Source organism: Oncorhynchus tshawytscha, linkage group LG22 (genome assembly GCF_018296145.1).
Source record: "Oncorhynchus tshawytscha isolate Ot180627B linkage group LG22, Otsh_v2.0, whole genome shotgun sequence".
Taxonomy (NCBI): Eukaryota; Metazoa; Chordata; class Actinopteri; order Salmoniformes; family Salmonidae; genus Oncorhynchus; species Oncorhynchus tshawytscha.
This window is the reverse complement of record NC_056450.1, coordinates 7,632,281-7,775,970: the sequence shown is the minus strand read 5'-3', so window position 1 is coordinate 7,775,970 and position 143,690 is coordinate 7,632,281. Positions and strand designations below refer to the sequence as shown.

The 143,690-nt window shown below is 42.1% G+C and overlaps 3 protein-coding genes across 7 annotated transcripts; 1 reads left to right on the top strand and 2 right to left on the bottom strand.

Annotated features, from left to right (window-relative positions):
• The first annotated feature begins 12,945 nt into the window (after window positions 1-12,945).
• On the top strand, window positions 12,946-27,197 carry zgc:158263 (ceramide kinase family protein). 2 transcript variants are annotated; one of them, XM_042303635.1, is made up of 13 exons: window positions 12,946-13,453; window positions 14,391-14,489; window positions 16,048-16,185; window positions 16,534-16,662; window positions 16,879-16,942; window positions 17,223-17,368; window positions 17,634-17,708; window positions 18,381-18,533; window positions 20,557-20,662; window positions 21,511-21,614; window positions 21,901-22,097; window positions 22,305-22,615; window positions 25,384-25,519. In XM_042303635.1, exons 1-12 carry the CDS (start codon window positions 13,327-13,329, stop codon window positions 22,593-22,595), a joined length of 1,629 nt encoding a protein of 542 aa, XP_042159569.1. In that variant the 5' UTR covers window positions 12,946-13,326; the 3' UTR covers window positions 22,596-22,615; window positions 25,384-25,519. The 2 variants fall into 2 exon arrangements, with proteins under 2 accessions (XP_042159569.1, XP_024239659.1); XM_024383891.2 differs by having other exon boundaries at window positions 12,947-13,453; window positions 22,305-22,591; window positions 25,384-27,197.
• A 10,572-nt stretch (window positions 27,198-37,769) lies between these two features.
• galnt6 (UDP-N-acetyl-alpha-D-galactosamine:polypeptide N-acetylgalactosaminyltransferase 6 (GalNAc-T6)) lies at window positions 37,770-55,892 on the bottom strand. 2 transcript variants are annotated; one of them, XM_042303634.1, is made up of 13 exons: window positions 55,677-55,892; window positions 52,977-53,070; window positions 51,453-51,687; window positions 50,443-50,726; window positions 49,670-49,842; window positions 46,243-46,392; window positions 44,835-45,069; window positions 44,430-44,547; window positions 43,595-43,795; window positions 40,897-41,028; window positions 40,330-40,431; window positions 39,755-39,913; window positions 37,770-38,626 (listed from the first exon to the last, which is right to left on the bottom strand). In XM_042303634.1, exons 3-13 carry the CDS (start codon window positions 51,657-51,659, stop codon window positions 38,513-38,515), a joined length of 1,875 nt encoding a protein of 624 aa, XP_042159568.1. In that variant the 5' UTR covers window positions 51,660-51,687; window positions 52,977-53,070; window positions 55,677-55,892; the 3' UTR covers window positions 37,770-38,512. The 2 variants fall into 2 exon arrangements, with proteins under 2 accessions (XP_042159568.1, XP_042159567.1); XM_042303633.1 differs by lacking the exon at window positions 52,977-53,070.
• A 3,764-nt stretch (window positions 55,893-59,656) lies between these two features.
• On the bottom strand, window positions 59,657-142,805 carry LOC112221668 (adenylate cyclase type 6). Of its 3 annotated transcripts, none has more exons than XM_024383885.2 (23): window positions 142,577-142,805; window positions 134,986-135,125; window positions 133,679-134,624; window positions 81,328-81,477; window positions 80,895-81,016; window positions 79,778-79,889; window positions 79,408-79,535; window positions 79,088-79,246; window positions 78,588-78,729; window positions 78,119-78,256; window positions 76,170-76,198; window positions 75,499-75,646; window positions 75,116-75,213; window positions 74,719-74,806; window positions 74,352-74,468; window positions 73,925-74,083; window positions 73,643-73,818; window positions 73,245-73,313; window positions 71,653-71,785; window positions 70,223-70,486; window positions 64,460-64,664; window positions 63,963-64,087; window positions 59,657-62,421 (listed from the first exon to the last, which is right to left on the bottom strand). In XM_024383885.2, the coding sequence occupies exons 3-23, from the start codon at window positions 134,618-134,620 to the stop codon at window positions 62,284-62,286; spliced, it is 3,642 nt and encodes a 1,213-aa protein (XP_024239653.1). In that variant the 5' UTR covers window positions 134,621-134,624; window positions 134,986-135,125; window positions 142,577-142,805; the 3' UTR covers window positions 59,657-62,283. The 3 variants fall into 3 exon arrangements, with proteins under 3 accessions (XP_024239653.1, XP_024239655.1, XP_024239654.1); XM_024383887.2 differs by having other exon boundaries at window positions 133,679-134,621; XM_024383886.2 differs by having other exon boundaries at window positions 134,986-135,122.
• Window positions 142,806-143,690: the final 885 nt, after the last annotated feature.

Below are 143,690 nucleotides of genomic sequence, written 5' to 3'. Positions count from 1 at the left end.
GTTCACCTTCACACTCCTGGGCCAGACTACACTCAATTATACGACCTACTGAAGAGATGAGTCTTCAATAAAGACTTAAAGGTTGAGACCGAGTCTGCATCTCTCACATGGATAAGCAGAACATTCCATAAAAATGAAGCTCTATATGAGAAAGCCCTGCCTCCAGCTGTTTGCTTAGAAATTCTAGGAGGCCTGCGTCTTGTGACCGTAGCGCACGTGTAGGTATGTACGGCAGGACCAAATCGGAAAGATAGGTAGGAGCAAGCCCATGTAATGCTCTGTAGATTAGCAGTAAAACCTTGAAATCAGCTCTTGCCTCAACAGGAAGCCAGTGTAGAGAGGCTAGCACTGGAGTAATATGATCACATTTTTTGGTTCTAGTCAAGATTCTAGCAGCCGTGTTTAGCACTAACTGAAGTTTATTTCGTGCTTTATCCGGGTAGCCGGAAAGTAGAGCATTGCAGTAGTCTAACATAGAAGTGACAAAAGCATGGATTCATTTTTCTGCATCATTTTTCGACAAAGTTTGTGATATTTACAATGTTACGTAGATGGAAAAAGCTGTCCTTGAAACAGTCTTGATATGTTCGTCAATAGAGAGATCAGGGTACAGAGTAACGCCGAGGTCCTTCACAGTTTTATTTGAGACGACTGTACAGCCATCAAGATTAATTGTCAGATTCAACAGACGGACAACAGACAACAGATTCAACAGATCTCTTTGTTTCTTGGGACCTAGAACAAGCATCTCGGTTTTGTCTGAGTTTAAAAGTAGACAATTTGCCACCATCCACTTCCTTATGTCTGAAACACAGGCTTGCAGGGAGGGCAATTTTGGGGCTTCACCATGTTTCATCGAAATGTACAGCTGTGTGTCATTCGCATAAAATAAATTAACATTATTTTTCTGAATGACATCACCAAGAGGTAAAATATATAGCGAAAACAATAGTGGTCCTAAAACGGAGCATTGAGGAACACAGACATGTACAGTTCATTTGTCAGAGGACAAACCATTCACAGAGAATAACTGATATCTTTCCGACAGATAAGATCTAAACCAGGCCAGAACTTGTCTGTGTAGACCAATTTGGGTTTCCAATCTCTCCAAAAGCCTGTGGTGATCGATGGTATCAAAAGCAACACTAATGTCTAGGAGCACGAGGACAGATGCAGAGCCTGGGTCTTAATTTACCACCTTCACAAGTGCAGTCTCAGTGCTATGACGGGGTCTAAAACCAGACTGAAGCATTTCATATACATTGTTTATCTTCAGGAAGGCAGTGAGTTGCTGCGCAACAGCTTTATCTAACATATTTGAGAGGAATGGAAGATTCGACATAGGCTGATACTTCTTTATATTTTCTGGGTCAGGGTTTGTCTTTTTCAAGAGAGGCTTTATTACTGCCACTTTTTGTGAGTTTCGTACACCAATGCTGCCACACCAAGTAAAGTTTGATTGTTAATCAAAGATTGATCGCTAGCAACAGCTTTCACCCTCTCCCCCAAGCTCAGACGTGAAGCCTGCGCTGTGCCAACCAAGCAGGAATCCAGCTTTTGTCAAATTAACATTAAAAGTAGAAACATTTAGCATTTTAGCTAACCCTAACTCTTTTTCTAACCTTAAACTAATTATCCTAACATGCTATGTTAATTATCCTAACCTACTACGAAAAGTAAAGTCTGACGTTAATTTGACAAGAATAGGATTCCTCCTAGCCATGTGGGATTGGAGTAGCTACAGCTGGAGAAATAATAATAATTTGGGGTGTGCTTGTATTTTTCCTGTTACACAAAAGTGTGTTCTGGAAATTTGTTTTGCATATCCCAACTTCCCCATTGTACAGAGCCCCTATGGCAATTAAAGTACAGCGCCACTGGAACAATTCAGCAATAAGGACCAAGCAGTGTGGCCAGGAGGAGCAGGGATCCCACAAAACCCCAAAGGAAAATGGCAACTTATATGTGATCCCCAATCAGAGACAACGATAGACAGCTGCCTCTGATTGGGAACCACACACGGCCAAAAACAAAGAAATAGAAAACATAGACTTTCCCACCCGAGTCACACCCTGACCTAACCAAACATAGAGAATAAAAAGGATCTCTAAGGTCAGGGCGTGACAGTACCCCCTCCCCCCCAAAGTTCCGGTCACACGGTAAGCATGGGAAGTTGGCTCAGGTCTAAAGGGAGTGGAGGACATCTTGGACCTAGGAGGAGGTAATGGCAGGGGACAAGACCCTGCCATGGAAGCAGGCGGAGGCAGCAAATGAGGAACAGCGACGATACGATGAGTTAAGACAACGACGGAAGCCCGAGAGACAGCTCTAAAACATTTTTGGGGGGGTGGCACACGGGGAGATTGTCGCAAAAAATGTTTTGGAGCTGTCTCTCGGGCTTCCGTCGTTGTCTTAACTCATCGTATCGTCGCTGTTCCTCATTTGCTGCCTCCGCCTGCTTCCATGGCAGGGTCTTGTCCCCTGCCATTACCTCCTCCTAGGTCCAAGATGTCCTCCACTCCCTTTAGACCTGAGCCAACTTCCCATGCTTACCGTGTGACCGGTCACCCGCAGTTGCCATGCTAGAGTGGGCATTCAGCCAGGATGGATTTTGCCGGCTCAGTGCTCCTGGTCTCTGATGCGTCTCTTTGGCCCAGGATATCCTGTGACAGCTTTACGCACAGTATCCCCAGTTCCCCAGCACAACCCAGTGCGGCCTGTTCCAGCTCCCCGCACTTGCCGTGCTACAGGGGTATTCAGCCAGGACGCGTTGTGCCAGCTCTACGCTCCAGACCTCCAGTGCGCCTCCACCACCCAGTATATCCTGCGCCGGGTCTACGCACTATGCCTCCAGTGCGCCTTCATTAAGCCCAGTGCGTCCTGTGCCAGCTCTCCACACTCACCGAGCTAAAGTGAGTATCCAGCCAGGACGTGTTGTGGCAGCTCCACGCACCAGGCTTCCAGTACGTCTCCTCAGTCGGGTGAGACCTGTTCCGGCTCCACGTACGAAGCCTCCAGTGATGATCCACGGCCTGGAGCCTGCAGTGATGATCCACGGCCCGGAGCCTGCAGTGATGATCCGTGGCACAGAGCCTGCAGTGATGATCCATGGCACGGAGCCTGCAGTGATGAGCCATGGCACGAAGCCTCCAGTGTCGATCCGTGGTCCGGAGCCTCCAGCGACGTTCCCCGGTCCAGAGCCTCCAGCGACGGTCCCGGTCCGGAGCCTCAAGCGACGGTCCCCAGTCAAGAGCCTGCAGCGATGATCTACGGTCCGGAGGTCCCGGCGACGATCTCTGCACCAGAGAGAGACGCCACCGAAGTGGGGGGAGCCTCAAGCGGAGCAGGGTCTGCGGAGCAGGGTCTGCGGAGCAGGGTCTGCGTCCCGCACCGGCGCCCCCACCCAGAGTAGATGCCCACCCGGACCCTCCCTTATAGGTTCAGGTTTGCGGCCAGAGGCCGCAACTTTGGGGGGGAGGGGGTACTGTCACGCCCTGACCTTAGAGATCCTTTTTATTCTCTATGTTTGGTTAGGTCAGGGTGTGACTCGGGTGGGAAAGTCTATGTTTTCTATTTCTTTGTTTTTGGCCGTGTGTGGTTCCCAATCAGAGGCAGCTGTCTATCGTTGTCTCTGATTGGGGATCACATATAAGTTGCCATTTTCCTTTGGGGTTTTGTGGGATCTTGTTTCCTGTTCTGTGCCTGACAGAACTGTTCGCTTTTGTTTTCGCTTTGTTATTTTGCTTGAGTGTTTTTTTGATAATAAAAATCAATGAACACTTTCCACGCTGCGCTTTGGTCCACTCCTTTCGACGAGAGCCGTTACACCTGCGGAATATTCTGAGACCAGCCACCCGGACAGCTGATGAAACAGTATTTCTGTCTGTAATAAAAGCCATTTTGTGGGGAAAAACTCATTCTGATTAGCTGGGCCTTGCTCTCAAGTGGGTGGGCCTTCCCAGTCATGTGAAATCTATAGATTAGGGCCTAATTTATTTATTTCAATGTACAAACTGTAACTCAGTAAAGCCTGTGAAATTGTTGCATTTATATTTTTGTTCATTATACAATACTGGCTGGATGTCTAAACAAAGTCAATTCTGAATGTCAATAGATTTTTTGACAACATTCTAAAACAGTTATCACTCATCCACCTGGTATCCAGGGTAATCTGGTTAATGATTATATAACTGATTTAGTGGCTCTTTCATTGTAGAATGTTGACAGCTGTATAGAACACATTGTATTGCTAAGATGCTCAAACTTAACTTAATAGCTACACTGACCCACACGGGATAAACTTTATCCCTCATGCTGGCCCTGACCAAACCAGCACATTTCCCCTCACTATAGCTGCTCTTCTCCACATGGCCAGACTTGTAGTGGTCTTCTTCCCTTTTAATGCTCTTATGCTCATCCATGAAAAAATGTCATAAGGTCTGAAATAGACACCAAAGTCGACATCCTGTACAAATAATTATCTAGGCTAAGATATACAAAATAAAATAAATGTATCTACCGCTCTGCTAACTAGCTAGCTAAGACAGAGAAAGAGGACAGAAGAAGTACAACACTTAATTCAATTCATTTCAATACAGCACATGGATTCCTCATGTCTCAGGTCTCTGATCGCAGTGGTGGAAGAACGGTAGGTGACAGTGACGGCTAGAGATGACATGCAGAGCTTCCTGCAGGATTTGTAGTTTTGCTGAGGTCTTCTCTGTTGCTAATTAGCATTTTACATTTTCGGGAGAAAATAAAGGCAGAGATATTGATAAAACTCACCTTGTCCGAGAGAGAATTACACAGTTATCAAAACGTCATGCCAAGTTAAGCCTACACCAAACACACACTTAATTTGAAGTGTTTGTAAATTTCACGAGGTGAATAATGATTGGTGGAAAGATGAATGGAACCGTTTCCGCGTTGACCACTAGGTTTTATGGGTATTATGAGGCATCGACTGTAGGGCTCTATTCAAACCAGCAACCTTTAAAGAATCAATATGTCCCACAGCCACAAAGTTATAATTATGGCTAAACCTGCATATTTCTACAATTTCTCTTCTTAAAGGTCGACTTTTGGCAGAAACTAAAAAATAACGAATTTAAACTCTTTAAATGATCAACACATCATCATACCAGGTCATGTAAACAAATAAGATATTTGTTTACAGAAGTGCCATTTCTTACTGATCTCTACAGCCAAAAAACGAATCCTATGAAATGACGTCAAAACATACCGGAGGAGTTACTGTGTAGGTAAAGTGTGTACATTAGCTAACGAAATAGCTACGTTGGTAGTGGTGTGCATGACCAGAATGACACATGGACCACCCACCAAAGGCACACCCCATTTCTGTTTGAAAATTTAGAAAGGGGCAGAGTTGGACTGTCTTTTTTTCATTCCCACAGTCAACCTTTAAAATCACATTTTAAACCTAACCATAACCTTAACCACATTGCTAACCTTATCTCTAACCCTAAATCAAGACCAAAAAGCACATTTTTGTCATAACCAACTTTGACTTTGTGGCTGTGGTATCGCGTGACAACCGGTTCTCAAACTCCAAACCACAGAGTTTCTAAAACCGAACCCGGCCTGGTCTGCTTGGTCTGTTACACAAGCGTTCCCAGAAGTATCTGGGTTTTGCACCTCTGTGTGTGTTCGAGCAGATCAGATGTTTTTTGGGGTATCTGTACTTTACTGTTTATATTTATATCTATATTTTTTGACAACTTTTACTTCACTACATTGCTAAAGAAAATATTGTACTTTTTACTCCATACATTTTCTTTGACAACCCAAAGTACTCGTTACATTTTGAATGCTTAGCAGGACAGGGAAATTGTGAAATTGAACACGTGGTCATCCCTACTGCCTATGTTCTGGCGGACTGTTGGAGTGTGCCCTTGGCTATCCGTGCATTTTAAAAACAAGAAAATGGTGCCGTCTGCTTTGCTTAATATAAGGAATTTTAAATTATTTATACTTTTAGTTCTACTTTTGATACTTAAGTATATTTCAGCAATTACATTTACTTTTGATACTTAAGTATATTTCAAACCAAATATTTTTAGACTTTTACTAAGTATTATTTTACTGGGTGACTTTCACTTTTACTTGAGTAAATTTCTATTAGGGTATCTATACTTTTACTCATGTATGATAATTGGATACTTTTTCCACCATTGCATCCAATCATTAGGGTGTTTTTGTTTGACCAACACGAATGTGACCAAAGACCAGTGGCGATCCGTCATTCAGTTTTGAGGCACACATTTTTAGCTACATGTTTTGCATGTTTATTTTTCCATTAACACGTGTCACATATCAGTTTGCAAGCAATGTAAAAAAGAAAAATCATCATTGACTTAAAAAGCCACATACTGTACAAACATGTTCTATTTTTTGCTTTTAGCCTTGCTCAGTGCTTTCTGTGGTGGTGAGGCAGCCAGCGGAAAAATATGGAGCTTAGGGGCTGGTAATTGTTCTCTAGTTGCGCCATATTACCTCAATGTTCTGTCACTCGTGGGGACAGTACGTCACCTCCAAGTCTAAGGGTAGACCTAAAAAAATCAAGACCCTTGGGTGCTGCCATAGAGTTACATTAAAAGTGCCCATCCAAGAAGGCTCAAGGTCATTGGCCACAGATAAAATGACATCAAATCACATGATATCTACAGTAGCTTTGATTGGACTGATCAACATCATACTTTCAAAATCTTAGCTAGCAGTCATCATCATGAATCAAGTCGACAATCTACTGGAAAATCATTTTTAATCCTTGTCATATGAAGAGAAATAATAAAGAGAAATGATAGTTAAAAACATATCGGTACACATTGGCAATTGGACATAAACATTACAGAACAAGTTGGAAATCGCAAATTCAACAATGAGTGGTTTGGAAAGAATCAGTGACAGTGGCTAACTGCAAGCATTGCAGAGCAATCACTAGCCTGCTATTCAGTGGAATGGCTGTGTCGTCCCAATTCTGGTATTGTGTCTCTTTTCCAAGTTTAAATGGATGCTGGCCATGCTGTCATTGAAGCATGATTTGTGCCGAGCTCAAAACTTGACTTCAGTGAGTTCAAGACAACTGGGAATTACGGAAAAAATTAGCTTCGGCTGGGAAATACGTTTTGAACGGTCATCCAACTCGGGAACTGTAAGGAACTCGGGCCTCTTTCTAGAGCTACGACCTGAAGATCAATGACGTCATCATGATTCAACATAGATTTTTTCAGAGTTCCCAGTTGTGTTGAAAGCATCATACATCCAGAGAAAGCCAGACTTTGATGACACATTTGCCCATGAAGGACCGCTGTGCTACCTTCCTGTTCAAGTGAGAACAGCATAACAAGGTGAGTCCAAAAATGTCTTGTGTGCTGCTGCATAAATGCCAAGGAGATATGTATACTGTAGCTAAGAAAGTAATTGTAAGTGTATATTGTGTAGTAAGCTGTTAGTAGCCCATGTGCCTAACCCTAATAATTTGGTCTATTTACCCCTCTTAATTTCACCTACTGTTCTGATTTGGTGGTGCACAAATATAGTCAACGAATTTTGTAAGAGCTTTCATCTGCTTATATGCCCCCGTTATTTATCCTATGGTTCTGACTTAGTGTACAGGGAGAACACTGAAAGAATGGCCTATGTTCTGAATTCTTTCGCTGTACATTTCAAACATGCTAAACAAATAGTTATATTGACTACGTCTGCCATAGCCCTCTCATTAATGTCTTAATCGAAATTATGGATTACCTATTACCCGTTTATGCCACAGTTAAATGGAAACGCACCAGTAAACACGTTTCCATCCAACCATTCCATGCGGATTAATTAATGACCTGATGCATGAAAAAAATCACCACCAGGCTGATGGAATCATGAAATGCCGGTACAAATTTATAAATGCCAACAGACAATTTGTGTCGGTAAAATTAATTATGTGAAAAATAGCGGTGGAAACGCCTTTATGAGCAAATATTGATATTAATAACCATCATATCGAAGTAAACTTGGAGTCATGCGATGATGTGTTTGTGGTCCTCCCACTACGTCACGGGAAAGCATGCATTGTGTTACGCTATAGATTAAATAAATTATGATGAACTTCACAGGGTGGTGAATGTGCAAGGTAATGAGCCTAGGTTTCCATACAATAGGGGACAGATGTTATATTATATTGCCTAATCCGCATAAAGAACATAAGCGCATTTTCCCACCTGTGGTGTTTCCACCAATTGGACAGATAAAATCAGTGCATGATGATATAGTGCACACAAAATGTACTTCTTAGCTTAAGTTTTCATGTAGGCCTACTGAATATAAATCTATATTTAGATCAAAGTGTTTACTTTGCTTTTTCAACTCTACCTATAGTTGTCACAAAAACTGTTGCGTTAAATAGCAAATGCACAATCTCTTAGACAAAAATATAAACTATTGGAACCAAGACCTTGAGACTCAATTCAATAATCTTCTCATGTCTCTTCCAGATAACATTTTTTCAAACTGATATGAACAGAAAATATTTCCATTTATATGGAACAATAAACCTAAGATAAATACATTAAAATATATGTATAACTAATTTCAAGAGGGTGGGCTAAGACTGACTAATTTAAAAGCACTTGATGCGACCTTGAATACGTCATGGATACAGCCATTCCGATTTCTACACAAAACCTCCTCCTTTTTCGTTAATATAACCATTTCTCTACCAAAAGAGCATAATGTCTTTTTACAATGCATCTCCATTCCTCCAGGAGCCAATATAATGATGGTTACACTTCCCATTCTATCCACACGAAAATGCTGAGGAAATTCTTAAGAAACTTATTTGGTACAATGCACATATTGAAATGGATGGACAACCTAATTTCTGTTTTACACATTTATTTTCGAAATAACATTGTGGATGGAAAGTTGATTTTGAAATATTGTGTGGAACCTTTGGGGATATTTTTACAAATCATACTCAATTGGTGTCTGCTATAACCCCAATGGAAAGTTAAGATGAAAAAAGGAAAGCACAACTTAACTGTATGCCGTCCTAATATAAAAAAAACTATAAATGGATATAAAAGATAAAATACATTCTAAAATATACCAATTTACTTTGAATTTCAATAACCTATCAGTGATTCCATACAAATTTGAAACGTATTGGGAAGATATCTTTGACAACACAATAAAATAAAAGCAAGTCTTCAATTTCACACACAAAACATCAATAGATACACATTCAAGAGCCTTTCAGTTAAAGATATTGTATACAATTCTGTCAACAAAGAAAATGCTTTGCATTTGGGGTTTTGAGCAAGACTCAAAATACAGATTCTGTCATGAAGAGGAGGACATAATACATTTGTATTGGTAGTGTTCGACAGTGAGCTTATTTTGGCTACAGGTTCAAGGCTGTCTTCCCCATCACTGCATCAAACTACATATTAATCCTCAGTTTATCATCTTTGGTGAACTCAATGTCAATAGTCCTTCAATTATCAATACAATACTTCTACTGGGTAAAATATTCATATCAAAACACAAAATTCTACATCTTTAGCACTCAACCTTTTTAAACAATTTGTTAGAGACTGATTCATCCTTGAAAATACAATTGCTATAAGAAATCAGAAAATTTAACAGCGTCAAAGAAAGTGGGAGTATTGGGAAACTCTTTCGCAGAGGTGGGACCAAGTCATTGTTTTACAAGTCACAAGTAAGTCTCAAGTCTTAGCACTCAAGTCAAGTCCCAAGTCAAGACAGGCAAGTCCGAGTCAAGTCTCAAGTCAAGACCAACAAGTGTCAAGTCTTAAACTTTGAGTTTTGAGTCCTAAACAAGTCATAATGTGCTCTTCACCAAATGTAATACCGTTTGATATTTTTAACAAGAGTAATAGTTAATATATTACATTTACACAAATCATGAATGCTTTTAAAAATATATTTACTACTTTCCAAATAAACTTTATATTTCCATGGAAATACATGGTTAGCCATAAGAAAGACCCCCCAATAGCGATCGACTATCGAGGATCGCTATGGGGCGCAATCGAGCGATGTAGGCTTGTACACAATCGCCCAACCTTAACACACACACACACACACACACACTGTGTGTGTGGTCACAGTAGGCTAACATATGTCAATGGCTTTAGGAACAGCAGTAACATTTAGGCAGGATGTAGGCTACCAACTGCCTAACCAGTTATAGCTCAATCTTGGGTGCAATGATCACGTTCCCGCACTGACTGACTGTGTGGAGGCTCCTTAATTTAACTTAATGGCTAACATTGGCTAACTTAATTTTAGCCAACATGCTACACTATCAAAGTTATGAATGATATAGCTATTGGCTATATCAGCCACGACTTAGCGTTCTTTGTGCAGCTTCAAATGTCGAACAAAGTTGGAAGTTGTTGCGCCTCCGTCTGTCATTTTCTTTCCGCATGTTTTGCAAGTTGCAATCCGTTTTTTGTTGATACAGCGTAGTCTTTATATCCGAAAATAATAACTAGAGTTTTATTGAACAATATTAATTAAAGCAAATATATGTTATTAGAAGGGCAAAATGTTCCAAATGCCATGGAGTGTAAGCTATCAAAGGTTTGCCCTTATTTCTTTTTGTATTTGGCTACACCATTGCATTGATGATAACTGTCTTGTCCAAATGTGTTGTATTGTGTGTGTTTGTCTGTCTGTTTGAGTATTGTTAAGTACATTGTCCTCAGTTCTTATGGTTGTCTTGTCCTGTCATAAAATTATAATAATCATTAAAAAAATATATACTAAAATTACTTAAAGTAACTGACGTTGACACAAGATGGAGGAAAAGTTGGAGCATAACTAATGAAATTACAGTTAACAAAAATGTACGCTTAATCCAGTATAAACTAATGTATAGAATTTATAATTCAAGAGACAAAATTCACAAATTCTCCAGCTCAAAGGCAGAGTCATGTCTTAAGTGTAAAACTAATAATGACTCAATAGTCCATGCTTTCTGGAAATGCTATATGATATAAATATATTAATCTGAACCCTCATTCTATACAGTCCTTTCCTAAGACTCACTTACTCATACGTGTTGCACGGGCTGGCGCATATGGTAACTACTGTCGTCACACACTACTTGAGAACTGAATAGGAACAGTAAGAGGGACTACAGAATTCACATTTCCATGGTGGTAGTCCGTGGTAGTACTAGATTACAGACGGTCAAATATAATGGTATCAGGGCCGACTCCAGGCATAAGAAACATAACCGGTGACACGACTTCCGCCGAAGTCGGTTCCTCTCCTTGTTCAGGCGGCGTTTGGTGGTCGACGTCACCGGTCTTCTAGCCATTGCCGATCCACCTTTCATTTCCATTTGTTTTGTCTTGTTTTCCCACACACCTGGTTTACATTCCCTCATTACTTGTCATGTATTTAACCCTCTGTTTCCCGCATGTCTGTGCGAAATTGTTTGTTGTATAGTGCTTGTGCACTCTGACTGGTTTGTGACGGGTTATTTTATACCCATGTTTTGTTGTTCTGGGTGCGGTTGGTTTTGCATATTAAGCTGCTCCGGTTATTACCCAGTTCTGCTCTCCTGCACCTGACTTCCCTGCAGCCAGTCACGCACCCCTTACCACTGGCCCCAACCCCCAATTTTTTGGTTTTATTATTATTATTATCATTTTGGGGGGAACTCCGTCAGGGTCTCAATTTACCGTTGAGAGTTAGAATAGTAGAATACACAAGGTGCAAGTTGGAAATTTGGTTGTGCATCAGCAGTTTTAATCTTGTTTTGTCAGTCACTGATAGTCACTCAATCAGCTAAACAGTTAACAATGTTTAGATTGATAAGTTAGTCTAGCCTGTTATCTAAACTTGTAGTAATCATGGCCAAAACCAGGGGCGCCCCATTGATTTTGTTAGTCACTCTTGCTCAGATAGCATGGCATAAGTAATGGCAAATTGGGTAGAATCGCAGGACATTTACTTTAAGACTGAGCAAATGTCTCTCTGTCCCAATTGCAAAATGTGTAGAATTGCAGAAAATGTACTTTAAAATGACATTTTTTCTCTCCGCTGTCAAGAGGGGGTGCACTAAAGGCTAGGCAGGCCGTGATTGGTACCATGGCCCTTTTCTATTGGAGTGCAATGGAGCCAAATGTTCTGTTTTCTCTTATCAAAACTGGTTGAATTGCTTTTTTAACCCTGTAGGCACCTACAACATTCCACAGGTGAGAAAAATGACACAGTAAACAAGAGAAAGTACAAACAAATGAATTATGCTTTTTTGGGAGGGATAAAGAAAATATGCATGTTCCCGCCAGTGATGTGGTTCCACCAACAACAAAAAAATCAGTGCGCGATGAAGTAATACACACAAAATGTCATTTTTAGCTTAAGTTTTCATGTACCGTGGTTAATGTCATGGAAATATAGCTATTGAATGCAACAGGGAAAACTGTGTGACCTGGTGCAAGCAGGATGAGCTACAATAAATCAAGTGCAAATCAAAACTCTCCGCAATCTATGCACAATGCTCATTCAAAAATGTTGCTATCATTGGCAATAATCAGTGCAATACCAACGTATTATGTTGATTAAAACATGTAAATAGGCTTATTAAGTCAACATCATAGGCAACTTCTCAATTCAATGTGCATTCAAGTCCAGACAGTTTGGGCAATAAAGACTAGACCTGGCTTTATAAAGAAAACAGGCTTATGAAATGTATTAATTCATACAGAGCATTTAAAAGTGGCTAAAGAGTCAAAGGAATCCAATATTTTGACATGACAATTTATGCGAATGAACCTGCAGTGAATTAACCTACAGGTTTCAACATCCAATCAGAGAGCAGCATGCAAATGTTGCAGATAGGTGAGAGATGAGGGAGGGGTGGATATTTTTTGATATTTCTTTTAGAACAGTAGCCTACCTGTCACAGACAAACTTGTTACTGTAAAGGGAAGGACTTTACAGATACTGAGAAGTTTTGCTGGCGGGTCTAGTTCCCTACCTTATTGGTCTTATCAGAGCGTTATGGTATCTGAACAACACTTAAGATGTGGGCCGTCATTGTAAATAACAATTTGTTCTTAACTGACTTGCCTAGTCAAATAGAGGTTACATTTAAATAAAAAAGATAACGAGACATTGTTCTTAGAATGGAGCTGTTATGTTGAGAGTTCATCAATTGCATGGAATTATTGGAGTAATGTGTAGAACACGTTGTTTAACCCTTGCCGACATTCTTCTGCGATAGTGAGATAGACAGGATTGTAGTTCTCTATATATGTTTATAGAGATACATGTAGTATGGACATAGATCCAGTACGGTTGGAGTCCAGTCTATGGGTCGGTAAGAAACGTTACCGGGCAGCACTTACTGGCTGGCACCTCAACTGGACTGAGCTTGATAAGAAGAACCGCGATAAGAAGACCGGTGAGTGCCTTTTATCCTTTTATCAATCACTTTCATCATGCACGGCATCTATGCGACTCGCTCTCTTTTTTTAATGCGCACATTTCGTTAAAATAAAATTGTATATAGGCTAGGCTTATATAAGATTTATATAGGATTTAATCTGAAATGGCCTGGTAATAACAGCACAACAATCTCTTTCACTCTGAGATTAAAGGAAATAAAAGGAACACCAGCGTTACCAATGCTTGTAAATAGAGCGAATGTGTTCTATGCGACACTAACAGAAAGTCACCAAACCTGTCTTGAGGACAAGTTATACAGCACCAACACGAAACACAATTTACAGATAACTTAACACGGTCAAAACAAAGAAAGCACATGCACAGTACACACACACAAATCAAGAGTCACATGAGCCTTATTAGGTTAAAGCTTTTTGGGCGACCCGATCAAATTCACATAGAAATATGAGCTATAGATCTGCCATTTTAATTGAAAGCAAGTCTAAGAAGTGGTAGATATGTTCTATGTGTGATATTTCTATGCTTCCCATTCTTAAAGGTGCATTATGCAGAAATTGCTCTGCCATTTCCTGGTTGCTAATATACTAATAGTTTTCCTAATTTCAGTTCATTGTACCATCTAAACCGTTGTGAAATATATTTTCAATAAGCACGTGAATTTGGTAGGGTCACTCAAAAAGTTACCTATTGCAGTAAGTTTCATTTTTTGCTCTTTTACTTTCGGTTTTGTACACCAGCTTCAAACAGCTGAAAATGGTTATGTAAAAGTAATTTCACAGCGGTTTAGATGATACAATGATTCTGTACACAATTACTGCTTGTTTTGTCACCAATTAAAATTAGTCGAACTAGGCGATTTCTGCATATTGCACCTTTAAAGGCAAAATATCATAATGGTGTGTGTCTGTCTGTCTGTCTGTCTGTGATCACAGTTTCAGTACCAGTATCTGAGGTTATTGGTGTGGAGGAAGGGCGTGTGCAGGTTCTACCCCAGATGTCAGTAGCTGAAGACACAGACAGAGAATTCACAGGTGAGTTATGTTACTACCCCAGGTCAGAGACATGAGCGGGGCCATTATTAAACGCAATACAAAATCCAACTAAAACAAGTTCTTTGTAGGGGGAAAGTCAGTAAAATGTCCATATAAAGAGTCAATGGGATAATCAGTAACAACAATAATCAAGGGTAAAAATAACCAGACAATGACAATAATAATGGCATAGAGGACATGTGCAGGTTGGTCTGTCAGACACTGTCCCTCATTTTATGGCAGGCAGCAATGTAGGGCACTGCCAATGCACAGCTCTCTGCATCTTCCCCCAACAGGACAGGTAACCTATTCTCATCAGAGAGGTCTTTGAAACCTTGAATAAAGCTTTCAAATTTGGGGAAAGGACACTAATTGTTTTGTCAGGAAATGCAGCTCTATCTCAGGTTCTACTGTGGTGCAGTGGTTCCACAGCCTTTCTTCTACAGGGAGACAGGTTTTCCCGTGTCTATCCTTCTCCGTGGCAAGGTTGTGCTCACTGAGCCTGTACTTTGTCAAGGTTTTTCTGAAGGTTCTGATCAGTAACCACGGTCAAATGGTTTGCCATGGTGTACTGTCGATTTAGGGCCAGATAGCACAGCATTTTGCTTTGTGCTTGTGCTTGTGTCTCCCAGTCGGTAAGGTACTTTTATTTTGACTGTGTTGTAATTTGGTTTATTTTGATTGATCTTTCTCGCTCTCTCTGGCTGACTCTCTCAATTCAAAGGGCTTTATTGGCATGGGACACATACTGTACGTGTAACGGTCTGAGTGTAGTGGGTGAGGAGTCAGGCGCAGGAAGCAGAGAGTTCAGGGGAGTGCTATTTTAATGCACTGACACAAACGCTGAACATAAGCCAACCCTCACAAAACACAGGGCGTACTGAACAAACAAATGCCCCAAACAGGGGGACTTAAACCATCCAGGGAAAACCCACAAAATGGGAAAACACAAAACCCAAATAGACATGCACATAAGTACACCAAACAGACGATCACAATAATTAATCCCGCACAAGGAACCCTGCGGGCCGGCTGACTAATAAAGCCTACTACCTAACTCAAAACAGGTGCACACAATCAACACATAAGGAGGGGGAGGAAATAATCAGTAGCAGGTAGTAGGCCGGCGATGACGACCGCCGAGCGCCACCCGAACGGGAAGGGGAGTGTCCTTCGGTCGGAGTCGTGACAGTACGTTTACATTGCCAAAGCAAGTGAAATAGATTATAAGCAAAAGTTAAATAAACAATCAGAAATGAACAGTAAACATTACACCCACAAAATATTATGGCTATGTACAGTGTTGTAACAATGTGCAAATTGTTAAAATACAGAAGGGAAAATAAACATAAATATGGGTTTCATTTGTTCTTCACTGGTTGCCCTTGTGGCAACAGGTCACAAATCTTGCTGCTGTGATGTCACACTGTGGTATTTCACCTAATAGATATGGGAGTTTATCAAAATTGGATTTGTTTTTAAATTCATTGTGGGTCTGTGTAATCTGAGGGAAATCTCTCTCTTTCTCCCCCTCCTGACTGTGTGTCCTGTTCTGCAGTGTTCTATGTGAAACGCAGCAGCAGCGGTAGTCCCTATGGGTTGTTATGGCGCCTGGGCAGGACCCAGTTCTGCTGTCCCAGTAGGGACCTCAGAGATCAGTGGATGACCCAGCTGAGAATTGCCCTCAAAACACACAGTAAGGATAACGTCACTTGTCCCGAGAAAGGACATCAATTAAATAAAATGTAACAATTCAACTGTATTTATTCCCTTAGGTTCAAAGGCAATGCAAGATCATGTCCTCCAGTATTAACATTGTAGTAGGATGTCCCTTGTGGGCATTCGTACTTATCCACTACATATAATCCACTATGTAGCCTGACTTTATGGCTCATAAACACAGGCATACTTTTATTTACACATGCTTATGTAGTGTGAATGTCTGCCTTCTGTCGTTACTCATGTTTCCTCCTGTCTGCATCTACTTTTCCTTTAATTTGCTCTCTTTCTACCGATCTGTCCAACCTCTCATCTCCTCTCCCAGGCCCCTCTCGTCCTCACAGGCTGTTGGTGTTCATCAACCCGTTTGGAGGAAAGAAACAAGGGAGGCAGATCTATCACTCTCTAGTGGCCCCACTGTTTGAGCTGGCAGGTATCAGCTCTCATGTTGTAGGTGAGACCCGTGTGAGACAATAGTAATGCAGAAAATTCTGTGAGTTACTTAAACTGGTATAACTGGTAGTTAAGTGTATTTTGTGTTTTGTCTATAGAAGGTGCATTGAAAACTGCATTGTGTGTTGATATTGGCGTGATATTGGCATGATTATGCTCATACTAACATGGTCTATTGCTGTGTTTCTAAAAATGCTGATTTGTTTTTGTCATTTAGTGACAGAACGCGCCAACCAGGCGAGAGACCACATACTGAAGAAAGACCTGACTGGTTTCGATGGGTACGTCAGACATTACAATGTTGTCATGTAAACAGTAACACTATGGCAGCCAGTCAGATCCACACAAAACAATCTGTTAATAATATTAAACTGGGGGTATGTCCCATAAGTCTACTATTTGGCACCCTATTCACTATATAGTGTACTACTTTTGACCAGAGCCCTATGGTGGGTTCTGGTCAAAAGTAGTGCACTGTGTATGCAATAGGAGGCCATTTTGCACATACCTGGGATTGGATTTAATCACATCACTGACTGTTAATGTTTGTCTCTACCTCAGTGTGGTGTGTGTGGGCGGGGACGGAATTTTCAGTGAGCTGCTGCACGGTGTTATTGGCCGAACACAGCAGGAGGCAGGGCTATCGGAGCATGACCCCTCCATAACGCTACAGTCATGTGATCTTCACATTGGCATCATTCCTGCAGGTGAGATAGACATTATTGGTTAAAAATGAAAGGCATTTGGTTGATATAAACATTTCTGACTCACATTCTTGCATCTCTCCTCACATCTTCTCCCACCTCCTCAAAACTGCAGAAGGAAGTGTATGTTCTCTTCGTGTCCTTCTGAAGTTTTGAGGAGGCAGAGAGGAGGGAGGACACAAGGAATCGTGAAAGACTTAAGATTCACCCTGACTATAGAGTTGTGTCCTGTATGAGACTGATATGAGTCTGTGTGTTCTCTCCTCAGGCTCTACAGACTGTGTGTGTTTCGCCACTGTGGGAGTCAACGACCCAGTGACCTCTGCTCTGCACATTATCATTGGTGAGATGATCATAAATGAACACATTTATTAAAACATAATAACACATTTTAGATGACATTGTAGTTGACTTTGTTATACAGTATCTATAGCTCTGGGGTCACTTAAAATCATTTTAGCCAACTAAACAGAATCGCTTTACTGGAGCCATATGCAACCATTTTGGCAGTCATAAGCAGCAGCATAATTTTACAGGGGCAGAGTTGTGATGTTCATGCCAATATTCAAAATCATGATCTAAACTAGGGGTGTCAAACATAAGGCTCGCTGGCTGGATCCGGCCCACAAGGGGGTCCAAACCAGCCCGCGGTCGTTTGAGTAAAACACATTTTTTAAATGAAATATTTTTTTTGGGGAGGGGAAACAAACTCAATATCCTTTAAAATGACTAAAATCAAATCGTATCTGTGCAGAAATTACAATTGAACTTACAGTTTGACTGTCCAGCTCGCTAATAATCTCTGAAAGGAAAGCTAAAGAGTCAGGGAATAATAGAAAACTCCCAAAATGATGGATAGAGACTAGTTATATTTGATTGACTCTGAGGAAATATAACGCATTTTCAGTGCGGCCCTCTGGACCTCGTTGAAGAACGAATGCGGCCCCCGGGGCAAAATGAGTTTGACACCCCTCTAAACCCTCCTTGTCCTTCACCTGCCCACAAACCATTGCAGGAGACTCTCAGCCTCTGGATGTGTGTTCTGTCCACCATTGCTCGTCTCTGGTGCGTTACTCTGTGTCTCTGGTGGGGTACGGGTTCTATGGTGACGTGCTGGCTGAGAGCGAGAGACACCGCTGGATGGGGCCTCTCAGATATGACTACTCAGGTACATATGTAATGGAAAATTAAAGCAATAATACTTGTTGAGGAGGTTTGCATTCATGTGATTATTGGCACAATGTGATGCGGTCACTATGTATGAAGCGAAGCTGAGTGTTCTAATATTGCAGACATATCATAGATGGTGCCTCACAGACAGGACAACTAAGCTAAACTGTATATGGAATGTGACTCAAGTATATGGAATGGAACCTAAAACAGAGACACGTCATTATATTGAGTTGTTACTGCAATACTTCTTAAAGGGATTGGTAATTCAGGATTTCATTGAATTGGCTCACGGAACTGCCTCTAACGTCCTTCATACTGGACACAGAGACATAAAAATGGAATCCATGAGTTCATCTGACTCCGGAGAAGTAGATAAAGGGACCTATTGCCAAAATCCCTAAGTATCCCTTTAAAGGATAAGCTCTAAGAAGTAAGTCATGTCTATTATGCTGTATCAAGACAGTATCAAGCTGTATCAAGACAGAATATTCAAATATATACAGTACCAGTCAAAAGTTAACACACCTACTCATTCAAGGGTTTTTCTTTATTTTTTACTATTTTCTACATTGTAGAATAATAGTGAAGACATCAAAACTATGAAATAACCAAACAAATGTTAAACAAATCAAAACGTATTTTAGATTTTAGATTCTTCAAAGTAGCCACCCTTTGCCTTGATGACAGCTTTGCACACTCTTGGTATTCTCTCAACCAGCTTCATGAGGAATGCTTTTCCAACAGTCTTGAAGGAGTTCCCACATATGCTGAGCACTTGTTGGCTGCTTTTCCTTCACTCTGCAGTATAACCCATCCCAAACCATCTCAATTGGGTGAGGTCAGGTGATTGTGGAGGTCATGCCATCTGATGCAGCACTCCCTCACTCTCCTTCTTGGTCAAATAGCCTTTACACAGCCTGGAGGTGCATTGGGTCGTTGTCCTGTTGAAAAACAAATGATAGTCCCACTAAGCGCAAACCAGATGGGATGGCGTATCGCTGCAAAATGCTGTAGTATCCATGCTGGTTAAATGTGCCTTGAAATCTAAATAAATCACTGACAGTGTCACCAGCAAAGCACCATCACACCTCCTCCTCCATGCTTCACTGTGGGAATCACACATGCGGAGATCATCCATTCACCTACTCTGCATCTCACAAAGACATGGCAACAAAAAATCTCAAATTTGGACTCATCAGACCAAAGGACAGATTTCCACCGGTCTTATGTCCATTGCTCATGTTTCTTGGTCCAAGCAAGTCTCTTCTTATTATTGGTGTCCTTTAGTAGTGGTTTCTTCGCAGCAATTTGACCATGAAGGCCTGGTACCCGCAGTCTCCTCTGAACACTTGATGTTGTGTCTGTTACTTGAACTCCGTGAAGCATTTATTTTGGCTAAAATCTGAGGTGCAGTTATCTCTAATGAACTTATTCTCTGCAGCAGAGGTAACACTGGGTTTTCATTTCCTGTGGCGGTCCTCATGAGAGCCACTTTCATCATAGCGCTTGATGGTTTTTGCAACTGCACTTGAAGAAACTTTCAAAGTTCTTGAAATTCTCCACATTAACTGACCTTCATGTCTTAAAGTAATAATTGACTGTCATTTCTATTTGCTTATTTGAGCTATTCGTGCCATAATATGTACTTTTACCAAATAGGGCTATCTTCTGTATACCACCCCTGCATTCCAGGTGACTACCTCATGAAGCAGGTTGAGAGAATGCCAAGAGTGTATATTTTGATTTGTTTAACACTTTTTGGGGTACTACATAATTCTATATGTTTTACTTCACTATTAGTCAATAATGTAAAAAATAGTAATAAAAAAAAGAAAAATCCTGGAATGAGTAGGTGTGTCCAAACATTTGACTGGTACTGTGAGTGTATATATATATATATATTACATACTAATTATTAGAGAAAATCTATCCTCTCTCCCTCTGTGTGTTTCGGTCTCCATGTGTTTACAGTATGAGTTTGAGACATATGATGGCTGCTGACCCTACTCTTCCCCCAGGTGCTATGGTGTACCTAAGTAACAGGAGCTATGCAGGTGTAATTCAGTACCTACCAGCAGACTCCCAGCTCTCCAGCCCCAGGGACAATACACGCTGCCTCTCTGGGTAACTACTAACTATATTTCTTAGAGAATAAAGACACTCACTGCCTGGTACAAAGATCCAAAACAACAAACTGGTAGTTACAGCAGATGAGGCTGATCAAGGGACAAAGGAAAGGATGGTCCTTTTTATCTGTTAAAGAAGTTGCACATGCTCCTCTGAGAGAGTGCGTTCTTGACCACATATTGATAAGCTTAGCATTAACAACTCGCTGATGGTAACAGAGGGGGTTCTGATATCGCTACCCATCTCAAATATAAGGTCCTGAAAGAAAATAATTGCCCTTGATTCCATGGTACCTCAACCATCCCAGTCCAGTGGAGAGAAACTGTTCTGGGAGCTAGGATACATCATCAGAAGGCGAAAGTGACACAGCCTCAATTCACTCAGTTACAGTCACTTCCACCTGCAACAGAAACCCTGGTGTTGGGTGTACATCTGTACCTTAAGGAGGGCAGTTTCCATGCCAACGTAGAGCAAGCTGATCCGGAAGAAAGGAGAGACAGCACCTCCTTGGGAGAGGATAGAGACACTGGTGCCTGTGAAAGAAGAGTGTAGCCTACCTCTGTGAAAGACTATACCCAATGTCTTTTGTCTGAAATAACTGCCCCACGATCTGTGAGGGAGTGTAAGGGACAGTGAGATGCTACAATACAGGACGCTGGTGTCTTTGACAGACTCTTTTTGTATGTGATGGATAGTTACCCCCAAGGGAGTGCGAGATGATGATACACATATGAATGGAATGTATGGCTGTCAGGAACATGTGCTGTTATTATATCACTGAGTATATTACACTATACCTATGTCACGTGTAAAACAGGTAATAGTTGGTAATCTGTGTGTTCCAGGTGCAGTGTGTGTTCTAAAGGCACAGAGAGACTGTTCCCCCACTCTCCAGGTGCTCGTTCCCTCTACAGCTCCCACTTCAGTCAATTCAGCAGTGACACTGAGGGTAAGGCCCTTACAAACAGTCTATAAAAAGTCTACACAGACACTAAAGTCTACACACAGTGTAGACCCAGTCTACACACATCCGATGTAATGCATGGAGGTGGTTCAATGAACCACACTGTGGTGGTGAGTAACTTTGCCTGATACTGGAAGTGTTATGTTAGCTCTCAGAGTTAATGCCTTGGCTTTAGCTCAGTGGGCTAACAGTCTTGTGGCATGCTGGAGAGCAGGGTTCAAACCCTGGTGTGTCACAGAACTTCCTCTGCTCTCTCTGCCCCGTGCTGCAGGTGAGTGGGTGAGTGTGGAGGGCCGGTTCAGGGCTGTGTCCCTCACCTGTATGTCCAGCTCCTGTCCTCGCAGTCCCCTGGGCCTGTCCCCCTCTGCACACCTGGCCGATGGGACAGGTGACCTGATCATCGTACGGGACACACACCCCTTAGGGTTCCTTACCTTCCTACACAGACACACCAGCACACAGGACCAGGTGAAGACCACCTCAGCGAGGCCACAAGAAATGTAGCCAGACTAAAAATCCAAACTCTGCAGCCATGATTGCTAGCTACATTTCTATTGTACGTGGACTGGCTTGCCAGGCTTCAAGTACTGCACTGCAGTATGGAAATATCAGTTATCTGAGACAGAAATATTTCAATAGATGCATAAAATGTCTTTCCTATCTGCTGTATTTTAGTTTGACTTGCCGTTCGTGGACGTCCACCGAGTGAAGGCAGTACGCTTTTCGCTCCCTACCGGAGAAGAGGAGGACAGGGATGAAGAGCGGGAGAGAGTGAATGATGGAGGGATGACGGAGGAAGGAAAGAGACCAAGCCGAAGCGGTTCCCACAAGCACCTGGTAGAAAGAGGAGAGGAGCGAGGGCAGAAAGACTTCCTGTGTGGTTTGTGCTGCAGTAAGGCTCCTACAGTGTCTGTGTGGAACTGTGACGGAGAGATACTGCCTCACACTGAGATCTCCTGCAAGTAAGGGATGACTCATCAGATCATGTAAATCACTAATTATTGTCTTATCTGACATTAAAGATTCAGTGTACATTTAGTAGGCATTATCTGGAGACTCTACTACCCCTTTAACCCTCTTGACTCAAAGTCTAGCTCAAACTGTTCAGAGTAGACAGACAATTACGTGAAAAGTAACTATTTTGGCATCCTCTCATGTGTGACAAACACAGGGGCTGACAATAGCCTATCTACCGCATATGTAAACGACCGATAAAGGAGTTTGGACTGTGACGCAGTGGACTGTGACGCAGCCCATACAAAAAAACAGGAAGTCTCTAGAGTAAACACACAGGGTTTGTGATCTATTATATTAACAAGATGGTAGACTGACCGCTCTAAAAATTGAAATGTATGTCCGCAAAGGCAAAAGGCAGGCAGGAGGAGGCCAGATCAGGTGGGAACATTCTAGCCAATGAGGGGGCAATAACACGTGTGAACAACAGGTACAACTCCAATATAAAATTGTTTTTCTAAAAGTTACGAGAATGTCATATCAGTACACTCGTAACAAACTAAGCATTATGAAACATCTATTCAAAAAAATAAGCCTCACCTATCAAAATGGTAATTCACTTTTATCTTGACCAAATTCGACAGTCTCTAATTGGCCCCCATACTAAACCTCGGAGTTGACCCCTTGCTTAAAATCAAATCAAATTTGATTTGTCTCTTGCTTCATAAACAACAGGTGTAGACTAAACAGAGAAATGCTTATTTACAGGCCCTTTCCAACAATGCATAGAAAGAAAATAAAGAAATAATAGAAAAGTAATAACACGTAATAATAAATACATGGGTTACGATAAATTTGCTATATACACGGGTTGACGTGCAAGGGTACGATGTAACTTGAGGTAGATATGTACATAAAATTAGGAATAAAGTGACTAGGCAACGTAATGGGCCGTACGCATTACCCACTGTAGTGCCTTGCAGTCGAATTCCAAGCAGTTGCCATACCAAGTGGTGATGCAGCCAGTCAAGATGCTCTCAATGGTGCAGTTGTAGAACTTTGTGGATCTGAGGGCCCATGCATAATCTGGTCAGCCTCCTGAGGGTGTAGAGGAGTTGTCGTGCCCTCTTCACGACTGTGTTGGTGTGTGTGGACCGTGATAGATCCTAAGCGATGTGTACACCGAGGAACTTAAATCTCTCGACCCACTCCATGATCAACTCCTTTGTCTTGCTGACGTTGAGGGAGAGGTTGTTGTCCTGGCACCACACTGCCAGGTCTCTGACCTCCTCCCAATAGGCTGTCTCATAGTCGTCTGTGATAAGGCTTACCACCGTTGTGTCGTCAGCAAACCTAATGATAGTCATGGTTGAACAGGGTGTACAGGAGGGGACTAAGCACGCACCTCTGAGGGGCCCCCGTGTTACTGGTCAGTGTGGCGGATGTATTGTCGCCTACCCTCACCACCTGAGGGCGGCCCATCATCAAGTCCAGGATCCAGTTGCAGAGGGAGGTGTTCAGTCCCAGGATCCTTATGATGAGCTTAGAGGGCACTATAGTATTAAACACTGAGCTGTAGTCAATGAACAGCACTCACACCCAGGTGTTCCTCTTGTCCAGGTGGGAGAGGACAGTGTGGAATGCAATAGAGATTGCATCATCTGTGGATCTGTTGGGGCGGTATGTGAATTGGAGTGGGTTGAGGGTGTCTGGGATTATGGTGTTGATGTGAGCCATGACCAGCCTTTCAAAGCATTTCATGGCTACAGATGTGAGTGCTGCAGGGCAATAGTCATTTAGACAGGTTACCTTGGCGTTCCTGGGCACAGGGACTATGGTGGTCTGCTTGAAACATGTAGTTATTACAGACTGGGTCAGGGAGAGGGTAGAAAATGTGAGTGAAGACACTTGCCAGCTGGTCAGCGCTTGCTCTGAATACGCATCCTGATAATCCATCTGGCTCCTGCAGCCCTGTGAATGTTAACCTGTTTAAAGGTCTTACTCACATCGGCTACGGAGAGCATGATCACACAGTCCTCCGGAACAGCTGGTGCTCTCATGCATGGTTCAGTGTCGCTTGCCTCGACAGAAGGCATTTAGGTAGGTTCACATCACTAGGCAGCTCGCGGCTGGGTTTCCCTTTGTAATCCGTGATAGACGGCGCTGTAGGATTCGATTTTAGTCCTGTATTGATACTTTGCCTGTTTTAATGGCTCGTCAGAGGTCATAGCAGGATTTCTTAGAAGCGTCCAGATTAGTGTCTCGCTCCTTGAAAGCAGCAGCTCTAGGGAAGGGATATACCTAGTCAGTTGCACAACTGAATGCATTAAACCAAAATGTGTCTTCCACATTTAACCCAACCCCACTAGCCTTTAGCTCAGTGTGGATTTTGCCTGTAATCCATGGCTTTTGGTTGGGATATGTATGTATAGTTACTGTGGGGACTATGTTGTCGATGCACTTATTAATGAGTCCGGCGACTGATGTCGTAAACTTCTCAATACCATCGAATGAATCCAGGAACATATTCCAGAATTGCCTCTCTCCCTCTAGTTTTATGTAATAAAACATTATTACGTCAGGACACTATTGAGGGCACTACTGAGCTGAGCAGTGTTGTATTTCTCTGGCCTGGTAATTCATACACCATAGTAGCTGAAATCGAGCTGGAAAGGACTTTGTGAGAATTTTTTTTTTGAGCCAGCACAGTATTGTTAGGATCAGCACGATCCTAACACTCTGTCCTCATTTCTCTTGTTGTCCTGTTCCTTCCTTCCCTCCCTCTCTCCCTCCCTCCCAGGGTTCATGGTCAGCTGGTGCGTCTGTATGCCCGGGGCATTGAGAACGGATCAGCCACTCCCACCAGGAAGTGCCAAGACGGACACAGGAACTGCAAAGGGAGATGTGTCCTCAACAACTGAGGAAGGCTGTGTTAGGGTCCGTTCACACTACTTGCAAAGAAAAACACTATGCCAGAGATGACGACATTAATGATTGGAATCAATCATTTTGCCGGGTACGACCAATGAAATGGCTTCCTTTCTGTTTCCAGTGTGAATATTTCAATTCCTAAGTCTTAAGATGGAGGTTTGAATATGAAGGCAGTTATAGGAATATTTTTTTCTACATAAAATGCCTTGATGCCAGTAGCCTATGACATCTTCTATGACATTGTCTTCTTCTTCTTTGGGGTTATGAAAATGTTATGAAAATGTTGTACACACAACAATTGAAAACCTAATAAATGTACACACCTTTTTACTCTGCAGAATGTTGAGCTTCCACATGATTTATTGTTTATCGTAGAACTGACATCCCTCTGGCTTAACAATGACATTTACCTGAGGAATCTGTGGCTTTGTATGTATACAATAGGACAAACCTGTTTTTCTTGAACCTTAAGATCATCTCCTTGAAGCACAGTGTTGATCTAAGTAGCAGAGAAGCAGGGCAGATGAACCAACAAACAAACATTCCATTCAGTGCAGCTTGATGAATCAGCCATTGTCATTGTTAAGGTAGTAACATACATTTGGGGTCTTTCAGTCCTTCTCCTTCCTCTGGCGCTTCCAGCCCCAGAAGTCAGTCAGTCAGTCTGTCTGTGTCTGTTTATTGTTGAAATGATTGGAGCAGTGTGTGTGGTGTGTGTTTGTGTGAGTGTGGGCTGTAGAGTGAAGGAATACTCAGAGCTGGCCCATATACCTGGAAAGAGAGGAACAGAAAATAGTGTCAGTCATCAGCCAATCACAGCGGAGCAACTTACGCCTAGAGCAAGCCTGGACTGAGTGATAGAAATGTAGGAACAGTAGATGGAAATATAATTAGTCAGGTTTCTAGTTTAGAAAAGAGAGTTTGCAAATTTGGATGGTATTATCTGACTATATCCCAATATGATTTCATTTTGGTTAAAGACAACTAAGTGATTTTCAAAGGGGGGATTTGAGTAGACAGTGGAGAACTTTCTACCTTGCTGGGTCATGGTTTGCACTCTTCCCACCGGGCACAGACGTCAGTTCAACGTTTAGATTAAAATTTTGTTGAGTTGTCAACTAATGTGAATTCAACATGAAATCAACTGAACATTTCACAATAACATAGGATTAAGGTAAAAAGTTAGGTAAAAAAATCTAAATGCCCTTACTTTGAGTTTTTGCAAATCCAATCAGTTTTACACATTGATTCAACGTCATCACATGTATTTATTTTGTTGACATTACATGGAAACAATGTTAATTCAACCAGTTGTTCCCCAGTGGGTTATCTCCTCTGCTCAGGCTCTCCACTGTGTTTTGGAACACAGCCTCACAGGCAATAACATAGCACCAAGAACCTGTCTGTCTCACGACTTCCGCCGAAGTCGGTCCCTCTCCTTGTTCGGGCGGCGTTCAGCGGTCGACGTCACCGGCCTTCTAGCCATCGCCGAACCACTTTTCATTTTCCATTTGTTTTGTCTTTGTTTTACACACCTGGTTTCAATTCCCCAATTACATGTTCATTATTTAACCCTCTGTTTTCCCCATGGTTTTTGTGCGTGTTTGTTTTCTGTATTTCGTGTGGGCTTGGTATTACTACATGTATTTGGTAATTTTGAGTAAAGTTACTTTTATTACTCATCTCTGCTGTCCTGTGCCTGACTCATCTGCACCAGCTACACCAAGACCTTTTACAGTCTGTCTGACTGTTTCCTGCTTTTCTCGCACTCTTTACCCTTTGTAGTGTGTGAAACTACAAAATGTCTTGCGGCAACCTGCACAATGTTATTACAATACATTATTTTGATACATTGTAAGAAATTCAGTATTTTCCCACACTCTACCCCAGCCAGATGCAAATTGGGCAAGGGACACAACAAATACATAGCTTTGCATGTGTGGCTCCTTGCCACAATCAGTCAGTATGGCAAAAATAATCTCTGCTCAGAGGGCCTAGAAATAATTTTGTTAGAGAGAGAAGCTAGTGTGGAAGGAGTGTCTTCCAATTTGGAAGATTAAGAATTTTCAGAATATCAGGATCATGTCTCACAATTTGGAGACTGTCAGTGAGTTGGAAGAAGAGGATGAGATTGACCCTCAGCCAGCCCCAGGACCAGCCCGTCAGCAGACAGTCCCAGGACCAGCCCGTCAGCAACTAGCTCATCAGCAGCCTGCAAGAGGAGAAATATGGATGTAAAAAATTGTGAAATTGAATGGTCTTCTTGCCTAAGGAATGAGCCACCCCACATGGCTGCCAATGTGATAAGGATGCAACCAGGGCCGACGCGGATGGTGGTTAAGTTCTTTTGAACTGTTCATCGCAGACACCATCCAGATAATCATTCTGGACTGCACTAATTTGGAGGGAGGGCGAGTTTCTGGAGAGAGATGGAAGGAGTTGGACCAAACTAATTTACATGCATACTTTGGAGTTCTTATCCTTGCTGATGTTTTCAGATTCAAATGGGGAATCCACAGAATCCCCGTGGGATTCGCCAGAGAACTTTTTGCATCCCACAGGGATTCCCCATTGGATCTGAAAACTGGCAGAGAACTTTTCTTTGCTACAATGTCTCTGGAAAACGTACACATTATTTCAGGGACTATCCGCTTTGATAACCGAGACACCAGACAATCTCGGTGGTAGAGAGACAAGCTAGCTGCAATCAGGTCAGTGTGGGACAAGTGGGTGGACCGCCTTCCCCTCTTTTACAACCCTGGGCCCAACATTACTGTTGATGAGCAGCTTATGCCATTTAGGGGCCGCTGCCCCTTCAGGCAGTACATACGGTCTAAACCCGCAAAATATGGAATCAAGATCCGGGCTGCCTGTGATGCTGCTTCATCATATGAGTGGACCTTGCAAATGGGGAACTAGGGAAGTCAGATGAAGGAGCCCCTGAGAAGAACCAAGGGTGGCGGATTGTCCTGGACGTGACACAGGGACTTCGTAGCCACAACATCACATGCAATAACTTTTTTACTTCGCACAAGCTGGGACAGGAGCTCCTCAAGAGGAAGCTGACAATGGTAGGAACAGCACAAAAAAACAAGCCAGAGCTCCCACTTCAGCTGTTTAATACACAGAACAAGCCTACCAATTCCTTTGAGTTTGTGTTCATGGCCCACATGTCTCTAGTGTCCTAAGTGCCAAAGAAAGGCAAAAAGGTGGTACTCATGAGTATGCTGCATAGGGATGGGAGAATATGTGGCCAGGAACATAAAATAAAAGAAATCATAACGGATTACAATGCCACAAAAAGAGTGGTGGACAATTTAGACAAGCTGGTGACGGGCAACAGCTGCAAAATAACCCTACGCTGGCCTCTTGTGATATTCTTCAACATCTTGGACATCTCGGTGTACAACGCGCTTGTCATCTCACATGGGCTTTCGCCCATCATTCTGCTTACACATGTCTAATATTTAAACTTATTTCAAAAATCTCCTACAACACATGGCCAAATCTTTTACATTTATGACACTGAAAGGGCTTGAGCACAAAATCTCTTACAGGGTATCTCATGAATCCCAACTTTATATGAGAAGAGATTGACTCATCAAAGATCAGTAGCATGGATGAAGTGAATTTATTTTCTCCGTCCACTCCATCGATGTCTTCAGTTACATCTTTTGCCTTTCTTTCTTGCGCCACCCCAGAAATAACCTCTTGCTAGGCGCCCTGCTACGAAAATCTTTACAGGAAACATTCCACTCCGATATCTTTTCGAGTCTTAAAACGCGCTTCTTCCTCTCCGCAGACACAAACAAATCTAAATAAAGACCACTTATTGTGACTCTCGCACTCTCCGACTCCACACTTTCCTTCAACACATTCCAGATTGTCCTGGAGACATTAAATGGATAGTAACAAGTAGCATTGATCCAAAACCCTCACCCTGACTAAAAACGAGTCTATTGGTTTCCAATTTTCCAACACAGCTTTACTTCTTGTTTCCCTTTTTCTTCACCACTGTAACCCATTCATTCTCACTTTCTGTGCTATTAGCTTCACTCTACACACTAGCAGTTTAAAACAAAACCTGTTTCCTCCATCTTCCATATTCTTCTTCTGTGAGCTTTAAATGGCGGTTGGCAACCAAGGTGCAATGCCACCACCAACTGGACTGGAGTGTGGACCTCAGTTCATCTTTTAATCACCCACGTGGGTATATGCTCCTAAAACCCAATGAGGAGATGGGAGAGGCGGGACTTGCAGCAAGTCACATGTCAAAAATAGAACCAAATTCTATTTTAGTGCCTGGCTATTCAGACGCTCGTTGAAGTACGCAAGCAGTTTGGATGAAATTATTGTATAACAAATGTATTTTGCAACACAGGCAGTGTGGTCAGCATGGAAATCATGCTCTCTGGTAAAGTATTTTGAATGTTTTTATTTAGACAGGAGTAATTATATAATTTGGGCTAAACATCAATTTAGGGGAAGCCAGCATCCTAACAGTGCTTTGTGCACCCGCTAACTTTCCTTTCCAATTTGCAAGAGGCTGAAACCAGATATCTGTCTATAATGATGAGTGCTAATGTCTCCACCCTAGCAATTGTAGTCATTATCCCAAAGGAGGGAAGGCAGGCGACAAGCTTAAGTCTGCACATTATGCCCTTAGAAATGCATTGGGCTTATTCTGAACAAACTTTGGTGAGAGTGAGCCCTCTCGCTTCTCCTCTTCCTCTCTGCTGAAACTCTTTCACCGGAGAAAGCATCCTAGTGAACAAAACAGTGCCCCTCTGTCTTACTATGTATCTGATGCTGTCTGGACAGAAATAGTATGACATGCCATACTCTTTTGGTCCAGACAGCATCAGATACATGGTCTACACATACTGAGACAGTGGGGCGCTGTTTCGCTCGCTCGGATGCTTTATCTGAGATTGATCCATCTTTCTGTTGGCGCGGGTTCTCGATCAAATATTAGGTTCAGTTACCTTCATGAACCAAGTGGGGAGAACAGACTGGGATAGGGATAGATTGAATATGTCCAGAAACACACCTTGCGAGATTTAACATGCTTAAATGTCTTACTCATGTCGGCCACAGAGAGGCGGTGGCCACGTTGATGGCTCTGTGTTTTCCTTGAAACGGGTGAAGAAGGTGTTTAGCTTGTCTTGGAGCGAGGCATCGGTGTCCGCGATGTGGCTGGCTTTCCCTTTATAGTCAGTGGTTGTCTGGAGTCCCTGCCATGTACAGAGGACAGGATCCAAAAACAACTGTTCCTGTGTGGCTGAGTTGGTAAGAACATAGCACCAATAATTGACTTGGGCAGGAGCTCACTGGAGCTGAGTACCAGAATCGGAAATGTTCTACTGCTTGAGCTCCTGCATTTGCACATCCTGCTCCAAAGTATTGTGGAGCTCCTGCACCTAAAAATAAATAGTATGAGTACTGGCATCCAAATGAATACTGGCACCTACATTGCCTTCAGAAAGTATTCACACCACTTAACAAATTCACCTTTCAGCAGGACAGTAACCTAAAACACAAGGCCAAATATACACTGGAACTGCTTACCAATATATATATATATATATATATATATATTTGTAATAATGACATTTCCAAAAAAAAATTGTAATTTTAATTTCACCTTTATTTAACCAGTTAGGCTAGTTGAGAACAAGTTCTCATTTGCAACTGCGACCTGGCCAAGATAAAGCATAGCAGTGTGAACAGACAACACAGAGTTACACATGGAGTAAACAATTAACAAGTCAATAACACAGTAGAAAAAAAGAGAGTCTATATACATTGTGTGCAAAAGGCATGAGGAGGTAGGCAAATAATTACAATTTTGCAGATTAACACTGGAGTGATAAATTATCAGATGGTCATGTACAGGTAGAGATATTGGTGTGCAAAAGAGCAGAAAAGTAAATAAATAAAAACAGTATGGGGATGAGGTTGGTAAAAATGGGTGGGCTATTTACCGATAGACTATGTACAGCTGCAGCGATCGGTTAGCTGCTCAGATAGCAGATGTTTGAAGTTGGTGAGGGAGATAAAAGTCTCCAACTTCAGCGATTTTTGCAATTCCAGTCACAGGCAGCAGAGAACTGGAACGAAAGGCGGCCAAATGAGGTGTTGGCTTTAGGGATGATCAGTGAGATACACCTGCTGGAGCGCGTGCTACGGGTGGGTGTTGCCATCGTGACCAGTGAACTGAGATAAGGCGGAGCTTTACCTAGCATGGACTTGTAGATGACCTGGAGCCAGTGGGTCTGGCGACGGATATGTAGCGAGGGCCAGCCAACTAGGGCATACAGGTCGCAGTGGTGGGTGGTATAAGGTGCTTTAGTGACAAAACGGATGGCACTGTGATAAACTGCATCCAGTTTGCTGAGTAGAGTGTTGGAAGCTATTTTGTAGATGACATCACCGAAGTCGAGGATCGGTAGGATAGTCAGTTTTACTAGGGTAAGTTTGGCGGCGTGAGTGAAGGAGGCTTTGTTGCGGAATAGAAAGCCGACTCTAGATTTGATTTTCGATAGGAGATGTTTGATATGAGTCTGGAAGGAGAGTATACAGTCTAACCAGACACCTAGGTATATATAGTTGTCCATTTATAGTAACCATAAGAGTATAAAAAAAATATAAATGTATTTTATATTGGGCAGGGTTTCTCTCAACCAGCTTCACGAGTTAGTCACCTGGAATGCCTTTCAATTAACAGGTGTGCCTTGTTAAAAGTTAATTAATGCGTTTGAGCCAATCAGTTGTGTTGTGACAAGGTAGGGGTGGTATACAGAAGATAACCCTATTTGGTAAATGACAGAGTCCATATTATGGAAAGAACAGCTCAAATAAGCAAAGAGAAATTACAGTCCATCATTACTTTAAGACATGAAAGTCAGTCAATCCAGAGAATTTCATGAGCTTTGAAAGTTTCTTCAAATGTAGTCGCAAAACCTATCAAGTGCTATGATGAAACTGGCTCTCATGAGGACCACCACAGGAAAGGACGACCCAGAGTTACCTCTGCTGTACTGGATAAGTTCATTATAGTTACCAGCCTCAGAAATTGCAGCCCAAATAAATGTTTCACAGAGTTCAAGTAACAGACACATCTCAACATCAACTGTTCAGAGGAGACTGTGTGAATCAGGCCTTCATGGAAGAAGAGTTTCACTTGGGCAAAGAAACATGGGCATTGGACATGTGGAAATCTGTCCTTTGGTCAAATTTTAGATTTTTGGTTCCAACTGCGGTTTGTTTGTGGGACGCAGAGTAGGTGAAAGGATGATCTCTGCATGTGTGGTTCCCACCGTGAAGCAGGGAGAAGGAGGTGTGATGGTGCTTTGCTGGTGACACTGTCAGTGATTTATTTAGAATTCAAGGCACATTTATTTAATTTATTTTACCTTTATTTAACTAGGCAAGATCAGTTAAGAACAAATTCTTATTTTCAATGACGGCCTAGGAACAGTGGGTTAACTGCCTGTTCAGGGGCAGAACGACAGCATGGCTACCACAGCATTCTGCAGCAATACACCATCCCATCTGGTTTGCGCTTAGTGGGACTATCATTTGTTTTTCAACAGGACAATGACCCAAAACACAACACCAGGCTGTTTAATTAAGGGCTATTTGACCAAGAAGGAGAGTGATGGAGTGCTGCATCAGATGGCCTGGCCTCCACAATCACCCGACCTCAACCCAAGTGAGATGGTATGGGATGAGTTGGACCTGCAGAGTGAAAGAAAAGCAGCCAACAAGTGCTCAGCATATGTGGGAACTCCTTCAAGACTTTTGGAAGAGAATACCAAGTCAAGTTGGTGAGAGAATGGTGGCTACTTTGAAGAATCTCAAATATAAATATATATTTCGATTTGTTTAACACTTTTCTGGTGTGTCTAAACTTTTGACTGGTACTACGCGTCTTGTTTTGTGCTTCCATTTATTTGTTTGATTGATTTGCATCAAGTCTGGTAAGACTTGTCATTATATTGCTTATAAGCATTGTTATTATTTAGTCACAATTTATTACATTTATGGGTCTATAATCGGCAGGGGACTCTTCAGACATTCCTGGTTTTAATATAATTGACATATCTGTTTGACACATGGAACTAGAAAGTATTGAATTGAGTGACATGTATTGTCATTTCTGTAAATAGGGGGGCTATTTTGTAAAAAAATTCTGAATAGAATTCTATGGGAAAGCCAGCCATTCCAGGTGCCTTTGTCAGTGCTAATTTTTTAACAGTATTTATTTGGCGTCACTCCTATCAACTCAGATTGAGAGCATACGTCATTGACAGAAACAACTTGAATTGTTGCATCTCGTTGTGTTGTCCTCCAGTGGCTAGCTAGCTAAAACGGTCCATTTCCTAAATTAGCCATGGATGGAGATTTGGACTTCTGGTTTTACTTAATTCGCCGTATTGGCCAATAATTATAACGCCGATTCTGATCCAACCATGAATTTATACATGGTGCCCCGGGCCTGAGAGGGTGGAAGTTAAATATGTAGCTAGAAATAGAAGGCCAATGTTAACTAGCTAAAATTGCCTATGAATGAAAGTTAGGCTACCTATGCTTGCTCACTAGCCTAAGACAACATAAAATAAAAGTGTGTACTGTATGACAGAGTGATAGACCGTTTTGTCAACATAAAAGAGAGGATGGCGGCATTGGTGTTTCTCTACAAGTAGGTTGAGTCAACATGTTTCGTCTACTCGCACGAACTCGCACCACACACAGAAATCAGAGACATTGACAGCCACATCATATTTAGCTTACTTTGATTGGACAAAATTATTTTTCGTGTCTTTTAGTTGTCACTATATAAGACTAAGCATAGATGATTTGATGATGTTGAAATGTTGAAGTTAATTTGATTGACCACGCTGAAGGTTATGTAACTGTAGGTTTGTTACATGTAATATCCTTTGTGGACTTCACCAGACAGAGGTTGCTCTCTGGTTTTGTGATGAAACAAGTTGTGGTCATAACACTGTCATGACCCATACAGTTTCACTTGTTGTGATATACAGTGTATTGAGTTATTTTATGGCTGGTTATGACACCTACATAAGGAGTGTCAAAACCTTTTTTTTCCTCTGCCAAGAAGTTCGCTTTCGTGTTATGATGCTGGGTGTCAAGTAAAGTGTTACCGGTTCCACATCACAATATGTTGACGAATTACGTTGAAACAACGCTAATTTAACCAATATGTGCCCAGTAGGTTGAGATGACAAACCTTGACCAGCATTTAGGGGCAGTCATAAATTAGAATGATGTTTCAGAGACTAGGGACGTAGAGAAGCAGTTTGCTAATAACTAACAGAAAACATCAGACAACACAAAAACATCTCACCCACCATAGTGTAGGATAAATATTCTTCTTGGCATGATCTCCCTGAATGGATAGAAGTTCAGACAAAAATGTGCTTATAATGTTATGTTTGAAAGTACTCCTCATATTTTCTGTCTCCTATTGGTGCAGTGAAAAGCATGTACATGACACTGAGTCTGTCACGTGAGCCAAGTCCAATATCCAACCAACGCATTACCTACCTACTGGAGTAAAACTATAAATTGACCTAGTCAACGTGGGCCATGTTGTGAGTAGTGGATATGTGGGTCATTTAGACACAACATTGACGACAGTCAAGAAGACTTACAGCATTGCAGTTGTACTTTTTCAGTTCTGCCCACAAATTCCCTATAGGATTGAGGTCAGGGCTTTGTGATGGCCACTCCCAATACCTTGACTTTGTTGTCCTTAAGCCATTTTGCCACAACTTTGGAAGTATGCTTGGGCTCATTTAACTTCCTGACTGATGTCTTGATATGTTGCTTCAATATATCCACATAATTGTCCTCCTCATGATGCCATCTATTTTGTGAAGTGCTCCAGTCCCTCCTGCAGCAAAGCACCTCCACAACATGATGCTGCCACCCCCGTGCTTAACGGTTGGGATGGTGTTCTTCGGCTTGCAAGCCTCCCCCTTTTTCCTCCAAACATAACAATGGTCATTATGGCCAAACAGTTCTATTTTTCCTTGCTTTGTGGCCTTTCAGGTTATGTCGACATAGGACTATTTTTACTGTGGATATAGATACTTTGTACCTGTTTCATCCAGCATCTTCACAAGGTCCTTTGCTGTTGTTCTGGGATTGATGTGCACTTTTCGCACCAAAGTACGTTCATCTCTAGGAGACAGAAGCTGTTTAAAGGCACACTCAACTTAGTGTATGTAAACTTCTGACCCACTGGAATTGTGATACAGTGAATTATAAGTGAAATAATCTGGTCTGTAAAAAATTGCTGGAAAAATGACTTGAGTCATGCACAAAGTAGATGTCCTAATTGACTTGCCAAAACTATAGTTTGTTAACAAGAAATGTGTGAAGTGGTTGAAAAACGAATTTTAATGACTCCAACCAAAGTGTATATAAACTTCTGACTTAAACTGTATCACAGGAAAAAGGTTCAACATAAACACTACTACTTCACCTGAGTGGCAGTCTATTTGTAATGTCATACCAACTCTGTCACGCCAATATTATTGGGAAGAGCACAGATCTGGGACCATTCTAACTTCAACATTACTCACTGAGGCTCCCAGGATGATGAAGATGTGGGAGTCAGATGGATGGGAGAGCTCTCATCTCAGCCGTCCAAATACCTCAGAAAGGGTGAGACACTCAGGAACACCACTCATCTCTCTCTCTTGTGTTGTCTCTGCATGTCAAGCTTGGTTCCATCAAACAATTAGCAAAAGGAAGACATTTCAGTATGTCTACTTTGTGTGTGAACTTACCCTCTTTTTCATTGCCGTCTCACTCATTTCTTGTGTTATCCCATTCGCTCACAAAGGAGTGCAATTCTGTCATCACTGCACAGCAGACATTGCAAAGTGAGGTAATGCTGCCACCCATTATTGCAAAGAAAGAATGTCTGACTTTGTCACTCAACACATTTCCTTATGGACGTGGTTTCCATACAGTTCAGACTTGGCATGAAAGTCAACTCCCAACACATTAGCTACATCTCCACATTTCAACAGGCCTGTTTTTTATATTTTTTATTTATCTAGGCAAGTTAGTTAAGAACAAATTGTTATTTTCAATGACGGCCTGGGAACAGTGGGTTAACTGCCATGTTCAGCGGCGGAATGACAGATTTTTACCTTGTCAGCTCGGGGATTCGATCTTGCAACCTTTCGGTTACTAGTCCAACACTCTAACAAGTAGGCTACCTGCCGGCCCTTTTCATTTCATCCCAGAAATACATAGGCCTATTCGGTCTTCAACTTCCTTTTTTCAAGCTTAGTTGGAGTTGCGGTCTAACGTGTGAGTTTACAATTACAGAAATTAATCCAAGGCTTTTGTTGAACTTTCTCAAGATTAGTCTTAGTCTAATTTGTACTAAGTTCTCATTAATTATCTAAAGGAACGACCTTAAGAGTACCAAACCACTCCTTGCATAAACATTAATATTGCGCAAAACAAATTGTGACCAAGATATTCATTGACTAGCCTATTCAACAGCTCACTCAGTCACACGGAGGAATGTTTATTATTGTAGGAAGATCTTCACTATGTAGGGAATAGGGGGCCATTTGGGACGCCGACAGTTTCTTATCAGCATCTAGCTTCCGATATGAACCAAGGTCTTACCTCCAGAGTAATAAAGTTGGACCAATATCAAGCAGCACTAGCGTCACCGCTGTGGATACCGTAGGAGTGTGCACGACCGCACATAATACATACCAGGCGGTGTCAAGAGGAAGACCCCCAAAAATGTCAAAGACTCCAGCCACAGACCGTTCTCTCTGCTATCGCACGGCAAGCGCACCAAGTCTGCGCACCAAGTCTGGAACCTGAACAGCTTCCACTCCCAAGCCATAAGACGGCCAAATACTAAATCAAATGGCTACCAGGACTTCCTGCATTGACCCTTTTTTGAGTGCATGATGTTAATAAAAATAAAAATATCAAAACGTACTAATTCCATTTCTATCATATGTTTATAGTAATGGTTTTCATTATCTGAGAATATCTCTTTTAAAAGTAAAAGCTATTTTTGTCATTTAGCAGATGCTCTCCAGAGCGACTTATAGTAAGTAGTGAGTACTTACATTTTTCTACTGGTCCCCTGTGGGAATAAAACCCACAACCCTGGTGTTGCAAGAGCCATGCTCTACCAACTGAGACACACGGGACCAGTCATTTCACTCGTATGACAAATAATCCAACTGTATACAGATAAAACTTTATTTTTAAAAAATGGACACCTTTCCCTTTGGCAGTATTGTCACAGAAACAACATTCACTATATCTACATTCATTACCTGACAAGATAAGTTAAGACAAGCAAAACTATGATTGAAAAAAAGAGAACACACTTCTAGGTTGAGGTCCTAGTTGTCTGGAAGAGACCTCCTTCCTGCCACTCCAGGGTCGTGTCCAGTAGGGCACACAGTGGCAAAACGTTTTGCAACAGAAAACTAAGATATGTGCTCTTTCTGGATAGGTTCGGGTAGTAGGCCTAAGTTCTCCCCGTTTCACTCCATTCCAAAACTTTTTCTCCCTACTGAACACAACTCAGGCTGCAGAGTCCACTGTCCACACACTCCACGAGAAGAAACCTTCATTCATGAGTCTCTATTATCATAAATATATAGTTAAAAGTGGTTATCCTGAGATCCTTCACTTAGGTGTGCACTGCCATAGCACAGTCAGCACTCTATATTCAACATGTCCACTCCACTTAGGTCATCAATGGTCTCCAGTGCAGTATGACTCATGTCCTGTCAGGTTCAGCTAGTACTGGTGCTAGTACTGCCTGCTTGACCCAGAGTCTATAGGTAGATTGGTAGGGTCTATACGTTTGTTAATAGCATCTATGGGTGGATGGGCTGGCGGGGGGCGGGTGGGTCAACGTCTAGTGAAAGCTTCAGTTCTGCTTAAGGTCAGGGGTTGAAGGTTAGGGGTCAACTGAATGCCCAGTGCTGGTTGAGGTCAGCTGCTTTACAGTCATCCATCACTATCTGGCCCCCTTTCAGGAGTAAGCACTTTCCACTTGGTGGGTTCTTGAGGAGATTCTCCTAGAGAGGGCAGAGGGTTAAAAAAACCCTGTACTGCAGTGGGATAACACTGGGTCTGCTGTGGACAGATTAGATCTAGAGCAATAACTTCTCTTGTGCGTTGTGAAAGATCGTTAACAGATAGTTACCTAAACAGATTAAATGTACTTCATTGCGTTTATTTCATCAGTCACACAATGCTTTACAAAGGCACTCTTCAAGAACGAGGAGTCTAAAAAATGTCTCCCAGCAGATCTAGAAATGTGTATGCGTGTGTGATATACAGTGCCTTCGGAAAGTATTCAGACCCCTTCCCTTTTTCCACATTTTGTTACGTTACAGCCTTATTCTAAAATGGAATAAATTGGGGAAAAAAATCATAATCTACACACAATGTCCATTAATGACAAAGTGAAAACAGGTTTTCTAGAAATAAAATACCTTGTTTACTAAAGTATTCAGACCATTTGCTATGAAACTCGAAATTGAGCTCAGGTGAATCCTGTTTCCATTGGTCATCCTTCAGAATTCAAAAGGCACTTGCACATCTGAGCAATCTTTTTTTGCAGGTGCATGGCAACAGTTGAACAAGATGAAGGAAAAACCTCACACTGCTCTTGATAGTATCACTGATCTTTAATAAGCTTACGTATCGGCTTCATGGCCTTCGTCAGATCTTGAGTTTAAAATTTTTGCACCCTTATGTAGACCTAGCCCCACCCACATCCATTCCACACATCGAAAGTGGTTGGAGGCGAAGGAAAAACAAATAAGTGCTACCAAATATAACAATATGCTTTTCATAAATATTTGAATAAAGTGTGTAAATAAGACATATTAAACACATCTGTAAAACCACAATGAGGACATAGCAAGTTTTCATTAATCATTGGGTACATCGTAAGAAAAACATCAGAGTGAAAAGGGTCTGAATAATTATGTAAATTAGATTTTTATTTTAATACATTTGCAAAAAATACTAAAAAACAGTTTTTCCTTTGTCATTATGGGTATTGATGATGAGGGGGGAAAAAACAATTTAATAAGGCTGTAACGTAACAAAATGTGGAAAAAGTGAAGGGGTCTGAATACTTTCTGAATGCACTGCATATGCGTGCGTGCATGCTTGTCCAGGTGATGCTTCCTTACCTCTGTAAAGAGCCACTCCTGTTGTGGGGCCACGCTAGTCCCTATTCCTTTTAGTGTACAGAGCTCAATCTTAACCTGGTCTGGCTGGGTGTTGGCCTGTAGACACAGTTGCTTCCCTATGTTGTGACGCAGTTCCTTATGAGACGTGTACTCAAAGTACTGGGGAAACAGCAGGAGAGATAAGCATATGTAATCAAACATCACTTTCATATGGTGCTGAGGACTTATTATTGAAGATCGTCGGGGTTCACTTGAAAAATAGATGTCAATCTCAATGTGATTTAAATAAAGGCTAAACAAAATCTTTGCCTATAAACCTGAATATGGAATTCCAAAAATTGACTGAACATACTGTTGTTGAATGCGTATCAATATCAGAATATCCCTCCACACAACCATAGAGTACAGCGGAGGCTGGTGAGAGGAGCTATAGGAGTGCAGCCCATTGTAAGTCAAACATGCGTTTTCCATAAGTTTGATACCGTTCCATTTATTCCATGCCATTACAAATGAGACAGTCCTCCTACATATCCTCCCAACAGCCTCCTCTGACAGTGTGAGTGAATGTACAGTACCTGGTTACCCCCCATATTGTGGCACGTGTACATGATCAGTGGCTTCCCTCCTTCATTTTTCTCTCCCACATCCAGACAGCTCTGAGCACCAGAGTTCTTAATCTGCACGCACACACATTTAACAATGAACACTTATGCATCGCCATCATGTACAGTACTTTCCTAGTCACACTTTATGTAGATGCTCTACAGATGGTCATACTATCAATCTGTCGATAAGCAACAGCTTGCTAAGGTTACGGTTAGGTTTAGAATAACAGGTTGGGTCCGTGTTAGGGTCAAGTTTAGGGTTAGTAGATATTTATTTGAAATGTTACTTATAGAGCATCTATAGATGGACTATCCAACACACAAAAAAGTGTTACCTCAAATACTTGTAGCATTTGTTTTGGCCTGCCTGGCTAAACCCTGCATTTAGTGAGCAGGATTTGCACTTTTGAGACATTTCTATTATTTTCATGGCAACAGGCAAGCTCAATCATGCACAGCTAAAGAATTTCAAAATACTTAAAATAGTACTTGTAACCAGGTCTGATAGTTTGTACACCTGAATGGAACAAAACGTACCGCTCCGAACTTGGTAGGGGTGAGGTCTGGCACGAACACCTCGGGGTAAATAGTATTCAGATACCAGGTGAAGTTCTTACACTGCAGCCTCTCCCTCAGATTCACACGCTCCGAGATGTCACCAAATCCTTTCTGCAACACACACAGAGTAGTGGAAAGGAGTGAGACAGGAACAAGTGACTTGCTCAATCCTGTGCACTGATAGTTAACTTTAAAGTAACTGTCCAGTGAAAATCGGACATTTCTCTAACTCATACCCAAATAATGTTGTTGACTCGTCCGATACTCGTATTTGTGGCCAACGCATATATATTTGAGAAATATATATTAAAAAAAATAAAGAAATAATAATAATTAAAAAAACACTTTAAAAACCCCCACATCAAATTTGTATCTCAAACAGACCATTAAAAAAAGTATTGCTATTTCCTCAGAGTATGATGTCATAATCCTGAGGAGGATGAGCTGGCCAATCGGCGGTTTACTTGCGTGAATATTTAATGACCGGTATACACCTACACCATTCTGTTGTTGGGGTACATCCACACTATTCCAACACAGAAAAGCTGCTTTTCAACATACTTAAATTACCATTTTTTGGAAGGAAAACTATTATTTAATTCATATTATAGGTAATTAAAGGTCATATTTCATAGAAATCTGGAAAGACTGGACAGTTACTTTAACCCCATATAACGGTAGTCATGTCAAATCAAAAAGTATTGGTCCTATACATAGATTTGCAGATGTGTTTCTAGCTCCAACAGTGCAATAATGTCTAGAAAAAAAAACACACAAAAAACAATGCCACAGATGTCTGAAGTTTTGAGTGAGTATGCAGTTGGCATGCTGACTGCAGTAATGTCCACCAGAGCTGTTGCCAGAGCATTGAATGTTCATTTCTCTACCATAAGCCACCTCCAACGTTGTTTTAGAGAATTTGGCAGCACGTCCAACTGGTTTTACAACCGCAGACCACGTGCATGGGGTCGTGTGGGCGAGCGGTTTGCTGATGAAGAAGTGGTGAACAGAGTGCCCCATGGTGGTGGGGGAGGGTTATGGTATGGGCAGGCATAAGCTACGGACAATGAACACAATTGCATTTTATCCATGGTAATTTGAATACACAGAGATACTGTGACGAGATCCGGATGCCCATTATGAGGCCCATTTTTTAAAAAGGTATCTGTGACCAACAGATGCATATCTGTATTCCCAGTCATGTGAAATCCATAGAAATCCATGACTGATTTCCTTATAAGAATTGTAACTCAGTAAAATCTTAGAAATTGTTGCAGGTTGTGTTTATATTTTTGTTGTAATGTAATGGATATACATATAATGGTGTGTAAAGACATTATGGACAGTATATGAATAGAAAAAGGTGTGCATAACAGTAGTTACATAGAATGAGCCATGACAAGAATACAGTATATACATACAAAGTGGGTAAAACGTTATTTAAACATGATTAAAAGTGACCAGCGTTCAATGACTATGTACATAGGGCAGTAGTCTCTACGGTGCAGGGTAGAGTACCAGGTGGTAGCAGGCTAGAACAGTGACTAAGGCTAGTGGTGACTGTTTAACAGTTTGATGGCCTGGAGATTGAAGCCGTCTCTCGGTTCCGGCTTTGATGCAGCTGTACTGTCTCTGCCTTCTAGATGGTGGCGGGGTGAACAGGCATTGGCTCGGGTGCTTGATGATCTTCTCGTCCTTCCTGTGACAGCGGGTGCTGTAGATGTCCAGTGATGCGTTAGGCTGACCACACCACCCTCTGGAGAGCCCTACGTTTGCGGACGGTGCAATTGCTGTACCAGGCGGTGATACAGCCCAACAGGATGCTCTCAATGGTGCATCTGTAGAAGTTTGTGAGGGTCTTAGGGGCCAAGCCAAATTTCTTCAGCCTCCTGAGGTTGAAGAGGTGCTGTTACTTCTTCTTCACCACGCTGTCTGTGTGAAGGGACCATTTCAGGTAGTCAGTGATGTGCACGCCGAGGAAATTCAAGCTTTTGATCCTCTCCACTGCGACCCCGTCAATGTGGATGGGGGCGTGCTCTCTCTGCTGTCACCTGTAGTCCACAATCAGCGTTTTGTTAAGGGAGAGGTTATTTTCCTGGTGCCACTCCGTCAGGGCTATCACTTCCTCCCAGTAGGCGGTCTCATCATTGTTGGTAATCAGGCCTACCACCGTTGTTGTCAGTAAACTTGATGATTGAGTTGGAGACATGCATGGCAACGGAGGGGGCTGAGCACGCACCCATGTGGGGGGCCCTGTGTTAGGGATCAGCGTGGCACAAGTGTTGCTGCCTACAGTATATAGGCACTCATAAGAACATATTTATTGTAGTTTAGCCTATTCCAGATAAATAATAATATCTTATAATAAACAGATTGCAGTATGCGCAGGCCGACACATTTTGCACAGTAGTGTGTTGTCTAACAGTTAGCCTTCATTCAGCCTTTCCTTCTGTGTCGAACGAATGTGAGATTACCAAGTCTGGCAACACAAGATTATCTACAATTATTATGGAACTTGGAGTGAACGAAAACATGCCATAGGCTTAACCCTGTTCTCTCACCACTTGTTACATTTTAGCAGTGTTCTGGTTGCGTCGGTTGTAGATGTTTAATGCACAGCACTATATCTAACAGTACAGTATATGAAACTTTGAGTTGATTGAGAACATAAGCCTACCTCCTTGGCCATCTTGGCAGCGTTACTGTTGCGTCGGTAGTAGATGTGTTTGTAGTCATCCATCCAGACCTCTGCGAGTCGTACCTGGTTCCTTGTGATGACCTCAGTACCTTTAGGGAAGGTGTGGGGTGACTTGGTACGGAACACGTGACCCACCACGGAACACGGAATGATCTCCAGCTGGCCGCCACACTGCCACACCTAGGAGAAGGTTTATTGAGGTTAGCTGGCTAACTTAGTGACCTGCTTTGTCAATGGAGGCACAAGGACACCGATTATTCACTGTTGAATTGTATTGATGTCATTCTGTGAACAGTGTGATTCTGTAGCAGCTGACAAAGTTAGACAAAGTTGCTTTGACTTCCTACAAGCATTTTGGGCTGGTGTTTACAGGACATTTGGTGCTGTCTGATTAGGATATATAGGGCCTGTCTCCAAGAGGCCAGATAGACATTTGCTCCGCTTCTGTGCTGAGTGGGGTCTCCTTGTCGCAACTTGTAATAAACCAGATTTGGATTAACTTTACCTACGGCTGTGGTTGTTTTTGTTCACCAGGAAAATCCTCCTACAGATACACATGCTCACAAAAACAGGTTAACAAGATTCCTAAGACCTTTTCTGAGATGCTTTGTAGATACAGGCCCAGAGCCATATACAACATCGAGGTCACATGACACCATTCAACCAATTGAATTGAGGTAATAATCAACTGAATGTCTTTGAGAGAAACCATAATCAGCAAACTCTCTATATATGGCTCTGTTTTAGACTAGCTTTAGTATTTGATAGATATTCCTTTATAATAACATTGTTAGAGGAAAGAGGGGAAACTAACCCTAAAGGACATCTCCACATTCTCACCCCCCCAGATCTCCATCTTGTCATCGTACGTTCCGATGTGTTCAAAGTACTTCTTGGAGATGGAGAAGAGACCACCGGCAAACGTTGGAGTTCTGAATGAACAGACATGCAGAGGTGAGTAACAGATACTAGATGTCCAATGCAACATTATGGAATATACATAGTCTGATTGCCGAGTAGTGATCTGATACATATTTCAAGTGCAGAAATATAACATATGCTGAATTGTAAGATGAAAAAAATTTGGAATATATTGCAAACAACTTCAGCAATCACAGCATTATATTCACTACACATACTCTACCCGAAGGACCTCTCCACTAGCTGTCGGAAGGCAATGTACTCTATGAAACATGTTAGGTGGGTCCTTAGCCCTTACTTGACGGGGTAAGTCTCGTCTTTGCGTCTGTTGCTCTCATGCTCGGGGATGCCTTCCCAGCCAAAGCTGAGGCTCCAGTCAAAGTTCCCTCTGTTGCGGGCCTTAGCGGTGGCTACAGGCTTGTTGAAGGTAAAGTCATTCAGGTTGATGGTAGTGATCTCTGGGCTGACCACGGCTGTTGGCTCCTCCACGATACGAGCCAGCAGGGGCTCCAGCCAGCCATGGAAACACTCACCTGGGGACAGGAGAGGAGGGTAGAGTTCAGCAGGTGTAAAAAGTTTTCAAAGTACAAGTTGTCGGATTGTTGGCAGTTGGCAAACATTGTGAATCATTACAGATTGAGATACAATGAATTGAGCTTAGTTGGCAAACATTGCGGAGTTCAGTTGGCAAACATTGCGGAGCTGACACCACTCCCAGTTCTACACAACAGAAAATCGTGTCTATTCTACACAATAGTTTTCTATGTGAACATTGTGTAACTCTGCATCCTCCTGGCCTCAACAGACCCCCAGGATGAGTCCTGAGCATTCTGTCAATGATATGTAATCTGTGTTCACAATTGTCTGACAACATCACATTATGCAAACGCCCTTGTCGGGATGACCCTGGGAATTCACAGTATTTGTGTATGTTTTTGTATACGTTTTATACATCACTGCAAAGCCTTTATCTCCAGGACATTAGTATCTATTGCCTTTCGTCTGTACGTATAGCCCTTCGTCACTCCACTACATTGCATATCTCTAAGCTTACGTGAGTGGAATGTGGTTATACATCTAGTTCTAGCAGGGAAACCCGAAGAGCAGGTTTCAACTGTTCACTGCTTGAAAAAAGAACCGCAGGTACTAAATCTGTTCTAAACATTTATGCAAATAAAGTTGTAACACAATGGTTGTAATTGGATTGATCACTTGGGAAACATTTTACCCACTCCACCTATCCTTCCTTGTGGGATAGCAAAAAGGGATGAGGGGATCAACAAGGAGTTAGTTGTGTTGCTCTGGCCTTGTGAGCTAGCTAGTCACCGTGCATCAATCCATCTCCTATCATATTGTTTGTGCTTTTGAACAGAAACTACAGTAAAGGTACAGTAGGAGATGGAGAAGGTCGAGTCAAAGGGCAGAGGGCTGTATTCAAATCCATATAGACTCTGGCATACATCTGTGCCATAGGCCACCATACATTTTTTCCTAGTTGGCTAGCTAGTCACATTGTGCACCCAGAAAGTTAGGTCTCTCCCTGGGCCCCTGAGTATTAATGAATGAATCCATCCATCCCTTGTGGGCTAGTTACTGAAAGTGAGAATTCAGGAAAGTGAGTATATTTCTCTGTGTCCTCCTGGCCCCTAGGAGCTTGGCTGTTATCAGGCACTCATTTATTCATCCATCGTGGGCTAGCTACTCACAGTGAGCATCCAGGAAGGTGAGTATCTCTCCCAGGGCTCCCCGGGCCCCCAGGAGCCTGGCAGTGATCAGGCCCTTCCTCTCCTGCTGTCTCACCACCTTCACTATCTTTAGCTGCTTCACATACTCATCCAGCCGAGTCCCCAGGTGTTCTGGTAGAAAGGAGAAAACACATACCTGTTATGACATTCTTTTCTTAAGGTGAGCTGGAGCATCGGAGGGAATCGCTTAAAGGGATAGTTCACCTAAATTACATTGGTTTCCTAACCCTATAAGCAGTCTATGGACAATGTATGATCCTTGCTTTTGGTTTTGTTCACCTGGCCACTCTTTCAAATCAAAATTGTTTGTATTTGTGGCACAATCTAATGCAAGTCAATGGTAGCATTTTTGTTCTTCATGTACAAACCTATAAGTAACTTAATTCAGTTATACAATCCATTCTCTTAAACCTAAGGATGATTTGGACATTAAGAGAGGAAATGCTAATATGGGTACCATTGACTTGCATTGGATTGTGTCACAAATTCTAAACAACATTTGAAACAGTGGTCAGGTAAACCACAACAAAGCATTGATTACAGTCATAGACTGATTACAGGGTAATGAAACCAATATATGTAATTTTGTAATTTGGGTGAACTATGTAAAAACTAGACATCAATTAAACACAAACACGAAACTTCATGTTTAGTTAGGAATGTGGCTGGCTCTTCAGATAATACAACATTATTTTCATCAGGTGAGGGTGGAGCGGTTAATGACAGGAGGTCAAGACCAGCATCGCTAGGTAACTGACTAACAGAAAGCAGGGGTGTGTTCAGTGACATGTACATAGGAATGTAATGAATAGAACTGACACAATTCTCAATACTGCCAGACAGTCATATCTGTTCTACATAATACATTGCTTTCTAAACGTGATGGTACAGGACGGTAACTATAGTATTCTCTCTGGTATGCAATCTGGTTTCCGCTCAGGTTATGGATGTGTCACTGCAACCTTAAAGGTCCTCAATGATGTCACCATTGCCCTTGATTCTAAGCAATGTTGTGCTGCTATTTTTATTGACTTGGCCAAAGCTTTAGATATGGTAGACTATTCTATTCTTGTGGGCCGGCTAAGGAGTATTGGTGTCTCTGTGGGGTCTTTGGCCTGGTTTGCTAACTACCTCTCTCAAGGAGTGCAGTGTATAAAGTCAGACAATCTGCCATCTCAGCCACTGCCTGTCACCAAGGGAGTACCCCAAGACTCAATCCTAGGCCCCACGGTCTTCTCAATTTACATCAACAACATAGCTCAGGCAGTAGGAAGCTCTCATCCATTTATATGCAGATAATATAGTCTTATACTCAGCTGGCCCCTCCCCAGATTTTGTGTTAACTGCTCTACAATAAATCTTTCTTAGTGTCCAACAAGCTTTCTCTACCCTTAACCTTGTTCTGAACATCTCTAAAACAAATGTCACATAATTTATAGATCGGCAGGTAAGGAATATTCTGTTAAAGGTCCCCAAAGCACACACATCCCTGGGTCGCTCGTCTTTTTATATCGCTGCAGCTAGCGACTGGAACGACCTGCAACAGACACTCAAACTGGACAGTTTTATCTCAATATCTGCATTCAAAGACTCAATCATGGACACTCTAACTGACAGTTGTGGCTGCGTTGCGTGATGTATTGTTGTCTCTACCTTCTTGCCCTTTGTGCTGTTGTCTGTGCCCAATAATGTTTGTAACATGTTTTGTGCTGCTACCATGTTGTTATGTTGTGTTGCTACCATGCTGTGTTGTCATGTGTTGCTGCCTTGCTATGTTGTCACCTTAGGTCTCTCTTTATGCAGTGTTGTGTTCTCTCGCTTGTTGTGATGAGTGTTTTGTCCTATATTTATATATATTTTTGTTTTACATTTTCAATCCCAGCCCCCATCCCAACAGGAGGCCTTTTGCCAGGCCATCATTATAAATAAGAATTTGTTCTTAAATGACTTGCCTAGTTAAATAAATGTTAAATAACACCCCCCCACACACACACACACACACACACACACACACACATCCAGTTATATTTAGAACAGACAAGACCGTAGAGGTCTGAAATTGTGTCACAAGTTTCAGTTTAGTATTAATAACACACACTGTATGCAATTCACTGGCCACAACAGACATCACACGTCTTCCACAGCATATTTTTTTAACACCATGTGATAATACATTTAGCTAGTATACAGGCGATTGTTAGAACACAGCGAGAGATTAAACCAAACTATATGGCCAGGAGGTTCCAAGGCCCAGAAGTAGATATTGAACTAGGTGTCAAAGCACATCCTCTTTTAGTCTTGATTAGTGAAGCGAGGCCAATGCAATTTCTTGTTTATTTCAACAGTACCCTTAGTTTCAGAATGACTGACAAAACGTTTCGCTGTTGGTGTGCCGTAATGTACAGTTCCCCTTTGCTTTTCCCTTAGCCCATGGTTAGTATCAGGCTCCATTACCTAGACTGGGTTGCGTCACTGCCTGGTATTGCAACTGCTAGGCATCTGACTGTAAGGCGCTACAGAAGGTAGTGTGTAAGGTCCAGTACATCACTGGGGCCAAGCTTCCTGCCATCCAGGACCTATATAATAGGCGGAGTCAGAGGAAAGCCCATAAAATTGTCAGAGACTCCAGTCACCCAAGTCATAGACTGTTTTCTCTGCTACCGCACGGCAAGCGGTACCGGAGAGCCAAGTGTAGGACCAAAAGGCTCCTTAACAGCTTCTACCCCCAAAACATAAGACTGCTGAACAGACTACCCCCCTCCATTTGTTTTGTACACTGCTGCTACTCGCTGTATATTATCTATGCATAGTCACTTCACCCCTACCTACATGTACAAATTACCTCAACTAACCTGTACCTCCGCACACTGACTAGGTACCGGTACCCCGTGTATATAGCCTCGTTATTGTATTGTGTTACTTTTTATAATTTTTTACTTTAGTTTATTTGGTAAATATTTTCAACTCTTCTTGAACTGCACTGTTGGTTAAGGGCTTGTAAGTAAGAATTTCACGGTAAGGTCTACACTTGTTGTATTCGGCGCATGTTTACCTCCCTAATCTTACTACATTTGCACACACTGGATAGATTTTCCTATTGTGTTATTGACTGTACGTTTGTTTATCCCATGTGTAACTCTGTTGTTTGTGTCGCACTGCTTTGCTTTATCTTGGCCAGGTCTGGCCCAACTGGCCTACCTGGTTAAATAAAGGTCAAATAAAATTTAAAAAAAGTGTCAAATAAAGTTGGATTTGACTTTATTTAGAGTCATCATGCCCACGGTACCCATAGAAATATTCAAGTCCATGACGCCACAATGGGTAGACTGGCGGCCATTTTGAGTGAACCCATAGGATTTATTTTCTCTGTATTTTATTTTCTCTTCACCTGCGGTGCTGGCGTCGTCCACCATGATGATCTCAGTGAGCAGGGCGGCAGGGGAGGTGTGGAGGACACTGTAGACGGTACGCAGCAGGGTGGACCAGGCCTCGTTGTGGAACACTATGATTACACTGGTGGTGGGGAGAGGAGGGCAGTGGCGGAACTTACGCTCCACACACCTGGAAAGCAAAGGAAGAGCAAGACACTGTTCGTCATAAAAAGGAAAAACTGTCAATATTATCTGCCCTGTGTTTGAGTTCACATGTGGGGTGTTTGTGTCTACATAGATGCCCTACCCTTACAATATATAAAGAGCATCCCTTAGCAAATATTCATAGGTAAACCAAACTGATTGTGCTTTTCATGGCTATCAAGGTTTTGAAATGTTGATTAAATAAAGAAAAAGAAACATCTGCAGCAATACAGTAGTAAACAATAGAGAATCTTGCTAATCTAGGACAAGTCTATTGAAAATGCATCTTTGAACAAGACTAGGAAACCACCCCCAAGAATAATGCGCTACCCATCCCTCAACCCTCCTTTCATCACCATGGTTACAGTTAAGACCGAAGCTTTAGGGTGCATCCCAATAATATTTTGTTTCTCCTAAAAATGTGCACTCATTCACTACTTCCCACAAATCTAAAAGCATTAGATTGGTATAGGCATGGGCCAGTGGTAGCTTCCACCATGTTCATTATACCCGTCATTTCCTTTCAAAAACAGTGAATAAGTGCACCTTGTAGGATAAAGGAGAGATAATTGGGACATAGTCTTACTCTGGTGGCCGGGTGTCGTCTCCTAGGCTACGGCTGAGGGAAATCCTGTCGGAGGAGAACTGGTTGAAACAGTTAACAGTCATCCCCTTTTCCTTCTCTTTCTCCTCCTCTGGTGTCATGTTTTTTTTCTCGTAGCCCCTCCCATCGGCCCCAGGCCCTTGGGGGTCCTGTGGGGGCCTCTCCAGGGCCGGCTTCAGCTCTGCCTGACTGTAGTGACCTGGAGGACAGTGGCGGTCTGGGGTGGCCTGCTGCTCCTCTATTGAAGGGGGCTGGGGAGCTCCGATCTGGAATCCCAGGTTATTGTTTATTTTATCATTTTATTTAGATTTCTTGTATAATTAACAAAAATATAAACGGAACATGTAAAGTGTTGGTCCCATGTTTCATAAGCTGAAATAAAAGATCCCAGAAATGTTCCATATGCACAAAAAGCTTATTTCTCTTTATTTTTTTAATCTACACATGTCCAGTTCTTCCATGGCTTACATACTCAGACATGTCACTAATTGAGCATGTTTGGGATGCTCCGGATCGATGTGTATGACAGCTTGTTCCAGTTCCCGACAATATCCACCAACTTCGCGAAGCCATTGAAGAGTGATACAACATTCCACAATAAACAGCCTGATCAAATCTATGCGAAGGAGATGTGTCGCGCTGCATGAGGCAAATGGTGGTTACACACCAGATACTGACTGGTTTTCTGATCCACCCCCCTTACTTATTTTTTTTTGAAGGTATCTGAGACCAACAGATGCATATCTGTATTCCCAGTCATGTGAGATCCATAGATCAAGGCCTAATGAATTTATTTCAATTCACTGATTCCCTTATATGAAATGTAACTTTGAAATTGTTGAATTTTGCATTTATTTACATTCATTTATTTTCTTGATCAGTGTATAATTATATAACAAACAAAAACAATAAAGGCTGTTCATTAACCCCCCTCCCCCTATTCTACTCCCCCCCAACCCACCCACCCACCAAAAGGACCCATACAGCTGTACCTGGAAGCCTAGGTTGTTGACTGCTCCTCGAACCATCACTAGCACCCGATCCTTGCGTTCCACCAGATCCTGAAACCAGGGGTCCTGGGCAGAGTTGGAGCCGGAGCCCACATCCTTCTGTAGGACCACCAGGACCACCATGAACAGAGTTCCCCCAGCCAGGGCCAGCTTCAGGGGGGATAAGCGCCGACGCAGGAACAGACGCATGGTGGGTCACAATTCAAAATGGCCACCGCTGAGAGAGTGAGATAAAAGAGAGTTCAGTGTTTCCCCTATATTAAATTTATGCAGCGGCACAACTCTCTATTGCTAGGGTTAGCTACACTTCCAGGATTACAAGCTAGCTAGCTAGTTACCTCGGAGGATTTTTTTGTACATTTTTTAAATTTTATTTTTACCTTTATTTAACTAGGCAAGTCAGTTAAGAACAAATTCTTATTTTCAATGACGGCCTAGGAACAGTGGGTTAACTGCCTGTTCAGGGGCAGAACGACAGATTTGTACCTTGTCAGCTCAGGGGTTTGAACTTGCAACCTTCCGGTTACTAGTCCAACGCTCTAACCACTAGGCTACCCTTCCTTAGATTCTTATCAGCTAGGGTAAAAACTATGGTGGAAAATGATTTAGGGGATATCAATGTTTTGACCCTTGTTGAAACACACTTCCCAAAACCAATTAGTCTTTTCAATGTGTAAACAGATTTTTTTTAAACTGCGGTGCTTTGTGGTTTATGTTGTAAATGTTTGAAACTGTATGCTGCTTTTTTTTGGCTAGGTCTCTCTTGCAAAATAGGCTGTGAGACTAACCTGGTAAAATAAAATGTCATCCTGGAAGTGTAGTCAACCCTATTACTAGAGGTATGTTATAATTGTTAGTTAAGATACAGTAACGTAATGCTAGCTAAATAACTTTAGGGTTTAATATAGAATTGGCCGGTGATGTCATTTAGATTAAGGGATCCTAGGGGAAACACTGGAGTTATAAATTAACTGGAGGCATTACATAGTAATAGCAGTGAAGAGCTGGAGTATGAGACTATAATTGTCTTAAATAGACACTGGACTCAAACCCGTTTCGGAATAGAACAAAACAAACAGAAAACAGACTCAAATACTTTCTTTACCTGATGCAAAGGTGAATCTATGGAGACATTTTAAAATGCAGTTCTACCCAAAACCAGATGACTATAATAACTACATGCCAAATGTCAAAAGATGTGATCCAGTCAGCTCTTCTAAACTAGCATGTACAGTCCCTGTGTACCTAGCCACTCCCATAACAGTTCTCTGCTGTCATAGCTACTCTCCCTCCATCTCCCTCCCGCTCTCCTGAGTAGAGGTGGAGCCCCAGAGGAATAGCCTCACACACACACACACACACACACACACACACACACACACACACACACACACACACAGGAAGCAAAGTGAAAGAACAAACAGAACACTCCTCTCGGTAAACAACTTGGAATATTGCACCTGTATTCACCTTCTCTAGCCAAGAACACACCCGTCATATACCCACCTGTTCCACTCCTTCCCGGATGCACATGTCAACAGGTTGGCCTTCCCCTGTTGGCTGACTTAGCAGCACTCACATTCACATTAATGAATGCCACCTTACATAGACACAAACACCAGTAGAATGAGTATGACTGGACTGATAACAAACACACCGGACATATTTCGCTCCACAACTAGCCTGAGTCCCAGATCTGTGTCCCACTCATTAGCACACATTGAAGTAAAATGTATCGAAACATTTCGCAACAGAAAACGAAAACAAGTGTTTCTTATTTCTTAAATTCAGGTGGTCCCTCCCCGTGTCAGCCCTTTCGCGTCCAGTTAGTTCTTTGTGAATACAACCCAGTTTGTGCTGTCATGTGAACTCCATTACGGTCATTCAATGGAGTTGGACACACGTCACAAAACAGATCTGGGACTCAGGCTATTTAACAATGACCTGCTTTATTAAGAGGGATATCAAATCACAATAAATGATACCCTTAGGTGAACACTGCTTAGGGCCTCAAACTCTTAGTTTGTCATCATTAATTTAAGCCAGTCCTCTCAAGGAAATCCTACCTCCTTCATAATTGATCAAAGACACTCTCATGCTTCCAGAGCCCAACAATGGGCACACAGTGCACTCTCCTTGACTCAAATGTCATCTTAAGTTGACAACCTGTTTGGCTTGTTCCTATACTGGGAACAGACATTGGTAATGAGTAGAAAGGAAGACTGGCAGGTGAGAGGCTTGCTGCCTCAACTCTTTCTAGTTCTACCATATGATATGGAAAATGTTTTCAGAAGAACTTTGGATTAAACACCTGCCCTTCAATTAAAAATGTAATTAATGTATAATAATGCCATCAAAAAAAAAAGTCCAATGCAGCCATTTTTATCTCAATATAAAATTATTTCTGGGTAACAACTAAGTATCTTACTGCGATTGTTTTCAATTAAAATGGTCAAAAAGAAACTTAATAGCTTCTTAGCAAAGAGCAATTTCTGAAAGCATGAATTTTACTAGGACTGCCTGGGAGTGGTCTGAGCAGGTAGGGGAAAACTGAAAACTAGCTATTATTGGCAGAAAGGTTTGGAAGTCTATTTCTTATTGGTCTATTAACCAGGCAGGCCAAAACTCCATCCCACCAAAACAGGCTGAAATTTCAGGCGGTCTTTTCAGACAGCTCTTACACTAATTTGGGCATTATCATGTTTCACAATATTATTCTAACCTCACTGTTTATTTATTTATATAACACAGGAAAATAACATTTGACTGCACCAGGCCTTTAATATTTTGTTGAAAAGTTTATCAACAAACATTTCTATTTGCTAATAATGGATGGAATTTGTACCATAACAATACTCCACTTCAAAGTATTCCCTTTATGGCTATCAGTGAATGCAATGCTAAATATAATTTCACTATGCAGTGAGAATAGGAGGGCCACCCATAAAACTGGTTTACCAGGTGGAGTGACTGATATTTGTGCATTGAACTTTCTCACTCATTTCACGATTAATGAAGGACTATATGTAATCACGGTAGCATCCACATTAATGTAGAAGTGTTAAGAAACATTCTATTGTTATTTACATTTTTTTTTTAAGTGACTCAAATGGCAAATACATTATTTACCATTCATTTCTATTGGGCACAAAATAATCTGAAACAATCCAAAGAAACAGCAAATGCAGCTAACACATTTCTAGAGTCACAAGCTTGATGTAGGCATTGCGTACTATGAATATTGGACCAAATACTTAACTTACTACTACTTTAATGCACATACTGTATAATTGAATTTGTCCCAATACTTTTGATCCCCTAAAATGGGGGGACAATGTACAAAAAGTGATGTACTTTCTAAGCGGATGAAAATACCCTCAAATTAAAGCTGACAGTCTGCACTTTAACCTCATAGTCATTGTATCATTTAAAATCCAAAAGTGCTGCCCCAATACTTTTGGAGCTCACTGTATAAGGTCCTTGGACCGTAAAGAGTAATGGTAGGACATGACGTATGAGTACAATCTTGAGCTAGACAGAAACTACAGAGAGACACGAAGTGAACATCAAAACCGCAACAATGTAACACTACTAAACTAAATAGGATTTTGAAAGTAACTAACTACCGATTAATGGAAGGCAATGTATACCCCGAACTGAACTCCAATGAATTCAATTTCCAAGGAAAACGTTGTAGTTTTTAAACGGTCCGTGCCAAAGCGGCTCCTTGGGACCTTAGGGTAGGGACGTCCCAAGGACGCTCATTCCTTGAAACCACTGGCCGTTTTTAAAAAGGTTGCCTCATCAACTAAGAAGATCAGCTCGAGCGTGTAACATGATGCAATTTAACAGGAAATTGTTTGTGACAAAAATATCAGGAAGTATGAGAGTATGGCCGATTAGAAATGACTACAGTTAGTAAATATAAAAAGTGTTAAAATACAGGTGTCCCTTTGATTTACACAATGACAAAAATAACTAGTGTATGACAGATAGGATACAATAGAATCATAACATGTCACGATCTTTATCGTGTATCTCAATTGATTTATCTTGATATCCAGTGCCTCACAGGAAATTACAGATAGTTATATGAAAACGTAAAGGCTACATTGTTGCAATATAAATTCACCCTATCTAGTGCAACAACAAATAACACAATTCCTGATAAGATACAAGAGGCGCTATGATGCGTTGTCTTCTTACCTGGGAAACTGTTCACAAATTTGAAGACTGCCTTGATGTGTCTTTGCGACGCTCTTTATTTAGTAACGCGAAGGCGCTAGATGGACGTAAATATTAACTTCAAAAGCCTTTTACCAAGCGCAAAAAGGATACACTAACACCACCAATGATATATATATATATATATATACACACCATAGAGCGCCACCATCGCGGCTTCCCCTTTGAACGTAACAGGTGACATGGCTTGAAAGTATTAACTGCAGTCTCCAGGGTCCTAAAGAGAACTTCGTTCGGTCCGAACATTTCAAACAAACATGCCACTGGGCACAGACATAACTTCAACGTCTGTTCCACGTTGGTTCAACATAATTTCATTGAAATGACGTGGAAACAACGTTGATTCAACCAGTGTTGTCCTAGTGGGATGGGCTACCAAGAATATAATATAACATTTGAAGCATAGATTAATTTAACTCCACATCAAAATCACTCTAATTTTCAAGACAATTTAATTTGCTTTTGTCAATGGGAAAAAATATTCACATTGTATAATTAATGTTCAGCACAGAGTACTGTAGCCTAAGTTAACACAACCATTACCTCAACAGAGTTACATTATTCATGTCAAGAAAGTAAATACCATCTCCACGACCGCTGTCTTGAAACTGTAGAGGGATTTATTCAGAGTGGCAACCTATTCCCTACATGGTGCAATACTTTTGACCAGAGCCCACAGGGTTAAGTGTCCATAAGTGTCCATATAGGGAACAGGGTACCATTTGGGATGCACCCTCAGACATTGAGAAGATACTCTCAAAAAGACACATGCTGGGCTCCATCTATCAGATATTGTCAGAAATCTACATTTTGATTAGAGGCTATTGATTGTCAAGTTGCTTGTGCAAATATGACATCCCAGGAAGAACACATTACCAAAACCATGCCCATGTCTCAAATAGCACCCGATTCAATATGAAGTGCACAACTTTTGAACAGAGCCCAATGGACACGGGTCAAAAGTAGTGCACTGTACCGGGAATAGGGTACCATTTCGGACGCAACTAATGTGATATTTAATGTCTAAAATTAAATTGTTAAACAAATTGCTTATGTGGTCTGTCAAAATTATAAATAAATACAAATGGAAACAATTTATTATTTGAAAAAAGAACAAGAGACAAAAGTGTGGTCTTTCACTTCCCTCCAGTGGTGCTAGCTAGGTACTTCCGTGTGTATGGGGTGTTGAGAACAGAGAAATTGATAGAGATCATTAATTGGAAATAACTCGTTTCTGCTTGGAAATTACCATTGAGGACTTGCATACTTTAAAATTAGTCAACAGGGTTGGACTTCCTATGGGTTAAGGAGGTCATCAGGAGGGATCAGCCGATGAATTATACTCGTGCGGGTTGTCCCGAAGCCACTCCTGCATTGTCTTGGCTGTGTGTTAAACTTCTCCCCAGTCTGAGGTCCTGAGCGCTCTGGAGCAGGTTTTCATCAAGGATCTCTCTGTACTTTGCTCCGTTCATTTTTCCCTCGAACCTGATGAGTCTCCCTGTCCCTGCCTCTGAAAAACATCCCCACAGTATGATGCTGCCAAGACCATGCTTCACCATAGGGATGGTGCCAGGTTTCCTCAAGATGTGACGCTTGGCATCAAGGCTAAAGAGTTCAATCTTGGTTTCATCAGACCATAGAATATTGTTTCTCATGGTCATAGAGTTCTTTAGGTGCCTTTTGGCAAACTCCAAGCGGGCTGTCATGTGCCTTTTACAGAGGAGTGGCTTCCGTCTGGCCACTCTACCACAAAGGCCTGATTGGTGGAGAGCTGCAGAGATGGTTGTCCTTCTTGAAGGCTGTCCCATCTCAACATAGGAACTCTGGAGCTCTGTCAGATTGACTATCGGGTTATTGGTCATTTCGCTGACCAAGGCCCTTCTCCTCCGATCACTCAGTTTGGCCGGGTGGCTTTCGAGTCTCATAGCAAAGGGTCTGAATACTTATGTAAATAAGGTATCTGTTTATTTTGTATTTTTAATACATTTGCAAACATTTCTAAAAACCAGTTTTCGATTTGTCATTATGGGGTATTGTGTGTAGTTTGACGAGGATTTCTTTCCCCTTTTAGAATAAGGCTGTAACATAACAAAATATGGAAAAAGTAAAGGGGTCTGAATAATTCAAACACACTCCCGGTGGTAGTATGGACCCTTTCCGTTTGTTAACCAAATCATTGAAGTAGTAGAAATTGACTACTTCAAAATGGAGATAATCTCAATGGCGCTGCCCATGCCCTCAAATATGCAATAATGGGAAAGATAGAAAGATGTGTCGTCTAACTAAGTCTATGGTTGAGAAATAAAGGACATACATTATATATACAAAAGTATGTGGACACCACTTAAAATGATTGGATTTGGCTACTTCAGCCACACCCATTGCTGGCAAGTGTATAAAATCGAGCACACAGCCATGCATTTCTCCATAGACAAACATTGGCAGTAGAATGGCCTTACTGAAGAGCACAGTGACTTTCAACATACAGCACCATCATAGGATGCCACCTTTCCAACAAGTCAGTTCATCAAATTTCTGCCCTGCTAGAGCTGCCCCGGATAACTGTAAGTGCTGTTATTGTGAAGTGTAAACGTCTAGGAGCAAAAACGCTCAGCTGCAAAGTGGTAGACCACACAAGCTCACAGAACAGGACCGCCGAGTGCTGAAGCGTTTAAAAATAGTCTGTCCTCAGTTGCAACGCTCACTACTAAGTCACAAACTGCCTCTGGAAGCAACGAAAGCACAAGAACTGTTCGTCAGGAGCTTCATGAAATGGGTTTCCATGGCCGAGCAGCTGCACACAAGCCTAAGATCACAATGGCCAATGCCAAGCGTCGGCTGGAGTGGTGTAAAGCTCACCGCCATTGGACTCCAGAGCAGTGGAAACGCGTTCTCTGGAATGACGAATCACGCTTCACCATCTGGCAGTCCGACAGACTAATCAGAGTTTGGCGGATGCCAGGAGAACGCTTTGTGCCTTAAATGCATATTGCCAATTGTAAAGTTTGGTGGAGGAGGAATAACGGTCTGAGGCTGTTCTTCATGGTTCAGGTTAGGCCCCTTAGGTCCAGGGAAGGGAAATCTTGACGCTACGAATGTTCCAACATCTAGTGGAAAGCCTTCCCAGAAGAGTGGAGGCTGTTGTCGCAGCAAAGGGGGACCAACTCCATATTAATGCCCATGATTTTGGAATGAGATGTCCGACAAACACATACTTTTGGCCATGTCGTGTACCATATTGGTTGTATTGGGGTCAATTCCATTTAAATTCCAGTGAATTTAGAAAGTAAACCTTAATTATAATTCCACATTTTCCTCCTTGAAAAGCATTGAAGATAATTGGAATTGGATTTTCAGTATACTTCCTGAATTGACTGGAATTGAAATGGAATTGACTTCCAACCCTACTGACCCTTATCCACCATCCTGACCACTGTGCGCTCATTTAGTTTAACTTAAGGGACAAATTCACTTTTTTTTTTAAACCAAATCTGTATTTTGGATGTATATCAAATGTTAAAGGGAAAGAAAAGGGAAATGGGGATTCCTAGTCAGTTGTACAACTGAATGTATTCAACTGAAATGTGTTTTCCGCATTTAACCCAACCCCTCTGAATCAGAGATCGACATCGAAGTGTCGACTAGCCCACCAGCGATAGACTTCCCCATTTACATCCAAAACACAGATTGGTAAAAAAAGAAAAGAAAGAAAAGAAAAGTGAACTTGTCATTTAATCCATATAGCGAAACAGAATGTTAGCTCATGGGATCAGGATTGTGGAACGAGGCTAACTCCCATCCTAAAACTAATCTATTTACATAGAAATTCCTATACAGCTATAGTCTTGTTACTGCAGTTATTATTACTGTATAGTTACATAGGTATAGGGGCGATTTAAGGCATGGTACCCATTATTATGAACATGACATTACCAATAGCGTATCCAACGTATTATTTTAATAAAATGTGCATTGCAATGAAACAGCAGAAAAAAAACACAGGCCTAGATTGCACATTGATTAGGGGAAGACACTGAATAGTAACATTATAATAAATAAATGATCATCAATAACACAAAACAGTAATGTATTGATTTCGTTTTAAGGGGAAATCAAACCATTTAATTTCTTCAATTCTGCTATATTGTTATTTTTGGAATGGAAAAACAAACAAACAGTATTTTGTTGACCTTTCAACTCAAATACAGTAAGAAACTAATGGGAAAAGGATGAAAAAAATGAAAAAAAGGGGGAACAAAAACAACTTCAATCAGAGATCCATTCCTTCCTACACACAGGTTGCTCAGGATCAGCAGGCTCGCTCGTGTTCATTAGGCTCGTGTTCACAGTAGGAATCCGTTATGCCACAAAAAACCTAAACAAGCCATTTCTTATTTGACAAGTTCAGGTACTGTAGTACCTCCCTGTTTCACTTATTTTCTTCCGTTCCTAATGAACATGACATAGGTCGATGGAAGAAGATAGATAGCCAGAGACCACAAGTCACCACGGTAGGGCCTACATACTGTAACCTACTCCCTGGTACAGTACAGTGAGCCTCAGTATTGGGGGGATAAGTGGGATCAAGGGACATAAACCTTCATTTCTATTCAACAGCAATAGTACTTCACATAATACAGAAGTAGCTCTTTCCACATCCCTGTCCTGATCTGGGAGCCTGTATTGGCACCATTAAAACTAGTTTTCTGGTCATTTCTTTCAATACAAACCAGATGATGTTTGTACCACAAAAATAATAATAAGTAGTAGTTTCACCATAGACATACAGTATATTTTGTACATTCATAAGATGAGTTTCAACTACTCCTTTGGGGGGTAAAGAGCATCTATGTGCCAAATACCAATACTATTGGATGGTGTCAAATACTATGGAGTACAGATACTGCCATTATATGTACCTCTTATTTCAAGTTAACAGCTAGTGTTCAACCAGATAACTTTTGTGTATTCTCCTGTGCATGTTGTACTGTAGGCTATAGGCCCACCGTGTGTGGATAACCACCTCCTTTAAACACAATCCAAAATCAATTTGTGGGTTTTTAGACATTAATGGTTGGAATGGAATTGTGATCATATTCACAGTAAAATAAAAGGCATGAAGTAAAGGTGATTTAAATAAAATCAACAAACATAAAATCAGGAATGAACACACAACTCCAAAGTATAATATATAAAAACTACACGCGTAAGCCTTGCAGCATCAATTTGGCACGTGTGCGACTAAAATGGCACCCTATTCCCTATGTAGTGCACTACTATTGACCAGGGCCCTACAAAAGTAGTGCACTACATAGGGACTAGGGTGCCATTTGGGAAGCAAAACCCACTTGTCATACAGAATCTTTAAAAACCTCACAGTGAAAAATTATGCCCCTTTAAAGATAAAGAACAGCATACACTTAGCCTCACACGCACACACTTATTTCATATAAAACATCTCACAGCAATGAAAACACTCACTCCGGTACCATGGTAGCGATGCAGTTGTTTGTTTGTCCGTCACTAAAGTTTCTGTTTTGGCTTGTACCAAAAAAAAATACATCTAGAGAGGGAATGTCATTGATGATACATAGGAAAGAGAAACCACACCCTTATGTGGATTAGAATTAGCCTGCACACAATAAAGGCCCTGAAAGGAACACAGAAATCCAGTCCAAGGCTGCTCTGCGTGTGTGTGGTCTGTCTTCGTTCACAGTGCACAATCAAATACAAGATTTCTCAGCTCTCTTTACGTATTAGCAAGCATATCAAAGTCAAAAACAATAATGTATTCGCCGCTATCAAAGACAATGATGTTGTTTTCCGTGGCCCTTGTTGTCAAAAGTGACTAAGGTTGTTCAATCCGCAGTCATTTCAGTTGTTCCTTCTGCAGTCATTTCAAACAGAAATAGGTTGATGTGTGTAGAATCAGTCCCTCATAATAAAACATTTGTTCTTTGGTCATTGTCATCCTTCTCATCCTTGAATATTTCATATAATACATATGTAGCTTTTGTTACAAGGTCATCATGACAACAAAAAAATCCATCCATTTCAGTGAAAAATAAATAATAGCTCCGGATGTGAAGTATTTGTTGTGTAGCTCACAACAAAACAAATATAGCCTTTTGATCAGTAATTTCCTTCTAAGGCAATAGGTCTTCACTATAATTCGCTCATTATATCTTTCAAGTAGCTTCGTGTCAAAAGCCTTGAAGTGAGAACAAAATACCTGGTTTGCGTCACATTTGGCACCGTATTCCCTATACAGTGCACTAATTTTAACCAGGGCCCTAAGGCCTATACAGGGAGCCATTTGAGACCCAAACCTAAAGTAGTGTGTATAAGAATACATGATTGCACACACACACACACACACACACACACACACACACACACACACACACAAACACACACACATTTCCTTCAGGGCTTTGAACTGTTCCCTTTTTTCTCATCTCTCTCTCTCTTTTCTTACACACTCACTCCCCCCTCTCCCGCTCTCTCTCCCTCTCCATCTCTCTCCTCTTCATGTATTAGCAGCCAGCGGTAGTCCCGTGGCCATCCGTTAACTCCCCTTGGTACCATTGGGACCGCTGGTCAGGAAGTAGGTGGTCATCTCGCCTTTCCCCTTCACCTTGACCAGGCCTCTGTGGTCCAGCTGGTAGCCTTTGTTTACCAGGACATGGTACAGGTCTGTGGTCACCTGGGAAAAGACAACACAAGGACACGTAAGTGTGTGTGTGCACGTGTCATTCGATACAGAGACACTCCGCCTCCTCTCCACAGACAATGTCAGCCACAGCTACACAGCAACTATCCTATTGTTTTCTGTTCTATCTAGGATGATCAAGGCACTACACTGTGGAAGGAAAAGTATATGATGACCATTGTAGCGATAGTTGAAGTGGAGAACTTGGTATCTGGTTACAATTCTTGTTCCTTGTAATAAATCATAGTTGCAAAATACTGCACAGCAGTAGGGTTTTATATACAGCAGGTGGCAGCACCGATCATAGAGGACGGATGGGACACAATCTATATTGCTATATTGAGTTCATCATATACTATATATACAAAACTATGTGGACACCCATTCAAATGAGTGGATTCAGCTATTTCAGCCACACCCGTTGCTGACAGGTGGATAAAATCGAGCACACAGCCATGCAGTCTCCATAGACAAACACTGGCAGTACAATGGCCTTACTGAAGATCTCAGTGACTTTCAACGTAGCACCGTTATAGGATGCCATCTATCCAACAAGTCAGTTAGTCCAATCTATGCCCTGCTAGAGCTGCCCTGGTCAACTGTGCTGTTACTGGGAAGTGGAAATGTCTAGGAACAACAACAGCTCAGCCGCAAAGTGGTAGGCCCCAAGCTCACAGAACGGGACCATCAAGTGCTGAAGCGCGTAAAAAATGTTTTGCCTGACCTCGGTTGCAACACTCACTACCAAGTTCCAAACCGCTTCTGGAAGCAACACCAGCACAATAACTGTTTGTCGGGAGCTTCATGAAATGGGTTTCCATGGCTGAGCAGCTGCACACAAGCCTAAGATCACCATGCGCAAGACCAAGCTTCAGCTGGAGTGGTGTAAAGCTAACCGCCATTGGACTCTGGAGCAGTGGAAACATGTTCTCTGGAGTGATAAATCCCACTTCACCATCTGGCAGTCCGATGGACGAATCTGGGTTTGGCGGATGACAGGAGAATGCTACCTGTCGAATGCATAGTGCCAACTGTAAAGTTTGGTGGATAACGGTCTGGGGCAGTTTTTTCTGGTTCGGGCTAGGCCCCTTAGTTCCAGTGAAGGGAAATCTTAACGCTCTAGCATACAGCAGAAATAGTTTGTCGAGATCGGTGTGGAAGAACTTGATTGGCCCGCACAGAGCCCTGACCTCAACCACATCGAACACCTTTGTGATGAATTGGAATGCCGACTGAGAGCTAGGCCTAATCGCCCAACATCGGTGCCCGACCTCACTAACGCTCTTGTGGCTGAATGGAAGCAGGTTCCCCAATGTTCCAACATCTAGAGGAAAGCCTTCCCAGAAGAGTGGAGGCTATTATAGCAGCAAAAGGGGGACCATCATCCAATGAATTACATTGACAGACCAATATAGCATTTAAATAAGTTTTAAATGGGTGAACATTGTATGACTCTCAATGACATGTCTAACATACAGTGGATACCAAAGATATGTACAGTAATTCTTAAAAGCAGGCAAAGTAGGTGTATCTACCTGTATGCAGTCTGGAACTCCTGTGCTGTCCATACGACTGGCCACGTTGACAGTGTTCCCCCAGATGTCATACTGGGGCTTCTTGGCCCCAATCACCCCTGCCACCACCGGACCCATGTTGAGACCTGCATGAGGAAACAAGACACAGTCAACCTGCCTGCCTGCATTGCACCACTTCACCCATCGAGAAGTAAGCCTGTACATTTTGTCCTAGATGCCTGCAACATGTGCCGGCTTTTGTTCCAGTACAACATATCTGATTCAAATAGTCAACTAATGATAGACTACTGCAGCCCTAACCAGAATTGAATCTTACTCTGTGTGTTGTCTTTACAAAGGGCCACTTTACCACACATGTAATACCACTTCATCTGGAAGTTATTGAAGGAGTGTTTGTAGGTGTACTTCATCTGTTCCCCGAGTCTCATGGCTAGTCCTACTCCTAATACTACTACTACCATCCCACCCCCATCTCTACTATAGGTCCAGGGACTCACCTATCTTCATCTGGAAGTTATTGAAGGAGTGTTCGTTGATGTACTTCATCTGTTCCCTGAGTCTCATAGCATAGTCTGCCAGAGCCAGGATGTGTGATCGTCCCTCACGGTCGTAGGTAGAGTCGTTGAGGCCAGAAGCAGCCATGTAGGTACTACCGATGGTCTTTATCTTTTCCAGTTGACGGAAGTTGTCCTCACTGATGATCTGGGCGGTCGGGGGGTTATCGGTGAGTTATCGGTGGAAAGGGAGAGAGTTACAAGCAGTGCCAAAATGCACACAATAACAAATCATACTATAATAGCTGGGTCGTTCCACAAATAGGGTACATTTTGCACCCCTGATATTTTAGGTAGAAATTTTGCACCAATATTGAACTTTAAAAGCCTGTTATATTAAATGAATTCCTGACTAAAATAGATCACATGAAACATTCAATAAATTGAGATTTTTTACATGAATAAAGCGGCATTTTGTCCCTCGTCATGTTTTTCCGACTTCTAAGAAGATTTGAATCCACTTAACTCCAAAAATTGAAACAATTCCTTTAAAAAAATAATCTAAAACACTGAACATATAATATTCAAATCATAGTGTAGGTGAGCTGGTTCTACTCTTTTTGGCAATTTTCTGGTATTTTGAGGTGGAAAACTGAGCACATCGGGCATAACATGTCAAACCATAGATAGATAGCCTTAGGGCTGACCCCAATTAGTTGACTGGTCGATTGTTTGCTTGTTAGGCTGTTAGTCAACCAACATTGTTTTAGGTCGAGCAGTAACAAATATATATATACAGTACCAGTCAAAAGTTTGGACACACCTACTCATTCAAGGGTTTTTCTTAATTTTTACACTGTAGAATAATAGTGAAGACATCAAAACTATGAAATAACACATGAAATCATATAGTATTTTATATTTGAGATTCTTCAAAGTAGCCACTCTTTGCCTTGATGACAGCTTTGCACACTCTTGGCATCCTCGCAACCAGCTTCACCTGTAATGCTTTTCCAACAGTCTTGAAGGGGTTCCCACATATGCTGAGCACTTGTTGGCTGCTTTTACTTCACGCTGCGGTCCAACTCATCCCAAACCTTCTCAATTGGGTTGAGGTCGGGTGATTGATGGAGGCCAGGTCATCTGATGCAGCACTCCCTCACTCTCCTTCTTGGTTAAATAGCCCTTACACAGCCTGGAGGTGTGTTGGTTCATTGTCCTGTTGAAAAACAAATGAGAGTCCCACTAAGCCTAAACCAGATGGGATGGCAGAATGCTGTGGTAGCCATGCTGGTTAAGTGCGCCTTGAATTCTAAATAAATCACCCACAGCGTCACCAGCAAAGCACCCCCACATGATCACACCTCCTCCTCCTATGCTTCACGGTGGGAACTACACATGCGGAGATCATCCGTTCATCCGTTCACCGGTTGGAACCAAAAATCTCAAATTTGGACTCATCAGGCCGGCCACAGGACAGATTTTCACCAGTCTAATATCCATTGCTCGTGTTTCTTGGTCCAAGCAAGTCTCTTCTTATTATTGGTGACCTTTAGTTGTGGTTTCTTTGCAGAAATTTGACCATGAAGGCCTGATTCACACAGTCTCCTCTGAACAGTTGATGTTGAGATGTGTCTGTTACTTTAACTCTGTGAAGCATTTATTTGGGCTGCAATCTGAGGTGCAGTTAACTCTAATGAACTTATCTTCTGCAGCAGAGGGAACTCTGGGTCTTTCTTTCCTGTGGCGGTCCTCATGAGAGCTAGTTTCATCATAGCGCTTGATGGATTTTGCGACTGTACTTGAAGAAACGTTAAATGTTCCGGACCTTCATGTCTTAACGTAATGATGGACTCCTCGTCTTTTACCAAATAGGGCTATCTTCTGTATACCACCCCTACCTTGTCACAAAACAATTGATTGGCTCAAACGCATTAACACCTGTCAATTGAAATGCATTCCAGGTGATTACCTCATGAAGCTGGTTGAGATAATGCCAAGAGTGTGCAAGCTGTCATCAAGGCAAAGGGTGGCTACTTTGAAGAATCTCAAAAAAAAAAAAAAAATACCATATGTGTTATTTCATAGTTTTGATGTCTTCATTATTATTCTACAATGCAGAAAATAGTAAAAATAAAGAAAAACCCTGGATTAAGTATGTGTCCAAACTTTGACTGGAACTGTATGTATATTTGTGCCAGTCGCAGTGATTTAATCCATTGCAGAGGCCAAGACTGAAAGCACATTTTAGCTTAATCTGAAAATGTGGTCGGAGCCTCCGGAGCCTCCAGAATGCAGAGGCCAAATCGAGCTCTGTACCACCTCCCAAATGATGTTACAATGCCGAGGGTTATGTATAACTCAGCATTGACATGATTGGTTGATGGTAGGTGGGGGCGGTACATCCTGTAGAAAACACAAACTCACTTCCTTCACAACTCCTCCGCAGTGTTCCACAAAGCGAAAGAAGTATGTATGCCCTGACTTCTGCTGAGGCCGTATCACCGTAAATTCTGCATGGCCAATGCAGACATTGGATCGCCCAGATGCACTTCTCTCTCCAGAATGCACTCTTTCCCGCCAATTTGTGCTCATTCATTTTTTCATAACTTCATTAAACTGTTTAAACAAAAATGTGCATATAAAAACCATAACTGGCACATAGATCGGTAGAAATGGCAAGATAAATTGGAATTTCACATGAGAAAAGGTTGCAGACTCCTCGTGTAGCCTATTAACGGCAACTTCAGGAGAGTGATGGCAGAATCTGATAATGCCAGCAGGAGCATAATAGTTGTGTCAGGTTACATTTTGTTCTTCGATTGGTCGAAAGAACTAGATAAGGCTAGATTTTAAAAAATGTATTTAACATTTTTGGTGAAGTTGCATACAATTGCCCCTTCCTGTTTGCACACAGCAAGTTTCCATTCCCCCAGTGATGGGGATTTATGGCTGATTTAAGATGAAAACCTCAACCCTGTTACTGTCACGCCCTGACCTTAGAGATCCCTTATAAATCTCTATGTTTGGTTAGGTCAGGGTGTGACTCGGGTGGGAAAATCTGTTTTCTATTTCTTTGTGTTTTTGGCTGAGTATGGTTCCCAATCAGAGGCAGCTGTCTATCGTTATCTCTGATTGGGGATCATATACAGTGTATAGGTTGTAATTTTCCCTTTGGGTTTTGTGGGATCTTGTTTTCTGTATAGTTTGTTTTGCCTTATAGAACTTTGTGCTTTTGTTTTTGTCGTTGTTATTTTGCTTTTGGTGTCATCAATAAAAAGAACGATGTACGCCTACCACGCTGCACCTTGGTCCGGTCATTCCACAAACGAGAGCCTTAACAGAAGACCAAAAACGGACCAAGCAGCATGGCCAGGATGAGTGGACATGGGAGGAGATCATGAATGGAGAAGGACCCTGGACGCGGGTAGGAGAGTATCGCCGTTCAAGGAGCAGATGGAGGCAGCGAAAGCAGAACGAGGACGATACGAGGAATTAGAGCAACGGAGCAAGCATGAGGGGCAGCCCCAAAAACTTTTTTTTTTTGGCGGGGGGGCACACGGGGAGATTGGCGGAGTCAGGTTTTAGACCTGAGCCAACTCCCTGTGCTTACCGTGGGGTAATGTCTCGAGTGCGCATTCACAGCCCGGTGCGCTCTGTGCCAGCTCCTCGCAGTTGCCTTGCTAGAGTGGGCATCTAGCCAGGATGGATTGTGTCGGCTCAGTGGTCCTGGTCTCCAGTGTGTCTCCTCGGTCCAGGATATCCTGCGCCAGCTCTACGCACGGTATCCCCAGTTCGCCAGCACCACCCAGTGTGACCTGTGCCAACTCCCCGCACTTGCCGTGCTACAGAGGGTATTCAGCCAGGACGCGTTGTGCCAACTCTGCGCTCCCGACCTCCGGTGCGCCTCCACGGTCCAGTGTGTCTTGCGCCGGCTCTACGCACTATGCCTCCAGTGCGCCTTCATAGTCCAGTGCGTCCTGTGCCAGTTCTCCACATTCACCGAGCTAAAGTGAGTATCCAGCCAGGATGTGTTGTGGCAGCTCCACTCACTAGGCTGCCAGCACGTCTCCTCAGTCCGGTGAGACCTGTTCCGGCTCCATGTACGAAGCCTCCTGTGATGATCCATGGCCCGAAGCCTCCAGTGATGATCCATGGCACGAAGTCTCCAGTGATGATTCATGGCCCGAAGCCTCCAGTGATGATCCATGGCACGAAGCCTCCAGTGATGATCCATGGCCCGGAGCCTGCAGTGATGATCCATGGCACGGAGCCTCCAGTGATGATCCATGGCACCAAGCCTGCAGTGATGATCCATGGCACGGAGCCTAATGTGATGATCCATGGCACGGAGCCTCCAGTGATGATCCATGGCATGAAGCCTTGTGATGATCCATGGCACGAAGCCTCATGTTATGATCCATGGCACGAAGCCTGGAGTGATGATCCATAGCACGGAGCCTCCAGCGACGGTCCCCAGTCCGGGTCCTCCAGCGATGGACCCCAGTCCGTGGCCTCCAGCGACGGTCCCCAGTCCGGGGCCCCAAGCGACGGTCCGCAGCCCAGAGCCTCCAGCGACGGTCGGCAGCCCAGAGCCTTCAACGGCGGTCGGCAGTCCAGAGCCTCCAGCGACGGTCGGCAGTCCAGAGCCTCCAGCGACGGTCGGCAGTCCAGAGCCTCCAGCGAGGGTTCCAAGTCCAGAGCCTTCAGCGAGGGTTCCCAGTCCAGAGCCTTCAGCGAGGGTTCCCAGTCCAGAGCCTTCAGCGAGGGTTCCCAGTCCAGAGCCTTCAGCGAGGGTTCCCAGTCCAGAGCCTTCAGCGAGGGTTCCCAGTCCAGAGCCTCTGGGGATGATCTACGGTCCGGAGGTCCTGGCGACCATCCCTGCACCAGAGGCGTCACCGAAGTGGGGGGAGCCTCAAGCGGAGCAGGGTTGGCGTCCCGCACCAGAGCCTCCAACGAGAGTAGATGCCCACCCAGACCCTTCCCTATAGGTTCAGGTTTGCAGCCGGAGTCCGCACCTTTGGGTTGGGGGTACTGTCACGCCCTGACCTTAGAGATCCTTATTATTCTCTATGTTTGGTTAGGTCAGGGTGTGACTCGGTGGGAAAATCTATGTTTTCTATTTCTTTGTGTTTTTGGCTGAGTTCCCAATCAGAGGCAGTTGTCTATCGTTGTTTCTAATTGGGGATCATATATAGGTTGTCATTTTCCTTTTTTGTTTTGTGGGATCTTGTTTTCTGTATAGTTTGTTTTGCCTTACAGAACTGTGCACTTTTGTTTTTGCCATTGTTATTTTGCTTTTGGTGTCATCAATAAAAAGAACGATGTACGCCTACCACACTGCACCTTGGTCCGGTCATTCCACAAACGAGAGCCTTAACAGTTACGGTAAACCCTGTCAACACTTACTATTGTCTTTTTAAAATTATTTACCCCTTGAGATGGGTAAATATGTTTTTTTTTTATGACAAAATGTTCAAAATTAGGTGCAAGTTACTACCCAAAATGCACTCTATTCATAGAACGACTCAGCTATATCAATCGCTCTTCTTTATTTCTCTTGGTGACATTGTGGATTTTATTCCAGACCACCCCTTTCTCCCCTCCCACCTCATCCTATCTCTCACCTCGTAAAAGTCTACGATGATCTCATTCGGTAATCTCAAAGACTCCATCCCCTCGTTGTCTCTCCTCCCTCCCCCATTCCTCCCCTCCTCCCTCCCCAACCTTTCCCTTCCTTTATTTATACATATTATTCTCTCTCACCTCATCAAAGTCAGCGATGATCTCGTTAAGTAGCCTAAGACACTCCACTCCCTCGTTGTTGGCCTCCAGCTCCACGTAGAACTCAGAGAAGTTGGAGATGGAGGCGAACATGACGGCCACACACTCACAGGACTGGTAGTAGAGCTCGTCGTTACGCCGCTCCCGCGCCAGGAAGTGTGCGGCCACGTCTTTAGGCAGGATGTTGTGGAGGAGGCGGCGGTTGTAGGCCTGAAGCTCCTCCATCTCCTCTTTCTCCTCTGTAGCCTGGAGGGGACAGACACCGGGGAATGGGGAAATGGTTTGTTAAAAGGGATGAGAAAGTGACTAAATGATTAATAGGGCAACCTCATTGCTGTCTGTCTATAGGTATTGTGAGGAACAGAAAATGCTGATTGGCGTTTAGTATTCCACTGAACGTAGACCAGAGTCGAGATTAAAAGTCACTCTGCTGCAACCACTATCTACAGAGAAAGGCTGAGGTCTGCTGAGTGATGTCACCAGATACAATAACCGAGGCATGTGGACTCTACCTGCTGGACGTGTGTGTGGGGGGGGGTGCCAGGTCCTACCTAGCTTCCAGAGGAAGTCGAGGTGTGTGTGTGTGCGTGTGTGTGTGTGAGGGATGTGAAAAAAAAACATTTAACGACGATGATGCAATGGTGGAGAGTCGACTCTCCAAAATAATTGATTCTTTGCACAGACCCCATTTCTGAGTGTCAAGATTCAGTATTTTTGAAACAGAGGAGACTGATTAGTTGCCGTACTGCAGAGAACACAAACACTTGTGTCTTTCATAGCAAGCTAGTGAGGGACGGAGAGAGAGGGGAGGGGCACAGTACAGAGAGGTCAGCCACCAGGCAGACAGAGTCATAACCGTGCACTAGGCCTATCTATCAGCAATCAAAAGGTATATCTCGCAATGGAATGCTGTATCTTGCAATTTCTTGGCTTGCAATGTCTCGCAAGGTCTCGCAACTTCAGTAAAGCAGGGCCTATTATCAATGAATAAGTTAGGATATTTTACACGCAACAGACCGAAGACTGAACACACACTCACACCATTAGCATTAGTGGGAACCAAGACTGTTCTCAGGGCAGGTCTGCCAGTTTTGACGAGCAGAAGTGCCTTTTCGTAGAAAGTTAGGAGAATTTATAAAGCAGGTTAGGGAAACGTAGCATGTTAGCGTGGCATGTTAGGAGAAATAACATGCCAGGTTAGGAAAGGGGTAGATAAAATTGCCCCAGACGAAGCGACACCCAGGCCATCCCTGAGAACTATCTTGGTTTCCACTAATGCAATGCTGCCAGCACGAGGGAGAGAGGAGGGGGCAGAACCATGGTGTGCATAGGTCTTGGTAATCTGTATCTCTTGTCTTTTTCCCCCACAAACAATCTTAGTGAGTGTGTATGTGTGTGGTGCCAGGTCCTACCTGCAGCTTCCACAGGAAGTCGAGGCGTGCAGTGGACTCAACCTGCTGGGCGTGTAGGTACAGAGCCAGGACGAACACCGTCAGGATGACAGGGGTCATAACCTTTAGAGACACCTTGGTCACACTCTCCTGGCTGGGGGGAGGGAGACAGGGAGACACTCAATCAATCAAGCAATGAATCAAGTAATCAATCAGTGGAGGTCCCTTGGAGGACCATTTTCAGAAAATTACAAATAGTGAAACATTAAAAAAAAGCTAATTTCCATCCTCCTCTGGGTACATTGACTTCAACACAGTAATTATGACAACTTCTGGAGGACATCCTCCAAACTATAAGATATCTTGCAGTATGAACTAACATCTTGTCCATCCAATCATAGGATCAGAGAATAAATCTAGTACTGAAAGCATACCGGTAAACTACAGCTAGCTAGAACTGTAGTGCATAAAATGTGGTGAGCACTTGACTCAAAAAGAGAGAAATAATTATTTTTCTTTTTTAATTAAGAAGCAGCAGAGAGAGCTAGCTATAGGTCATGTTTTTTTCTTTTTAGTTTACCTTTAGTTTAGCTAATGCAGATGATTTAGCCTATTCAACAACCTGACTCAAACAAAGAGGAATGCTGTTTATGTTAGCTAGCTGGCTAAGGCATCCAACACCACAACTCTAAGTCAAGGTAAGCTTTCAGTTTTATAAATGTATTGCCAACGGGGCCTGCCGGTTTAACTGCTAATCTGCTTCCGCTACATTTACTGCGTGATTTGATAGACGGATTGGATTGTGGGTGTACTAACGCGTTAGTTCTAGTTTGTTGACTATGATGTTGCCTTGGTGACAATGATGTACGCTCTAGCAGTAACCTTATGGTATAAAGGTTTGGCTCTGAGAGGTATTTGATGGAAAATTTAGAGAAGGAGAGCGCGTAGATGCGAGAATGACTTATACAACGAGCAAAGCAATGATGCTGTATGTGGCTGTTATGAAAGTGAACTGTGTTTGCAGGTGATCAGGGGTATATTCATTCCGCCGATTCCGTTGCAAAAAGTATCTTAGTTAAACAGACCTACCTGAATTTGTCCAATAGAATCTCTTGTTTTAGTTGAAAATGGAATGTTTTGCAACTGTTTGGACAAATAATTACACATGCTAGATGCAGGCAAGAGTGTGCAAGGCGGTATTGTTTGTGTCACTGTATGTCACCTTGATTTCTCCAATTTGTCTATCGACCTCTGCACCTACGTTACAAAAGTTCATTTGTAGGCTAGGTTGTAGCAACCCCATGATGGGTAGGTATACTGTAGGGGAACATTTGGTATCATGTACTGTAGTAGCCTAAACCTATTGCTGTTACACTGAGCTGGGTGAATGGAATATGAGGCCATGCTCATAAAATTAAAATTGGTCTCCCTAATCTTGATGGGCATGAACTGCCACTGTAATCAATCAATCACGATCCTGGCTGAGGTTGGAGACAGAGGGAGGAGGGACTTAGTCTTAGACTTAGAGTAGACACGCACACTAACATGGACATGGTAACAGTACATTGACCAAAATACTTAAAGAGAAGACCAAAAGATAACAATGAACTTACCACATCTCTGTAACTGTTTCATTGAAACTAGGAAACCAATCTAGAGAGTCATTCAAAGGTGTGAAAGAGCTAAGGGCAAAAACAAAACACAAATTGATTAAATACCTTCAACACTTGACAAGACATTTGTGCATTGCACACCACAAAGGTAGACACAAGTTCACATTGACTAGAATTGTATATTTGCGCTCTTAAGCTTGTAATGTGGACTGCAACGTGATACAACCTGCCTTGAGTACCATATGGTCAGGGTTTGCACTTTCGGGACTATTCCATGCAACTTTATCAACTAGTGCAGCTTAAGTATTTGAACAAAAACAAATACTACTTGAACAAATACTATGAAGTGGGCAAACAGGCTACAGTTAGTGCCAGGGTGTGTGTGTGTGTTAACTCACAGGGTGTTGGCGGTGAGTAGCAGGTCTGCGTTGTCGAACAGGGCCACCTGGGGCCACTCCACCAGCAGCAGGAAGGTGACCTGGATCAGCACCATAAGGGCCAGCTTGCCTATACTGCTGATGTGGAGGAACACACTGCAGGCCAGCAGGGTCAGGAGAACACTGTAGCAGAAATACTGGAGGAAGAGGGGAGGGGGGGGGTTTAGCAAGTTCTAACAATGTAATTACATACAGTATTCACGCCGCACTCACACCACCCACTAGCGTCCCTGCTGGGCTCACCTCAGGGAAGTGGCATGGCATGGGCTGGCTGGGGCACAGGGTCAGTCCGTCCTGTGCCGACTGTGTGAGGTTGTGTAGTAGACACAGAGTCACCAAACTGGAGGACAGGTTACGCTCACGCACCACACAGTCCACCAGGCCCTCTCTGTCACAGGTGAACTACAGGGAGAGATACACATGTCAACCAACAGAGAAACCCAAACCCACGGATGTCAAACTGAATTAATACCGTTGCAGGCACTATCGGAAGAATTATTCACAATGTTCGTGCAACACGGCGCTCTATCATCTTCTACTGATAGCTTGTCACAAAAAAAAGCTATGCCATAGTACTGTACAGCGCTTTAAAAAGGAACCGTTTTATTACCTGCAATTCGAACTACACTGTTATTGTACAATGAACGGGAAAGCAAATAGTGGTCCCTACCATGTTCACGAAGGCAGACATGAAGAGGAGTATGATGGTGAGGACCCCCACCAGGGTACTATTGGTACGAGACTGGACGATCTTCTTAGTCAGCGTCTGCAATGCAGCCGGGAAGAGCTGGGAGAAGGAGAGGGGGGCAGGGAGACAGAGAGCGAGAGATAAAGAAAGAGAATAATTCATCTTAGTCCTCTTAGATTAAAAGATACAGCCTGGGATCTGGGGAATATGTTTGATGGTCCTTGAAATTCTATTTACACATGGATTCTTGAGGAATATAACGCATCATCTAAACAAATGCCAACTCTTGGCTACATTGCTTATGAAAGGGTGATAAGACGATTAGAAAATGGTGGCCCTTGTCCCGTACCTTGATGCAGGAGTAGATGGCACAGATGAAGAGGATGTTGACGAGGATGATGAAGATGCTGATGTAAAGACCCAGCATGAGGGGAGTGCTGCGGAGAAAAAGAAGAAGAATACATCTTACCGGAAGTCCCATACTGCACCAAATTCAATTTACCATTAGGCTACTATTCAGTACATTACTACATGTATTCAGTATGTTGTCTTTGATAGGTTTAATAAGGTTAAAAGGGCGGTCCCTTATTTGGTCCATTGAGCCGGCTACCCCGTAGAGACCAACCAGCAGCCTAGTTTAGTTCCATGCAGGTACAATTAGAAAGGTGAATGAATACAAAATCAAATATACATTTAAAAAAAACAATGAGAAGAGAAGTTAGGTATAATTCAAGATATTGACTTACTGGGGGAAAATGATGATCTGGATGAAACAAATGAAGCAGAAGACTAACAGACCACAGGCCACGTAGCCTCCAAAACGATCATCCACCTTCTTAGAGTACTAAAAACATCATCGGGAGAGGGAATAATACAATTAGCGGCCGTGTAACTATTAGCTGCAGCAGCAAGCTGTTAACACAATAAGGAGGACCACAACGGGAGAAGAATCCTTTAGGCTTTATTGTGCTTTCTTTATCATTTTGTAACGCATGTGATGTCTCCTGGTCTGGAGTGGGTTTATATGTATTGTCATAGTCAAATCGATCAATAAATGAATCATTGACTCAATCAACAAATCACAACGCATCATACTGCATTTAAACAGTGTTAACATTTCTCCTCTGACCTTCTTCTCCAGGTCTTTAGTCTGGAAGGTGAGGAGGAACTTCTTGACGTGGTCTTTTCGGAGTTGGTCTATGCTGCGGGCGTCAATGGCTCGGCCCAGAAACTCATCCACCTCATCCTCAGGGTTCAGGGCCTCTTGGGCACAGCGGCTACAAACAGGGAGACAGGACAATAGACGGGGTCATGGAGACAGACAGACAAGGACAACAGACAGGGTCATGGAGATAGAAGCACAAATCAAACAGTATTTGAATTCTTAGCCTGTTTACAGATGTGCAGACGTTACACTTTTGAGACTATTCCATTCCATCATAGGCATTTCTCAATCAAGCGTTTTATTGAAAGAAAACAAATACTATTTGAACCCAGATCTACCTCTGTGACAGGCAGTGATTAAGAGCCAATAGGGAATTAGTGCTGGACTGACTCTGACCCTCTAAAACCAACAGTCTGCTCTAAACTTAGCTCCAACAATAACTAACAGTGTGCCAATCAGTCCCCAATGGGCCAATGCCTACACTACTACATTAAACACACACACACACACACACACACACACACACACACACACACACACACACACACACACACACACACTGGCCAATGCCTACAACAACACAGAGTACACACACAGTAATCCGATAACAACTACTGGGCCAAAATAGGACTCACTTGTCTTGTCTGGATGTTTCATCGATACCCTGGGAAAAGTGAGAGGAAGACATAGAGAGAGAGCGAGAGAGAGAGGAGAAGAATGGATGAGAGCGAGAGAGAGAAAGAAAGAGGAGAGAGAGAAGAATGGATGAGAGAGAGCGATGTTTTAGACACGTAGCCAGTGAAAACCAGTGTAACCAAGCCAGTGAAAAACACATACCGCCAGACTCAGACATCTGCACAGTTAATCCCTGGGAGCCAGACTGACATTTTAATTAATGCTGTAGGATTAAAATTACACCGTCCTCCCCCTGGGCAATACCCCTCAGAAAAGAAGAGAGAGTGAGGGGAAGGGAGGTAAATGAGAAGAGGAGAAAAGAGAAGAGAAGGAGAGGAACAAGATGACAGAAGTTGAGAAGGGGAAGGGAAGTGACTTTGGAGAGAGGGTGAGAAGAAGAGGAGAGTGAAGAGGAGAAGACAGGTGAAGTGTAGGGCGTGAGGAAAGAGAGGGGAATGGAGAGAGGTTGAGAACAGGAAGAGAGGAGAAATGATCATGGAGATGCAGCCCTGCTAGACTGATCAGATCTGAAGCATTGTTGTTGTGAATCATATCAGAGTCAATAACAAGTGTTAGGCTAGCTGTCTACCACTGGCCACTAACTTCCATTGGGTGTTGGGTGGACATTAAAGGGGCAATCTGCGATTGAAACAATAACAAAGGGTACACCCTGCCACGGTTTTGGTAAAAAGCTGAGGGACGGGCCTGGAGAAATGTAACCACAAAAATTCATAGACAGAGCTATTGATGCAAAGACTGACCATCCAAGATATCGAAATTATAGTTTTATGCATATTTTGAGGCTATACAATGTTTGTTTACATTTAATTTGTTTACAAACATTGTGGTAAAACAAGCTTATATTTTGGGTTATGATGAGTACGACAGTTGAACTGAGCTCATGAGGCATTTATAAGTTATATTCCTCAAGAAGAAATTAGTATATATATAATTAATTTATAACTTTAAAAAAAATGTATATAGCAATTGTGGATTACCCCTTTAATCACAGCGGAGCTGTGTAACTAACTCCCACTTGTTGCGATGGTGTTGGATCTATACTGATCGAGACATGATTTCAGTTTTCCATGGGCTGTTTTATGGGCTTGAGGCTTGTATTACGCACATGATTAAAGCTTCGGTTGCTTGACAAAAACATGAACCATTTTATGTCAGTAAAGTCATACGGTATAATAAAAATAAAAAATCACAACAGCTGTGATGGAAACAGGAAGTTTTGGTACAATTGTATAAATGTCGACAGATAATTTGTTTGTTGGTGGAGTCAAGTGATGATGTGGTCCTCCCACTAACACTCGTAAAACCATGCAGTTTATTAGGCTACGGATGAAATAAATGACGAGCTTTAAATGTACTTAAATAAATGTACTTTCACCACAGGGTGGTGAAAGTACACGGTGATGAGCTTGATGCTCCGTTCCGATAAATATCGAGGGTCTTGTTCTGGTTAGACAAATCAAAACATTCTCCCTCTTATCCATAATCATCTCATCATGTAGACTAGCCTACCCGCACTATCTGCAAGCTGTTAGCTAGAGTGCACATACTGAAACCAGAGTAGGCACATATGCTATTTAACGCAACAGTTTTTTGTGACCAAACTATCAGCAAGAGTTGAAAATGCGATGGAAACACATTGAACTTTCCATTTTTTTTTATTCGGTACATGTAAACTTAAGCCAAAAAGTACACCACGTAATCACGCACTGATTTTTTTTGATCCGCAACAAGTCAGTTTGGTGGAAATACCTCTGGTGGGAAAATGCACATATTCTCGTGACGCAGATTTGAGAATATTCACATGCAAATCTGTCGCCAATTGGATGGAATCCTAGCTATATAGAGCAACCATTTGCTCTCAGACCATTTCAGGTCATCAGTTTCTCACCATCTGCCTGAAGACCTTGGAGTCCTTGGTCCTGGAGAACCTTGTGTCGGGTACCCAGCGTGGCATCAGGCCCTCAGTGGAGTTGGCACGTACCCGCTGCATCATGGCACTCTTGGCCATCGCTGCCTTCTCCTCTTTCTGCAGGGAGGGAAATGACCACACCAATAGATTCACACTGGACATTTGAATGTTGTTACACAGTATTTTTTATCCCCCCGCAAAATTCTATACTATTACCAACATAGATTCTGACAGAGATTTCGAACAATACACATTCTTTTTGATAATTCAATGAATAATTAATGATAAGTACCATCCAGGAAAAAAAAGAGGAAACCAATGAATAAATGGATAACTAAAGGAAATGAAGAATTTCTATGATCTGAAACTGACAATGGACAATAAACTATTATTTTTCCTAGTATAAATGGAAAAACGATTGATTTAACTCGTTAAATAAACAACAGACCCTTTTCTGGCTGCACCCCAGCACCAGGAACGTCTCGATGTTGTTCTCCTTCAGATAGGCATTCCTGTCCCCTCCGAACCCCGGCTCCACCTCATAGTCCCCATTCAGGTACTGTAGGGTGGCCTTCGTGATGTGGATACGCCTAGTAACACACACATACACACAAGGTCAAGGGGTCACATTGACACAGTACATCAGAGGACATTTTGAATCTCGAGGACTGCAATACCAGCAAGAGTGTAATCAATACTAACACTTTATTATGATGCCCCACATCTAGTTAGATTTATTGTATTATCAAGCGTGTTTTATCCTCTATTTGTGCTTAATTGTGATGTGTCTGAGCCATATGCCTGTAAGCCAAAGACAAATGTTTATTTTTTTACCAAAAAATTGACAATAAAGGCTTGAACTTGCATGCTCAACTAAATGGTTAGCAGTAGATCAAGTGCAACCCTATAGGAGTTTTCTATGTTGTGTTGGTGGTAGGAGGGGCTTACCCTGCCGCACCCCCTGCCTCCATGTGATTGGCTAGAGTGACATCGTTGGACCATACGTCAAACTGCCACTTCCTGAGTCCCAGCACTCCACAGTGGACCCGGCCGCTATGGATACCCACACGCATGTTCACATTGACCCCTGTGACCTCTCTCACCAGCCTGCAGGGAGACAAACACACGCACACACACAGTTAGACACACAGACACTTGCACAGACACACACACACACCGAAAAAACCCTGTTGCGATAGATTCTAGACAAGCCAAAATGTGCTTCTTACTAATTCAAAGTAGGTTATTCATTAGTGTGTGTGACTCACGAGATGGCCTCTATCATGTCCACCCCCATCTCCACACAGCAGTGTGCATGGTCGGCCCTGGGTTCAGGCAGTCCAGACACACAGTAGTAGCAGTCTCCAAGGATCTTGATCCTCAGACAGTGGTTCTCCTATAGGACACACAAATGTGCCGCAAACACAGGTTCAGGGTTAGGATGTAGTTTATACGTAAAATGTTAAATGTATTATGGAGCATGACACAACACAAATGTAAGTGGCCAGTAGCCAATGAATTACACCACTATGGGCGATGCAAAATCCACAATTTAAAAGTAAAGAGTACATCTATAATATGTTTGAAATCTGACGCACGGGGTTGAAGTGACTGATTATATGATGTCTAACTGCTCACCGAAGCTAGTTTGTCGAAGCGAGCGAAAAGTTCATTCAGTGTCATGACCAACTCTTGTGCGGTGCATTGTGATGCCAGGCTGGTGAATCCTTCGATGTCTGCAAACAGTATACTGTTGGATGGAGAGAGACGGAGAGAGAAAGAAAGACAGAGAGAGAGAGCGAGAGAGAAAGCGGGGGTAAGAAAGATTGTATGACAGAGGGAGAAAAAGAGAGAACGAAAGAGGGAGAGAGAGAGAGAGAGGGGGAAGAGGGAGAGAGAGATCAATAACCCATCATCAGCATGGTCATGCGCCTACCAGCCTGTCTGCTCCCTTCCTCCATCTCTTGTTGAGATAGAGAGCCATTTATTCTGTTCAGCTTTTCGTCTGGACTCATATAGGTCACCTTCAGTCCTCCCTCCCTCCCCAGTGAAGACATCTCAGCACGATTCTAATTTTCTAATTTGTGGTATTAATTACAAGGAAGAGGAAAAACAACTGGAATGTTGACACTTCTAGTGGAGAGATGACAGATGGCGCTGTTGCCCTCTTGATCAATGTTCTGACTCAATAATAATAATAACAACAACAACATGATAGAAGACAGACCGATAGAGAGAGACTGTCTGAGGAGTTTCACAGTGTTAATTCAACACATCTTTATGGTGATTGAATAGAGTTTAGACTAATATCTGGGTTAAGAGGCTGGTGGTGTTAGATCAGGTTGTCCAGGGTCCACAAAACATCTCAGAGTAGGAGTGCTGACCTAGGATGAGTTTAGCATTTTAGTTAATACTTAATAAGATAGCATGGACTGATCCTAGATCACTATTCCTACTCAGACACTTTGTGGATATGGGCCCAAGGCATTACTGGCTTTCGTATGCTTGCTTCCTTCATCCTTGTTTCCTCAATTCCTCTCAAAGTTCATTGGAGGAAGCAGTCCCAGGGAGGGACCTTGGATCCTTTCCTTTAATGTGCTTTAAGAGGATTTGAGGAACTGTGGCAGTTTTGTCATTTGAGCCAATACAGATGTGTTACTTTTTGACCTCAGCACCACTGGTTGCGGAAGAGAGTGAAATGGTCAGTGTGTGTCCATGGTTACGGCAGAGGGAAAGGGTGTGTGTCCATGGTTACCTGACGTTGTCATGTTTCTGGATGTAGATCTTGTGGAACATCATATCTTCCTTCTTGGCGTTGATATCTGCCTTCATCTCCATGGCAACGTGCCTCGGCAGCACCGACAGCAACAGGCGCTCCTGGAGAATGTGTATGATAGACAGAGAGAGACACAGAGAGAGAGAGAGAGAGACAGAGAAGTGAGAGAAAAGCACTCAACCCATTGCCTTTCATGTGTTTCAACAGCTAGAAACCTAAATGAGTCACTGCCTTGAGTGCCAGTCATTCGTTGGAATACTGCGTGGGAACATGTTGGTAGAGTATAGAGGCATTCAGAAATACTCTATATTGTTGACCCACAATAATTTGAAAATATAGTTAGGTCAACAAGTGTTATGGCTTGTGTAAATGAATGCCCGTATGTGTGTGTGTGTGTGTGTGTGTGGCCTACCTGTTGCTGATTCTCTCTCTGTAGGTAGAGCCGGGCCTGGATGTACCCCCTGGTCTCCTGAAAGGCCTGTCTCTGCGATACCTCAGCGGGGTAGTGGGTACAGATACCTATCATGTTGGTGCATAGGAAGATCAACACGTTGGCACTCAGCTGGAGGGGAGGGAGAGAGAGCGAGCGACATGTAAGGTTACACACTTCATAATGTTTTCATCCGTTCCCACTGAGCTAGAGAAGAGAGGGAGAGAGATATTGAATTATGATTGACATGTGGTGTGCTTTCTGGCAACACGTAACTGCCGTAGTCGTCCAAGTGGTCGCCCCTCCATTTTGATCGTAGCAAAGGAGTAGCTAGCTAGCTACCTACTACGGAGTCCACGGACCGCAGTGGCTTCCCTCAAAGTTATAACAGTTACAACATTATAGACCGAGTGTGTGTACCAAATGGTGCCCTATTCCCTATATAGTCTCTGGTATAGCTCTCCCTCCCTTTCTCATACTGTTCATAACCTAATTGTGACTGGCTCAGTGATTAAGTGGACATCAATAGGACAGCATTATGTTGCCTGTCTGGCTGTCTGTCTGTCTGCTTCCCTTATTGGATCTGACAACGCATCAAAACACAACTCATAATCACAGACAATACAAAGACATGGGGTCAGAGACAGAGAAGGCCCATGCTTCTTCCTTACTCCACTATGCCTCCGTACAGATAAGACACTAGGAACTGATTGAGAGAGAGGAGGCTCACTATTTCTCGCACTGTGCAGATAGGCAAATGCTAGTCTGATTTGCTTAAATTCACAGACGCTTGTGTTTTCAGACACAGCGGCAGTGGGGAAGAGACTAGGCGAATGTGAATTGTATATGAGCACACTGCAGCAAAACACAACCGCATTGTAGGCTTATATGCACGGGCTGGCTCAAATGAAGTTTAGAAGTTTAGCCTACAGTTAGACTAGACCAACACAACAGCATTAGGCTAGCTAAGTCAAGTTTAGATAGCTTAGTGAGGTCGTTGACCTCGAGAACATTCCTCTGCTGCGCACACACACCCTCTACAGGCAACAAGCCAGTGTCTGTAAGTGATTTTGTCCACATCCAATGGTTTACACTGAACACACATGACTACAAGCTCTCTCTCTCTCAGCCTGGGAAAATAGCTTGACCCCTGACCAGAGGACAGACTATTTCATCACTAATGAGAAAAAGACAGACAGCCTCAGACCCTGGCTGAAGCAGACTGTATAACAGCCAGATGGCCATGTTGTTGTCTGATGGAGATTAATGAAGGAAATGACTTAGAGACTGACTGGTGTGTTCTGCTGTTCTCAGAACAACATTCTAGACCAGTTCCATAGAAGTTCTAAGGCCATTCCTTTTATGGACTCTGCTCTCCTCAAAGTGAACAATAGGGTATTTTTTTTTGGGGGGGGGGGCGTATCTACTGGACTATCAGAACAACTAGTTCCATAGAAGTTGTATAGAACTATTGCAACTAAATCAAATCCCACACGGATGGCAAAGTGGTGTGCTCTGTTCTCCTCAGAACATTCTGGAACAGTTGGTCTTAACAGACAAGATTCTAAAACAGCCAGGCTTTAGGCTCAACTATTTCCACTAAATCAATCAAATGGCATTACCAAACAAGGCAAGTGTGCAGCACTCAAAAACGCAGCGCAGACTCTGCTCAAAGATCAGAGTGTGAAGTGTAATACAATACACTTCAAGTTTTTTTCAATTGTATATTATAGCCGGAGGATAGTGCGCCTCTACTGCCGTATTTGACATTTAATTATCTCCGACATCAGTACCAGCATATGTAAGTCGAAGCTGGTATGTAGCCAAACATGTTTGTGGGTCTGTGCATTCGTCTTGTGTATCTGTGCATTCGTCTTGTGTATCTGTGCATTCGTCTTGTGTATCTGTGCATTCGTCTTGTGTATCTGTGCATTCGTCTTGTGTATCTGTGCATTCGTACACCCACTGCATACTTTCTTGCATGTGCGTGCTTTGAAAAGGGGCCATTCGCTTCATTGGATTGCTACTGATAGTGTCTAGTACGTCTTCGTCTACGATTGCGAGGTGAAACAGACGTGTAGCTACTGTAGTGTGACTTTGCTCAAACGTGACTTGTGAAGCACCCATGTAATCTTTATGAAGACTTAATAAATGTTTTTATAAAGCCTATATGTTGTAGTTTGTTTATAGTGGGACCAGCAGACGTGTAGTAGCCACTGAGACGAGACAAAGAATAGAGAAGTATTGGATGTTGATCCAAAAAATACATGTTTTTAGTCTTATGTATGGCTTACACATGGTAGACAGTATATATGAACATAAAGTAAATGGCTCAGTAGAATAGAATAAACACTTGAACATAAGTATAATACAGGAAGGCACAATTTATTGTCCAATATTTACAGTTGAAGTCGGAAGTTTACATAAACAAGTTTTAATGACTCCAACCAAAGTGTTTCAACCACTCCACAAATTTCTTGTTAAAAAACTATAGTTTTGGCAAGTCGGTTAGGACATCTACTTTGTGCATGACACAAGTCATTTTTTCCAACAATTGTTCACAGACAGATTATTTCACTTATAATTCACTGTATCACAATTCCAGTGGGTCAGAAGTTTACCAACACTAAGTTGACTGTGCCTTTAAACAGCTTGGAAAATTCCAGAAAATTATGTCATGGCTTTAGAAGCTTCTGATAGGCTAATTGACATCATTTGAGTCAATTGGAGGTGTACCTGTGGATGTATTTCAAAGCCTACCTTCAAAACTCAGTGCATCTTTGCTTGACATCATGGGAAAATCAAAATAAATCAGCCAAGACTTCACCATGGGACCACGCAGCCGTCATACGGCTCAGGAAGGAGACGCGTTCTGTCTCCTAGAGATTAACGTACTTTGGTGCGAAAAGTGCAAATCAATCCCAGAACAACAGCAAAGGACCTTGTGAAGATGCTGGAGGAAACAGGTACAAAAGTATCTACATCCACAGTAAAAACGAGTCCTATATCGACATAACCTGAAAGGCCGCTCAGCAAGGTAGAAGGCACTGCTCCAAAACCGTCATAAAAAAGCCAGACTACGGTTTGCAACTGCACATGGGTACAAAGATCGTACTTTTTGGAGAATTGTCTCTGGTCTGATGAAACAAAAATAGAACTGTTTGGCCATAATGACCATCATCATGTTTGGAGGAAAAGGGGGAGGCTTGCAAGCCGAAGAACACCATCCCAACCGCGAAGGACGGGGGTGGCAGCATCATGTTGTGGGGGTGCTTTGCTGCAGGAGGGACTGGTGCACTTCACAAAATAGATGGCATCATGAGGGAGGACAATCATGTGGATATATTGAAGCAACATCTCAAGACATCAGTCAGGAAGTTAAAGCTTGATCGCAAAAGGGTCTTCCAAATGGACAATGCATACTTGTCAAACCAAGCATACTTCCAAAGTTGTGGAAAAATGGCTTAAGGACAACAAAGTCAAGGTATTGGAGTGGCCATCAGAAAGCCCTGACCTCAATCCTATAGAAAATGTGTGGGCAGAACTGAAAAAGCGTGTGCGAGCAAGGAGGCCTACAAACCTGACACCGTTACACCAGCTCTGTCAGGAAGAATGGGCCAAAATCCACCCAACTTATTGTGGGAAGCTTGTGGAGGGCTACCCAAAACGTTTGACCCAGGTTAAAAAATGTAAAGGCAATGCTACCAAATACTAATTGAGTGTATGTAAACTTCTGACCCACTGGGAATGTGATGAAAGAAATAAAAGTTGAAATAAATAATTCTCTTTGACATTTCACCTTCTTAAAATAAAGTGGTGATCCTAACTGACTTAAGACAGGACATTTTTACTAGGATTAAATGTCAGGAATTCTGAAAAACAGAGTTTAAATGTATTTGTATCAACTGTACAATGTATTGTATCAACTGTACATGTGTTTTGGGGAAGGGGAGATTGGGGGAAAGTGAAAATGTGTAGTATTCAGCACTCATACTGAGTCTGACAGCAGAAGATGTGTGTGTAGCATGAATGTGTGTGTGTATGTGTGTGTGTGTGTGCTAAAGAGTGGAGAATCAGAACAGGTGGTCAGTCCAGTTCAAGTGTTCAGCAGTCTGATGACTTGTAGATAGAAACTGTCTCTGAGACTGTTGGTACCAGGCCTCATGCTCAGCTGACTTAGGAAGTAGAGACACTGTTGTGTCGTCTTGACAAGAGTGGTGGTGTTGTTGGTCCAAGTCAAGCCCTCGGTGATGTGGAACTTATAACTCTACTGCAGTCCTGTTCCCTCCTCTGCATCCGAAAGGTCGACAATCAACTCCTTTGTTATGCTGACGTTGAGGGAGAGGTTGTTGTGGTGGCACCGCAATGCCAGTTCACTTACCTCCTATAGGCTGACTCATCGTTGCTGGTTATCAGGCCTACTTGATGATGGAGTTTGTGTCGTGCAAAGCCACACAGTCGTGGTTGAACAGGGCTTATAAACTGGGCAGTTTGAGCCCTGAATTTTGATTGGTTGAAAGCCATGGTATATCAGACCGCATACCTCAGGTATAACACAACTTTCAGTTTTACTGTTCTCATTACGTTGGTAAGCAGTTTATAATAGCAATAAGACTCCTCTGGGATTTGTGATATATGGCCAATATACCACACCTCCTCAGGCCTTATTGCGTAAGTATAGCAGAGAGCTGAGGTCGCATCCGTGGGGGGCCCCTGTGTTAAGAGTCAGTGTCGAGGAGGTGTTGTTGCCAATCTTCACAGACTGGTCTGCCCGTCAGAAAGTCCAGGATCCACTTGCAGGGGTTTGTGTCCAGACCTAGAGGTCTGATTTTGGTGACGAGCTTGGAGGGAACAACAGTGTTGAATGCTGAACTGTAGTCAATGAACAGCATTCTCACATAGGTGTTCCTCTTGTCCAGATGTGTTAGGGCCGTGAGAACAGCAATGAAAAATGGCATCTTCCATGGATCTGTTGGCGCAAATTAGAGTGGGTCCAAAGTACCTGGCATGCTGGACTTGGTGTCCCAAATGGCACCCTATTCCTTATTTAATGCACTTATTTTGAAGTGGTTTACTCGAGTGAAGACCTTGTTTGTGTGAAGATGGCAGGTTGGAGTGCTCTCCTCTCCACAATATCACTAGACCTGAGAGGAGGTTTACAGTGAATACAAAGAGACAGGCCAGGTTCTGTGTTGTTACAACAATACAGACAGAGGCAGGCTAACAACCTGACCCAGTACTCTGAAAAAAAGTGTGTGTGTGTGTGTGTACTCTGAACAAAATATCTATCTACCATCTCAAGACAGTGGCAGCAAAACCACTCAATATGTCATTGCTGTATTATTTGCTAATGTTGAACCAACCAAATTTCATTTGGGACAATAAAAAGGTATCAATCAGCACTGTTTAACTGACCTGGTAATAAGAACTCTACTGTGTGGTTTGGGCTGTGTCCATTTGAAAATTAATTAACGTAAACAAATGGTTTACATATGTGTCGGACAACAACACGTCCTGAAGGGACATTACAGGAAATCCTTCAGATAAACAAGTGTCCTGAGTGGCGCAGTGGTCTAAGGCACTACATCGCAGTGCTATCTGTGCCACTAGAGTATCTGGGTTCGAGTCCACTAGAGTATCTGGGTTCGCGCTGACACGGTCGCCGGGTGCACGGTGCTTCCTCCGACACATTGATACGGAGGGCTTCCGTATTAAGTGGGCATTGTGTGGCTTGGTTGGGTTGTGTTTTGGGAGGACGCACGGCTCTTGACCTTCGCCTCTCCTGAGTCCGTACGGGAGTTGCAGCGATGAGACAAGACTAACTACCAATTGGGGAGAAAAAGGGGTAAAAGTAACAACAAATTGTCATATTCTGAGGTGTCCAGGAAGGGAGAGTGCTCTACTTCTTCCTTGCAGCATTATGATGACACAGAATGGTTGATAAGAACCAGAGTACGTCAACGGAGATGAGCAAGTACAGTGCCTTGCGAAAGTATTCGGCCCCCTTGAACTTTGCGACCTTTTGCCACATTTCAGGCTTCAAACATAAAGATATAAAACTGTATTTTTTTGAGAAGAATCAACAACAAGTGGGACACAATCATGAAGTGGAACGACATTTATTGGATATTTCAAACTTTTTTAACAAATCAAAAACTGAAAAATTGGGCGTGCAAAATTATTCAGCCCCTTTACTTTCAGTGCAGCAAACTCTCTCCAGAAGTTCAGTGAGGATCTCTGAATGATCCAATGTTGACCTAAATGACTAATGATGATAAATACAATCCACCTGTGTGTAATCAAGTCTCCGTATAAATGCACCTGCACTGTGATAGTCTCAGAGGTCCGTTAAAAGCGCAGAGAGCATCATGAAGAACAAGGAACACACCAGGCAGGTCTGAGATACTGTTGTGAAGAAGTTTAAAGCCGGATTTGGATACAAAAAGATTTCCCAAGCTTTAAACATCCCAAGGAGCACTGTGCAAGCGATAATATTGAAATGGAAGGAGTATCAGACCACTGCAAATCTACCAAGACCTGGCCGTCCCTCTAAACTTTCAGCTCATACAAGGAGAAGACTGATCAGAGATGCAGCCAAGAGGCCCATGATCACTCTGGATGAACTGCAGAGATCTACAGCTGAGGTGGGAGACTCTGTCCATAGGACAACAATCAGTCGTATATTGCACAAATCTGGCCTTTATGGAAGAGTGGCAAGAAGAAAACCATTTCTTAAAGATATCCATAAAAAGTGTTGTTTAAAGTTTGCCACAAGCCACCTGGGAGACACACCAAGCATGTGGAAGAAGGTGCTCTGGTCAGATGAAACCAAAATTGAACTTTTTGGCAACAATGCAAAACGTTATGTTTGGCGTAAAAGCAACACAGCTCATCACCCTGAACACACCATCCCCACTGTCAAACATGGTGGTGGCAGCATCATGGTTTGGGCCTGCTTTTCTTCAGCAGGGACAGGGAAGATGGTTCAAATTGATGGGAAGATGGATGGAGCCAAATACAGGACCATTCTGGAAGAAAACCTGATGGAGTCTGCAAAAGACCTGAGACTGGGACGGAGATTTGTCTTCCAACAAGACAATGATCCAAAACATAAAGCAAAATCTACAATGGAATGGTTCAAAAATAAACATATCCAGGTGTTAGAATGGCCAAGTCAAAGTCCAGACCTGAATCCAATTGAGAATCTGTGGAAAGAACTGAAAACTGCTGTTCACAAATGCTCTCCATCCAACCTCACTGAGCTCGAGCTGTTTTGCAAGGAGGAATGGGAAAAAAATTCAGTCTCTCGATGTGCAAAACGATAGAGACATACCCCAAGCGACTTACAGCTGTAATCGCAGCAAAAGGTGGCGCTACAAAGTATTAACTTAAGGGGGCTGAATAATTTTGCACGCCCAATTTTTCAGTTTTTGATTTGTTAAAAAGTTTGAAATATCCAATAAATGTCGTTCCACTTCATGATTGTGTCCCACTTGTTGTTGATTCTTCACAAAAAAATACAGTTTTATATCTTTATGTTTGAAGCCTGAAATGTGGCAAAAGGTCGCAAAGTTCAAGGGGGCTGAATACTTTCGCAAGGCACTGTATGTGAGAGGAGTTGAGCGGTCGGAAATCCCGCTCATCACTCATAGAGCGGTGTTTGTGCACCATTCCAGCACTCCATGTCCTTTCCAACCGCTCTGCTAAAAACCGAACAGCATTCACAGGGAGGGGGGGGGGACTGCCTCTTCAAATTTGAGCCATTCATTAAAATCACAATTTTGACCAATACCCATCTATTTTTGTGACTACCATTTGGTTTTGAAGTATTGAAAACTAACCATATGATTTGAATTAAAAGTATTTGAATAAACAGGAAAAGATGAATGTAAGAAACGCTCATCATTTCAAATAGTCTACATGTCCTATTAAACAGCATATAAACAGTCTAAATAGGTCAGGAGCCAGACAGGGAGCCTAAGAAGGAATGAGAAATATTTTTTTTAGGCTATAGTATTTCAAGGCTATAGTCTACAAAGAAATACATTGTGAAGCATTTGCGAGTGCGAAACACTAGGCTGGTAGGGAGTCAGGGAAATTAAGCGCTCAGCATTTAAACAACATTTTATTGTATTAAATCATTATAGTCCATAAATTGTGCGTATAGGCTGTGACTTAGAATGAAATACAAATTAAACAAAATGCCTAATTTGGCTCAGTCTACGGTGCCTTTGAAATCATTTTTAGAAACACGAGTTTGGCCAGAGTCTGTGGCTTCAGGCTCAAGCGATGGTGCCTGGAGAGCAGGTCAGCAGTAGAAAATATCCTCTCCACACTTGCAGAGCCACTGGGGATGCTAAACACACTTTTGGCCTCTCTTGCCAGACTGGGCACGGATAGAGTATTATTATTATTATTTTCTTTTAGCATGTGCACGTAGTAAGTACATAATCATGCTTTCGGGATGCATGTCTTTTCAGATCCCACAAGGAGTCTTTACATCACCACTCTCCCTCTGTTGCTCTCCATCTTTATAAGTCACCTTGATATTGCACCTGTGTGTTTGATCAGCTGTTTCTTTCTGAAAATATTTAGCAAACGTCATGACAGTAGATAAAGCAAGGGGCTATAGCAGCACAAAAGTAAACTACAAATGCATACTGGGCCGGGCGTGCCCTGCGCTCGTGAAGTGAGCGCTACTGTAGCAAAATTGAAGGAGGTGAGAAGGCTGAAGCTCCAGACGTTGGGAATCTCGCTCTGTGCTCCAGTCAAATTGGGCACGCTCTGCTCCTTGCTCCTCTCACCTTTCTCAAAGTGTTCATAATGCCAGGCTAGTCTAGTAACTGAAAAGGTCGCTGGTTCGAATACCTGAGCAGACAAAGTGAAAAATTTGTTGATTTGCCTTTGAGCTTAATCCTAATTGGCTCCAGGGGCACCGTATTACCAAAGCTGACCATGTAAAACAACACATTTCACCGGACCTACAGTGGGGAGAACAAGTATTTGATACACTGCCGATTTTGCAGGTTTTCCTACTTACTAAGCATATAGAGGTCTGTAATTTTTTATCATAGGTACACTTCAACTGTGAGAGACGGAATCTAAAACAAAAATCCAGAAAATCACATTGTATGATTTTTAAGCTTAAATACATGACACAAAATCATCTACCTCCAAAACATACAACTTGTTACCCAATGAAAAGTTATTTCAATCAATCGTTACATAGTGGCCCAATAAATACTATCACCCTAACATGGTTAACCTTCTTTTATACAGTAGGTCTGTGCCATTTGTTGGTACTATAATTATGGTATGACCTTAAAAGGCAAGTAAACGTGTCATCACATCATGGGCTGTATTATTGTTTCCCAAAACGATGTTTTACCAACGACGACCAAAGCATAGAGAATGTCACTCAAGAGCATGAATATCCAGAAACTAAAGGCTTAATTTCACATTTTTCCATTTTGTACTTCACAGATTCACTGATGCTGTACGTTATACACAGAGAATAGCAATTAAATACACAAAGCTAACAAATCACTCCAAAAACAAAACAAATTGAAAAAAGGCAACACAAACACAGATCATTCAATCCATTCTTTGTCGATCAGCCCACGTTTTCATCAACATTTACACTGGGTGTTTTCTTCTCGCATTGCAGCGAGGGAAAAAAAAATCTCCCTGTATGGCACATTCATGCTTTTGGCAGTCCTCTGCAGTGATGCACAGACAACCGGCAATCATTGCGTCCTAAGAGGGACATCTGGTCATGTGGACCGTAATCATAAACTTTCCACCTGCACGCAGAGAAGAATTCCTCGGTTGGATTGAGGAAATGAGAGTATGGAGAGAGAAATTGCATCATCATTCGTGGGTGGGCTGCAAACCATTCAGTAAAAAGACGGGAGTGGAGGAAAGCAAAATGGTCCAATATGACGACGAAGCGGACATGTCGGGCCTCACTCTATGGTGCAACGCATCAAGAAATGTGAGGAGATTTTATGGGCAAACTGAAGGTATGTGGCAAAGAAAACCATGGCTGAAGATCGAGGCACACCGGGTGATTGTTTGCATCCCTTTGCCCTGTCACATGTACGGTGGTCCTCTTACCAATGAGGTTCCTCCCTCCTCTCCTTACTTTTGAAATGCTGAAGTCGGCTTCATCCACATAAATTAATGTATGGGGTGTTGCGTTTGGCTTCAAGCTCCATTATTCTCTAAAATAAACATACAATAAAAGGAACAATATTTATGTACAGTGCCTTCGGAAAGTATTCAGAGCCCTTGACCTTTTCCACATTTTCTTATGTCTCATTCTAAAATTGGTTTAAATAAATAAATAATTCCTCAGCAACTACACACAATAGCCCATATAATGACAAAGCAAAAACAGAAATAGCTTATTTACATAAGTATTCAGACCCTTTGCTATGAGACTCGAAATTGAACTCAGGTGCATCCTGTTTCCATTGATCATCCTTGAGATGTTTCTACAACTTATTCTACAATGTATTCAGACCCCTTGACTTTTTCCTCATTTTTAGGTTACAGCCTTATTCTAAAATTGCTGAAATAGTTTTTCCCCCTCATCAATCTACACACAATACCCCATAATTGCTCAGTTAAGCCGGGGGGCCAGGTCTAGGAAGAATCTTGGTGCTTCCAAACTTCTTCCATTTAAGAATGATGTTGGCCACTGTGTTCTTGGGGACCATCAATGCTGAAGACATGTTTTGGTACCCTTCCCCAGATCTGTGCCTTGACACGATCCTGTCTCGGAACTCTACGAACAGTTCCTTCGACCTCATGGCTTGGTTTTTGCTCTGACATGCCCTGTCAACAGTGAGACCTTATATAGACAGGTGTGTGCCTTTCCAAATCATGCCCAATCAATTTAATTTACCACAGGTCGACTCCAATCAAGTTGTAGAAACATCTCAAGGATGATCAATGGAAACAGGATGCAACTGAGCTCAATTTCGAGTCTCATAGCAAAGGGTCTGAATACTTATGTAAATAAGGTATGCTTTTTAGTTTAATAATTTTGCTAAAATTTTAATAAAATTTAAAAAAACTTTTCACTTTCTCATTATGGTGTATTGTGTGTAGATTACTGAGGAAATTGTTTTATTTAATACATTTTAGAATAAGGCTGTAACGTAACAAAATGTGGAAAAAGTCAAGGGGTCTGAATACTTTCCGAAGGCACTGTATTCCCCTTTGAGCTACTCCACCACCACACATTTGAATCACAGTTCCTCTATGGGCCACTCTACCTCTCCTTTGGCCTTGCCCTGGGCCTCTTCCTTGGTCCATTCTTGCAAACAGCAACTCAGAGAGAGGTGACATCATGTATGCATGAATAAGGACTGATTGCTGATTGAACCACCATGCAAAGAAGTTTTGCGCACATGCAGAAGAGGTTCACATTCATAGAGGAGTAATTTGTATCAGCCGTGACCAAATGTTTTAATTTTGTTTGTCATGATTTACTCAGCTGAGTTGTGTCTTCTGTAGAGTTGCGTTTCCTGTTTTGCAAAAATGTGCTTAGGATTTGCATTGTGTGTGAAAGCAATGAGAAATGACTTACAAAATGTTTTTTTTTGTGCAAAAAAATAGTGTTGTACTCATTAGGTTATGATGGTGATCAAGTGGACCTCAGTTTCATTGAAAGGGTCTGAACATTTGAGAAAAACTGTATTCCCACACCCAACTGAACATTTACTTAAAGGCCTCCTCCTTAATTCCATTTAGTCTATTCAAAACACCCCACTAAACATTTTTCATGGAACGTTTATTTATACAGGTTAGTCTGATTGTGCAAAAATCTCTTGAGAAACACAGACCATCTTTTGAAATGGAGTTAGTCGCTTTGTGGCCGACAGAAGACTTTGAACATAACCTAAACATTAGCTTATAAGGTGAGGACCTCCACAAGTTTAAGGAAAGAGAGATGGCGTGATGGAGAGAACACACCCAACAAAAAACACTTTCCCAGGCACATGCGCGCACACACACACACACACACGCACCAGCTGCTAATATACTTTAAATTGTGCAGTATTTTTACCAATAATAAACACTTTGCTCTCCATATCCCCCTTCCCCACTATGTGTAAATATTGTACTGTCAATTTGTGTGCCTTCGTGTATTTTTACCTATGTTACACTTTATGACCAAAAGTATGTAGACACCTGCACGTCAAACATTTAATTCCAAAATCATGGGCTTTAATATGAGGTTGGTTCTCGCCTTTGCTGCTATAACAGCCTCCTGGGAAGGCTTTCAACTAGATGTTGGAACATTGCTGCGGGGATTTGCTTCCATCCAACCACAAGAGCATTAGAGAGGTCGGGCACGGATGTTGGGCAATTAGGCCTGGCTCGCAGTTGGCGTTTCAATTCATCCCAAATGTGTTCAAAATGGTGGAGGTCAGGGCCCTGTGCAGGCCAGTGAAGTTCTGCCACACCGATCTCGACAAACCATTTCTGTATGGACCTCGCTTTTTGCACTGGGGCATTGTCATGCTGAAACAGGAAAGGGCCTTCCAAACTGTTGACACAAAGTTGGAAGCACAGAATCGTCTAGAATGTCATTGTATGCTGTACTTTAAGATTTCCCATCACTGGAACTAAGGGTCCTAGCCAGAACCATGAAAAACAGCCCTAGACCATTATTCTTCTTCCACCAAACTTTACAGTTGGCACTATGCATTCAGGCAGTTAGCGTTCTCCTGGCATCCACCAAACCCAGAATCGTCCTTCAGACTGCCAGATGGTGAAGGGCAATTCATCACTCCAGAGAACATGTTTCCACTGCTCCAGAGTCCAATGGCGGCAAGGTTTACACCACTCGAGCCGATGCGTGGCAATGTGCATAGTGATCTTAGGCTGGTGTGCGCGGCTGCTCGGCCATGGAAACCCACTTCATGAAGCTCCCGACACACAATTATTGTGATTAAGTTGCTTCCAGAGGCCGTTTAGAACTTGGTAGTGAGTGTTACAAACGAGGAAAGAATTGGTTTACGCGCTACGCACTTCAGCGGTCCCATGCTTCACAATAACAGCACTTACAGTTGACCATCCTCTTTCACTAGTTCAACAAATATCTTTTCCAAACATGACTTTTCTGGCCTACTTTCTCTTTATTTAAATCTCCATATTGCAGCTTTTCTCGTATCTAATTAAATTCCGACATCGTCCTTTTTGCTTCCGTGGATCAACGTTAACTTTTTCTGCCCGTTCTCAAAAGCATTTGGCGATTGGCGTGTAGGCTATTTGGCGTGCATACAGTTAGGCCTGAAAGCCCGGGGGATCAAACTCTTTCCACGGGGGCTGAGTATATGCAGGTTTTTGTTCTTTCCTTTCAATTAAGACCTTGACAACCAGATGAGAGTAGTGACCTTAATTAATCAATCAGGTACATTTATATGGTGTGCTTCTAATGTTTCCCTTTTGTATCTCCCTTCCACACCACCACATCCTAATTGACACAGCCAATCCTTTCTCAAAGGTCTTCCTCCGGATGTGCATCTCTGTTCGTGTTTCTGTGTGTAATAAATACCCCTAAACCTGAATTCCTCATCTCCTCATTGCATACTCACCGATACGCCATGGTGGCAACAGATATCCTGAACCAGTCAGTCCTATAGAAAACATCCTCAAACAGTCCTCTCTTCATTTTAGAATGAGAAACGGCTCATTATAAAGATGGAAAAGTTGCAGTGTAGAGATGGGGAGTATATGGGCAGAGAGAGAGGGAACGAGAGACAGAGGGAGGATATAAAGAGAGACAAAGACCGAAAGAGGGCAGGAGGACAGAGAGAAAGGGAGAGAGGCCCATCCGTCTGTGCCAACTTGGACAGCTTCCATCTCGATGCTGGTCTCTGTTTGTGTAATGGCTTAAAACCAAAATTGGTTTTAAGCGACCTGCGAGCCCATGGAGTAATCTGGTGTGTGTGTGCGTGCACATTCCACTAGACTCAGCAGATTTAGACTGGAGCCATACATCTGTCAGAACCAAAATGAACGCAAAACATGAGCGCAAGTCTTCCCCAGCTATTCAGGGATTTATTAATAAGTAAAACAAACATAGTAAACGTCCTTCTCCACCAGGACCCCCCTCCTTTTAATAGAGTATACACAACTTTCAAATCAGAGGGATTACAGAGCTGTTTTCATATTGCTCTTTTCAGTGGGGGTTTTTGTGCTCTTGTCCAACATCACTCACCCTCACATTACCTCACTCTGCAACTCAGTTGCCTCAAAGTTAAGCAAACCAATGTTCTGCCTAAACTTAACTAATCGCATTCATTTCCCCCCTCGAGGCAGAGCTGCCTTCAGAACAAGATGGAATAAGGTCATTTCCATGCAAATGGACCCATGAGCAGCAACATGTTGAGCATGTCAAATTGGGTGTCAAATGAAAGCTAAGTCTATATACAGTGTATCTTTTTGTTATTAAAGGCATATGTTTTCCAACCATTTTCCATCCTAAAAATGTGGAATAAGCAATGGCTTTGATTTTGTGTTAAACAGATAGAAAAGGAGTCTTAGAAAACATATACCAGAAAAAGTTTTCAAAGGTAGATTAGATTAGAGAGTTTAATAGTCATATGTGCAAATGTAGTTGCAGGGTACAGTGAAATTCTTGAGCTCCAACGATGCAGGACAAAGTGAAATAAACCAATAAAAATACATAATAAAAATAATATATACTGTACATATTAACAACTGTGGAAATTATAAATAATAAAATGTCCATTGGAGTGGGGTAGGGGGGATAGCAGACTAGTGGTGGCTATTCAGCAGCCTGATGGTCAGGGAGTTGGCCAGTCTTCTAGTTTTTGCCATGATGCTCCCATACTGCCCACATCTGAGTGATGGAAAAAGGGAGAACAGACCATGGCTCGGGTGGCTGGGGTTCCTGATATTCTTGGCCTTCCTGTGACACCTTGTGTTGTAGGTATCTGGTAGGGCAGACAGTGTGCCCCCAATCGTGCGTTTGGCTGAGCGTATCACCATCTGTAGTGCCTTGTGGGTTCGTGGTAGTGGAGTTGCCATACCAGGCTGTGATGCAGCCCGACAGTATGCTCTCGATGGTGCTGAAGAACACTGAGGGCCCTCGGGGATAACTCACATTTCTTCAGCTTCCTGAGGATGAAGAGACACTGTCATGTCTTCTTCACCACGGTGTCCGTGTGGTTTGACCATTTCAGCTCCTGACAGATGTATACATCTAGGAATTTGAAGTTTTTTACAGTCTCCACGACAGCCTGGTTCCTCCTGAAGTCCACAATCAGCTCCTTTGTTTTTCTGATGTTGTGGGAGAGGTTGTTAACCTGAAACCTCACCGTCAGAGTGCCTACCTCCTCCCTGTAGGCTGTCTCATCGTTGTTGGTAATTAGGCCTACTACTGTTGTGTTGTCAGCAAACTTGGAGTTGCAACTGTGTGGGGCCACGCAGTTGTGGGTATACAGGGAGAACAAGAGGGGACTGAGGATGCACCCTTGTGTGGCCCCCGTGTTGAGAATCAGTGTCTGGGGGCGGCCCCTAAGGAAGTCCAGGACCCAGTTGCATAGGGAAGAGTTCAGTCCCAGGGCCATGAGCTTTGTTGTGAGCTTATAGGGCACTATTGTAATAAAGGCTGGAGCAGTATTCAATGAACAGCATCCTCACATACAGTATGCATTCCTTTTGTCCAGGTGAGTGAGGGCAGTGTAATAGCGATTGCGTTGTCAGTGGATATGTCAGGGTGGTAGGCGAATTGGAGAGGGTCAAGTACGTCATGAAGACAGAAGTGAGTGCTACGGGTCGGTAGTCATTCAGTTCAGTTACTTTCCCTTTATTGGGCAAGGGGATGATATATGGAAGTAGGTGGGGATAGCGGCCTGAGCTAGAGAGAGGTTGAAAATGTCCCAAAACACAACAGCCAGCTGCTCTGCACATGCTCTGAGGGCGTGCAGGTAGGGATGCAGTCTCGGCTGGCAGCCTTGCGTGGGTTAACACATGTCCTCCGTGGAGACCATAAGTACGCAGCCCTCGTTGTAGCCCTTGTTCTCAGGGGCTCTCCTCGGCCGCTCAGAGTCGTCACAGTGCTCTAAGAGTAAGAAAAGGTGTTTCGCTCGTCCGGTAGGGCGGAGTTGGTGTCCGCGACGTGCCTGGCTTGCTTTTTGTAATCCGTGATTGTTAGGAGCCCCTGCCTCGTGTCCAACCTTGTCCTCCACTTTGTCCGGTTCTTGATTCGGGTATGTTTTGAAAGACACTATCAGTATCACATCATCAATGTATTTGTTTTATTAATCGAGTGACTGAGTCGGTGTATTTATTGATGTTACCCCAGAGGAGACCCGGAACATATACCAGTTCATGTGAATCAAAATACTCTTGGAGCATTCATTCTGATTGGTCGGAGCAGCGTTGTACACACCTGACCACCGGAACTTCCCTATTGAGTCTTTGTTTGTAGGCGGGGAGAAGCAAAATTGAGTCGCGGTCAGATGTGCGGAAAGGATGATGGGAGAGGGCCTCATCCCTGTGTCGAAAAGGCACTGTAGCAGTGGTCAAGCGTCAAATTTCCATGAGATGAATCAATGTGTTGATAATTCAGGAGCACAGTCCTCCCTATTACTTTTGTTAAAGTCCCCGCCGACGACAACGAACGCTGCCTCCGGGTATGTGGTCTCCAGTTTGTTCAGGGTCCAATGAAGATCTTTGAGAGCATTTTTGGAGGCGGGATGTACAAAACCATGACGATAATCCCTCAAAACACAATGCAAAGTAAGACCCCTACCAACTAACATATTAGTTAAGTGTTTTTGGTTTATTATACTGAACAAAAATATAATACGCAACATGCAACAATTTCAAATATTTTGCTGAGTTACAGTTCATATAAGGAAATAAGTCCATTTAAATGCATTCATTAGGCTCTAATCTATGGATTGCACATGATTGGATAGGGGCGCAGACATGGGTGGGCCTCTGAGGGCATAGGCCCACCCACTTGGTAGCCTGACCGACCCACTGGTGAGCCAGGCCCAGCCAATCAGAATGAGTTTTTCCCCACAAAAAGGCTTTATTACAGACAGAATTACTCCTCAGAACCCCTCCCCTTCCAACGATCCCGCAGGTGAAGAAGCTGGATGTGGAGGTCCTGGGCTGGTGTGTACACGTGATCTGCGGTTGTGAGATCTGTTGGATGAACTGCCAAATTCTCTAAAACGACATTGGAGGTGGTTTATGGTGGAGAAATGAACATTAAATTCTTTAGCAACAGCTCTGGTGTACATTCCTGCAGTCAGCATGCCAGTTGCACACGCCCTCAAAACTTGAGACATCCGCGGCATTGTGTTGTGGCCTTATTGTCCCCAACACAAGGTGCACCTGTGTAATGATCATGCTGTTTAATCAGCTTCATGATATGCCACACCTGTCAGGTGGATGGATTGTCTTGACAAAGGACAAAATGCTCACTAACAGGGATGTAAACAAATGTGTGCACAAACTTTGAGAGAAATTATATTTTGGTGCGTATGGAACATTTCTGGGATCTTTCATTTTGGCTCATGAAACATGGGACTTTACATGTTTTATTTATATTTTTGTTCAGTGTAATTATGTAGTGATTTAATCAGTAACAGAATCCCCCCCCCCCCCCCCCACCAATTACTTTTATCGGTAAAGGAATTTCTGCAATTGAATTGGCTACAATACGGAATCATAGAAGTCACACACCACAGTTGGGTCACCTGCTTCTGTCCTCCACTGGCATTCTTATGTTCAGCTGATAAGTGTTTTTCCTTCTCTTTCTGTCATCTGGTAGTCAAAGCAAGAGCAGTTTTCAACTAACGTGAATTCAACAACAACAGGAATCACTATGACCACGTCATTAATAAGAATTTGTTCTTAACTGACTTGCCTGGTTAAATAAAGGTAAATTAAAAAAATTGGATTTAGGTAAAAAGTTGTGCCAAAAATAGGAAATGCCTTTACGATGACGACTTTTTTTTGCAAATCCAATCAGTTTTCCACATTGATTCAACGTCATCACATAGATTTTTTTGTGTGGTTTAAATGACGTGGAAACAATGTCGATTAAAACCATTTTTTCCCCAGCGGGCTCCCCTTCACTCTCTCTGTACAGTAGAGTAGAATAAAGGAGTAGAGTTCAGTACAGTACACAGTAGAGCACACCAGAGTTGAGTACACTAATGTACTGTGCTGAACTCTACTGTACTGAATTATACTCTACTGTGCTGTACTTTGATGTCCAAATTTGGTCTTGTTTAGTGGCAGTGCTCAATTAAATAATAGCCATTGTGTAGAACAGTGGTGTAAAGTACTTAAGTAAAAAATACTTGAAAGTACTACTTAAGTAGTTTTATGGGGTATCTGTACTTTACTATTCATATTTTTTACAACTTATATTTTTATTCACTACATTCCTAAAGAAAATGATGTACTTTTTACTCCTTACATTTTTCCTGACACCCAAAGGTGCTTGTTACAGAACATTTTTCCTATTCAAACATTTATCAAGAGAACAATCCCAGGTCATCCCTTCTGGCAGACTCACTAAAGACATGCTTTGTTTGAAAATGATGTCTAAGTGTTGGAGTGTGCCCCTGTCTATACGTAAATAAAAAAGAAAATGATGCAGTCCGGGTTTGCTTAATATAAGGAATTTGAAATTATTTATACTTTTACTTTTGATACTTGAGTATATTTTAGCAATTACATTTATTTTTGATACATAAGTATATTTAAAACCAAATACTTTTAGACTTTTACTCAAGTAATATTTTACTGGGTGACTTTCACTTGAGTCATTTTCTAATAAGGTATCTTTACTTTTACTCAAGTATGACAATTGGGTACTTTTTCCACCACTGGTGTAGAATAATAACCAAATATGCAGGGTATTGCATATTTCTACTCTTGTACACATATTTAAGATGCATAAACATGTCCAAAAGACTTCTTAACTGCTTCTACCCCCAAGCCATAAGACTCCTGAACAGCTAATCAAATTGCTACACAGACTATTTGCATTGACCCCCCCCCCCCCTTTACGCTGTTGCTACTCTCTGTTTATTAACTATGCATAGTCACTTTAACAATACCTACATGTACATATTACTTCAATTACCTCGACTAACTGGTGCCCCCGCACATTGACTCTGTACCGCAACCCTCTGTATATAGCATTGCTATTGTTATTTTTACTGCTGCTCTTTAATTATTTGTTACTGTTATTTTTTACACAACACTTTTTTTTCTTAAAACGGAATTGTTGGTTGAGGGCTTGTAAAAGTAAGCATTTCACTTTTGTATTCGGGGCATGTGACAAATACGATTTGATTTGATTAGATTGACATTCATATCCATAATTATGCATTTCTGTGTAGTACAGATCTGGGACCTATTCAATTATCTTATCACAATTCTGTTACTGGGTGTATATCCACTTGGATTTACTGCAGTTTCAATAACCAAAAGAGATTTTTTCAAACTCAAGTTGTCATTTCATAGCTAACACCCCATTATTTCAGCAGCCATCTTTGAAACTTAGTAGTCCTTGTACATAGAGTTGTATGGTTTATTAAACTTTGAAATCAATGTAGTCTTTTTTGGCATAGATTTTAAGTGAAAAATCTCCCCACAACTCCAATGTGGAATTGCCCATAAAGGAAAAACTCCAATCTGTGCAAGTTGCAACTCTTGCAGAACCTAAAGAGAGACATCTCTGATATGTAATTTCCCCCTCACAGCTGTGGCATCATGCTGTGTGGGGACTCTTTATGTAGAAGTTAATTCCTAACCTTAACCCTTGCCCTACTGTGTAGTGCTGAGCGATTAACCGAAATTACAGTAATTGACCGATGTCGGTTCAATTATTGGAATCCATCTTTTTCCTGTGAGCTCAATGCGCACATTGCACAGTTTATCTGAAGTCAAATCAGATCAAGCCCGAACTGTGCGGTGTAGTAGGGAGTTAAAGTTTCCAATAGGCCAATATTCTACATAGTGTACCCAGAAAACTACAATGACCATAATCCATTGCACGCCTACTTGTGGTGTTTCTTTAACACATGGGGCTCAATTTTATGAAACCTAACGCAATGGTAAATCTAAACAACAGGCGGCAACCCTATAGGTTCAGGAGTATTTCAAAAATATTTTTGTTATTTTCACTATTATAATTATTGGCGGACTTACAGCCATTGGTGCGAAAGGGATGGGTTTTGATGAAAAAACGAGTTATGGGTATGACGGTCTTTTATGTGTATTGCCTTGGAATCAACTTCAATGTTAGTCTGTTATAGTTTGTTAAATGGCTTACAGAAACTAAATCTAATGTAGACATATCTTTGATAAATACGTTAACTTGAACCCATTTACAATCCACATTGTTCTAAGTAATTACATGGCTTCAAAAGCTTTCACACTGACATAGAGGCTAGGCCTACAGTACATTGCATTATGACTGAGCATGGACATGCCAAACATGGTCAATAAGCAAGATTCAATTCATTATTGAAAAGGCCTAAAAAGAGAACAAATAATTATAATCAAATTCTAAACTAAACGTATTTTAAAATAGGCTATGTCACACTTACAGGCACCAATGTGAAGAGAAAGGAAGAATGTCCACTCACCGTTATACTGCTCCCAAATAGACCTGTTTTACGAAGATAATCTGAACCATTTTACAGATCAGATCGCATTCACACATCTACAGAAGTTACATTGCATGTGCGCCACGGACGCTTTAATCATAAAACCAGGAAGGTGAATCATTCTAATAAGATTGTTACCCTATTACAACCAAATCAGTTTTTTTTGTAAACAACAATAAATAAATGTATAAAATGTAATGATATCATAAAATCGCCTGGATAAAAAAAGACAAGAGCTGCCCTGGACAACTGTAAGTGAAAAGATCTAAGATCTAAGCAATGGTAGGCCACACAAGCTCACAGAACTGGGCCGTTGAGTGCTAAACTAGCCTTCGTTACTGTAATTGTTACAGGTTATAGATAACTTCGAAATACGAGGTTTACCGGTATTCAACGAGGTTATCATCTCTAATTTCATGATGGGCATGGACACGTAGCCTACATCCTGGTTTTACGCACGTCCAAAACGGGACCTGCATGGCTAAAATAATGTGGGCCCGCCTACAATGCATAGATACAAAGGGAATGTCAGCTCACTGTTTTACTCCTCTCAAACTTGGTGGTTAAGATTTATTTCCCATCGGTCTCAGGAGCCAATCCCTTTGTCAACAGTCTTGACTACTTCGCAATTGCATTGGGCAAGGGGGGCTATAAACATTAGTTTTGTATGTTTCTTAATACGAAATATACAGGCACCAAAAGCACATTAGGCTACTCTTGTTTCATGCGCTTATGGGCAGTGTGCTAGTGCTTTTAAAAACGGCTGGATAGGCAAAGTTTCAACTGTCACAATTCATGCCATAACCAACTGTGCTACCACTAAAACCAAGTTTTGGTTGGTCTTAAATATCCCGACCAGCGCTACCTGAAATTAGCACTTTGGATCACGTTAAGGTCACGCCTAAAATATTTCCAACCCATCCCATCTGTGCGCAAGTGTGCTGATGTTAGACAGGTACATTGCTGAACCTGGCATTAGGGCTGGAAATGCCAGTGACGAAAATGAAAACTACCGTGCGTATGACACTACTGCCGCCTTAACGGCAGCCGAAAATGTTTTGGCCTGTGTTGTTACAGCATTCAACTCACATAACGCATAGTGCTTTTCATTGTACATTTTTTAATAGTTGAAACCGAAAACCGTGACTATTTGTAATTATCGAACCCAAACCGAACAGTCATAAAAAGCACTAGTTGCTCAGCATTAACACATGCACGCACACGAGTGGACACACTTGAACTCAGGGTTCAGCTGCAATTACAGTTCTCTACAGATTGCAGAAAACAAGCTTTCAATAATTGTCCAGACAGACCGGATTAGTGAATAGATTCTCTGTTCTATTCACTAATCTTTACTGTCATAGGCGAGCTAGACCTTGAACTGTACAATGTCCCGGACCAGCCTTACCACAATGCTCGAAGGAATTGGCTTTTTCAATAGCAGTTGCCTCCATTTTAAGTAGGGCTGTGCCATATAGCCAATATATCATATCACGGTATTTAATATATATATATATTAAATTAAATATTAAATATATACATATATATATGACACTATAACGGTATTTTAGGTTTTTGAAAAATAAAAGTTCTACATTTGTTTATGACTGGTGCTGACCCTAGGGTGGCAACACACACTTTATATACAAAAGTATGTGGACAAGCCTTCAAATTAGTTGATTCAGTTATTTCAGCCACACCCATTGCATAAAATCGAGCACACAGCCATGCAATCTCCATAGACAATAATTGGCAGTAGAATGGCCTTACTGAACAGTCCAATTACTTTCAACGTGACACTGTCATAGGATGCCACCTTTCCAACAAGTCAGTTTGTCAAATTTCTGCCCTGCTAGAGCTGCCCCGGACAACTGTAAGTGAAAAGATCTAAGAGCAGCAATGGTAGGCCACACAAGCTCAGAGAACTGGGCCGTTGAGTGCTAAAAGTGCTAAATATCACCTGTCCTCGGTTGTAACACTCACTACCAAGTTTCAAACTGCCTCTGGAAGCAACATCAGCAAAATAACTGTTCGTCGGGAGCTTCATGAAACGGGTTTCCATGGCCGAGCAGCTGCACACAAGCCTAAGATCACCATGAGCAATAACAAGCGTTGGCTGGAGTGTTGTAAAGCTCGCCGCTATTGGTCTCTGGAGCAGTGGAAACATGTTCTCTGGAGTGATGAATTACGCTTCACAATCCTGTTGTGCAACGGACTAATTCTAGACGATTCTGAGATTCCAACTTTGTGGGGATTGTTGGGGAAGGCCCTTTCCTGTTTCAGCATGACAATGTCCCGGTGCACAAAGCGAGTTCCATACAGAAATGGTTTTTCGAGATCGGTGTGGAAGAACTTGACTGGCCTGCACAGAGCCCTAGCCTCAACCCCATCGAACACCTTTGGGATGAATTGGAACGCTGACTGTGAGCCAAGCCTAATTGCCCAACATCCGTGCCTGACTTCACTAATGCTTGTGGCTGAATAGAAGCAAGTCCCAGTAGAAATGTTCCAACATCTAGTAGAAAGCCTTCCCAGAAGAGTGGAAGCTGTTATAGCAGCAAAGGGGGACCAACTAAATATTAATGATCATGATTTTGGAATGAGATGTTTGACAAGCAGGTGTCCACATACGGTTGGTCATGTAGTGCATGTGGCTGAATTAATAAGGTGACGGGGGCATCATATTGTGTTAGTTTTCTGCCGTGTTTGAGAAGTCGAAGCCCTTTGGAACAGCTGCCACTGCTTTCTTGATTTCCTTGCATTTTGTTTCCCTCTCCGTTTTCAGCCCGTCTGCTCCTCCCCCCTCTTCTCCGAGCAGGTAGGCCCGTTGCCCTAGCGACTCCAGACTCTACACATACACAGTGTGTAGACCTGCTGCTGGAAAGCCCATACTGCATGTGTCAAAACTTTGTTCATTTGCACAATGTCTCTCGTTCACATTAGCTTGTAAAATGTCCAAACTCACCAAAATTACATTTGGTAGCTTCAACATATATATGTATAACTTTATGAGCTGGACTGCGTTTCTTTGCAATTTGTTTATTTTCATTTGCGCTCGTTAGCATATTTAGCTACCAGCCTCCATGGAAATTCGCTAAATCCAATGGGCTTTTTTGCAGTTTTTTTTTTGCCCCCCCTTGTGTACTAAGCCGGTAATACCGTAAATCCCGGGATGAGAGAAGGACGGAATGACGATATGAACATCTAGATACCGCCCAACCCTACTATAGATGCGGAAGCTGGAGCATTGGTACATTGTGGGAGGCAACCTGTCTGTCGAGAGAAAATACTTTTTTCAATAAATTGTAAAATGACTTAGAAGTGCAGATAAAAACACAATTACTATGAATTAGGGGATGATGGTCTGTTTGAGAGTGGAAGGCTCTGGGCTGGAGCGTTTTGAAAGGTTGGTAACAAGCAATGAAAGGCTGGCTAATCTGGATTAAACCAGAACGAGACCAATGACATCATGAGACTAGTGTCGTTAAATGACAACTGACAACGTCTTTTGTCAACATAGACCAAGAGACTTCTTTGTTTTCGTCATGACAAGGATGACTGTTGTTGATGTTCCAAACCCAGGGGCCCAAGCAACGCACGCAACACTATCAATTGTAGGTCATTATTGGGGATGGCGCCTGCCTGTAAGAGGATAGGCCTACATCCAAAAGTGTCACCCTCTTCCTTATTTTAGTGTCCTACTTTTGACCAGAGCCCTATAGGCCCCGGTCAAAGGTACTGCACTACATAGAGAATAGGGTGCCATTGCAGACTGGGTAGTTTAGCCACAGTCAGTCAGAGTGACATTTGACAAGAAGGTCAGTGCCATTGATTCACCCTCACTATAATCACAACAGACAGATCCGGATGGAACACAGCAGGAGACTAAAGTGAAAACTGTCTTCAAAAGCCTTGGGGCTTAGCATCCCAAATGGTACCCTTATCCCTATATAGTGCACTACTTTTATCAGGTTCCATCCTGTTGGCAAACAGGCTCCGGCCAAAAGTAGCGCACTATATAGGGAATAGGTTGCCATTTGAAAAAGAGCCTTGGAGCTTGGCGTTCCATGATGGAGGATGGGGATCAACAGTTAACACAGCGCTAATGGAGCTCAGTCTCCCACCGCCATTCTCATCTAAATCCCTCTATTTACTTTAGTACAGGGGCCTGGACCGGTCTTTAGAGCAGTGTCCGTCAGACCTGGGTTCAAATACTATTCAAAATCGTTCAAATAAGTGGAGCGTTTGCTTTAGCTTGCCTGAAGTGCCAGATGGGACCGGTTTGCACTTGAGGGAGTGTTCTGCTGGTTTCATTACACCAGCCAAGCTCAATCAAGACTATTTAAAGTATTTAAAAGAAAACAAATACTACTTTCTTTTCTTTACACTGCTGAATTTAGCTCCCAGGGAGGACTTGATTAATTATTGTGAAGATCTAGATTATAGACTACATTTCTTGCACATACCCTTTTCATATAAAATTGTTTGCATTGTACAGAGCACATACAGTACATGCTTAATACAAATTGACGGTACATTATGTTTAAAGTCATTTAGACCACGTTGGTAATAATAATGAGGATAATGGATCAAGAGCCTGTTTAGACTTGCATTTCTGTTATATTTAGCAATATTTCCCTTTTCCCCCACCCTAACTCATCAAGTCTGCAAACTTACATTTAAATGTCTGAAGGGGTAAAATGTTTACTTATTTTATGTTTTGCTTTCTTTCTTTCTCAATACCTTAAGGCCCCCCCCAAAAAATATGCTGCTTAAAAGAGATTTTATATGTAAAGCTGCCACTCACCGTTACATGGGGGACCAATGGGGTGGGGGAACGACCAATGCTTGGGGAGTTTCCCTGTGGGTCCTGCTTTTTGTTTCACATCCATGGGCTTATTAACACTGAAGATAACAATTACATCAATAACAATACATTCTTTTCAAAACAATGGCACCGCTAGTTATTTTCTCCTGGAAAGACCTAAAATGTCCCATTAAACATCCCAGCTGTCTTGATAACCTAGCAAGAAACCATGTTGATAGAGCAATTCTCCAAAAGGACACACATAGAATAGAGAAGCATTTGTACAAACGGACTGCTTTTTCCATCAGCAGCGAACAAAACTAAAGGTGTAATCATAAAGATGCATAAGAAACTAAAAATCACCATCTTGGGTATAAAGCTGAAAACCAAGAAGGCAGAATCACTTTGTTTAAATGCATCCATAATGGAAAGAAAATCAAATCAAAGTTTATTTGTCACGTGTGCCGAATACAACAGGTGTAGACCTTACAGCAAAATGCTTACTTACAGGCTCTAACCAACTGTGCAATTTCTAAGGTTAAAAAAAAGGTATTAGGTGAACAATAGATAAGTAAAGAAATAAAAACAACAATAAAAAAGACAGAAAAAGAACAGTAGTGAGGCTATAACAGTAGCGAGGCTACAGTTGAAGTCAGAAGTTTACATATACTTAGTTTTGGCAAGTCGGTGAGGACATCTACTTTGTGCAAGACAAGTAATTTTTCCAACAACTGTTTACAGACAGATTATTTCACTTATAATGCACTGTACCACATCTCCAGTGGGTCAGAAGTTTACATACACTAAGTTGACTGTGGCTTTAAACAACTTGGAAAATTCCAGAAAATTACGTCATGGCTTTAGAAGCTTCTGATAGGCTAATTGACATCATTTGAGTCAATTGGAGGTGTACCTGTGGATGTATTTCAATGCCTACCTTCAAACTAAGTGCCTCTTTGCTTGACGTCATGGGAAAATCAAAGAAATTAGCCAAGACCTCAGAAAAAAATTGTAGACCTCCACAAGTCTGCTTCATCCTTGGGAGCAATTTCTAAACGCCTGAAGGTACCACATCCATCTGTACAAACAATAGTACGCAACTATAAACACCATGGGACCACACAGCCGTCATACAGCTCAGGAAGGAGATGTGTTCTGTCTCCTAGAGATGAACGTACTTTGTTGCGAAACGTGCAAATCAATCCCAGAACAACAGCAAAGGACCTTGTGAAGATACTGGAGGAACCCGGTACAAAAGTATCTATATCCACAGTAAAACGAGTCCTATATCGACATAATCTGAAAGGCCGCTCAGCAAGGAAGAAGCCATTACTCCAAAAGCGCCATAAAAAAAGCCAGTCTACGGTTTGCAACTGCACATGGGGACAAAGATCGTACTTTTTGGAGAAATGTCCTCTGGTCTGATGAAACAAAAATAGAACTGTTTGGCCATAATGACCATCGTTATGTTTGGAGGAAAAAGGGTGGCGCTTGCTAGCCGAAGAACACCAACATTATGTGGATATATTGAAGCAACATCTCAAGACATCAGTTAAAGCTTGGTCGCAAATGGGTCTTCCAAACTGACAATGACCCCAAGCGTACTTCCAAAGTTGTGGCAAATGGCATAAGGACAACAAAGTCAAGGTATTGGAGTGGCCATCACAAAGCCCTGACCTCAAACCTATAGAAAATTTGTGGGCAGAAATTAAAAAGCATGTGAGAGCAAGGAGGCTTACAAACCTGACTCAGTTACACCACCTTTGTCAGGAGAAATTAGCCAAAATTCACACAACTTATTGTGGGAAGCTTGTGGAAGGCTACCCGAAACGTTTGACCCCAGTTCAACAATTTAAAGGCAATACTACCAAATACTAATTGAGTGTATGTAAACTTCTGACCCACTGGGAATGTGATGAAAGCTGAAATAAATCATTCTCTCTACTATTATTCTGACATTTCACATTCTTACAATAAGTTGGTGATCCCAACTGGCCTAAAAAAGGGAATTTTTACTAGGATTAAATGTCAGGAAGTGTGAAAAACTGAGTTCAAATGTATTTGGCTCAGGTGTATGGTAACGTCCGACTTCAACCATATATATGCAATGAGAGAAAAACATTTTTAAAATTAATTTTAGAATAAGGCTGTAACGTAACAAAATGTGGAAAAAGTCAAGGGGTCTGAATACTTTCCGAATGCACTCTATTTCGTTCCTTAAATATAACCATTGGTAGACCATTAACAAAACGCTCAAATCAATTCAATCCGACCTCAGTAGATGGACTAACATACCAATTGCTGTAACCGGAAGAATATCTGTAGTCAAAATAAATATATTGCCACGGCTGACTTTCTGTAGTTCAATGCTTCCCTGGGGTCCCCCTTCTGGCTGTAGGGATCAAATTCATGTATACATTTTAAAATGTATATGTCAATCCCGGATAAAGTTACCAAACTTACAAAGAGGGAAAGACATAGGTGGACTAACAATCAAATCAACGTTTATTTGTCACGTGTGCCGAATACAACAGTGCATTCCACCTATCCTAAATTGTTTGAAACATGATTCTTCCGCTCCCTGGCTGAGTATAGAGAAACATGGCATATTACTCTGGAAGAAGTGGCCTTTACTGATATCTCCCTTAAACAATGCAAACTACTCTTTGGTCCTATTATTGCTCACACAATTACTATTTGGTACAATTTTGAAAAACAATGTAACTGGGAATCAATAATGCCTTGCGATCTGGAGGGCGGCCTTTTGCACCCCCCCCCCAATGGTCAAAATGTAGAATCCGTATCCTTTCTGATATCATGGACAGTAATGTTTAGAGAACATTTCAAGATTTGCAAGACACACACATTACCAGGCAACTCATTTTGTCTATATTATATTAACAACAACTTATGTCAGCTATGCTGGCCTATGGAATCCCTTGGGAAACCCAACTACCAAACCATACAATAACGTGACTTGTAAATAAATGATCTGGGCTTCCGAAAGGACTGATTTCTATAATATATAAAATAACAAAAATGAAAGCTCATATTCTGAGCTAGCCATTCAAAAAGTATGGTCCACAGATCTAATTGGATATTCTAAAAAATATGACCTTGGCATTCCGTAATCTCAACCATTAATTTATACATTTTAAGTTTGTAAGGAAAGATTTTATGATGAAATTAGCTCCCAACTATTCACCATGTGCCATAAATCAGGTAGGCACATTCTTTCATATGATGCTGGATTGCCCTGCAGTTAAATGCCCCTGGGACAAAGCTACAAAATTCATTTAGAAGTGCATGAATGTAAATGTTCAATGCTTTGCATCTATCTACTATGTTACTTAACAATGCGAGCTCCTTGAATCTCTCAATCAGAGAGATAACTATTGGTAGCCAGCACTGCTGCAAAAAATGTTGGCTCTTAGATGGCAATCACCTCACTCTCTCTTAATTCACCAATGGATACAGCTACTATTAGAAATTAGGACATAACTATCGACAGTGAGAATGAATGGTGCTACTAAAGGATCAATTGAGGCATGGCCAAATATACAGTGATTTAAAATTTTTACCGAGTTGACAAGCAACCTGGATGTCTTAAAGGGGTGGGAAAATAGCTATTTCCTGTGCTTGGCCCTCTTTTGGCTCCCTATCCTCTGGATGTGTACCAAAATCATTAAAAGTGCCAGTAATAAAGCCTTTCCTGAAATAGTTTTTAAAAATCTGGGTCAAAGTTTGGCTATCCGCCTATAATCAAATCTCCCATTCCTCTCAAATATTTTAGAAAAAGCAGTTGATCTGCAACTCACTGCATTCCTGAAGACAAACAATGTATATGAAATGCTCCAGTCTGTTTCTAGACCCCATCATAGTAATGAGACCCCACGGGAAGGTGGTAAATGACCTTTTAATGGCATCAGACCAAGGCTTTACGTCTGCTTTCGACACCATCGGTCACCGCATTCTTTTGGAGTGATTGGAAACCCTAATTGGTCTACGTGGACAAGTTCTTGCCTGGTTTAGATCTTATCTGTCAGAAAGATATCAGTTCATCTCTGTGGATGGTTTGTCCTCTGACAAATCAATGGTAAGTTTCAGTGTTCCTCAATGTTCGGTTCTAGGACCACTATTGTTTTCACTATCTCTCTCTCTGATTTGGTCCTAGAATATCTAAGCAAAGCTGGAGGCAAGGCTTTAACCTATAGAGCTCAATTTCTAAGGAATGGTCTGCCGATCCATGTGAGAGAAGCAGACTCGGTCTCAACCTTTAAGTCTTTACTGAAGACTCATCTTGTCAGTAGATCCTATTATTGAGTGTAGTCTGGCCCAGGGATGCAAAGGTGAACGGCACGGCACTGGAGTGACGAACCCCCCTTGCTGTCTCTGCCTGGCCGGCTCACCAAGACCGAGTTTGGGAAACCCTGGCCTAAATTGTTTTGTATCTTTGTTTTGGTGCTGATCCAGTTTCTACTGTTCTGCAGGTCAGCACATGTTGACTGGGTAGGGTTGAGGGTGGAGTACCAATTTTTTGTTTATTTTCCTTTTAATACTGAATGTACTATTACTTAATATGTGACCCGTTTCAGGAAACAAAATGCAGTTTTTTTGGTAGAAATGCCTTCTGGAACATGTGAACTTTCATGTGCCTTAATAACAAACTTGTATGCCATCTGTAAATAGAAATAAAATTGTTAAATTATGAGCCTTGTTGGTTAAGCCACAGAAAAGAACAGCAACCTTCCCACTAGCCATGCATGATTGGCTGAGATAATGAGTGGGCTGGACATGCCGAGAGAGGAGTTCAGTTTGGTCTTCCATATAGCAGGCTTCTGTCTATTTGAGCTGGTCAGTCTGTGTTGGTAATCCTGTCGAACGCAGCTTCTTTTTTTAATGTATCGTGTAGTGTTGCTCTCCACTTTCTGGAGGATCGAGTTTTGAAATCAGTGGAATTAGAGTATGATAGCTAGAGATGGAGAAAACACCTGTCTCCGGATTACATCTTCAAACTAAGGGCAACTGTGGCATGGTATCCGAGACCGGGAGACGCGTCCATCATGCATGATGATGTATATGGGTAAGATATTCTATTTAGCTAGATTTTCAGATATTACACATTTCAAATTTTTACAGAAAGTGGTTTAATTTCAAGATAAAGTGTACTGTTAGCTAGCTAGCTAATGTTATCTGGCTGGCTCCCTAGCTAACGTTACGTGCATGACGTTATTGTTCATATCCCAGAACCGTTTGCCTTGCTAGTCAGAGCTAGCTAACATTGAACCTGGTTTTGTTAGCTCCCAGCAGATTCATGCAGAGTAGTAACGACATGATTTGGCACTATGTTCATTGTTGTTTAACTACTCTAACGTTAGCTGGCTGACTCGTTAGCTAATGTTACGTGACGTGTGTGATCTTACACCTAGGTTCATTGTTTACCTAGCTAGCTAGCTACATGTCTTAAGCTAAAGTGTACTGTTAGCTAGCTAATGTTAGCTGGCTGGCTCCCTAGCTAATGTTACGTGTATGACATTATGTGAATTCCTGAGCCGTTTGCTTTGCTAGTTAGAGCCTATTGTTAGCTAGCTAACATTGAACATGGTTGGTTAGCTCCCAGCAGATTCATGCAGGGTAACATTAGTAATGATATGATTTGGCACTATGATCATTGTTGTTTAACTAGCCAACATTAGCTAGCTGGCTCATTAGCTAACATTACACAACGTGTGTGATCTTACACGTTGTTTACCTAGCTAGGTTCAGTGTTTACCTAGCTAGCTAGCTACACGTCTTAAGCTGAAGTGTACAACACTCGTTGAATATGACCAGTGTCAGTAAATGTCGGCAAAAAAGCGTAATGAAATTGTTGCCAGCAGAGCTGGTTAGGCTGTTTTCATGTTATCTAGAGGTAAACAAATCATCAGCCAGAGCATCAAGTGCGCGCTCTAAATGCTCTGAGAGCGAAACGAGATGGGTAGAGCTAAAGCTTAAGACGGTGTGAACGATGCTGAATGGGTGTCGACAAAGAAGAGCTCTTCACTAGATACCAAAACATTCAAAGGCCATTTTCTCAAAAGTGAGTTTACAAGTTTATCAACTTTCGAAGCAGAATGACTTTCGCATTGTTCCTCAAAAATGTATGATATACAATTTTGTAGCTCTGAGTCTCTACTTTTAACCAATGTAAAAAACACAATTTCAAATTTTGCTACATAATACCAAATCCAGGTGGTGAGTCATATACAGTGGGGAGAACAAGTATTTGATACACTGCCGATTTTGCACGTTTTCCTACTTACAAAGCATGTAGAGGTCTGCAATTTTTATCATAGGTACACTTCAACCGTGAGAGACAGAATCTAAAACAAAACTCCAGAAAATCACATTGTCTTATTTTTAAGTAATTAATTAGCATTTTATTGCATGACATAAGTATTTGATCACCTACCATCCAGTAAGAATTCCAGCTCTCACAGACCTGTTAGTTTTTCTTTAAGAAGCCCTCCTGTTCTCCACTCATTACCTGTATTAACTGCACCTGTTTGAACTCGTTACCTGTATAAAAGACACCTGTCCACACACTCAATCAAACAGACTCCAACCTCTCCACAATGGCCAAGACCAGAGAGCTGTGTAAGGACATCAGGGGTAAAATTGTAGACCTGCACAAGGCTGGAATAGGCTACAGGACAATAGGCAAGCAGCTTGGTGAGAAGGCAACAACTGTTGGCGCAATTATTAGAAAATGGAAGAAGTTCATGATGACGGTCAATCACCCTCGGTCTGGGGCTCCATGCAAGATGTCACCTCGTGGGGCATCAATTATCATGAGGAAGGTGAGGGATCAGCCCAGAACTACACGGCAGGACCTGGTCAATGACCTGAAGAGAGCTGGGACCACAGTCTCAAAGAAAATAATTAGTATCACAATACGCCCTCATGAATTAAAATCCTGCAGCGCACGCAAGGTCCCTGTGTTCAAGCCAGCGCATGTCCAGGCCTATCTGAAGTTTGCCAATGACCATCTGGATGATCCAGAGGAGGAATGGGAGAAGGTCATGTGGTCTGATGAGACAAAGATAAAGCCTTTTGGTCTGAACTCCACTCGCCGTGTTTGGAGGAAGAAGAAGGATGAGTACAACCCCAAGAACACCATCCCAACCGTGAAGCATGGAGGTGGAAACATAATTCTTTGGGGATGCTTATCTGCAAAGGGGACAGGACGACTGCACCGTATTGAGGGGAGGATGGATGGGGCCATGTATTGCGAGATCTTGGCCAACAACCTCCTTCCCTCAGTAAGAGCATTGAAGATGGGTCGTGGCTGGGTCTTCCAGCATAACAATGACCCGAAACACACAGCCAGGGCATCTAAGGAGTGGCTCCGTAAGAAGCATCTCAAGGTCCTGGAGTGGCCTAGCCAGTCTCCAGACCTGAACCCAATAGAAAATCTTTGGGAGGGAGCTGAAAGTCCGTATTGCCCAGCGACAGCCCTGAAACCTGAAGGATCTGGAGAAGGTCTGTATGGAGGAGTGGGCCAAAATCCCTGCTGCAGTGTGTGCAAACCTGGTCAAGAACTACAGGAAACGTATGATCTCTGTAATAGCAAACAAAGGTTTCTGTACCAAATATTAAGTTCTGCTTCTCTGATGTATCAAATACTCATGCAATGTATCAAATGTCATGCAATAAAATGCAAATGAATTACTGAAAAATCATACAATGTGATTTTCTGGATTTTTGTTTTAGATTCCGTCTCTCACAGTTGAAGTGTACCTATGATAAAAATAACAGACCTCTACATGCTTTGTAAGTAGGAAAACCTGCAAAATCGACAGTGTATCAAATACTTGTTCTCCCCACTGTATGAGCGAAATGAGCGTTACTTTGAATTATGTATAAAAATAAATAACATGTTGTCCAAAGGTAAAAGAAAAATATGGAAAATAATCAATGAAAATGTTATATGAGCTGAATATATGAATTTGAAGATTTTACCTAAACCTAAAATGTGGTCCACCCAAAAAATACAAAAATACTACTTGAACCCAGGTCTGGTGTCTGTTATTAGAAGTTTCAGCAGTGTTAGCCTATCCTCACTCAAATTACTATTCTTAAGTCTCATCAGTGGTGTTATTTTATGTGCAATATTTATGTTATCGCTTATCCTGTGTTATGTCCCAAGTGACACCCTATTCCCTACTTTGACCAGATTCACTATATGGTGCACTACTTTTGACTAGAGCCCTAAATAGGGAATAGGGTGTTATTTGGAACTCCTCCCACCCACTAGTATGGTGCACTGTAGAGTTATCCAGTATTGTATCACTGTAGTATCACCCTTCTAGGCTGTAACACAATGACAGGATGAGTCACACGTGTGTGTGCATGCACGTGTGTCTGTCTCACTCGCTCTCTTACACTGTGTATCCCTAGGTTTCTCTTCTCCCTCTCTCTCTCTCTCTGTATGTCTCACTACCTCGCTCTCTCTCTTTCTCAGCTGGGCTCCTGCATTTCCATAATCTGAGCCAGTGTATCATAGGCCTCCAGGGTTTGTCTTTCCCTATGGACTTGTTTGGCGCCCGTGAAATCTGACGAAGAATTCTCACCACCATTAGCCAAGTCTGCTGTACTGTGTTAAAGACAGAGAGAGAGACAGATCACACAGTCCACTTTGCTGAGCCAAACCAAGCTCTACTAAGCTGGCCTGGTTACGCATCCACCAGTTGCTGGAAAATACAATATCCAAGCCAACACAGTTCGGTCTGGTTCAGTACGATAGTGTAAAATGGGTACCAGTTTACTGGGTTGATCAATGATCCCATAGCACAAAGGGCCCAGTAGGACCCTGAAGACCAGAGGATTGAGCAAAACAATATTGATCTGCATTTAATGGAAATTAAGCTCTCCTGTGCATGCTAACTGCTAACTCTGTGAGGCTGCCCTCATTCACTCTGACTGGGGTAAATGTCAGTGGGCCATGCGTCACAGATTGGTCTCCCTCATACAATTAGAATGAATAGAAGTACCAGTCCACCCATTATGGCATAATTCATTTACTTGAACAGGACCCCGTTCTACTAATTCTATGGTCTACCTAACACTTACCTCACAGTGCGAGCAATACACGCAGAAGTGAGGTATTTTCTGAGCAAAAAGTGTGGATAATCAGTCTAAGGTAGATAGTGTGGTGATGGCTGGTGGTTGGTTGTCAGGCCGTTTTCTTACGTAAGGAAAGAGTTCTGCCCTAAATGCATTATGTACACCTCTCAGACTGTGACAACTCATTGATTGGTATCTTGTTCACCACTGGTGTGCAGAACAGGGTGTACATACTATTCAAAATCTTTCAAATCCGTTAAGCATTTGCTTTAGACTGCCTGGAGTACCAGGTGGGCAGAGTTTGAACTTTTGGGACTTGTCTAATGGGTTCCAATCAACAGGCAAGCTCAATAGAACACAGCTGAAGTATTTGAAATGTTTTGAACAGTATTTGAATCCAGGTGTGCTAATGTGCACCAGGAGGATCAGTATGTTATCTTTCCACTGGGTTGACCTGCAGACAGCGAGTTGAGTGACTACACAACAAACTAATTCCACAGAAACAGGTTTTTCCACTAGCAGCAGCACCAGGTCTAAACAAACTGCAGACACAAATCATGGTCTATATGTGCAGTCAAATATATTGGCACCCTTGCACAATTCACAATTTCTTCTAAAATAATTAGACACTTAAATACATGTAATAAAAAGCTGTTGCCTAGGACCAACAGCAAAAAACCGAAAAAAGTCAAAAAGTTTTTAAAAAGTTTTTAAAAAATGGCCTGAACTAAAAAAAAATCTGATTAATATGTCAAGAGCCAAGTGATCTTGTTTACTGTGTAATTTATCTCACCTGTGAAAATGTTTAGGTGCCTACAGGGTAAAAAAATAACTATTCAACCAGAACAGAACATTCTGCTCCGTTGCACTCCATTAAAAAAGGGCAAGAGTGCCAATAAATTTGACTGTCTGTACTCTAGTACTACCACAAACTACCATGTACATTCTGTAGTTCCTATTACTGTTCCTAAGTAGTGTGTAGCAACTGTTGCTACCATATGCGCCTGCCAGTGCAACAAGGATGAGTAAGTGAGTTGAAGGAAAGGTCAGTACAGAATGAGGGTGAGATTAATATACTTATTTCTAAACACATATTCTATATAGACTACTCCATAGTGCTTAAAACGCTCAACAGACTAAGCCCTGTCTAAGCCGGGGGGGGGTTCTACTAAGCTATATGGAAAGGTTTTAAAGAAAGTCATACCAAGGATCATTTAGCTATTTGATTTTGAATTGTAAGACCCCTTGGACTATATATATATATATATATAAAAATATATATATTTGATAAAACACTGGGGGACCATCAGATGAGTCTTGTGAGGCTTCATACATGTACAGTGGGGCAAAAAAGTATTTAGTCAGCCACCAATTGTGCAAGTTCTCCCACTTAAAAAGATGAGAGAGGCCTGTAATTTATCATAGGTACACTTCAACGATGACAGACAAAATGAGAAAAAAAAAAATCCAGAAAATCACATTGTAGGATTTGTAATGAATTTATTTGCAAATTATGGTGGAAAATAAGTATTTGGTCAATAACAAAAGTTTCTCAATGCTTTGTTACATACCCTTTGTTTGCAATGACAGAGGTCAAACGTTTTCTGTAAGTCTTCACAAGGTTTTCACACACTGTTGCTGGTATTTTGGCCCATTCCTCCATGCAGATCTCCTCTAGAGCAGTGATGTTTTGGGGCTGTTGCTGGGCAACATGGAATTTCAACTCCCTCCAAAGATTTTCTATGGGGTTGAGATCTGGAGACTGGCTAGGCCACTCCAGGACCTTGAAATGCTTCTTACGAAGCCACTCCTTCGTTGCCTGGGCGGTGTGTTTGGGATCATTGTCATGCTGAAAGACCCAGCCACGTTTCATCTTCAATGCCCTTGCTGATGGTAGGCTTTGTTACTTTGGTCCCAGCTCTCTGCAGGTCATTCACTAGGTCCCCCCGTGTGGTTCTGGGATTTTTGCTCACCGTTCTTGTGATCATTTTGACCCCACGGGGTGAGATCTTGCGTGGAGCCCCAGATCGAGGGAGATTATCAGTGGTCTTGTATGTCTTCCATTTCCTAATAATTGCTCCCACAGTTGATTTCTTCAAACCAGGTCTGTGAGAGCCAGAAATCCTGCTTGTTTGTAGGTGACCAAATACTTATCTTCCACCATAATTTGCAAATAAATTCATTAAAAATCCTACAATGTGATTTTCTGGATTTTTTTCTTCTCATTTTGTCTGTCATAGTTGAAGTGTACCTATGATGAAAATTACAGGCCTCTCTCATCTTTTTAAGTGGGAGAACTTGCACAATTGGTGGCTGACTAAATACTTTTTTGCCCCATTGTATGCATGTGTTCGTGAGAGTCTCACCTTTCCACAGAGGGGTCATATTAGTGTGTAGCCCAAACTGTGCGGATGCTACAGACGATTTTGTTAGAAGACAGATTTTCGGGATGGTCTGAAAAACACCACTCCAGCTCTGTCACCTTTCACTGTAGATGCAGAAGTGCAACATAGGCGGATGCATCCAATGCACAATGCAAAAACAAATCTCTGATTTTTAATGGGGATGTTTTTATTATGCTAATTAGATTTCCACTGGGCGCGGACATAGACTCTAAGGGGTTAGTTAATGTTATTACTAATGTGTCACGCCCTGGCCATAGAGAGGCTTTTATTCTCTATTTTGGTTAAGCCAGGGTGTGACTAGGGTGGGCATTCTATGTTCCTTTTTCTATGTTTTTGTATTTCTTTGTTTTTGGCCGGGTATGGTTCTCAATCAGGGACAGCTGTCTATCGTTGTCTCTGATTGAGAACCATACTTAGGTAGCTCTTGCCCACATGGGTTTTGTGGGTAGTTGTTTTCTGTTGAATGTTTGTATTCTGCACCAGACAGAACTGTTTCGGTTTCCTTCGTTCACTTTGTATTTTTTTTGTATTTTCAGTGTTCGATTCCTATTAAACAATATGAACACGTACCACGTTGCACCTTGGTCCTCACCTTCTTCCACCAATGGCCGTTACATAATGTAGTAAACTGTGTCACCACAGCAACATGGAGAATAGCTACAGCTAAGTAATAACTGATGCAGTATATCACAATAATCCATATCATCTCAATATAAAACACTATAGTCAATATATCCAGTGTGTCCAACTGTCAGGACTTTTCTTTGAGATCAAAGAAAAAAATGCCTTCCTCACCATCTTAAATAAGCATGCCCCATTCAAGAAATTTAGAACCAGGAAAAGATATAGCCCTTGGTTCTCTCCAGACCGGACTAAACCAACACAAAAACATCCTATGGCGTTCTGCATTAGCATCGAACAGCCCCCATGATATGCAACTTTTCAGGGAAGTTAGAAACCAATATACACAGGCAGTTAGAAAAGCCAAGGCTAGCTTTTTCAAGCAGAAATTGCTTCCTGCAACACAAACTCAAAAAAAGTTCTGGGACACTGTAAAGTCCATGGAGAATAGGGACACTGTAAAGTCCATGGAGAATAAGAACACCTCCTCCCAGCTGCACACTGCACTGAGGATAAGAAACTCTGTCACCACTGATAAATCCACTATAATTGAGAATTTCAATAAGCATTTTTCTACGGCTGGCCATGCTTTACACCTGGCTACCCCTACCCCGGTCAACTGCACTGTACCCCCCAAAACAACTCGCCCGAGCCTTACCCACTTCTCCTTCTCCCAAATCCAGTCAGCTGACATTCTGAAAGAGCTGCAAAATCTGGACCCTACAAATCAGCCGGGCTAGACAATCCGGACCCTTTCTTTCTAAATTTATCTGCCGAAATTGTTGCAACCCCTATTACTAGCATGTTCAACCTCTCTTTCGTGTAGTCTGAGATTCCCAAAGATTGGAAAGCAGCTGCGGTCATCCCCCTCTTCAAAGGGGGGGGGGGGACACTCTTGAACCAAACTGCTACAGACCTATATCTATCCTACCCTGCCTTTCTATGGTCATCGAAAGCCAAGTCAACAAACAGATTACCGACCATTTCGAATCCCACCATACCTTCTCCGCTATGCAATCTGGTTTCCGAGCTGGTCATGTGTGCACCTCAGCCACGCTCAAGGTCCTAAACGATATCTTAACCGCCATCGACAAGAAACAATACTGTGCAGCCGTATTCATTGACCTGGCCAAGGCTTTCGACTCTGTCAATCACCACATCCTCATCAGCAGACTCGATAGCCTTGGTTTCTCAAATGATTGCCTCGCCTGGTTCACCAACTACTTCTCTGATACAGTTTAGTGTGTCAAATCGGAGGGCCTGCTGTCCGGGCCTCTGGCAGTCTCTATGGGGGTGACACAGGGTTCAATTCTCTCTTCTCTGTATACATCAATGATGTGGCTCTTGCTGCTGGTGAGTCTCTGATCCACCTCTATGCAGATGACACCATTCTGTATACTTCTGGCCCTTCTTTGGACACTGTGTTAACAACCCTCCAAATGAGCTTTAATGCCATACAACTCTCCTTCCATGGCCTCTAACTGCTCTTAAATACAAGTAAAACTAAATGCATGCTCTTCAACCAATCGCTGCCTGCACCTGCCCGCCCGTCCAGCATCACTACTCTGGATGGTTCTGACTTAGAATATGTGGACAACTACAAATACCTAGGTGTCTGTTTAGACTGTAAACTCTCCATCCAGACTAACATCAAACATCTCCAATCCAAAGTTAAATCTAGAATTGACTTCCTATTTCACAACAAAGCATTCTTCACTCATGCTGCCAAACATGCCCTCGTAAAACTGACCATCCTACCAATCCTCGACTTTGGCGATGTCATTTACAAAATATCCTCCAATACCCTACTCAATAAATTGGATGCAGTCTATCACAGTGCCATCCGTTTTGTCACCAAATCCCCATATACTACCCACCACTGCGACCTGTACGCTCTCGTTGGCTGGCCCTCGCTTCATACTCGTCGCCAAACCCACTGGCTCCAGGTCATCTACAAGACCCTGCTAGTTAAAGTCCCCCCTTATCTCAGCTCGCTGGTCACAATAGCAGCACCCACCTGTAGCACGCGCTCCAGCAGGTATATCTCTCTGGTCACCCCCAAAACCTCTCCTTCTAGGTCTCTGCTGACAATGACTGGAACGAACTACAAAAATCTCTGGAACTGGAAACACTTATCTCCCTCACTAGCTTTAAGCACCAGCTGTCAGAGCAGCTCACAGATTACTGCACCTGTACATAACCCATCTATAATTTAGCCCAAACAACTACCTCTTCCCCTACTGTATTTATTTATTTTGCACCTTTGCACCCCATTATTTTTATTTCTACTTTGCACATTCTTCCCCTGCAAATCTCCCATTCCAGTGTTTTACTTGCTATATTGTATTTACTTCGCCAACATGGCCTTTTTTTGTTGCCTTTACCTCCCTTATCTCACCTCATTTGCTCACATTGTATATAGACTTACTTTTCTACTGTATTATTGACTGTATGTTTGTTTTACTCCATGTGTAACTCTGTACTGTTGTATGTGTCGAACTGCTTTGCTTTATCTTGGCCAGGTCGCAATTGTAAATGAGAACTTGTTCTCACCTAGCCTACCTGGTTAAATAAAGGTGAAATAAAAATAAATAAATATAAACTTTCTAACTTCATGTCCACTTTCTAACTTCATAAAAGTTGGCCATATGTACTGTACTCCTGATTTGGATGTACTCCTGGTTTGGATGTGTCTTGTCTTCCCACTGTTACTAGGGACAATGACGCAACAAACAGCCAAGGGGACAGGTGGTCCACTTCATGAGTTATTCCCTCAGAGCTAGTTGGTCTCTGTGCTGTCAGTCTGTCTGAGCGAGGAGTGTGTGTTCGTGCGCCTATCTATCCCAGCCACAGTTTGAGCACACGGCACCAGCCACCAGGCTAGGCAAGACCACAGCAGTCAATACTCAGAAATCCCCACATACACTCACAATGACCAGGACACATGAGAGCCATATATCTCTATCTATAAACACATTTCCATCTATTAGTTTTTATGCAAGTAAAGTCATACCGTAATTTAAATTTAAAAAATCACGACAGCTGACGTAAATAGGGCAAAATTGGTTACTGTTTTAGTCATGTCTTTGGTCACCTTTGCATGGGTCAAACAAAAAACAGACTAATGATTGGTTTTACAATAGAGCCTCCCACAATGCAGGCGATGGCTGCAGGATGAAGTTGAAGAGCAACTGCAGAAACTTGCAGTCGACTGCAGTGAAAACTTCATGACCTTAGATAACATGATTTTTGTCCATTTCATGCAGTCGACATGTACTCTAGGCACAAGTTGGACTCTTTTTTATCTCCATAATGCAACACTCTTTGAAAAGTAAAATTGTATAAATGCCGACAGATCATTTGGTCATTCGACAGATCTTTTTGTGTCGGTATTATGCGAGAAATGGCAGTGGAAACACTTTATGTGCAAATATTGATATAATAACCATCATATCGAAGTAAACTTAGAGTCACGCGATGATATGGTGTGGTCCTCCCACTACGACTCAGGAAACCATGCAGTTAATAGGCTACAGATGAAATAAATGATGAGCTTCACAGGGTGGTGAAAGTGTACAGTAATGAGCTTGAAGCGCCTTTCCAATAAATATTGAGGGTCTTATTCTGGTGTCATGATGATCGATACTTGACTGCCGTTTCACAAATACAAGTATTCTCCATAATAATCTCATTATGTAGGCTAGCCTAACCATACAGTCTACCCACACTTTACCTGCAAGCTGTTGACTAGAGCGCACGTGCCAAGAATTTAACAGTTTGAGAAAAGTTTCAGAACAGTTGAAAATGCAATAAAAGAAACGCATTGAACTTTAGATTTTATTCAGTACATGAAAACGTACGTGAAAGAGTACATTTTGTGTGCACTACGTCATCACGCACTGATTTTTATACGCAACAATCTATTCTTGCTTGCAGATATTCCAAAGCTCTGTTAAGCTAGATGGGGAGAGGTGGTGAACAGCAATCTTCAAGTCTTTCCACAGATTTTCAATGAGATTCAAGTCTGGGCTTTGGCTGGGCCACTCAAGGATTTTCACATTCCTGTTCTGAAGCCATTCCAGCGTTGCTTTGATTGTATGCTTGGGGTCATTGTCATGTTGGAACTCCTGCACTCTGAAGCATACCAGTCTCCCAGTCGCTGCCGCTGTAAATCATCCCCATAGCATGATGCTGCCACCACCATGCTTCACAGTAGGGACGGCGTTAGACGGGTGATGAGCTGTGACTGGTTTTCTCTGGACATATAACTTTGCATTCAGGCCGAAGAGTTACATTTATGTCTCATCAGATCACAATCTTTTGCCTTATGATCTCAGTCTTTCACATGCTTTTTTACAAACTCCAGGCATGCTATCATGTGCCTCTTTTTCAGATGTGGCTCCCGTCTGTCCATTTTAACATAAATCCCAGATTGGTGAAGTGTTGCAGAGACTGTTGTCCTTCTGGCAGTTTCTCCCATCTCAGCCAAGGAACACCTCCCTGATCAAGGTCCTTCTTGCCAGGTTGCTCAGTTTGGTCAGACGGTCAGCTCTAGCAGAATCTGGTTAGTTCCATATTGTTTTAAATTTCCCAATGATGGAGACCACTCTGCTCTTACAAACGTTCAACACTCTAGAAATTGTTTTATACCTTTCCACAGATACATGGCTCATCGCAACTCTATCTCTGAAATTATGTCCAAACAATTGAATAGGTGGATAGGTGAACAGGTGGACTCTAATCAAGTTGTAGTGAGATCTCAGGGATGATTAAAGGAAATTGGATGCACCTGAGCTCAATTTGTAGTGTAGAGGCAAAGGGGTGTGAATACTAATGTTAATGAGATATTTCTGCATTTCATTTTCTAAAAACATGTTTTCACTGTTGTTATGGGGTATTGTGGGTAGATGGTGAGATAAAAATTATATTCTATCCATTTAGATTTTTTTCTGAAGGCGTATATATTATATATATATATATATACTACCGTTCAAATGTTTGGGGTCACTTAAACACTTCCTTGTTTTTGAAAGAAAAGCACATTTTTTGTACATTAAAATAACATAAATTGATCATAAAATTGATCAGAAATATATTGGTAATGTTGTAAATGACTATTGTAGCTGGAAATGGCAGATTTGTTTGTGGAATATCTACATAGGCGTACAGAGGCCCATTATCAGCGATTTCTCGCATGGAATAGCCTTTATTTCTCAGAACAAGAATAGACTGACGAGTTTCAGAAGAAAGTGCTTTGTTTCTGGCCATTTTGAGGCTGTAATCGAACCCACAGATATTGATGCTCTAGATACTCAACTAGTCTAAAGGTGGACAGTTTTATTGCTTCTTCATATCAGAACAACCGTTTTCAGCTGTGCTAACATAATTGCAAAAGGGTTTTCTAATGATAAATTAACCTTTTAAAATTATAAACTTGGATTAGCTAACAACGTGCCATTGGAACACAGGAGTGATGGTTTCTGATAATGGGCCTCTGTACGCCTATGTAGATATTCCATTCAAAAATCAGCCATTGCCAGCTACAATAGTCATTTACAACATTAACAATGTCTACACTGTATTTCTGATCAATTTGATGTTATTTTAAATGGGCAAAAAAAGAAGCTTTTCTTTCAAAAACAAGGACATTTCTAATTGACCCCAAACTTTTGAATGGTGGTGTGTATATATATTTTTTTGTGGGGGGGCTCCTGTAGGTAGCGTTAGTTAGCGCTAGTCGGCAGTACCTGCGCAAAAACTCTGGCATTTTTCATTCTATAACTTGTTCTCCATCTTTAAAAAAAAAATAGCGAGCAAATATGTTTTCAGCCATTTTATTTCCCTGACTGATCAAAAAACACTTCTCATGCTCTATTTTGTGTCTGCAGCAGACACATAGTGAGCAATATGTTAGGAACATCAAAATATCAAATCACAATAGATATAGAATTGTGAGAATCGCAAGACATATCGTATTGGCATCTGAGTATGGTGATAATATTGTATTGTGAGGTCCCTGGCAATTCCCAGCACTACTATTTAGTGCACTTGTTTTGACCACAACCCTTGGGCTGCCATTTGGGACACGGCCTATGGTTCTGGGACACATGACGGGTGCAGGTGACCTAAAACAATAATAAATTAAATATCCATGACATCATGTGCCATCTTTAATACTGACATGCATGTAGGGCTTAGGTGTGATGTAATGAGATTAAATCAGATGTAGGCCTATAGATGAGGACGGATATGTGTAAGCAAAGGCTTTACCACAGTCACATGCCTCACATTCAGCTCCTTTCTCCCTCCATGCGTCTGGTCAGGTCAATATCACTGGTCAGGTCAATATCATTTGGTGAGGAACGCACAGACAAATAGTAGCTATGTAGATATGCCTAAATATCCATTCAAGTTTTACACTTCAAACAATTGTTACCCACAACTATTCAGCGTGTAGCCTTCAGTTTGTGGTCTGCATTTGTTGAATGGCACTAAAGTGTCCCGTTTCTGATCTCTCCAATCGCTCTAAAGAGTCCGCCCCCTAGAGAATTGGTATGTCAATTATGATGAAATGTCCATGTATTAGGTTCAGCCAAAGCTTTTCAGCCCATGGCCTTGCTTCTGTGGTCTCCATTACTAGCAACAGTTGTTTTGCATGACAGTAAAGTTTCCTGTTTCTGGTCCCTCCACTCTCTCTAATAAATAGTTTTTTTCCAGAGCTCCAGAACCTCTGAACCTCAGCTCTTATATGGCCCAAAGTCTGAATGAGGACCTTCTCATCCAGCTCTGTGACTGAGAGAAGACCAAGACTGACATCAAGGGACAGAATAAGTGTCTCTCTCTTGAGAGCCGGTTATCTATCAATCTTCATCGGTCTGCTTTCATCAGAGTGCCAGCCAGGCCAGGGCTCAGCCAGGGTGAATCGAGATGTAGCCCAGACCGAGCGAGCCAAGCCCAGAACAGAGAACGGGTCACAGAGATCTATTGGAAATAATCCTCAGAAGTTCCGTCAGCTCAATCTCATTCTCAGCAGAGCAAGAAATAAAAAGGCCACTCTGTTAAGGCAGTCTTTGTGGAGAATAGAATTGTGTGACACACACAGAGAGAATGAAAAGATATACGTGCTGTCGTTTTTCAGGTGGATGAGTCAGCCTGGTGCTATTTCACACACTCTCCATCTCTGTCACCACCCTCTCCGAGTCTCTTTTTTGTCCCTCCTATCAACAGTCTCTCTCTGCCCCTGATACTTCATGTCCATTTCCAGAGGGAAAATTCAAGTAAGGGGAAAAGCAAAAAACATAGAAGGGGGGAGAGAGGTTTGTGTGTGTGTGTGGAGAGAGAGAGAGAGAGGTCTCAGAAGAGGAGAAGAGTTTCCCAGATTAGGGATGTCTGGCCATATGATGCCAAGGGGCCTCCCAGCCTCCCTCCCTCCATCCCTCTGGGCTGGCTAAACTGAATGGGGCTCTACTGTACATTCACAAAATCACTGGTGGCAAATACAGACAGAGGCTGACTGGCAGATTGTTCCCCAGAGAGAGTGAACAATTGTGCACACTACTATCATTCACCACTGACTCAAAGGGAGTACGTACAATCATCATCACGCTCATTTTTTTCAATTTTAATAAAGTCACATAAAACCTTTTAGATATTATTTACTTTATGTAACTCAAGAATGTCGTAGAACTAGTGGAAGGAGCGCTACAGCAGTGTCCTCCCTCCCTCCCACCACTAGAGCTCATGTCCCTGTCATTGATTGCTCATGGGACTGGAACTTATTCCCATGGATGGGATGGAGAAAGGGAGAGAAACCCGCACCAAATGGCACCCTATATAGGGACACAGGCACAGTCCCTGCCAGACATTCCCCCGGGCCTGTTAACACCCATGCATGGCCAGTCCAGTCCCTACAGCCCCAGGCCAGTTCACAGTCTATCAGGAGGCCATGATCACTAGACCAGGCTGGCCAGCCACCCTTCTCTGCCAAAACCAATCAGGCAGCGAGCCTCACACAGCCAACCACTGGAGACCACAGACACACACTCCCTGGATCCCAAATCGACCCCCAGCCCCTACCCCCATAGGCACGTGGAGATCTGACAGGATTGGATAGGTGTCTGCAATATGGTAGCAATCAGAAGGTAAATTGAAGCTTTATATTTCCAGAATACAGTTCTTCATCTATCCAATCCTCCCAGATCTCCACAAGTACCTAGGGGGTAGGCGCTAGAGGTTGAATCAATGATGTACAGTGCCTTCAGAAAGTATTTATACCCTTTAACTTATTCCACATTTTGTTGTGTTACAGCCCGAATTCAAAATGAATGTAATATTTGTTTTCTTACCCAACTACACACTATACCCCATAATGATAAAGTGTAAACTAATTGAAAATGAAATACCTCATTTACATAAGTATTCACACTTCTGAGTCAATACTTTGCAGAAGCACCTTTGGCAGCGATTACAGCTTTGAGTCGGCTTGGGTATGTCTGTATCAGCATTGCACATCTGGATTTGGGGATTTTCTCCCATTCTTCCTTGCAGATTTTCTCAAGCTTTGTTAAGTTAGATGGGGAGCGGCGGTGAACAGCAATCTTCAAGTCTTTCCACATACTTTCAATGGGATTCAAGTCTGGGCTTTGGCTGGGCCACTCAAGGACTTTCACATTCTTGTCCTGAAGCCATTCCAGCACTGCTTTGGCTATATGCTTGGGGTCATTGTCCTGTTGGAACATAAATAAATCTTCGTCCCAGTCTAAAGTTGTTTGCACTCTGAAGCAGGTTCTCAACAAGAATTTGCCTGGATTTGGCTCCATTCAAAGTTCTCTCTATCCTTACCAGTCTCCCAGTCCCTGCTGCTGAAAAACATCCCCACAGCATGATACTGCCACCACCATGCTTCACGGTAGGGATGGTATTAGACGGGTGATGAGCTGTGCCTGGTTCTCCAGACATCGCGCTTTGCATTCAGGCCAAAGAGTTAAACATTTTGTCTCTTCAAACCACAGAATCTTTTACTTTATGCTCTTAGTCTTTTACCTGCCTTTTTGCAAATTCCAGGGGTGCTGTCATGTGCCTTTTTCTCATGAGTGGCTTCTGTCTGGCCACTATCCCGTAAAGTCCAGATTGGTGAAGTGTTGTAGAGACTATTGTCCTTCTGGCAGGTTCTTCCATCTCAGCCAAGGAACTCTCTAGTTCTGTCAGAGTGGTCATTGGGTTCTTGATCACCTCCCTGACCAAACTAAGCCCGGTTGCTTAGTTTGGTCGGACGACCAACTAGGCAGAGTCTGGGTAGTTCCATATTTTTTCAATTTTCCAATGATGGACACCACTGCGCTATTGGAAAAGTTCAACACACTAGAAATAGTTTTATACCCTCCCCAGATATATTCCTCATCACAATCTTGGAGATCTATGGACAGTTCCTTGAACTTAATGGTATAGTTTCTGCTCTGACATGTACGGTCAACTGTGGGACCTTATACAGACAGGTGTGTATCTTTCTAAATAATGTCCAGACAATTGGACAATTGAATTGGACTCCAATCAAGTTGTAGTGACATCTTAGGGAGAATGACAGGAAAATGGATGCAACCTGAGCTCAATTTGGAGTGTCATTTCTTCCCCTTCTAAAAACAGGTTTTCAGGTCATTATTATGGGGTACTGTTTGTAGATGCGTGAGAAAAAAAACATATTTAATCCATTTTGAATTCAGGCTGTAACAACAAAATATGGAAAAAGTCAAGGGATATGAATACTTTCTGAAGGCACTGTGTATAAAACACTAGATTTCTGATGCTATTTTTTGGCCATTGAGAACCGGTCAGACATATTGGCACTCCCCAGTAAAAGCAGTCCTCCATAGGAATGAATGGAATTCTACAGTGCTTCAAGGACAAAATCAAATCAAAATTATTTTTGTTGTTGTAGTGGGGACAGTAACATTAGTCATCAAAAAAATTATACGTTAAGATAAATGTTTTTGAATGTAACTGTTTATCTCACTTAATAGAATTTAAAAGTATGCATTAAAGTGTCTGTAATAGAATAAACGTCACCAAAAAAATGATGTAGACATCAATAAATGCATTTCTATAGCTTCCAAAATATATTTTTAGCAATGATGGCGGAGTGCCAACATGGAGACTTCAACATAGTGTACATATAGTGTCAACTAGTGTACATATAAATGATTGAGTTGAATGCTAAAGGGTCGATTTGGGATTCAGTGTCTGTCTAGGGAGGGAGTGGAGAGTGGACAAGCAGAGCACCAGACCAGTGAACCAGTAGTAAACTGTGCCATGTCAATACGGTCCAATTCAGGGTGGTTGTATCTACAGATTAAGGATCTTACATTTGAGCCAATTTACTAGAGCAGGAAAAGAATCCTGCAGCAACAGGAAATGTCAATTATTATGTGGATTATAATCAAATGTACATTTTTGTAGGGGTTAATACATTTTTCATTAGGGCAAATCGAGTCGGACATTTCAAAGTGGAAATGACTAACTTCAGAAGCCTTTTTAAAACAAATACAATATCAGTTTGAATTTCCTGCTTTCCAGGATCATTCTCAGCAACAAAAGAGTGATCAAATTAGGATCCCACGTCTGTATCATACTACACTGCATACTAAATGGCACCCTATTCCCTATTTAGTGCAGTCGTGATTTTAAATGGTACTGATCTAATGGACATGTCAATAACTTGTCATACCAAATAGTATCATAACTATAAATCGATATGTTTTGATAGACTCTGTGTAGAGCAGAAGCTACTGCTACTGGCAATTTGTCAAGAACTCTTTATCTGAAGTGTTTGCTTATGGACTGTTTATAAAGTAATGTCAACAATTTGACATGACTTGTTCATGTATTTATCAACATTACTAAGTAAAGTTTAGCAAACTATGTAATAACGTTTATAGGCAGTTTATATGCAATAATCATTCATAATGACAAAATAATGCATAAATCTAGTAAGAAAAAAAAGTTTGGGTCAATCTCTTCCTCTATTTTCAAGCAATGGATATTCAGTTATGTTCCTTTGTCAAGTCCATTGGACTATCAGAATCCTCCCCAACGCCCCATCCGCAAAATATTCCCCCACCCCTTTACACAAAGCCACAATGGCATCCTTGTCTCAGTGAATTGAGGCTTGAATATGAATGCTACTGTATTATATTATCATGATATTCCTGCAAAACACAGCTAAACAGGCTCATTCAATCCAAATGACCTTCTAAACTCCAAAGGAGCTTCTGATCATCGCCCTGAAGCTGAAAACACACACGCACGCACATACAGCTTCATTAAAAATAACATTTTAAGGCGGCCAACACTTCACTATCCCATCTACTTTTAGTAAGGCACCTTTGACACCACACCATGGGAGAATGGTGAAAGGAGTGTGGGTGAGTGTATGCGTGAAATATAGAGTCCGTACACAGTTTATCCTATATTAATGCAGAGGGAAGAAAAAGTAGGTTGCTTCAAGCCATGGATAGTCGTGGGTAGTGGGGCCTGACTGTAAGAGGATAAATAGGGGGCCCTGGCTGAGAAGGAAGAGGACGAGTGATTTTGTATCTTTCTTCTCATGCCAAAAGTGTGTTCCCTGAAAAGCTCATTGAAGTTTAGCTACACTCTATCTAGCAAGAATTTGGATTGAGCAAGACCTCATGCATGGTCATGCATTGTTTTTAAAAAAAGTTAAACGTACAGTGGCAAGAAAAGGTATGCGGAGCCTTTGGAATGACATGGATATATGCATAAACTGGTCATCAAATTTGATCGGATCTTCATCTAAGTCACAACAATAGACAAGCATATAGTGTGCTTAAACTAATAACACACAAATTATTGTATTTTTCTTGTCTATATTGAATACATCATTTAAACATTCACAGTGTAGGTTGGAAGAAGTATGTGAACCTCCACCACGTTCTGACCTTAGTTCCTTTGTTTTCTCTTTTTGTCTATGTTAGTTTGTCTATGATTTTCTATTTCTGTGTTTGGCCTGGTATGGTTCTCAATCAGAGGCAGCTGTCAATCGTTGTCCCTGATTGAGAACCATATTTAGGTAGCCTGTTTTCCATTGTGTTTTGTGGGTGGTTATTTTCGGTTTAGTGTTGTGTTGCACCTTACAGGACTGTTCGTTGGTTGTTTATTGTTTTGTTTTCAGTGTTCATCAAAATATTTAAAATATGAACACTTACCACGCTGCACCTTGGTCCTCCTCTCCTTCCCCAGACGACAAGCGTTACATCAGGAGTCAGCTAACATGGAGTCCAATCAATGAGACGAGATTGGAGACGTTGGTTAATAGCATACTTTTTTTAAACTCACAAACTTTGAGTTTGCTATTCACAAGAAGCACTGCCTGATGTGCATCATGCCTCGAACAAAAGAGATCTCAGTAGACCTAAGATTAAGATTGTTGACTTGCATAAAGCTGGAAAGGGTTACAAAAGTATCTCTAAAAGCCTTGATGTTCATCAGTCCACAGTAAGACAAATTGTCTATAAATGGAGAAAGTTCAGCACTGGAGTGGCCGTCCTGCAAAGATGACTGCAAGAGCACAGCGCAGAATGCTTAATGAGGTTAAGAAGAATCCTAGAGTGTCAGCTAAAGACTTACAGAAAACATACTAACGTCTCTGTTGAGTCTACGATACGTAAAACACTAAACAAGAATGGTGTTCATGAGAAGACACCATGGAAGAAGCCACTGTTGTCCAGAATAAAACATTGCTGCACATCTTAAGTTTGCAAAAGTGCACCTGGATGTTCTGTGCTACTGGCAAAATATTCTGTGGACAGATGAAACTACAGTTGAGTTGTTTGGAAGGAACACACAACACCATGTGTGGAGAAAAAAGGCACAGCACACCAACATCAAAACCTCATCCCAACTGTAAGGTATGGTGGAGAGAGCATCATGGTTTGGGGCTGCTTTGCTGCCTCAGGGCCTGGACAGCTTGCTATCATCGACATAAATATTAATTCCCAAGTTTACCAAGACATTTTGCAGGAGATTGTTAGGCTACCTGTCCGCCAATTGAAGCTCAACAGAAGTTGGATGATGCAACAGAACAACAACCCAAAACACAGAAGTAAATCAACAACAGAATGGCTTCATCAGAAGAAAATACACCTTCTGGAGTGGCCCAGTCAGAGTCCTGACTTCAACCTGATTGAGATGCTGTGGCATGACCTCAAGACAGCAGTTCACACCAGGCATCCCAGGAATATTGCTGAAACAGTTTTGTAAAGAGGAATGGTCCAAAATTCCTCCTGACAGTTGTGCAGGTGTGATCCGCAACTACAGAAAACATTTGGTTGAGGTTATTGCTTCCAAAGGAGGGTCAACCAGTTATTAAATCCAAGGGTTCACACACGGTGTGTTCAATAAAGACATGAAAACATAGAATTGTTTGTGTGTTATTAGTTTAAGCAGACTATGTTTGTCTACTGTTGCAACTTAGATGAAGATCAGATCAAATTGTATGACCAATTTATGGAGAAATCCAGGTATGAGTTCACATACTTTTTCTTGACACTGTATATATTTTTTACGTACAGTTACATGAGCCGAGCCCTATTCTACATACCTGGTTTGTGGCGTAATTTTGGTCAAATGAGTTTAACTCGGGATAACTGGTACCCCGAAAATGGCTCACCTTTTAGCCAGGTAAATATCTATGGCACCGAATCCTTCAGAACTCCATTTAATCCTGAATGAAGAGTCTGAGTCGCAAGTTGAGGACCAATGAAATCAGATTCCGTCCCTATCGCAAAGATTGCGCCATCATCCCCTTCATTTAAATAGAACGGACTAAATATTTTATCAATCAAATGTTTGTTTTTTTCGCGTGTTAGAAAATAGTAGTTATTAAAATACCTATCACATTACACATTCAGTAATGACAGAATGCAATTGGAACTTCAAGCACAGTATAACTTTTATATGACTTACTAAAATTATTCTAGTGATAGGAGTGGGGAAAAAAAGGTGTTTGTGCATTGATAAGCACACCAAGGTCGGCATTAACGATAAACAATAAAATAAAGATTACACTTCTAAAAGCCTATTTCACACCATAGCCTGCTGAATTTGCAAGATAAGTTTCATTTTGATTTTGGCACAAATGAAAATGTGGCACTGTCTCGCCCATGGATTGATGCTTCTCAATGAAGATTTCAGCGTTCGACTAGCCACGTGCGACATGCACGCGCAGTTAAAAGCTTGTAGAGTTAGCAGCAGGCGGACAAGCAATATCCACAGTCATAATACAGTTGATGCCTGGGCAGGAATGTGAAGCTTACTGATGCAGGATAGCTCTAGAAAACCCTCTGTAGGTCTAGCTTGAATCATAGTATACCCCTCCAGTCTTCAAGCTATTCTCAATAAAGCAATGCACATTTTCAACCAATGCACAGACAAAGATGATTATTGTCATCAAAATCACACAAAACTTGCTGAATAGAGTGTAAAGCCATGTAACGTCAACACTTTCCTACATTACTGTAAGTGTGCAAATGGCAAGTAAATTTCCCCATGACTCATAATAAAGTTAGACTGTGTATCAAAATGGCCACCAGCTGAATAAGATGAATTGCATTGTATTAAAAAGTGTTGATTGTATAATCCTACCCGTTTCCAATAAAGTTGTATGGGATCATATCATGTTGACTGTAGAGCCCTACCTGTTTCCATAGGAAAACATCATCCTGGTTGAGTTGCCATGCGGTGATGAGGTGTATGGTAGACAGTACCCCTCCACTCAGCACTGCAGCTCTCATCCTCACTGGCAACAGCGTATAGATTATGTATATAAAGAACACAGACCACCAGATCCCCTCAGAAGCGCTTCGGGGGGCAACCATCAACACCCCAAACACCTGGACCACCAGCAGCACCCCGATCACCAAGTAGCTGACGATCCACATGTAGTCCTGGTGGAAGCCGTTCCTGTTACACACCACCATCATGGACAGGAAGAGGGCCATGGCCACGGAGAGCACCGAGGCGTAGGCTACGTCAGGTGGAGCGTGGACACAGTGGAAGGCTAGCATGACGCCGCAGACTATGACAAGGACACCCATCAGCATAGTCAGAGAGCTCTGGTTGAGCCTGAAGAAGTAGCGCTGGTACAGACGTTCCAGTTTCGCCGACGTGAACTTCTTCGACTGGAACACTCGTACGACGCGCATCCAGCACTCCGCGGCTGTGAAGGCATTGCATGTTCCTCCGTCCTCCCCCGTTCCTTCCCCCAAATCCTCCTCCCCTGGACATTTCCTCCCTGTCAGGTCTCCGTCATCAAACCCCAGATCCACGGCCTTCAACCCCAGGTCTCCCGCCGCCCCGGTCCGTTTCCCATAGTGGTCCTCCTGCCAGCCACAGCGCATCCCAAAGTTACCCCCTCCGCTGGGGCCGGACCCCCCTCCTCCACGGTGGTAGTGCTGGGGGGTGGGAGGGGTGGGATCCAGGTCCTCAGCGTCCCGCAGGCAGCTCATGCAGCGGGGCTTGCAGAGAGATGACCCTGAGCAACCGTTCTTCCGCTTGTTGGACTTTCTGCCATTGCGCTCCCCCCACGCGGTCTTTCGTTCGTCCACTTTGGCTACGAAGAAGCCTCGGACCCACGACATCCTACTGGGTGGGAGATAGCAGGGACAGATAGACAGGGTTAGACCAAGAGACCTCAGTACAAGGTCAGAGACAGACTGGGGTTACCAGGACTACAATAACACACAGTTAGGGACGGACATGAAATAACACTGTTTTTTTATCATGGTTTCAATATGGTTGACATTGGATCAAATTATAAAGTAGAAACAAACACAGGGCTCAACTGTTTATCATTCAGTTAATTCCTAGCATCTTCATACACATCCATAGTTCAGGTTCTGTAAAATCAGTAGATATACTTGACTCCGTAAAAGAGCATAAGTCCTCCTATGCTTCTTACAAAGTAAAAGGATTAATGCAAGGTCTGACAGTCCGGTCCCCTCACCTGTGTAGGCTTTGTGGTGTGTGCCAACGCTGCGATCCTCAGCCAGGCCACTCATTTATCCCACTGGTCCCAGATCAGATCACACAAGGACTGGACAAGGACACATTGGAGGAGTGTGTCTGCCTTGGAGTGGCCCACTACTGTCAAAGAATTACAGTGTCAAACACCACTCATTTATCACATTTAGGTCACAGGTCCCATCACAACACAGCGGGCTCAGACTGGTCAGACCGGTCAGGGAAAAATAGGATTCAGGAGGTGTGTATGTCTGCCTTGGAGCCGCTCACCACTGTCAAACAACCAATCACAGTGTCTAACATGATTTCCTGAAACACAACATCTATTACTATGCAATTAAAATGAATTTACTAAAGTACAATGTAACATGGTAATCCATGTTATTAGTGTAATTACAACACAGGTATAAGAGCTACTTATTACGAAAGGGTTTTCAGTTGTATGTTGTTCAGTTGTTGACCGTAGCCTAAATGTGAGGATAGCGTGTGCAGTCAGACAATACAGAACTCCAACTGAAAATGTGGCCGTGTTTGTGTTCTAATCAACAACAGATGAGCTAAATTGTCAAACCCTACGCTTTGGCAGTTTCACCCAGAGAGACGGCCTTCAAATGTCCTTGTGTTTTCTTTACTAATATTCAAGTGTGACTGCCCTATCATTGACGTCTTACACTTTTCAGTGCACAATCTTGTATACAGATTAGGGTGTCCACCCAATCTGCCCAGAGTGGGTGAAAACACGCTTTGGTGATGAAATTTTACTTCCTTATGTTATAAAATACTTTTTTTTACCAAGACAAACATGATTATTCCTGTTCTGAATCATTCAGTGGGGTCTTTCTCTAACACTTAATTAACATTATATCGCAAAAGTCAGACTTCATAAACCTAATACATCTGCTAAAAAGCACTGAGCTCTGTTGACATCGTGGTGCAGGTTTCTCTGAACAACTTTGAGGATTTCGCATTTTGCAGTTGTCGTCTTCAAAGATCGCAAAAAAAGCTAAAGCATGACGAGCTTAATTAAATGTAAAAGGCCGACTTGAGTAAGACATTTATGCGTGTTAACCCTCCCAAGGCTTCTGGCCCAGAAGGCATCCCAAGTCGCATCCTCAGAGCACGCGCAGAGTGTTTACGGACATATTTAATCTCTCACTATCCCAATCTGTTGTTCCCACTTGCTTCAAGAAGTCCACCATTGTTCCTGTACCCAAGAAAGCGAAGGTAACTGAACTGAATTAATATTGTCCTTGTAGCACTCATTTCTATAATCATGAAGTGCAGTGAAAGAATAGCTAAGGACCATATCACCTCCATTTTACCTGATACCCTAGACCCACTACAGTTTGCCTGGACAACAGGAATAGCTATGTGAGAATGTTCGAACTACAGCTCAGCCTTCAACACCATAGTTCCCTCAAAGCTCATCACTAACCTCAGGGCCCTGGGTCTGAATCCCTCTCTGTGCAACTGGGTCATTGACATCCTGACTGGCTGACCCCAAGTGGTTAAAGTAGGCAACAACACCTCCCCACGCTGGTCCTCAACACAGGGGCACCACAGGGGTGCGTGCTCAGCCCCCTATAATACTCCCTGTTCAGCCATGACTGTGTGGACACGCACGCCTACAACTCAATCATCAAGTTACTGACGACACAATATTACAGAGAGGAGGTGAGTGCCTTGGCGGAGTGGTGCCAGGACAATAAGCTCTCACTCAATGTGGACTACAAAAGACAGTAGAGAGAGCACACCCCCTACCACATCGACGGGGCCAGAGTGGAGAGGGTCAAAAGCTTGAAGTTCCTCAGCGTGCACATCACTGACTACCTGAAATGGTCCCTTCACACAGACAGTGTGGTGAAGGCGCAACAGCGCCTCTTCAACCTCAGGAGGCTGAAGAAATTAATCTTGGCCCCTAAGACCCTCACAGACTTGTACAGATGCATTATTGAGAGCATCCTGTTGAGCTGTATCACCGCCTGGTACGGCAATTGCACCGTCCACAACAACAGGAATCTCCAGAGGGCAGTCATCCCACCGCATCATCAGGGGCACACCGCCTGCCCTCCAGGACAGCTACAGCACCCTGTATCACAGGAAGGCCAAGAAGAAAAAAGGACCCCCAGCCACCCAGAGACAGTACAGCTGCAGCAAAGCTGGGACTGAGAGCTTCTATCTCCAGGCCATCAGACTGTTAAACAGTCACCACTAGCCGGCCTCCGCCCAGTACCTAAACCTCAGACACTGTCACTAGCCGGATACCACCTGGTACTCCTGCACCATAGAGTGGTCACTTTAATAATGTTTATACTGTTTTACCCACTTTATATGTATAAACTGTATTCTAGACATGGCTCATCCTATATAACTACAAGTATACACACTTTTGCAAATTGGATTTGTTCTGATATTTCTTAATTTCTTTCTTTTTACTTTTTGGATTAGGTGTGTTTTGTTTTGTATTGCTAAGGTATTACTGCACTGTTGGGAGTTAAAAACACAAGCATTTCTCTGCACCTGTAAGAACATATGCAAATCTGTGTATGTGACCAATAAACTTTGATTTGATTTGTAATGAAAGCTTGGTATACGCTCCGTGCGCCATTGACATTTCACTGAGACACTTGTTTTTGTGAGAAATTGTTGAAAAATAACATGAATTTTTAAACATACTACGTCATGTCTCAAAATCGATATCCATCTTACCTCTATATTGTTTTATGTCCTGCGGAGTCGAGAAAAAAAGATGACGAGTTCAACAGGAAAGTGAGCCTGTCTGGTAGCCAGTAGCCTTAATTTTTCACAGAATTCAGCCAAGCTGACACGATGCTACACATTTTTTACCACTTTTTTTCTCTGGCCTCCATTGATTTAGTCACTGTCACGTTCGGACCTTTATTTCCTTTGTTTTGTCTTCATTTAGTATGGTCAGGGCGTGAGTTGGGGTGGGCAGTCTGTGTGTTTTTCTATGTTGGGGTTTTGAGTTCAGCCTAGTATGGTTCTCAATCAGAGGCAGGTGTCGTTAGTTGTCTCTGATTGAGAATCATACTTAGGTAGCCTGGGTTTCACTTTTGAGTTGTGGGTGTTTGTTTTCCGTGTGTGTGTTTGTTGCCACACGGTACTGTTTCGGTTTCGTTCGTTTCACGTTTGTTGTTTTGTAGTGTTCAGTTTATGTCTTTAAATAAACGTTTTGGACACTTACCACGCTGCGCATTGGTCCTCCGATCCTTCTCGCTAACTCCTCCTCAGAAGAGGAAGAGGAAAGCCGTTACAGTCACCCAAATTCTGGCCACCCCACTAGGGTAAAAAAACCTCCAGTAACTTATTAACGTATTACGATAGAGACATGAGGTAATTTGTTTTCATAGAGGATTATCTACTATTTTACCATTTGGTCAAAAGATGCGTTTTGTTTGGACACCTGATACAAATGTACTGTATGTATATTTCTGCATTTCAATATGGTTCCTTCCATTCCAAATACACTTGGCCTATACAGTTAAACTGCTGTATGGATTACGTGAACATTTATATCATGCCATGTTTAGGTAGATAACAACAACCTGAAAACCCAGACAATTGTAAATTTGTATAATGTAATTCAACTCTCACCAGCCACTATTGGTATAATGCCTCCAACTAACTCCACTAGTCCCATAGACTTACAGAGAGAGAGAGACACAGAGAGAGAGAAAGCGAGAAAGCGAGAGAAGTTAGCTAGCTAGTTACATTATATCAATCTCCCCATAACGTCAGGGCAGAGTTGGGTTTGCCCTATTAGACAACAAAGCTCCTATGAGTGGGCAGTTAGCAGTCAGCAGCCATTACAGATGAAACACACACACATGCGGCACGCACACAGAGATGAAGTGCCCTCCAATCCAGATTAAATTGTACATGTTTCCTCTCCCCCATTAGCCCTGATGACTCACGGCTTGTGTCCCAAATGACACCCTATTCCCTATATAGTGCGCTACTTTTGACAAGGGCCTAGGCTTGCTTCCGGCTGCATTCAGCACACGTCAAGGACATAGGTATATAACCTCTAAACTTAATAAAGACTAAATCTCTCAGTCAGGGAGAATCTGTAGAACAACAACATGGAGGAAAAATAATACAGAGTTGCAGTGTTTCTGCGTGCGTGTGCCTCGACATTAGCGCTTGTCGAGGACAACAACAACAAATTTCAGACAAAATTAATATATACTATACAAACAAAAGTATGTGGACACCCCTTCAAAATTAGTGGATTTGGCTATTCCAGCCACATCCGTTGCTGACAGGTGTATAAAATCGAGCACACAGCCATGTAATCTCCATATGGGTGAGGCGGCAGGTAGCCTAGCGGTTAAAACGTTGGGCCAGTAACCGAAAGGATGCTGGATCGAATCCCCGAGCTGACAAGGTAAACATCTGTCTTTCTGCCCCTGAACAAGGCAGTTAACACACTGCTCCCAGGTAGGCCGTCATTATCAATATGAATTTGTTCTTAACTAACTTGCCTGGTTACATTTTTTTTTATATAAAAAAAATTGGCAGTAGAATGGCCATACTTTCAACGACTTTAAGTGCTGTTATTGTGAATTAGAAACATCTAGGAGCAACAATGGCTCTGACGCAAAGTGGTAGGCCACACAAGCTCACAGAACAGGACCGCCAAGTGCTGAAGTGCGTAAAAATTGCCTGTCCTCAGTTGCAACACTCACTACCGAGTTCCAAACTACCTCTGAAAGCAACGTCAGCACAAGAACTGTTCCGTTGGGAGCTTCATGAAATGGGTTTCCATGGCCGAGCAGCCGCAAACAAGCCTAAGATCAACATGCGCAATGCCAAGCATCGGCTGGAGTAATGGAAAGCTGGCACACATTGGACTCTGGGGCAGTGGAAACGCACTCTCTGGAGTGAGGAATCACGCTTCATCATCATTTTAAAGTCACTATTGGTATAATTAATAACTTCACCATGCTCAAGGGGATTTTTTTTAAAGATATTTATCTTGCTTTGAAGTAGCCTACTTTAGCCAATTGTTCTCTGATTCATTGAATGAGGAAATTATTTTATAAAGACAAAAAAGTACTTGGTTGTAATTTTTGCTACATTTTATAGCTTTATGAAGGGTAGCCAACCATCCTCCAGGACAGCCTTAAAGGGACAGTGTTGTATTTTTAGACAGGCTTGAATATGCAAAGAAGTCAATAGGCAGAGAGTAGCCTACATTTTTTGTCTGATTCTCTGTATGTTAATAAGCGTAATAATCATAATAATTTGTTTTTGTTTGTAAAGTGGTTCCTTGCATCATATGACTCACTTTTAAGTCACCTTTTTGGCCAATAGCGTAACATACCTTTTTTGGGGGGACAAGTGACTTGGCAAAAAAGTTCATGTCAAACCCTGGTGTGTGTGTGTGTGTGTGTGTGTGTGGGCGGGGGGGGGGATTGTGGCAAATGTACATTTATCAACATTGACAAATAATCTATTATATCATATTTGAATCTATTCAAATCTACAGTACATGCCTGGCATGCCTTTTTTTTCTATTCAAGAGCAGTAGCTATTGATAGAAGTTGCTTCATAAAATAAACCTTTGGAACTAACTGAGTGGCTGGCAAACAGAGAATCCTGTTCTGTGGTTTGTTATTTCAAATACAGTTAGTTCAAATCTGTACTACCATTCTGCCAATACACAACATAGTCTTCTGTCTGACATCAGTAGCCTAGGTTGTATTCAGTGCATTATTTAAAAATGTAATTTCCAAAACATGTAGCCTACCTTTGCTTATTTTATCATTCCTAACATTTCACCTATAATAAGTGGTTTCTCTTTTCATTTTCCTTTCCCCCTATAACCATACCACAATATCTCTCCATTAATGTCAAAGCAGGTTTAAGGACAAATATTAACATTGAGTTGATGATTGGAACGTCGGATATTCTATTTTAAATACAAATATTAAAACAGAAAATAGCACGATATGCAAATGACATATATAGGCATCTGATCTATGCACTAATAGATTATTCAATGCTCCTCTAGGTCAGACTGGTAATCAAGCATGTATTCACCTCTGGTGCATTCACCGCCGTACAGACACACAGCACGAGCACACAGCAGCATGCAGCGGTTATGTAACAGAAACAGAACAGCGCATGCATGCATTTACAGCAGCATCCGCTTGAGATATCATAAAATAAATCAAAAATACGTATTTATATTCTTACCGACTCGGGTTAAACCGGGAAAACAGTTGTCAACGTTATAAATTAATATATATAGGGTATATAGAGTTTGAATGTATATTATCTATATGCAGGACTAAAGACCACATCATTCTCAGGATGTTTGCGATAAATAGGCCTCTATGATATGTGACATGCAATCAACTATCTGCATATAGCCTATTTGGTTGCAAGAAGGCCAGCCCGAACACACTGATTACATCGGAAGCACCGTGTGTATGTGTAGCCTATGTTAACCAGCCTTTACCCTGCCAGACTGCTGACATTTCGTTGCAGTTACGGCAAGTATCCTATACTTCTCAAACATTGCTTAGGCCTATATAACGGGGTGTCTGTTTCCTTGCACTGACACGTTTGTTATCTATTTAAGACCCCATAGCCTTACCATTCGATGCCAGAATTTAGGTCAGAAGTAACGTTAATCATTTAAAATCTCTCTACCAACTTCTTAGATAAACTCTAGACAAGTAGTATAGCAGGGTTTCCCAACCGGCGGCATGAGCAAAATAACAATATATATATATATATATATATATATATATATATATATATATATATATATATATATATTGTTTTACAATTTTCATTGTTGTACATCATACTTTAAAAAACACCAGAAAATCAGCTCCAAGTCATTTTAATTTATGAAATCTGTTCCCAATTATTCCCACGCATTATAGAGAGACACCTGATCGTAGACAAATGTAAGCAAGGTTTGAAATTATGATGTTTTAGCCAAATACATGTTTATGCTTCTTGAGGTCAATTTGCAGTCTACAAATGATTTATAATTATGTTCCCGGACCCCCGACCACCTACTCAAGAATACCTAGTTAATGATCCCTGGCCTACAGTATTGGCAAAGTCATGATACCGTAATACACCTTCAAGCATATTTTTATGGTGAGAGAACATGATACATGTCCTAAACCGGATTCTTCTTGGTAAGTCCCTTCTTGTAAATGCACCTAGAATGTCTCCTTATTTAGTAAAGGCCTCAACAAATGTATGAAGCTTACACATAGCCTATGGGATTGTTATTAGCTACATGGTCGATAGTGCCAAGTAAAACAGTGCAAATACAGAGCAAATACATTGCAAATACCTGCATAACATAACATGCCACCTTGAGACTAGGCTACAGGCTACTGCAACACTTTGCCATAAGAGGCCGACTCTCAACATTGCAACCTAGGATGTTCTGTTGACATTTTGTAGCACTACTGTTTTCTATAACTACACTGATAATAGTCGACTTGCTACTATTGTAGCGTTGTTGTAGCCTACAAAACAGTTGGTCAGAAGCCTAGGACAGCGGGAGAGCTTGTACTTACCACATTGACTGACACCCTTGTACGAATAGCGCGCAATATGGACTACTTTTCTCCCTCTGTGTTGGTAGACATACTCTGCTGTCTTCTCGTTTCAGATGAAAACGTTTATCAGTCGACGTCCTTAGGCGACAATCGAAGGGAACGGCTACAAATGTACAAATCTCTCGTTCGCGCTTTGCTCTTCTCAACGCTCTCTCACCCTCATACATTCTCATTAACTCAGTAAGCCCCCTAGAGGTAGCTCCAGTGTGTGTGTGTGTGTGTGTGTGTAGGGAAGTACTTCTCATGAACTAATAATAGGACAACAAATGGCAACACAAATACAGTGGTGAAAAAAGTACCCAATTGTCATACTTGGGAAAAATCAAAGAGACCATAATATAATAATAATAATATATTAAGCAAACCAAGCATAGTTTATTTTTGTTATTATTTTTTTAATAGATTTTTTACAGATAGCCAAGGGCATGCTCAAACTCTCAGACATAATTTACAAACATGTGTTTAGTGAGTCCGCTAGATCAGAGGCAGTAGGGATGACCAGGGATGTTCTCTTGATAAGTGTGTGAATTAGACAATTTTCCTGTCCTGAAAAACATTCCAAATGTAACCCAATGAGTACTTTTGGGTGTCAGGGAAAATGTGTGGAGTAAAATGTACATAATTTTCTTTAGGAATGTAGTGAAGTAAAAGTACACGTTTTCGAAAATATAAATAGTTAAGTACAGATACCCCAAAAACCTACTTAAGTAGTACTTTCAAGTATTTTTTTACTTGAGTACTTTACACCACTGCACAAATATGAGTGCTATTTTGAGTGGGACAAGCAATGAAGAATGTGATGGAGATTGAACTACTAAACTACTAAAAAGGTCAGTAAAAGTTAGTTAGGCCTACAAACCCTTGTTTACACTTTGCGCTAACATGTTTTTTAATGATCTGATCAATATGATCCAATCAAAAGCTGATGTTGTGTCTGCACATTGTATTAAAATGTGTTTCTTATCCGTTCACTCTGTCCGCATTGTGAACAGGTTAGCTGGGGCCTGCCTCTATGCAAAATATTTGACAGATATTCTTTCAAAATAATATTTATTTAAAGACAATTTGATGC

Coding starts and splice junctions, on each gene's coding strand:
- zgc:158263 (XM_024383891.2), top strand. CDS start 13,327: ATGGACATAGATCCAGTACGGTTGGAGTCCAGTCTATGGGTCGGTAAG. Junction 21,615..21,900: donor ATTCAGCAGTGACACTGAGG/GTAAGGCCCTTA, acceptor CCCGTGCTGCAG/GTGAGTGGGTGAGTGTGGAG. Junction 22,098..22,304: donor ACACCAGCACACAGGACCAG/GTGAAGACCACC, acceptor GCTGTATTTTAG/TTTGACTTGCCGTTCGTGGA.
- galnt6 (XM_042303634.1), bottom strand. CDS start 51,659: ATGCGTCTGTTCCTGCGTCGGCGCTTATCCCCCCTGAAGCTGGCCCTG. Junction 46,393..49,669: donor GGACGACGCCAGCACCGCAG/GTGAAGAGAAAA, acceptor CCTTTCTACCAG/AACACCTGGGGACTCGGCTG. Junction 39,914..40,329: donor ACAATATGGGGGGTAACCAG/GTACTGTACATT, acceptor CTGTTTCCCCAG/TACTTTGAGTACACGTCTCA.
- LOC112221668 (XM_024383885.2), bottom strand. CDS start 134,620: ATGTCGTGGGTCCGAGGCTTCTTCGTAGCCAAAGTGGACGAACGAAAG. Junction 76,199..78,118: donor CCAAGGTCTTCAGGCAGATG/GTGAGAAACTGA, acceptor CACTTTTCCCAG/GGTATCGATGAAACATCCAG. Junction 62,422..63,962: donor GAGTTCCAGACTGCATACAG/GTAGATACACCT, acceptor GTCTTTTCCCAG/GTGACCACAGACCTGTACCA.